This window comes from Callithrix jacchus, chromosome 3 (assembly GCF_049354715.1).
Source record: "Callithrix jacchus isolate 240 chromosome 3, calJac240_pri, whole genome shotgun sequence".
Lineage (NCBI taxonomy): Eukaryota > Metazoa > Chordata > Mammalia > Primates > Cebidae > Callithrix > Callithrix jacchus.
Window position 1 is genome coordinate 97,989,351 of NC_133504.1, and position 144,179 is coordinate 98,133,529.

The window sequence follows — 144,179 nt, forward strand, 5'->3', positions numbered from 1 at the left end:
TTTTGCTCGATTTCTCACAATTACTTAAAATCTACTTCAAATGCCTGTTCCTCTACAATGCCTCCTCAGAGTCCTTCATTCTGATTGCACCTTCTTCTCTGCTCCCAAACCACTAACTGACCCCTGTGATGGGGTACTTCCCAGCCAGGCTGATATGTAGATTTTGAGGCTATGTGTCTTTTCCCCATAAACTGTGAGATTTATTTTATGGATAATAATCATGGCTAACATTTAGGAGGGTGCTTTTATCTGCCAAATTCCATTATGAGTGCTTTACATGGATTATTTTATTTATTCATTGAACAGTCCTTTAAAATGATGCTATTATTCATCTTCATCTTACAGATAAGGAAACTAAGGCAAAAAAAATCAGTGAAATAGTAAGTCCACGTACACAGAACTAGTAAGGAATAGGGTCTGCCTGGTCCCAAAAGCCATGCCATCACCGCTGCCCCATACTGCTTCTTGGCACAAGCAGAGGTCGTGTCTTATCCATCACTGCCACTCCACCAGACCCAGCTTAGTGCCTGACACAGGGAGGTTCACAGTCCATACTTAGTAGTTTTGAGTGGAGCAGAATTGCCTGGCACAGTGATCCCCTTTGCTGTGACTGACTGGGTGTCTGATTTTCTGCTGTAAGGACAACGAGGGTGTTCTCTTTGTCCTACTTTGTTTATCCTGTTTTCTTACTCCTCCTCCTTCCTAACTGCCCCATGTGGATTCAAACTTACAGCTTAGTGCAGACAAAGGCAAAACGGAATGCAGAATGACCTATGTAGGATTGAGAGAAGAGAAACAAGAAATTCAAGAGGTGGGGGAGAGGGAGGAAAAGAGACAGTTATTAAAATGTATCATTTTAACTTAATATTTAACCTAATGAAAACAAAATCTTATCTGGAATTTGAAAAGTCAATATTTTGAGTGCTGGTTCAATATTCCCTTCATTATGTTTTGATAGTCTGAGAGTAATCCAATGGATGTGGCTTAAAGACGTAGATCACATGTGGAATTGGAAATGAGTGTTACACAAGCAAACAGAATAAATATCTGTGCAATAAATATCTGCTTATGCACTCAAGCAGAGAAGAAATCCACAAGGACTCACCAGTCTCCTGGTCAGCAGAGAAGAAAGAAACAACATGAGCACAGCAGGGAAAGTAAGCAAAAATATATTACTGTTGGAAATATATTCTCATCAATATAACAAAGAAAGAAATACAATATTTGATGAATAATTTAAAAATCATAGCTGAATTAGAAATGCTACACTGAGATGATATGCAATATATGCCTCAATATGTAATGTATACTGAACTACAGTGGAAATAAGTTATTCCTAAATAACTTTAACAAGAATATATAGAACCTATGTTTATTGTCTTTATTTCCTACATTAAATAAATTTTAATAAAATGATAGTTTATTCCAAGCTAATTATGACTAATTTGTAAATCTAGAGTTAGAAAAGTCTTTAATCAGAAGTTATCTTTCTATTAAGAAATGATAATTCAAACATGTTATTATTTGAATATATTTTTATGAACACATTAAATTTGTCTGACAAAAGTTTTGTGAGAGGAATTGGATTCAGAAGACTTCCAAATACCATTTACCCTTACTATAAAATATCTTACTAATGCTCATGGATCTCACAGCATTAGAATCATCAAGGATAAGCAAGATATCGACATGCAAATTCTGATTAAAAGGGGGCCACTATGATACAATTCAGGTAATTTTCACAGAAATCCTATGGGACATTATCTTCCCAGTGTAAAAATAATATGTTTTTACAGAAAATTAATAATACAATTTGAATCACTTAGCACGAGGAATACAGATGTTTGGTTTGGTCTCCATACATTTATACTTATTTGTTCAATGTGTTTACAGGTGCGTGTGGTCATCAAATATAATCCATTGATATTTTTTAATTGCTTAATTACATAAACCTGTGCAACTATTTCCAGTCATTATTTGTGTTAGGAATATACCACATGGTAAAATATCTCATTATGATAACTCATTAAAGATTCTGAGGCTTCTCTCTACACTGTGTGACAAACAGGCTCATATCAGTAAGATTAGCTGGAAATCACCAGTAGCCCATTGTTACTGTTCTTATTCCACCTCCTTTACTTTATTACTAATTAATATTTACATTCCTAATAAAAAATGATTAAGAAAAAGAAAATCAAATTCGCCAAACTCAAAAGAAATGAGTTCATAAAGCAAAAGTATAAACTAATTATATTAATGAAAATAATAACTGATGAAATAGACAATCTTCCCCTCTGGGCACAACATCAATAACAGCTTTTTGACAGCATTTCATTTATGTTTACCTATCCTGCATTTTATGTTCCTTAAATGCTAAGTGGTGACAATACTAACATCTATTTCATAAAAAAGTTTGGATAATTCAATGAATTAATACTGTAAAGCACTTAGAATCATATTTGATACATAGAAATAAGTCAATAAATATTAGCCACTATTATTGTTGCTATTTAATTTTTGGCTAACTTTTTTTTGGCATTTATGGTTACATTGTACTACAGACAAGGGATACAGGTTAAAATTAGCAAAGGGAAAAAAGTAGATAAGGTGAAGTCCAAGAGAAACTCAATTTCTCTCTGGTAGTTCAGATCAATCACTTCAGCCATTAGGGTAATTCCCCTGCTCATTTATTCCTTCAGTGGCATAAGACATGAAAAATGGCCAGGTGAAAGTCTCAGCTTCGACATCAGTGGATTCATTTTTATGTTTTCCAGTGGAACCATTTCCCCAAAACCTGCAGTGCTGATGTTCTGTGGCATATTAGTGAGAAGGTTCACTCTACTTTCACTCCTCAATTCTCGGACCATGTATTTTTAATGTAGGAAAGAAAACACCATGTAATTGTCTCCTGTAAGACAAAGAGGGTGCAGTCTTCAAACTGAAGCTATTTTTTAATTATTACTATACTTTAAGTTCTGGGGTACATGGGCAGAATCTGCAGGTTTGTTACACAGGTATACATGTGCCATAGTGGTTTGCTGCACCCATCAACCAGTCATCTATATTAGGTATTTCTCCTAATGCTATCCCTCCTCACCCCTCACCAACAGGCCTCAGTGTGTAATGTTCTCTTCCCTGTGTCCATGTTTCTCACTGTTCAACTCCCACCTATAAGTGAGAACATACGGTGTTTGGTTTTCTGATCACTTGTTAGTTTGCTGAGAATGATGGTTTCCAGCTTCATCCATGTCCTTACAAAGGGCATGAACTCATCCTTTTTTATGGCTGCACCATATTTCATGGTGTATTTGTGCCATATTTTCTTTGTGGACATTGAATGGGTTCCAAGTGTTTGCAATTTTGAACAGTGCCACAATAAGCACAAATGTGCATGTGACGTTAGAGTGATTTATAACCCTTTGGGTATATACCCAGTAATGGGATTGCTGGGTCAAATGGTATTTCTAGTTTTATATCCTTGAGGAATCACCACACATTGTCTTCCACAATGATTGAACTAATTTGCACTCTCACCAACAGTGTAAAACCATTCCCATTTCTCCACATCCTTGCCAGTATCTGTCGTTTCCTGACTTTTTAATGATTGCAATTCTAACTGGTGTGAGATGGTTTCTCATTGTGGTTTTGATTTGCATATCTCTAATGACTAGTGGTGATGAGCTTTTTTTCATATATTTATTGGCCATGTAAATGTCTTCTTTTGAGAAGTGTCTGTTTATATCCTTTGCTCACTTTTTGATGGGGTTCTTGGTTTTTTTTTTTTTGTAAATTTGTTTAAGTTCCTTGTAGATTCTGGATATTAGATCTTTGTCAGATGGATAGATAGCAAACATTTTCTCCCATTCTGTGGGTTTGCCTGTTCACTCTTATGATGCTTTCTTTGCTCTACAGAGATCTTTAGTTTAATTAGATCCCATTTGTCAATTTTGGCTTTTGCTGCCATTGCTTTACTTATGAAGTGTTTTAGTCATGAAGTATTTGCCCACGCCTATATTCTGAACTGTATTACCTAGGTTTTCTTCTAGGGTTTTTACAGTTTTAGATCTTACATTTAAGTCTTTAATCCATCTTGAGTTAATTTTTGTATAAGGTGTAAGGAAGAGGTCCAGTTTCAGCTTTCTGCATATAGCTAGCCTGTTTTCCTAACCCTATTTATTAACTAGAGAATCCTTTCCCCATTGCTTGTTTTTGTCAGGTTTTTCAAGAATCATATGGTTGTAGAAGTGTGGTGTTATTTCTGAGGCCTCTGTTCTGTTCCATTGTTCTATATCTCTGTTTTGGTACCAGTACCATGTTGTTTGGTTAGTGTAGCTTTGTAGTATAGTTTGAAGTCAGGTAGCATGATGCCTCCAACTTTGTTCTTTTTGCTTAGGATTATCTTGGCTATATGGGCTCTCTTTTGGTTCCATATGAAATTTAAAGTAGCTTTTCTCCAATTCTGTGAAGAAAGTCAATGGTAGCTTGATGAGAATCGCATTGAAACTATAAATTACTTTGGGCATTATGGCCATTTTCACAATATTGATTCTTCCCATCCATAAGCATGGAATGTTTTTCCATTTGTTTGTGTCCTCTGTTATCTCCTTGAGCAGTGGTTTGTAGTTCTCCTTGAAGAGGTCCTTCACATGCCTTGTAAGTTGTATTCCTAGGTATTTTATTCTCTTTGTAGCAATTGTGAATGGGAGTTCACTCAAAATTTGGCTCTCTATCACTGGTGTATAGGAATGTTTGTAATTTTTGCACATTGATTTTGTATCCTGAGACTTTGCTGAAGTTGCTTATCTGCTTAAGAATATTTTGGACTGAAACGATGGGGCCCTCTAAATATACAGTCATGTCATCTGCAAACAGACAATTTGACTTCCTCTTTTCCTATTTGAATGCCTTTTATTTATTTCTCTTGCCTGATTGCCCTGGCAAGAACCTCCAATACTATGTTTAATAGGAGTGGTGAGAGAGGGCATCCTTGCCTTGTGCCAGTTTTTGTTCATTCAGTATGATATTGATTGTGAGTTTGTCATAAATAGCTCTTACTATTTTGAGATATGTTCCATCAACACCTAGTTTATTAAGTGTTTTTAGCATGAAGGGCTGTTGAATTTTGTTGAAGGCCTTTTCTGCATCCATTGAGATAATTATGTGGATTTTGTTATTGGTTCTATTTATGTGATGGATTATGTTTATTGATTTGCATTATGTTGAACCAGCCTTGCATCCCAGAAATGAAGCCAACTTGATCATGGTGGATAAGCTTTTTGATGTGCTGCTGGATTTGATTTGCCTGTATTTTATTGAGGATTTTCACATCAATGTTCATCAGAGATTTGGGCCTGAAAATTTCTTTTTTTGTTGTACCTCTGCCAGGTTTTGGTATCAGGATGATGCTGGCATCCTAAAATAAGTAAGGAAGGTGTCCCTCTTTTTCTATTGTTTGGAATAGTTTCAGAAGGAATGGTATCAGCTCCTCTTTGTATCTCTGGTAGAATTTGGCTGTGAATCCATCTGGTCCTGGGCTTTTTTTGGTTGATACGTTATTAATTACTGCCTTAATTTCAGAACTTGTTATTGAGTATTGAGGGATTTGACTTCTTGGTTTAGACTTGGGCGGGTTTATGTGTCCAGGAATTTACCATTTCTTCTAGATTTTCTAGTTTATTTGTGTAGAGGTGTTTATGGTATTCTCTGATGGTAGTTTGTATTTCTGTAGGATCAGCGGTGATCTCCCATTTATCATTTTTTATTACATCTGTTTGATGCTTCTCTCTTTTCTTCTTTTATAGTCTAGCTAGTGGTCTATTTTTTGAAGGTTTTTTTGTGTCTTTTGGGGTACCAGATGTTTCCCACTTTCTCTTGTGGGCATTTAATGCTATAAATTTCCCTCTACACACTGCTTTAGCTGTGTCCCAGAGATTCTGATACAGTGTGTCTTTGTTTTCATTGGTTTCAAAGAACCTATTTTTTTCTGCCTTAATTTTGTTATTTACCCAGTAGTCATTCAGGAGTAGGTTGCTCAGTTTTCATGTAGTTGTGTGTTTTTAAGTGAATTTCTTAATCCTGAGTTCTGAGAGACTGTTTGTTATGATTTCCATTTTTTGCATTTGCTGGGGAGTATTTACATCCAATTCTGTGGTCAATTTTAGAATAATTGCTATGTGGTGCTGAGAAAAATGTATATTCTGTTGATCTGGAGTGGAGAGTTCTGTAGATGTCTATTAGGTCTGCTTGATCCAGAACTGAATTCAAGTTCTGAATATCTTTGTTAATTTTCTGTCTTGTTGACCTGTCTAATATTGACAGTGGGGTGTTAAACTCCCCCACTATTATTGTGTGGGAGTCTAAGTCTCTTTGTAGGTCTCTAAGAACTTTCTTCATAAATCTGGGTGCTCCTGTATTGCATGAATATATATTTAGGATAATTAGCTCTTCTTGTTGCATTGATCCATTTAGCATTATGTATTGCTCTTCTTTGTCTTTTTTGATCTTTGTTGGTTTAAAGGCTGTTGTATCAGAGACTAGGATGGCAAATTCTTTTTTTGCTTTCCATTTACTTGGTAAATATTCTTCCATCCCTTTATATTGAGTCTGTGTGTGTCTTTGCATGTGAGATGCATCTCCTGAATACAGCACACTGATGGGTCTTGACTCTTTATTCAGTTTGCCAGTATGTGTCTTTTAATTGGGACATTTAGTGCATTTACATCGTAAGTTAATATTGTCATGTGTGAATCTAATCCTGTCATTATGATGCTAGCTAGTTTTTTGCCCATAGATTGATGCAGTTTCTTCATAGTGTCGATGGTCTTTCCAATTTAGTGTGCTTTTGCAGTGGCTGGTATTAGTTTTTCCTTTCCATATTTAGGGCTTCCTTCAGGAGCTCTTGTAAGGTAGGCCTGGTGGTAACAAAATCTCACAGCATTTGCTTGTCTGTAAAGGATATTTCTCTTTCACTTATGAAGCTTAGTTTGGCTGAATATGAAATTCTCAGTTGAAAATTATTTTCTTTAAGAATGTTGAATATTGGCCCCCACTCTCTTCTGGCATGTAGAATTTCTGCAGAGAGATCTGCTGTTATTCTTATGGGCTTCCCTTTTTGGGTAACTCGAGCTTTCTCTCTGGCTGCCCTTAACATTTTTTCCTTAGTGAATCTGACAATTATGCGTCTTGGGGTTGCAACTCTTGAGGAGTATCTTTTTGGTGTTCTCTGTGTTTCCTGGATTTGAATGTTGGCCTGTCTTACTAGGTTGGGGAAGTTCTCCTGGATAATATCCTCAAGAGTGTTTTCCAACATGTTCCATTCTCCCTGTCACTTTTATGTACACAAGCAAACACAGGTTTGTTCTTTTCACATAGTCCCATATTTCTTAGAGGCTTTGTTCATTCTTTTTCATTGTTTTTTCTCTAATCTTATCTTCATGCTTTATTTTCATTAAGTTGATCTTCAATTTCTAATATCATTCTTCCACTTGATTGATTTGGCTATTGATTCTTGTGTAAGCTTCACGAAGCTCTCATGCTGTGTTTTTCAGCTCCATAAGGTCATTTGTATTCTTCTCTAAACTGGTTAGTCTCATTAGCAATTTCTCAAACCTTTTTTTAAGATTCTTAGCTTCCTTGCATTGAGTTAGAACATGCTTCTTTAGCTCAGAGGAGTTTGTTATTACCCACTTTCTAAAGCCTACTTCTGTTCATTCATAAAACTCATCCTTCATCTAGTTTTGTTGCCTTGCTGGTGAGGAGTTGTCATCCCTTGGAGGAGAAGAGGCATTCTGGTTTTGGGGATTTTCAGCCTTTTTGTGCTGGTTTCTCCTCATCTTCGTGGATTTTCTACCTTTGTTCTTTGATTCTGGTGACCTTCAAATGGGGTTTTTATGTGGACATCCTTTTTGTTGATGTTGATGCTATTTCTTTCTATTTGTTAGTTTTCCTTCTAACAGTCAGGCTTCTCTGCTGAAGATCTGCTGAAGTTTGCTGGAGGTCCACTCCAGATGCTGTTTGCCTGGGTATCACCAACAGAGGCTGCAGCAAAGATTGTTGGATGTTCCTTCCTCTGGAAATTTCCTCCTAGAGAGGCACCCTCCAGATGCCAGCTAGAGATCTCCTGTATGTAATGTCTGTTGACCCCTGCTGGGATGTGTCTCCCAGTCAGTAGGCAAGGGGGTCAGGGACCCACTTGAGGAGGAATTCTGTCCCTTAGCAGAGCTTGAGCACTGTGCTAGGAGATCCACTGTTTTCTTCAGAGCCAGCATGCAGGAACATTTGCATTTTCTGAAGCCGTGCCCACAGCTGCCCCCTCCCTCAGGTGCTCTGTTCCAGGGAGATGGGAGTTTTATCTATAAGCCCCTGATTGAGGCTTCTTCCTTTCTTTCAGAGATGCCCTGCACAAAGAGTAGGAATCTAGAGAGGCAGTCTGGCTATAGCAGCTTTGCCAAGCTGTGGTGGTTCCCACCCAGTCTAAACTTTTCTGTGGGTTTGTTTACACTGTGAGGGAAAAACCACCTATTCAAGCCTCAGTTATGGTAGATGCCCCTCCCGTCACCAAGCTTGAGTATCCTAGGTCGACTTCAGACTGCTGTGCTGGCATTGAGAATTCAAGCCAGTGAATCTTAGCTTGCTTGGCTCCATGGGAGTGGGATCTGCTGAGCTTGAATACTTGGCTCCTTGGCTTCAGCCCCCTTTCCAGGGGTGTAAAAGGTTCTGTCTCACTGTCATTATAGGCAACACTGGGGTATGGAAAAAAATCCTGCAGCTGGCTCAGTGTATGCCCAAACGACCACCCCATTTTGTGCTTGAAACTAGAGCCCTGGTGGCATAGGCACCCTAGGAAATCTCCCGGTCTGCCAATTGTGAGGACAATGGGAAATGAGTAGTATCTGGGCTGGAGTGCCCTATTTCTCAAGGTACAGTCCCTTATGGCTTCTATTGACTAGGGGAGGGAGTTCCCTGACCCCTTGCTCTTCCTGGGTGAGGGGACAGCCCACCATGCTTTGGCTTGCCCTCCTTAGGCTGCACCCACTGTCTAACCAGTGAGATGAGTTGGGTACCTCAGTTGGAAATGCAGAAATCACCTGCCCTTCTGTGTTGATCTCACTGGGAACAGCAGACCTGAGCTGTTCCTGTTCAGCTATCTTGCCAGCCACCCAAATATATTTCATTTTTCTCAATGTCTTATTACATTTTATCTTTCTTTATGTTATGCTGTTTTAAATGATATTTTTATTCTCTTTATAAACCAGAGGTCTTCATTTCTATGGAGCACTTTCTAGGTACCAGACATGGGACTCAATGTTGCATGTACAAAGATGAAAAGACACAATTTCTGACTTCAAGAGTGGGAAAACATTGTCACCATCGCTCTGTTTGATTTTCTAGGTAATCAAATGCAAAGCAGCTGTGCTATGGGAGGTAAAGAAACCCTTTTCCATTGAGGATGTGGAGGTGGCACCTCCTAAGGCTTATGAAGTTCGCGTTAAGGTGAAACATTTTTCCATTTTTATTTCATTTTAGGTTTAAAAAACTAGAGAATATTAAAAATGGAAACATCAAAAAATCCACTAACAGGCTTTTTTTTTTTTGAGACAGTCTCACTTCGTTACTAGGCACAAGGCTGGAGTGCAGTGGTGCAATCTTGGCTCACGGCAACCTCTGCCTCCCTCGTTCAAGCAATTCTCCTGCTTCAGCCTCCCAAGTAGCTGGGACTACAGGTGCATGCCACCACGCCCAGCTAATTTTTGTATTTTTTAGTAGAGACGGGGTTTCACCATGTTGGCCACAATGGTCTTGATCTCTTGACCTCATGATCTACCCACCTCATGTGCTGGAATTACAGGCATGAGCCACTGTGCCCGGCCAATAGGCATATTTTATATGATCATCCAGAAAATCGAGTTACATTTGTTGTCAAGGAAAGGTATAAATATAAATTTAAAATTTTTAAAAAGTGGTCAAAGAGTGCATACAGTATAATTCAAGTAAAACACAAAAGAATGTGTTTGTACAGAAAAAAATTCCAAATGTTGCATATGAAGACTTCAAAATCAATTAGCATTAGATATTTTCTATCTGTTACTTTGCTATTTCTAATTTTAAAAGCATGCATTCTTGTATATTTTATAAGACAAATATTTCAGGATTAGTTATTTCACAGATTATTCTAAATTGTTTAATTCAAGAAGTGAAGGTGGAGAAGGGTTTTAGACTGAATGACCTTGGAGATAAACTGAATCTTTCGTATTTGGAAATAGTAGAGATTATTAGCAAAATTCTTGAATACGTTTTAGAAGTGCAATTTCAGGAAATTGAATATGTTAAAACCATCTGAGAGTCATAATCTTTTCTGAATCTATTTTTCTCTTTACTCTGTAGATGGTGGCAGTAGGAATCTGTCGCACAGATGACCATGCGGTTACTGGCAACCTGGTGACCCCTCTTCCTGCAGTTTTAGGCCATGAGGCAGCCGGCATCGTGGAGAGTGTTGGAGAAGGGGTGACAACAGTTAAACCAGGTATAGAATTCACACCCAGGGAACACACCTTGGTTCACCATCACAAGATTACTCAGCCTGGATGAGGAAACTGAGGCAATGAGAGATGAAAGGGCTTGCACAAGGTCACAGGGCAGCCAGGACTTCAGGGGTTTCCTCCTTCCCTCTCTGCCTGCCTGACTCAGGCATGTGTGCATTCAGGCATGCGTGTATTCTACTCTTCAACAATTATTTGTTGAGTATCTGCTATACACTTGGCACCAGATTAGAGCCTGGAGATATGTAAGGATCAAAAGAGACACAGTGCCTACCAATGTGAATTCACAGTCTAATAACTTCGGTGTTGGTGTTGCTGAACACTGTCTTCTGTCAGGGCCCACACAGAAATAGAAATGGAGAAAGGAAAAAATGTAAATGTGGAAACTGTTCTGTGCTAAGTTCACAAAACAGAGGCCACATGGCTATGGCTGAATAAACATGACTTTTTCTTAGGTGACTTATGCAACCCCTTCACCAATTTCTTCTTCCAACATGGTGTCTCTTCCTGAGCATGGACTCAGTGAAACAGACTAGGTGAAAGGAAATGAAAGAAACATAGCAGGAGCCATCCACCATCAACAATGTCGGCCTTATTACCTTCAGCCATGCTTCAGTGCGACTGGTTACAGATTACTAATTATTTAATCTTCAATATTTATTTTACCCTAATCTATTATGTATTAATATAAATACCTTTAGAAGTAAAGGGTGAATAACTAGGACATTGCCATACCATCATTTTCACATAAATTTCACCTATAAAATGTTAATGCACCAACCATTTTTCTTGGTCATGTAGAATATATAGTATAGGTGATTAAAAATAAAATTATGTTTAATTCTAAAAAACTGCTTTAGCCTGTAGATTCACACTGCCCACTTATCAAATACTAATTTAAATGGTAAACAGAAAATAATGAAAGAAATTGTCCAAATTATGTTTTAGCTCTATTTCCTTTAGTTAGAAATAAATTAACAACAAAATGACACCCTTGCTTTTTACCCATTCCCTCCACCATAGAAGGAAAAGTAGATAATTTACAAATTATCAGCTGAAAACATTTGTAAGTCAATTCTTATCCTAAAAGAAAGTGCCTAACTTTTTGTGAAGGGCTGAAGTTCTCAGATAAATTTCTGGAAATCTTCTTTGTCCCATTCTTGTTAGTTTTCCTTAAAAAAAATAAAAAACAGATATTTTTAAAGCATTTATTTCATAATAAAGATAAGCACAGTCACTTTGAAAAGCCAAGAATTGGTTCAAATTCTCATTTTATTGTAAATAAAACTTTTACAAAATACCAGATCTTCAGGCACTGTAAAGCTAACTTTCAACTAAAATTTATATTTATATTTACAGTAAGAATATCTAATATTTAATTAAAGTTTAAATAAAATGACGTTTGCAAAGCCTCCAGGAGAAATCAGCACACTGCATAAAAGTTATTAATGCTGTGCAAGTAATTTTTGTAATCCATGTTGTTTCTCACATTTGCATTCTCTTTAGGAATCATCAGGCATTTATAAACTCAAACTGAAAACAAGGCTGTGGCAGGCAGTGAACAATGACATAGTTGTGACTGAACTTCATTCCTTAAAGACTTATTTTATTTTTTTTTAATTTTTTATTGGATTTTAGGTTTTGGGGTACATGAGCAGAGCATGTAAGACAGTTGCGTAGGAACACACATGGCAGTGTGCTTTTCTTTCCTTCTCCCCTTCACCCACATTTGGCATTTCTCCCCAGGCTATCCCTCCCCACCTCCCCCTCCCACTGGCCCTCCCCTTTTCCCCCCAATAGACCCCAGTGTTTAGTACTCCCCTTTCTGTGTCCATGTGTTCTCATTTTTCATCACCCACCTATGAGTGAGAATATGCGGTGTTTCATTTTCTGTTCTTGTGTCAGTTTGCTGAGGATGACGTTCTCCAGATTCATCCATGTCCCTACAAACGACACAAACTCATCATTTCTGATTGCTGCATAATATTCCATGGTGTATGTGTGCCACATTTTTCCAATCCAGTCTATTATCAATGGGCATTTTGGTTGATTCCAGGTCTTTGCTATTGTAAACAGTGCTGCAATGAACATTCGTGTACATGTGTCCTTATAGTAGAACGATTTATAGTCTTTTGGATATATACCCAGTAATGGGATTGCTGGGTCAAATGGAATTTCTATTTCTAAGGCCTTGAGGAAACGCCACACTGTCTTCCACAATGGTTGAACTAATTTACACTCCCACCAACAGTGGGAGTGTAATTTTCTCCACATCCTCTCCAGCATCTGTTGTCTCCAGATTTTTTAATGATCGCCATTCTAACTGGCGTGAGATGGCATCTCAATGTGGTTTTGATTTGCATCTCTCTGATGACCAGTGACGATGAGCATTTTTTCATATGATTGTTGGCCTCATATATGTCTTCTTTCGTAAAGTGTCTGTTCATATCCTTTGCCCACTTTTGAATGGGCTTGTTTGTTTTTTTCCTGTAAATCCGTTTGAGTTCTTTGTAAATTCTTGGATATCAGCCCTTTGTCAGATGGGTAAACTGCAAAAATTTTTTCCCATTCTGTTGGTTGCCGATCCACTCTAGTGACTGTTTCTTTTGCCGTGCAGAAGCTGTGGAGTTTCATTAGGTCCCATTTGTCTATTTTGGCTTTTGTTGCCAATGCTTTTGGTGTTTTGTTCATAAAGTCCTTGCCTACTCCTATGTCCTGGATAGTTTTGCCTAGATTTCCTTCTAGGGTTTTTATCGTGCCAGGTCTTATGTTTAAGTCTTTAATCCATCTGGAGTTAATTTTAGTGTAAGGTGTCAGGAAGGGGTCCAGTTTCTGCTTTCTGCACATGGCTAGCCAGTTTTCCCAACACCATTTGTTAAACAGGGAATCCTTTCCCCCTTGCTTGTTTTTGTCAGGTTTATCAAAGATTGTATAGTTGTAGATATGTTGTGTTGCCTCCAGTGCCTCTGTTTTGTTCCATTGGTCTATATCTCTGTTTTGGTACCAGTACCATGCTGTTTTGATTACTGTAGCCTTGTAGTATAGTTTAAAATCCGGTAGTGTGATGCCCCCCGCTGTGTTCTTTTTGCTTAGAATTGACTTGGCTATGCGGGCTCTCTTTTGGTTCCATATGAAGTTCATGGTGGTTTTTTCCAGTTCTGTGAAGAAAGTCAATGGTAGCTTGATGGGGATAGCGTTGATTCTGTAAATTACTTTGGGCAGTATAGCCATTTTCATGATATTAATTCTTCCTAACCATGAACATGGAATGTTTCTCCATCTGTTTGTGTCCTCTCTGATTTTGTTGAGCAGTGGTTTGTAGTTCTCCTTGAAGAGGTCCCTTACGTTCCTTGTGAGTTGTATTCCAAGGTATTTTATTCTTTTTGTAGCAATTGTGAATGGCAGTTCGTTCTCGATTTGGCTTTCTTTAAGTCTGTTATTGGTGTAGACAAATGCTTGCTTTCACCACTCCTATTCAATATAGTTCTGGAAGTTCTAGCCAGAGCAATCAGGCAAGAAAAAGAAATAAAGGGTATTCAAATAGGAAAGGTGGAAGCCAAATTGTCTCTATTTGCAGACGACATGATAGTATACCTAGAAGACCTCATCACCTCAGCCCAAAAACTCCTGAAACTGATAAGCAACTTCAGCAAAGTCTCAGGATATAAAATCAATGTGCAAAAATCCTTAAAGACTTTTAAAGAAACATGCTTTTCTAGTCAATACACTTGAGCTTTAAGTTTTTGCTCTATTAATTTCTTGATAGATATTGCAAAAGAATTTGATTTATTCCTCTCCAGGTGATAAAGTCATCCCGCTCTTTACTCCTCAGTGTGGAAAATGCAGAATTTGTAAACACCCGGAAAGCAACTACTGCTTGAAAAACGAGTAGGTTTCTGATGCTCTGTTTGCACAGACTTTGAGTTTGCACATTAGTTATGCTCCTGTCTCATGCCTGTGCGTGTCTGTGTATTGCACTGCCCAGTCTCAGTAATCCTCGGGGGACCCTGCAGGATGGCACCACTAGATTCACCTGCAAAGGGAAGCCCATCCACCACTTCGTCGGCGTCAGCACCTTCTCGCAGTACACGGTGATAGATGAGAGTGCAGTGGCCAAAATTGATGCAGCCTCGCCTCTGGAGAAAGTCTGCCTCATTGGCTGTGGATTTTCAACTGGTTATGGGTCTGCAGTCAAAGTTGCCAAGGTAGGAATAACAATGGGTGATAAAACCTGTTACACGCAGACTGTCAGGAACCAAAAGGGAAGCACTTTCTCACAAGAATCAAAGATTATTTTTGGAGATTTGAAGTGTTGATTTAGAGTAGAAAAAATGGCCCAAAAAGAATTGAAAGCACATGCTAGAAATTTCACCTGTTTATCACAGATAAAAAGTTGTTAGGAGTAAAGATGTCATTTCAACAATTATTCTTCTGTATTTGCTCTTTATGAGAGAATGAAATGTTAGGCCTGAGAACTCATTATTCATTCAACAATTAGAGATCACATGTCTCAGGTACCATCGTTTCTGCTAGGTTCTCAGACAGCAAAAATAAATGAAATGAAGAATTTGCCCTTGAGGAGCATCTAGTCTGTGGATCCTCTACTCCCAGAGTTAGGATCAACGGTAAAGTCCAAAGCCTTACCTGTTGTACCCCCAAACCAAGGCTCACCCCACTCTGTGGATTCTTAGAGGAAAGTAATGAAGTTTCAGTGATGCATCATTCACTCATTATGGGATTTCACTGCTAAAACTAACCCCTGCCATGAACATACACATATACTTCAGACGTGGTAAATTTCAAGCAGAAATTCTTTAAAGGCTCCTCATCTGGAAAGGCTGAAAGTCTAGTAGTATGCTTTATTTTATGAAACCAAGATCCAGTGATATAAAGATATTTGCGCAAAGCCTCACTGCTGGCTAATATGAGAGCTGAGACTAAAATATCTTTTTAAAATCTCCTGCTGAACTTTAGATCACAATACATAATTATTAGTGCTTTTAAATCATAGACACAAGTCTTCTATTTTTCTAAGTAAGGTAGAAAATAGTGTTATCTGCCATAATATTGAATAACACTTGGTCAATGAATGACTGAATAGACACACTTACAGAAATATCATAATGAGATTATTTGGGACACTAAAGCATGTTACCCCCAATGAAGGCTGACTATGGGAGATTGGGTATATTAAAAGGCCCTAGCAAACTAAAAAGAATTTAGAAGGCATCTTTTCCAAATTTCTGTGCCTTTAGCACTTAGTCCCTTGTTCCGCTGCCTCATCTGTTTTAGCAGGTGGTCTAAGTGACCCTACCAAAGAACAGAAGCTGAGGATACTCATAATAATAGATTTTATTTATTATTAAAATATAGGCAAACATTTCATTGCTGTGTTTTTCACTAGTGTGTTTTATAAGGCAGGGATATATTATTGGCCATGCCTACCAAACATAAATGAATCAAGGAGTTAATTATTGATTGTTTAAGTGAAATATTTTTTATTCCTCTGCAGTAGTCTTTTCCACTTATTTTATTTTCCAAATATTGCCTTTGTGTATGTGTGAGATACTGAACCTGGCTATCATGGCATTGCAGCAATTGAGAGTCTCTTCAATATTGTAACCATTGCCATCTGGATCTCAAGGCTCATCCAGTCCCCTGGTTCACAGTCTGACCTCCCCATTGGAGTCACCTGATAACTGAGTTTCATCTGCAGAGATTCTGATGTAATTGGCATGGGCTGTGGTCTGGACAGTGGGATATTTGTAAAGCTCCCCAGATGAATCAAATGTGCAGCCATATGAGAATCACTCAACTAGTTCAACCCCTTGAATTTAAAAATAAAGCAACTGAAGCCAAAAGAGGTTTCCATAACAGGTTAACCAGAAGAGTCTGAGCAGCTCTTGGTAAACACTGGGCATGGCACTTTATAAAGCTTAGGCACTTTCTAACAAGTCTTCTACTTTTCTAAGTAAGGTAGAAAATAGTGTTATCTGCCATAATATTGAATAACTCTTGGTGAATGAATGACTGAATAGACACACTTACAGAAATATATTTATATTGGATTATATTTATAATGGATTATTATATTTATAATGGATTATTACTTAATCCATTTTTGCATTTTCTGAAAACACAGGTTACCCCAGGCTCTACCTGTGCTGTGTTTGGCCTGGGAGGGGTCGGCCTATCTGTCGTTATGGGCTGCAAAGCAGCCAGAGCGGCCAGGATCATTGCGGTGGACATCAACAAGGACAAATTTGCAAAGGCCAAAGAGTTGGGTGCCACTGAATGCATCAACCCTCAAGACTACAAGAAACCCATCCAGGAGGTGCTAAAGGAAATGACTGATGGAGGTGTGGATTTTTCATTTGAAGTCATCGGTCGTCTTGACACCATGGTATGTACCATGACGTGCCCTGAGATTTCTGCCTCTGCAACCTGGAGGATGCTCTTACGCAGCAGAACGTATGTTGTATGTATAAAGGATATATTTAATGAGGAATAGAAATTTCCCATCATCTGTTTGTTACCCGGTTTGTTGAATTTATTGTTATGAGAAACATTTGATTCCATCAACTAAGCAAACCTGTCTCAAGTCATAGTTCCTCTAGAGGGAGAAAAGGGCTTTTTTTTCTTAACTGAGCAATTAGAGATTTACTTTATTAATTTTTAGTTAAAAACTATAAACTCAAGTAAACACAATAATACAAATTCTATTCTCAAATTGGAACACTTTATTTTTCTCCCACATTCTTAACAACAATGGTTTAATAATTTTGCATATGTTCTTAATAAATTCCAAATTTTTTAACATATTAGTATTTGGCCAAAAGAAGTAAGCAATTTTAAGCCTATGTTTTATTAACAAAAATATGCCCTTAGGAAAGTGACTACTCAAATGCATCACTATATTTTATCACAGAAACCGGACAGTGCCTGGCACATAGTAGTATCCAATACTAGTAGGAGTGAATACTTTCAAAAGTCAACAGATTTTACTAGTCCCCGAATTTAAAAGCCACGTATCACATAGCATTGTTTTATGGATTACATGAGACAATGCATGTAATATACTTCGCATACTACCACCCGTCATACGGTGAGCTCCCAATAAGTGTCAGCTGTCTTTTTTCTTTTTCTTTTTTTTTTGGAGACAGGGTCTCACTCTGTTGCCCAGGCTGAGTTGCAGTGGCATAATTATAACTCCCTGCAGGCTCAACCTCTTGGGCTCAAGCTGTTCTCCTACCTCAGCCTCTGAAAATGCTGAGAGGATAGCATTTTCAGAGGCTGAGTAATGCATGAGCCACCACGCCTAGCCTCGGTTGGCATTATTGATATAAAACACTATTTCCAATTTTGCAGTGCTTACATCATCTTTGGTTTATTACATGGTGTTACTTTCAAACAGTTATAAATATCAATTGCAATGAGAACACATCTCTAGCTATATTTTACCTACCCAGAATTCTCTAGAATTCTACTGAAAAAGTCTCCAGAGACCAACACGTTTTCAATGCTAAGGTTTTCTAGAAGGTTCAGCAGTGTAGGTAACAGGGAGAAGCATCCTGAGATCAAAGCTCTCAGCAGCCTTAACCTAAGACAAATGCCACAGACAAATTTAGTGTCAAGAGAATCCAACTTTTTCCAGGGTTATAGCTTTTCTCCTTGTGCTCTTTTTCTATATTTTCATCCATTTTCTCATGTGGATCTGGAGTGTTCCTTATCTCAAGATACCAAATGTCTGACAGGCACATGTTCTGAGGATATCTGGTCTTCCAAAAGTCAGAATCCAAAATCAAAAAACTAATCATTACATACCTTGGGGGGATCCTAAACCACTTTCTAACTATAGAACATGTTTAAAAGGCTGACTGGAAAAGATTTTCTGAATTGTCTTTTGAGGTTTCCAAATAATCAGGGTATTTTAATGTAAAACCAACACATATTTGGGGAGGTAAAAAACAATGTTAAAACATGTCCATTTGTGAAATGGACAATAGAATAGGAATCCACTTAAGAGGGAGACCATGATGTGGACAAGAGACAACTTTTGGTGATACAATTGTCTGTCTTGTTCACTATCAAAATATCTGGTTGAAAGTACTGGGTTCAAAATACCTATGTGATAAATCAATGTAAAATGAATTAACCAATTCACAGATGCCTAAGAATGATGCGATGATGAAATTGTGTGCTTATATAAGGAACCAGACTTAATATATGTTTGAAATGCTGTCTGCCTCCTTATTCCTTTATTAGGAAGAATTAAATGCACACCAATTTATTCATCCGTTTTTTTATTCAAAAACCATTTTCTGGGCATTTCCTAAATCCACAGCAGTATCCTTTGCAAAGAAAGGGGAATGAGGGAACAAAAGACATGATCTCTTCCTTCTACACACTCAGTCCAGCTAAGCCTATTACATGATATTGTGCATTATGAGTGGGAACTATGTTACTCCCTCATAAGGATGCTAAATATTCGCTTTATTCCAGATGGCTTCCCTGTTATGTTGTCATGAGGGATGTGGCACAAGCGTCATTGTAGGGGTACCTCCTGATTCCCAAAACCTCTCAATTAACCCTATGCTGCTACTGACTGGACGCACCTGGAAAGGAGCTCTCTATGGAGGTATGTAGTTAGGCTCCAGTTCCAAATTCTCATTAGCCTCAGTCTATCTCCCCTTTTACAATGGACAAGGCAAGGTTTTGAAAACAAACAAAAATAATTAAAATTCCTTCCCTATCTCTAGTCTCCAAATAAACTAGATATAGAACTAATACAGACAGAAGGTCCCAAGATAACCTTTTCTGATGTCACTATTAACCAGGACCTTTTATCTGCATCTGTTTTTGTACTTTGTGGAAGGCATGGAAATTTTTAGTAGGACACAAAAATCTACAACAATATTTCATAACTACATCCAATTTAGACAACTGATAAATTTCTCTTAATTTGGGCATAAACATCTGTCCTATGATTTCTCTGTGTGAGAGAGAATAACTAAGGACCCTGTTTATCTGTGATTTATTTTTCAAGTCAAAGCACTGTAAAAGCATATTGAAGTGTTCTATCTCTTCTCTTAGTTATAGCAATCCAGAATGCAGAACTTTTTCTAAATTTTCATTTGTTTGGAAAATCTTCTCATCAATTCTCCTACTTATCTGGGTTGACTCTAACAATGATACTGTCTTCTTTTCAGGCTATAAAAGTAAAGAAGATATTCCCAAACTTGTGGCTGATTTTATGGCTAAGAAGTTTTCACTGGATGCTTTAATAACCAATGTTTTACCTTTTGAAAAAATAAATGAAGGATTTGACCTGCTTCGCTCTGGAAAAAGGTAGATTTTAAGTTAGTTTTCTGTTTTGCTTTGTTTTCTACAATAGAAAATTGTCTAGCAGAGAATGAAAGGGTGGAAGGATGAGAAAAAATTAGAGTGCCTTTGTTTTCCATTACCAGTTCAGTCTTTGCATGGACCACATGTAAGAAGCTAAAACAGTTGTGAGAAGTTAAAAAAAGTTGCTTTGCATTTTCTATTCTGCTGATGCCAAATTTTGTTGATTACAGCAAATCTGAATCATCAGAGCCATTCGGCCTTCTTTAAAAGAGAACAACAGACATACACACACACACACACACACACACACACACACACACACCATAATTATAACATGGTGTCATTGAAGCCTCTGGCTGCTACCTATACAAAGCTGACATTAAGTGTCTGTATATTTATTTTTTATTTTATTTTATTTTTTTTTTCTTTTTCATTTTTTATTGCATTTTAGGTTTTGAGGTACATGTGAAGAACATGCAAGATTGTTGCATAGGTACATACATGGCAGTGTGATTTGCTGCCTCCCTCCCCATCACCTATATCTGGCATTTCTCCCCATGTCATCCCTCCCCAATTCCCCACTCCCCACTGTCTCTCCCCTATTTCCTCCTGACAGACCCCAGTGTGTGATGCTCCTCTTCCTGTGCCCACGTGTTCTCATTTTTCAACACCCACCTATGAGCGAGAACATGCAGTGTTTGATTTTCTGTTCTTGTGTCAGTTTACTGAGAATGATGGTTTCCAGGTTCATCCATGTCCCTACACAGGACAGTAATGCATCATTTTTTATGGGTGCATAATATTCCATGGTGTATATGTGCCACATTTTCCCTGTCCAGTTTATCACCGATGAGCATTTGGGTTGGGTCCAGGTCTTTGCTATTGTAAACAGTGCCACAATGAGCATTCATGTGCATGTGTCCTTATAGTAGAATGATTTATAGTCTTTTGGATATATACCCAGTAATGAGATTGCTGGGTCAAATGGAATTTCTATTTCTAGGTCCTTGAGGAATCGCCACACTGTCTTCCACAATAGTTGAACTAATTTACACTCCCACCAACAGTGTAAAAGTGTTCCTATTTCTCCACATCCTCTCCAGCATCTGTTGTCTCCAGATTTTTTAATGATCACCATTCTAACTGGCGTGAGATGGTATCTCAATGTACTTTTGATTTGCATTTCTCTAATGACCAGCGATGATGAGCATTTTTTCAAATGTTTGTTGGCCTCGTGTATGTCTTCTTTTGTAAAGTGTCTGTTTATATACTTTGCCAACTTAAGAATGGGCTTAGTTTTTTTAAATTGTAAATCTGTTTTAGTTCTTTCTAGATTCTGGATATAAGTCCTTCGTCAGATGGATAGATTGCAAAAAAATTTCCCATTCTGTTGGTTGCCAATGTACTCTAATGACTGTTTCTTTTGCTATGCAGAAGCTCTGGAGTTTGATTAGGTCCCATTTGTCTATTTTGGCTTTTGTTGTCAATGCTTTTGGTGTTTTGGTCATGAAGTCCTTGCCTATGCCTATGTCCTGGATGGTTTTGCCTAGATTTTCTTCTAGGGTTTTTATGGTGTTAGGTCTTATGTTTAAGTCTTTGATCCATCTGGAGTTAATTTTAGTGTAAGGTGTCAGAAAGGGGTCCAGTTTCTGCTTTCTTCACATGGCTAGCCAGTTTTCCCAACATCATTTATTAAACAGGGAATCCTTTCCTCACTGCTTGTTTTGTCAGGTTTGCCTAAGATCAGATGGTTGTAGATGTGTGGTATGGCCTCCCAGGCCTCTGTTCTGTTCCATTGGTCTATATCTCTGTTTTGGTGCCAGTACCATGCTGTTTTGTTTACTGTAGCCTTGTAGTATAGTTTGAAGTCTGGTAGTGTGATGCCTCCAGCTTTGTTTTTTTGCTTAAAATTGACTTGGCTATGAAGGCTCTCTTTTGGTTCCATATGAAATTTAAGATGGCTTTTTCCAGTTCTGTGAAGAAGGTCATTGGTAGCTTGATGGGGATAGCGTTGAATCTGTAAATTACTTTGTGTAGCATGGCCATTTTCACAATATTGATTCTTCCTAACCATGAGCATGGAATGTTTCTCCATCTGTTTTTGTCCTCTCTTATTTCGTTGAGCAGTGGTTTGTAGTTCTCCTTGAAGAGGTCCTTTACATTCCTTGTTAGTTGTATTCCTAGATATTTTATTCTCTTTGTAACAATTGTGAATGGCAGTTCATTCTTGATTTGGCTCTCTTTAAGTCTGTTATTGGTGTATAGGAATGGTTGTGATTTTTGCACATTGATTTTGTATCCTGAGACTTTGCTGAAGTTGCTTATCAGTTTCAGGAGATTTAGGGCTGAGATGATGGGGTCTTTTAATATACTATCATGTCATCTGCAAATAGAGACAATTTTACTTCCTCTTTCCTTTTTGAATACCCTTTATTTTTTTTTTTCTTGCCTGATTGCTCTGGCTAGAACTTCCAATATTATATTGAACAGGAGTGATGAGAGAGGGCACCCTTGTCTAGTGCCAGATTTCAAAGGGAACGCTTCCAGTTTTTGCCCATTCAGTATGATATTGTCTGTTGGTTTGTCATAAATAGCTTTATTATTTTGAGATACACTCCATCAATACCTAGCTTACTGAGGGTTTTTAGCATGAAGGGCTTTAGAATTTTGTCAAAGGCCTTCTCTGCATCCATTGAGATAATCATGTGGTTTTTGTCTTTGGTTCTGTTTATGTGGTCAATTACATTTATAGACTTGAGTACGTTCAACCAGCCTTGCATCCCTGGGATGAAGCCTACTTGATCATGGGGGATAAGCTTTTTGATGTGCTGTGCAATTGGTTTGCCAGTATTTCATTAAAGATTTTTGCATCTATGTTCATCATGGATATTGGCCTGAAGTTTTCTTTTCTTGCTGAATCTCTGCCGGGTTTTGGTATCAGGATGATGTTGGTCTCATAAAATGATTTGGAAAGGATGTCCTCTTTTTTGATTCCTTGGAATAGTTTTAGAAGGAGTGGTACCAGCTCCTCTTTGTATGTCTGGTAGAATTCAGCTGTGAACCTCTCTGGACCTGGGCTTTTTTTGTGTGGTAGGCTTTTAATTGCTGCCTCAACTTCAGACCTTGTTATTGGTCTATTCAGGGTCTCAACTTCTTCCTGGTTTAATCTTGGGAGGATGCAAGTGTCCAGGAATTTATCCATGTCTTCCAGGTTTACTAGTTTATGTGCTTAGAGTTGTTTGTAATAATCTCTGATGATGGTTTGTATTTCTGTGGAATCTGTGGTGATATCCCCTTTTTCATTTTTTATTGCATCTATTTGATTATTCTCTTCTTTTTTGTTAATTTGGCTAGTGGTGTATTTTGTTGATCTTTTTGAAAAACCAGCTCCTGGATTTATTGATTTTTTGAAGAGTTTTTTGTGTCTCTATCTCCTTCAGTTCTGCTCTGATCTTAGTTATTTCTTGGCTTCTGCTAGCTTTTCAGTTTTTTTGATCTTGCTCCTCTAGCTCTTTCAATTTTGATGATAGGGTATCGATTTGCAATATTTCCTTGCTTCTCATGTGGGCATTTATTGCTATATATTTTCCACTAGACACTGCTTTAAATATGTCCCGGAGATTCTGGTATGTTGTGTCTTCATTCTCGGTGGTTTCCAAGAACATCTTTATTTCTGCCTTCATTTCATTGTTTATCCAGTCAACATTCAAGAGCCAGTTGTTCAGTTTCCATAAAGCTGTGTGGTTCTAACTCAGAATTAGTTTCTGAATTCTGAGTTCTAACCTGATTGCACTGTGGTCTGAGAGACTGTTATGATTTCCTTTCTTTTGCATTTGCTGAGGAGTGATTTACTTCTAATTATGTGGTCAATTTTAGAGTATGTGTGATGTGGTGCTGAGAAGAATGTATATTCTGTGGATTTGGAGTGGAGAGTTCTGTAAATGCCTATTAGGTTTGCTTGTTCCAGGTCTGAGTTCAAGTCCTGGATATCCTTGTTAATTTTCTGTCTCATTGATCTAATATTAACAATGGGGTGTTAAAGTTTCCCACTATTATTGTGTGGGAGTCTAAGTCTCTTTGTAAGTCATTAAGAACTTGCTTTATGTATCTGGGTGCTCCTGTATTTGGTGCGTATATATTTGGGGTCATTAGCTCTTCTTGTTTCATTGATTCTTTTACCATTATGTAATGTCCTTCTTTGTCTCGTTTGATTTTTGTTGCTTTAAAGTCTATTTTATCAGAGATAAGAATTGCAACTCCTGCTTTTTTTTTTCTCTCCATTTGCTTGGTAAATCTTCCTCCTTCCCTTTATTTTGAGGCTTTGTGTATCCTTGCATGTGGGATGTGTTTCCTGGATACAGCACAACAATGGGTTTTGGCTTTTTATCCGATTTGCCAATCTGTGTCTTTTGATTGGGGCATTTAGCCCATTTACATTTAGGGTTAATATTGTTATGTGTAAATCTGATCCTGCCATTTTGATGCTAGCTGGCTGTTTTGCCCGTTAGTTGATGCAGTTTCTTCATTGTGTCAATGCTGTTTACCATTTGGTATGTTTTTGGAGTGGCTGGTTTCTGTTTTGTGCTTCTTTCAGGAGCTCTTGTAAAGCAGGCCTGGTGGTGATGAAATATCTGAGTACTTGCTTGTTCGTAAAGGATTTTATTTCTCCTCCACTTATGAAGCTTAGTTTGACTGGATATGAAATTATGGGTTAAAAGTTCTTTTCTTTAAGGATGTTGAATATTGGCCCCACTCTCTTCTGTCTTGTAGAGTTTCTGTTGAGAGATCTGCTGTGAGTCTGATGGGTTTCCCTTTGTGGGTAACCCTACCTTTCTCTCTGGCTGCCCTTAGCATTTTCTCCTTTATTTCAACCCTGGTGAATCTGATGATTACGTGCCTTGGTGTTGCTCTTCTTGAGGAATATCTTTGTGGTGTTTTCTGTATTTCCTGGACTTGAATATTGGCCTGCCCTGCTAGGTTGGGGAGGTTTTCCTGGATAATATCCTGAAGAGTATTTTCCAGCTTGGATTCATTCTCTCCATCACATTCAGGTACACCTATCAAACGTAGATTAGTTCTTTTCAAGTAGTCCCATATTTCTCAGAGACTTTGTTCATTCCTTTTTACCCTTTTTTCTCTAATCTTGCCTTCCCATTTTATTTCATTCAGTTGATCTTCAACCTCTAATATCCTTTCTTCTGCTTGGTCAGCTCGACTGTTGACACTTGTGCATGCTTCGTGAAGTTCTTGTGGTGTGTTTTTCAGCTCCATCAATTCACTTATATTCCTCCCTAAGTTGTTTATTCTCATTAGCATTTCATCAAATCTTTTTTCAAGGTTCTTAGTTTCTTTGCATTAGGTTAGGACATGTTCTTTTAGCTCAGAGAAGTTTCTTATAACTCACCTTCTGAAGCCTGTTTCTGTCAATTCATCACACTCATTCTCCATCCAGCCTTGTTCCTTGCTGGTGAGGAGTTGTGATCCCTTGTAGGAGGAGAGGTGTTCTGGTTTTGGATGTTTTCATCCTTCTTGCACTGGTTTCTTCCCATCTTTGTGGATTTATCCACCTGTCATCGTCTTTGTAGTTGCTGACTTTCAGATTAGGTCTCTGAGTGGACATCCAGTTTGTTGATGTAAGTTATTTCTTTCTGTTTCTTAGTTTTCCTTCTAACATTCAGGCCCCTCTGCTGTAGGACTGCTGAGGTCCACTCCAGGCCCTGTTTGCCTGGAGATCACCTGCAGCAGCTGCAGAAGAGTAAGGGTTGCTGCCAGTTTCTTCTTCTGCTGTCTTTGGCCCAGAAGAATACCCACCAGATGTCAGTCTGAGCTCTCCTTTATGAGGTGACTCTTTGGATATATATGGGGGTCAAGGAGTCACTTGAGAAGACAGTCTGTCCTTTATAGGAGCTCAAATGCTGAGCTGTGAGCTCCGTTGTTCATTCAGAGCTGCTGTGCAGGTACGTTTAAGTCTGCTGCAGCAGAACTCATAAACGCCTTTCTTTTCCCCCCAGGTGCTCTGTCCCAGGGAGTTAGGGCTTTATTTATAAGTTTTTGTCATGCTGCTGCCTTTTTTCAGGGCTGCCCTGCCCAGTGAGGAGGCAGCCTAGTTACTGTCTGCCTGCAGAGGCTTTGCTGAGCTGCTATGGGCTCTGCCCAGCTGCCATGTGAACTTCCCTGCAGTCCGGTTTATACGGGTATAGTTAGAACTGCCTCAGCAATGGTGGCCCACCTCTGTAATGTGGACTCTCTCTTAATGGTGGGCTGCCCTGGCAATGGCCAGCTGCCTCAGCAATGGTGGACTACCTCTGTAGTGACGGACTGCCTTGGTAATGGCGGACACCCTCCCCAACAGAGCTGGACCATCCTGGGTTCAGCTCTGCTTGCTGTGAAACTCTCAATCCAGAGTGCTTCAGATTGCTGTTTTTTTGTGGGGGTACGACCAGCCAAGCCTAATCACCTGGCTCCCTGCCTCAGACCCCCTTTTTTTTCAGTTGAATGGGTGTCTGTCTCCCAAGTGTTCCAGTCACCTGTTGAAAAGGTGCTGGGATCTGCGTGATTTCCCATGTGGCTACCCACTGTGCCAGCTGAAACAGCTGCACTGAGATTCATGGTGCTTTTTTGCCTGGGAATCTCCTGGCCTGGCTCCCTGTTTCAGTAACCTTTTTTATCAGTTGAATGGGCAACTCTGTCTCCCAGGCACTCCAATCACCAGCTAAAACAACGCCTGGATCCATGTATTTTGTGTGGAGGCTGAGCCAGCCAAAATAGCCATGCCAGCCTAAACAGCCGCACCAGCCAAAACAGCCACACTGGAGACCCGTGGAGTTCCTCCACCTGGGAATCTCCTGGTCTGTAAATAAAAATCTCCTGGGCAATAAAAATCCATCTGGAAATGGGGCATCCACTCACCATCCATGCTTTTGCTGGGAGCTGCAATTCTGAGCTGCTCCTAATTGGCCACCTTCACATGGATCTCGTGTATGTATATTGAAATAATTTTCAGGACAACCTCAACATTTTCATCACTCTGTCACCCACACTGCTGGATCTTCTAGACAACCTCAGCAATGAAAACTTGGTCTCTGGAGACTTTTTCAGTAGTATGAGAACTACACTGGGATTGTTTTCTAAGTAGATATTACTAGTTTTTTCTTTTTTTATTTTGCAGTTGGCAAACAATTTTTTATCAATAAAAATTATTGTAAAATAGAAGTCTACTAAACACTATTGTAAACTTTTTTCTTACATTTTCTCTGAAGCTTAGAAAAATAAGCCAATTCTATTTCCTATCTCTAACATTTAACACAACCAGCTAATATGACTTTTGTCACCTGCGTTTATATGAGGCACAACTGAAAACAGGCAGTTATAGCTTACCTCTGCTTTCTAGATCCAGAGTCTGAGATTTTTCTGCTATCCCACACTTATTTTCATGAGGTTTTCAACTTTAAATAGTGTTTCTTTGGCACTCACAAAATTATTATGCTAGATACTTAAATCAACAACATTTTTAAGAAATGTTGCACCCACAGAGCACCGGCTGTTCTACTAAGTGTCTTACCTGCATTATCTCATGTGATTCCCAGACAATGCTCAGTGTCAGTCTCAATCTCACTATCTTAGGGAAGAGAAACAGCAACCCACAGAAGACATGACTGGCAAAAATCTTCAGGTTGGGAAGCCAAAAATCATAGGAAGGGGAGCCAGAATTCAAAATAGATCTTGTTGTTAGCAGATCTATTCCCTTTTCTATTAAACTACACTGTCCCGCAAGAGTGCATGTGTATATGGAACACAGTAGTCATCAAAGGTTAGCATTGTCATCATTATTATCATTGACATCATCATCGACGTCATCATTATCACAGCAGTGGAAAGATGATTGCAAATAGAGAGATAAACAAAACCAGAGGAAACTGACGAGCAACCAAAGAAGTCATTAAGCATGCCTAAATTCATTTTATGAGAATGTCATAAGGTAATATGCATATGTAAATAAAACAAATCCTATCAATACACAAAGATTAGAAATTATAATATACAATATTGATAAGAGTAAGGTGACTTTGGCACGTTCATGTACTTTCAGTAGTAATTGATACATACTTTTGGAAAAGCAATTTGGTAGTATGTATCAGAAACCCTTAAAAAAAAAAGGAACTGGATCCTTTGTCCCAGCAATTCCATTTCTAGAAGTCAATTCTACAGAAATAATCAACTATTCAAACATACATATATGTTTAAGCAAGTTTACTGGTTTCTGTAATATCAAAAAAATTAGAAACATTCTAAAGTTCAACATGAGGAAAATAATTAATAAATTCCAATTATCTATTAGAAATGAATGAAGCCATCAAAAAGAAATGACTTCATTGAGAAATTCTCATGATGTAATTTAAGGCTCATATAACAAAGAATATAAATTGTATTTACAATGTCTCAAATTTTCATCAAAAACTGTAAAACTTGTACATATGTCTAGAAAAACATTAATACAATTTCAAGAAAACATTGAGAATGATTATTTCTAGGTTGTGGGATTATGGAATACTTTGACTTTCTTCTTTCTGCTGTCTTATATTCTCTAAATTATGTGCATGTATTTTTCTTATATATGCATATGCATATATATATTAAAACTTATTAAAGAGTCACAAAGGCCATCATTTTCTAAAAATACTTATTCATGAGAAGTTGGTTTATAGAAAGGCATTACTTCTAGTGTAAATGTTACATTTCTAATCTTTGCAAGAATGAAGAATCTTAGAATTAATACAAATCAACTTTATTCTCTACTTCTAAGAATCCTCAAGCATCTCTGTATCAAAGGTCTTTTAAACTTCTAGTATTGTCTTACCTTTGTTAAATTATCAGTTCTTTCAGGCAAGTTATCCATCGTCTTATAATTTGTGCAAATTTGTATTTGGGTTTGAATCCCGACACTCTATACTAGATGTGAGACCAGAGCAAGTTACAGATCATACTAAGTCTCAATTTGTATAATCTCTAAAATGGAAATAGTATGGAAACCTACCTCCTAGTGTTGATTTTTAGGTTGACATTTAAATGAGAAAATGCATGAAGAACGTGACGAATAGCAAGAACTTATTGCAAGTTATTATCCATTGTTGTTTTATATTTCTTATACCAGGAATGTGGGCATACAAAAATGATTTTTGAAGATGCTAATGTAGAATTGAAGTCTAAATGACAGGCATACTCAGGATGTTGCAAGTAGGCTTAAGATTGGAGGGAAAAAAAAAAAAAACAAAAAAACAAGAGAAAACCAAAAAAGGTGAACTTCCTTTGACTTGAACCAAATGTATGGGGATGGTAATAGGATGTCTGGGAACACAGATTTTCACTAAGACATCTCAGATGTTCCTTGGACTCTCACGTGGAAGCATGTGTGTTGTCTAAATGTTAACACAATGTCTCTTCTTTCATATTGCAGTGTCCGTACCGTCCTGATATTTTGAGACAATACAGATGTCTTCCCTTGTAGCTGTCTTCAGCCTCCTCTACTCTGCACCATCTGTAGCAACATGTGGGCAATATCATTAATTCTGCTCTTCAGAGATGTAATCAATAAATCACACATGAGGCTTTCCAAATAAATGAAAATTGATGGGAAATTATTTTTAGCAAAAGTTTAAACTCCAAATGAGAACTAAATAAATTGTTGAACAACAGCTGGGGAATTGAAGCCAATAAACCTTCCTTTTTAAACATTCTACTTCTGTCATCTTTGCCACTGAGGAAAAGTATTTCCTGTGACTTCTTGCATTTTTGGTATCTTCATAATCTTCAGTCGTTGAATCCCAGTGGAGGGGACGCTTCACTTGCCTTAAACGTAACCATGCTGGGCTCTAATGCTTGAAGTCTCCTACCTCTATCTCAATTGTCACTGTGGTCATTTGCCTCTTTTAATAAAATGTAACAAATACCCTAGGGTAAAAGCTACAGTACGGTAAAGGATAGACTCACATTTATAAGTAGTGAAGGTCCAAGAATTCTAAATCCAGGACATTTCTTAGGAACTCATATAAAATATCACACATTTTCCTAAAGCGAAGAGAAGTGTTTTTATGATTTTTACTATTTTACATTGCTATGGTCAATGTACAATTGGCTTTTTTAATAATAGAAGAGTTCTTGCTTCATATGACAAAAGTTTAATTACCAATTGCAAAAACTGAACTATTCCTGGAATCATGTTCAAAAAAATCTGTAATTTTTGCTCATGAAAGTGCTTCATTGGCTAAACAGTATTAGTTTATGGCTATAAATGATTATTTAGATGATGACTAAAAATGGGTATAAAGTAATTAAAAGTAATATGATGGCTTTATGTGTAGAGATGGGGTGGCGAAAGCCGTGAACACAGAGTGTAAAATTGGTAACTAAGAAATGGCACAGACACCTTAAGCAATTTATTTTCCTAGTAGATATAGATATATATCTACACACACACGTATACACATATACAAATGTATATTTTTGCAAAATTGTTTTCAATCCAGAACTTTTCTACTAACTACTATGCCTTACATCAAGTCTATGATCCTAGAATTAGTTTAATATTTTGAATATGTAAAGGCCTGTGGTGTCCATTTGTTAATGCTTTCCCACTCTCAGGGGAAAGGTTTGCATTTCGAGCTTTATCTCTAGATATGACATGCAAAGGTTATTCCTGGTACAGGAGTTACACCTGTCTCCAAAAATGCTACTTATTGCAATATCTACAATCTATTTCACATTATGAAAGACCTTAGACATAAAGTAAAATAGTTCATCATTTACTGCATGATCTTCAGTAAGTCCTTCAGGCTCTCTGAGCTTGTTCATTCTTTGTTTTGAAAAAGTTACTCAACCAACCCATTATAACTTAACCAAGATTAAATGGGCCAATGTTAATGAAAGAGTTTTGTCAACTAAGTAAAGCTGTGTAAATGTAGGTAAAACGTGATTGCTTTGTCAAAAATGCTGAAGGAGAGGCGTGGTGCAGTGGCTTATGCCTGTAATCCCAGCACTTTGGGAGGCCAAGGCGGGCAGATCACCTCAGGTCAGGAGTTCCAGACAAGCCTAGTCAACATGGTGAAACCCCATCTCTACTAAAAATATGAACGTTAGCTGGGTATGGTAGCAGTCACCTGTAATCCCAGCTACTCAGGAGGCTGAGGCAGGAGGCAGAGGTTGAAGTGAGCTGAAATTGTGTCACTGCACTCCAGCCTGGGCTACAAGAGTGAAACTCCATCTCAAGAAAAAAGAAGAAGAAAATGCTGAAGGAGTTACTCAAGGTCAAGAAAGTTTTCAGAATGTCCCTAAGATAATATCCTGGGACACTACCTGTTGATGGGTGCTCTGTGGCTTTTACATTGATGCTGATCCAGAAAAAGAACATGGGGTTCTACATACCCACCTCACAACAGGTTCATCAAATCCTGCCAGTGACACAGAGGCTGACATCCAGCTCCCTCCCTCTTCCTCCAAGGTTTGGGAAGCAAATAGAGTGGGGGCCATTAGGTGGGCACTGCCAGCATTGTCACAGAGTAGCACAGTCCTCCATGGGGTGCAAGTGGCGTGTGTGGGTCTTTGGTATCATGCACTATGAAAAAAGAAATTTTTACTATGGGGCAAGTGGTTCATAGAGTTAAGTGATTGTGCTTATATCTAAATATGTATTCCAGTGTAGAAAAATTATTGGCTAGGCCTGTAATCGAGTATTCCACAGAAGTGTCTTCATAGGTGCTGAAACAGGATTACGGGAGTGACAGACACAGGGCTGAAGAGGGAAGGGAGAAAATGTGCATGGTTTTCAGGATATATTGCTTTGACTCTGACTTCTCATGATATTTAAAAACAAATAAAGTGGGGATTGGCTTCAATAATTTCATGAACATATTTAAAATAAAATACTGAGCATGGAGAAAATTTTCAAATTTTGGTATAAACAAATAAACTAAAAATATAGACAAAGAAAAAATATTTTCACAAATATGATTCACCACAAAAAATTATGTTTCTAAAATCCTGGTTCTTTTTTATTTAAATATAGATAACTGAAGAGGAAAATGAACAATGATGGAAACTCACAGGAGGGGAAATTAAAATGGCCAAAAAGCATAAATGGCACTGAGCCACCGTAGTTGTCAAAAAATTTTTAAAAAAGCAAAATAAGATATTCCTGCTTATTAGTTTACACTGTTGGTAGAAATGTGCATGTCATACATTTCTGACAGGCAATTTTTGATATTTATTAAAATTTAAATCATGAATATCCCAAGCAATATCACCCTTGGGAATTGACTCTGTAATTATGAGTATCTGTGTGTAGGGATGTAGAAACAAGGCTATTAGCTGCAGCCTTACTTGTAGAAAAAACAAAAATTTTCAAACTCTCTGATTGATTGACAGAATAAGGAATGGTAACTCCCTATTATGAATGGTAAATTGATCTTATAAAATAAAGGGCTGGGCATAGTGGCTCATTCCTATAACCCCAGCACTATGGGAGGCCGAGACAGGTGGATCCCTTGAGCTCAAGAGTTCAAGACCAGCCTGGGCAGCATGGCAAAAACTTGTCTCTACAAAAAAACCACAAAAATTAGCCAGGCATAGTGGCATGTGACTGTAGTCCCAGCTACTTGGGAGACTGAGGTGGGAGGATCATTGAAGCCCAGGAGGCACAGGTTGCAGTGAGCCATGATAGTGCCACTGCACTCCAGCTTGGGCAACAAAGCAAGTCCTCATTTCAAAATAAATATTATATCTAAAAATTTGGAGAAATTAATATTATGCATCAGAAAGTATAAAAAGCAAGGTACAGATTAATATGTATTATATGATCCAATTTTTGTGAAAGATAAAACAAAACAAAAATTAATATTTATTAGTATATAGGTTTATATGAGCATGGAGAAAGATATAAAAATGTATAAAACAGGCTGTTCCCCTCAGAAACCTGGATCTGAAAAGAACTGAAGAGCTAGCATTAACTTTTGAACCATAACTGTTTTGAACTAATATTATGTAATTTCTTTACATAATATTCATGAGAATCTTGAATAGAGGCAGGACAATCAAATTTCCTTAATAACTTCTTCAAGAATGTCAATCACATTTTTAAATAATTTGTAGAAACCTGATGTAGAGATTGTCAGCTATGATAAGATTTATTATTTTATTACCCTTATAAAGAAGCTATAATGAAAGATTCTAGCTGCTAATATGTATCTATAATTGTGAAATAATTTAAAGGTACTATAATTGAGATTTTATTTTAAAAAAAAAACTTCTGACCAAATATAGGTCAAAATAATATGAACTATCTTGGTCACATCTAGAGCCTTGGAATGATATTACTCAGGGAGTTACAGAAATGTTTTTCTTACTGGATCACTCGGGAACATAAAATGGCAGACATAAAGTCTGGACATAAGAAAATGCTCACAGGCCTTAATAGAAAACTTTCAGAGCTATTAAGAATGAGATTACTACAGGTCCAATAGATTTTTGGCTGTAGTCTTGCAAGATTAATGTGAACAAGCTTTTGGAGTTACCTGAGGAGTCCCGGATTTTGCCTTTTTTCTCCCAAGTGGCTTATAATTAGATTTTCAATTACCCTCTTGGGCCCCAGAGTGTTGGCAGCTGGACATGGGTCTTCTACATGGAAACTTCCAGTATCATCCTTTGAAAAATCTGACGAGTCAAATAGAAAAGACCTACCCTTACTGACATTATATTCCCCAGCAATTAAGCCCACCAGATAGTTCTATAGCGAATCTCACATGACACAGATGCCACCCATGTATTCAGAGCTTCCCAATAGCTTGTTAGTCCCCATCCTACAACAGAAGACAACCAAGATCATCAGATGTGTGGGGTGATTCCAGCTTTGTAATGGGAAAGAGAGAAACAAAACAAGATAAAAAGAAGCCAGAAGAAATAGTCCATGAAGAAAAAAATCACAAAATTTTTTTTATTGCATTTTAGGTTTTGGGGTACATGTGCAGAACATGCAAGATAGTTGCATAGGTACACACGTGGCAGTGTGCTTTGCTGCTTTCTTCCCCTTCACCCACATCTGGCATTTCTCCCATGCTATCCCTCCCCAACTCCACAAAATCTTTTTAAAAGCTTTTCAATATTTGCAAAGATAAAAGATATATGCATGAAAGAAGAATATCATGCTATAAAAAAAAATCTCTTGAGAATTGAAAACCATCACAACAGAGTAGAAATCCAATAGAAACAAAATATCTAAATAAATTTACCCCTTCATGTACTTTTTCTCCAGAAGATAACTGGAGAAATGAAGTTCCCCCAAACTGATAATTAATTCAAAGAAAGATGTGGTATCTGAGAAGCTGATGCTCTCTCCCTGAGGAGAGGGAAGGGATTCCCTAGGACAAGGATGGGGAGGCTCCAGGATGGCAGGTGTGGTCATGCAAAGCACCTGCTCCACACTTGGGAGTAAGTCAAACACTCCAGAGAGATATCAGCTGGGAATAACATTTCCAGTGACTATATGAACAATCATGCTGTTTCTCAAGCAATTTAAATGAAAATAAACTTGACATGCTCTGGGAAAATATGCTAGAAAACTCAAAAGTGGCTTTAAGGCTGACATAGACTTACAAAATAAGTGTCTATAAAGTGAAAATAATATTAGAACCTACCTCATAGAGTTATTCTGAGGTTTATGTCAATAGATAAATGTTAAGCATTTGGAACAACAACTGGCACGTGCTGAGAGTGACTAGGATATTAGCTATTATTATTCTTTAGGTTATCAAGCTCTAGAGTTAGGCTTCCTGGAATCCTGGTTCCACCACAAGCCGTGTTCCACTGGGACATTTTTATGCAATCTCTCTAAACCTCAATGACTTCATCTGTAAAATGTGCATGGCAATGGTACCTACCTCATAAGTTAATGCTAAATATTGCACTAAATGAGGCAATGTATGCACAAAAGTGAGTAAAGTCAGCCCTCCATAAATGTTATAGATAGTAATCATTTGTATTTTTTACAATAATTTATATTTTAACGTCAAAAAGTAAAAAAGAAAAATTCCACCATTAAAGAACTCTTTAGTTTATAAATATTTTTATATTGTGACAACCACACCATTTGTATTACTCTGTATTGTTTTAATAAACTCTTGATATTTCTACATCGTCTCAGTAATTACACTTTTAAGCCTCTGCCAAGAACATTATCAGAATAATTTAAAATACATCAAGATAAACACTTGGAACATTCAGATGGTTTGTTATTTGACTCTCACAGAGAAGACTAGATGGAACATCTTTGCTTTTGGATTAGGCTTCTTAGATTATTTCCCAACTCCCTTCACAGGAGGAATGTAAACAGACATTTTTCTCTCTCACAGATGCTCTTCTTGGCAGGAGTCCAGCCTCCACGGCCACAGCAAGACCAGCAAGCATTTCAGCTCCCTGGACAACTTTGGCTTCAGTTCCAAAATCAAAATGAAACACTGAGTAAGAATTGATGGCTTTGAATGTGGGATTTTCAAATATTGTTCTATTAACTTAAAATTAATTCTACTTATTGTAATATTCTACAGAGTTTTATTTATCTATTCCATTCTCAAGTTCTTTTTACTGCTACTAAATTCCTTCTCCTGCTATACATTTTGCACCTCATCCCAAAACAAGCTTTAAGGTTGTTATTTACCCACCTACACGAAATGTGACAATTTTTTCTAGCAATCTTTAAAATAATATTAATCTCATTATTTTGCCAAATTATTTAACACCCAAAATAAAGGATTTAAACTGAAGATAATTTCTGCCAGTTACAATATTCTTTCTCAGGTTCAGGTAAATTATGGGCTTCTGGGGAAAAGAAGACAGCTGGATCTCTTGCACGAATGCTGGTCTGTCCTTCTTGAGGCTTTGGAGTCACATCTCCGCACTACTCATCATTACCTGTATAATTATATTAGAGATACCAATCCTTACCTTCGACTAACCTTCCAAGAGAGCTTGTGGTGTTTGTTACATCAGCAATAAAAGATTAACACACCCCTGTTGCAAATATGGCCATCTAAGGTCTGCAAGTAGACATGTCTCCCTCTTTGATCTCAGCCAGGAAAAACTCATCACTTTTAAGAAGCCGTAAGATTAGATTAGATCCACCTCGTTAATCAAAGCTGATCTTCCCATCTCAAGACCTTTAACTAAATCACATCTACAAAATCCGTTTTTTGCCATGTAAAGCAACATATTCCTAAATTCCTGGAATTAGGAGTGGACATCTTTGAGGGCCATTATTCTGCCTACCACACAGGATCACTGACCCAAACTGAATCAAGCATATCATCTCTCGGGATAAGCTGAATTTAGAATATGGCACTTGCTGGAAATGTAATATAGAATCGGACTGGTGTGCAGAGACACCAAGAGAGAAAGAAGCAGAGGAGAGTGATGCCCTGTGACCCCTAGAGAGTTAGGGTTACCTTTGTACATTGCAGATGTTGCTCCAGGCCTACCATAGTCCTCTACTAGAACACTGACTCTTAGTAATGTGACAACTGCTCTTTCCTCCTGCCCATCTAAACTTTTAGAAGATGGGGCAAAGCATATGCACGAAGTAGTTACCATATGGTATTATGAAAGATCTCCTGATTCTACGGAGTTTATGCCAAAGTGCTTTTGGTATTTCATGGAGCCATGTGTTCACTTTTCAATGGGATTGCTTGTTTTTTTCTTGCCAATTTGTTTGAGTTCTTTGTATATTTGGATATTAGTCCTTTTTCAGATGTATAGATTGCCAAGATTTTTCTCTCACTCTGTGGGTTTTCTGTTTAATCTGCTAATTATTTCTTTTGCTGTGCAGAAGCTTTTTAGTTTAATTAAGTCTCATCTATTTACTGTTGTTTTTGTTGCATTTGCTTTTGGGTTGTTGGTCATGAAGTCTCTGCCTAAGCCAATGTCTAGAAGGGTTTTGCTAGTTTATGCACAAAGAGGTGTTTATAGTAGCTTTGAATGATCTTTCGTATTTCCATGGTATCAGTTATAATTTTTCCCGTTTCATTTCTAATTGAGCTTATTTGGATCCTTCCTCTTCTTTTCATGGTGAATCTTGTGAATGGTCTATCAATTTTATTGATCTTTTCAAAGAACAATCTTTATTATCTTTTGTGTTTTTGTTGTCATTGTTGTTTCGATTTTACTTAGTTCTGCTCTGATCTTGGTTATTTCTTTTCTGCTGGATTTGGTTTGGTTTGTTCATGTTTCTCTAGTTCCTTGAGGTTTGGACTTGAGATTGTCTATTTGTGTTCTTTTAAACTTTTTGATGCGGACATTTAATGAATGCTATAAACTTTCCTCCTTGTATCACCTTGCTGTGTCCCAGAGGTTTTGATTATCATTCAGTCAAAGAATTTTTGATATCCATCTTGTTTTCACTGTTGACCAAATTCTTAATCAGGAGAAGGTAATTTGGTTTTCATGTATTTGCATGGTTTTGTGGGTTCCTTTTGGAGTTTATTTCAAATTTTATTCCACTGTAGTCTGAGAGAGTAATTGCTGAAATTTCAATTTACTTAAACTTATTGAGACTTGTTTTGTCATCTATCAAATCTTCTACCTTGGAGAAGATTCCATGTGCTGATGAATAGAATTTATATTATGCAGTTCTTGGGTAGAATGTTCTATAAATATCTGTTAAGTCAATTTGTTATAGGCTATAGTTTACATCCATTGTTTCTTTCTTGGCTTTCTGCCTTGATGACCTATCTAGTGCTGTCAGTGGAGTACTGAAGTCTCTAACTGTTATTGTGTTGCTATCTCATTTCTTAGGACTAGTAGGTAATTGCTTTGTAAATTTGGGACCTGGAGTGTTAGGTACTCATATACTTAGGATTCTGATATTTTCCTCTTGTACTAGTCCTTTTATCATTATATAATATTCCTCTTTGTCTTTTTAAACTTTTGTTGCTTTAGAATTTGTTTGTCTAATATAGGAATAGCTACTATTGTTTGCTTTTGGTTTCCATTTGCAAGAAAAATCTTTTTCTATCCCTTTACCTTAAGTTTATGTGAATCCTTTTGTGTCAGGTGAGTCTCTCAAAGACAGCAGATAATTGTTTGATGAATTTTTATCCATTCTGCCATTCTAGTATTTTCAGTGGAGCATTTAGGTCATTTACATTCAACATTAGTATTGAGATGTGAGGTGCTCTTCTATTCATTGTGCCATTTGTTGCCTGTATACTTTGTTGCTTTTTTTTTTCATTGTATTGTTGTTTTATAGATCTTGTGAGGTTTTTACTTTAAATAGGTTCTGTTGTGATGTGTTTCCAGGATTTGTTTCAAGATTTAGAGTTCCTTTTGGCAGTTCTTAATAGTGCTGGCTTAGAAATGATGAGTTCCCTCAGCATTTATTTTTCTGAAAAAGACTGTATCACTCCTTCATTTATGAAGCTTGGTTTTGCTCGATACAAAATTCTTGGCTGGTAATTGCTATGTTTAAGGAGACTAAAGAGAGGAACCCAATCCCTTCCACCTTGCAGGGTTTCTGCTGAGAAATCTACTGTGAATCTGACAGGTATTCCTTTATAGGTTACCTGATGCTTTTGCCTCACAACTCTTAATATTCTTCCCTTTGTCTTGACTTTAGATAACCTGATCACTATATGCCTAGGCAGTGATCTTATTGTGATGAATTTCTCTGGTGTGCTTTGATCATCTTAAATTTGGATGTCTAGATCTCTAGCAAGGCCAGGGAAGTCTTCCTTGCTTATTTCCTCAAATATGTTTTGTAACGTTTAGATTTCTCTTCTTCCCCAAGAACTCAACTATTCTGAGGTTTAGTCACTTAACATAATCACAAATTTTTTCCAAGCTTTTTCCTTTTTTAAAAAATTCTGTTTCCTTTGTCCTTGTTGAATTGAGTTAATTTAAAAGCCTTGGTTTTGGTTCTGAAGGTTTTTTTCTACTTTTTTGAGTCTATTGCTGGGACTTTCCAGTGCATTTTGCAATACTCTAAGTGTGTCCTTCATTTCCAGAAGTTTTGATTCTTTTTCATTTATGCTATCTATTTCACTAGATATTTTTCCATTCATATCCTGCATTTTATTTTGTTACTATAACTTGGACTTCACCTTCTCTGGTGCCTCCTTAATTGCTTTGATAGTCAACCTTCTGATTTCTTTTAATGGCAATCCATAGATTTCATCTTGATTTGGATCCATGGCTGGTGATCTAGTGGGATCTTTTGGGAGTGTTGAAGAATTTTGTTTTGTCATGTTACCAGAATTGTTCTGGTTTCTTCTCATTTAGGTAGATTACACTGGAGGGGAGATCTAGGACTGATGGGCTGCTGTTCAGTCTTTTGTCGCATGGGAGGCTCCCTTGATGTGGTGCTCTCCCCTTTTCCCAAGGGATAAGGCTTTCTGAGAGCTGAACTGTAGTAATTGCTTTTTCTCTTCTGGATCTAGCCATCCAGTGAAGCTACCTGGCTCTGGGCTGGTACTAGGGAGTGTATTCAAAGAGTCCTGTGATGTGATCCATCTTCAGGTCTCTTAGCCATGGATACCAGCTCCTGCCCCAGTGGAAGTAACAAGAGAGTGAAGTGGATTCTGTGAAGGTCCTTGGGTGCATTTGTGTTAAGTGTGCTGGTTTTGTGTTGGTTGGCCTCCAGCCAGGAACTGGAGCTTTCAAAAGTGCATCAGCTATGGTAGTATAGGAGGATCAGGTGGTGGGCAGGACCATAGCACTCCCAAGAGATTATTTCCTTTGGCTTCAGCTACCACAGTGGGTAGAAAAAGCTAGGGGCAGGGTTAGGCATGTCTGAGCTTGGACTATCCCTGGTCAGGGCTTGCTGCAGCTTATTCTTCTGGGAACCATATGGGTGTGGTTCCCAGGCCAATGGAGTTATGTTCCCAAGGGGGATTATGGCTGCCTCTGCTGTATCACACAGGTCACCAGGGGAGTAGGGAGAAGGAGGCAGGCACAACTCCCATGCAACCCACAGTTTGAAGGGCCAGTCTGACTCCCACCATGAACCCCCAACAGCAATGAGTTTATTTCCAGGCAACCAATGTGCAGAACCAAGAGACTGCCCCAGGCTACTAGCCTCCCAACTGAGAAAGCAAGCGGACTTGCAGTTCCTCTGCTGTCCCACAGAGCCTGCAGCTGCAATCCATCTCCTTCAAAGTATCTGTGGATTCTCTCTGCTTTCCTGGTATCCTCATGTGGGAGTTGTTGGAGCAAATGTTCATGATGTGGGTCTCCACACGCTGCTCTGTTCAGCAAAGTGGCAGGTGCAATTTAGTCCTGGCTTCTTCCTCCATTTTGCCTCCTGATGACCTATTTTTCTTGATAAATCTTAATAAAATATCTTTCTTTCAAGACTTCCTCACTCTCAAAGTAGAAATCATTCCTTAAATTTAATCAACAAGTATCTGAGCACTCACTCTGTGATAGGCATTGAGTTAAGAGCAGAGAATCCATAATGAAAAGATAGCGTAGGGTCTTCCTCTTTTGAATTCCATGTCAAACTCTTCCCTGGCACTGACCACTTCCTGCTTCGCAGGAAGGTTCTCTGTCTTGTCTACCTGACCATGGCCAATCCCACTGTTAATCTGTAAACCCCTAAATAGGAGACACTAGATCTCCTTTATTATGAGACTGCTCATAGAACAGTGTTTGTTTAACATAAATGTGCACAAGAATTCAACAATCATTCATTAAACATCTACTGTATATATGAAGCTAGGTACAGTTGATGATATCAAGGAAATTTAAGAACATTCCTAACTGGAAATTTCCTGTAGAATTTATGAGACTGATCTCTACACTAAATATAAAGGGCAACAAAAGGGAACAGACCCTAAACCACAGGAGGGATGCTAGCTTGAGAGGAACACAGAGACACAAAGAACAACAGTGAGATGGAGTTAATATACCTCCACCAGGGTGACCTTGTCCTGGTTCTCAAAGTTTGGGTAGGATTTGAATGGGCAAGAGGGACAGAAAAGAAGAGAAAAGAGCATGATGGGCAAGGGCTTGAGTGAGAAATTGATTCTTCTTTGGGGGACCATAGAGATACAAGCATCTAAAGCACATAGGCCCTATATTGGAGAATGGGAAGGAACAGGTGGATTAGAAGGTCAAGGCCAGATTATGAAGCCTTGAATGCCGAACATCAGATCTGAGGCTATATTCTTACCTTGATACATTTCAGCCACAACTAAAATCATAGGACATTCCTTTCTTCTCTATTAGGTGAATGTTTCTCAGTCTTGGTGTGAGTCTCAGTGCCTACACAATTAAAGCTTACTGAAATGTTTCCTAGCAATTCCAGAGAAATACGTCCTTTATGTTGACTTGTTCATGTCAAAAGACTACATCTGATTAAGTAGCTGCCTGCACAATGCCTCCAAGTGTGGATAAAAGAAAAATCAAACTCGTATTCTTGGAAAGCCATGTGTATACTAGTTACATTGATCAAAGGGCAACAGAAATGATCCAGTGAGGATTTTTCTAATTTTCTCACAATTATTTAAAATCTACCTCAAATACCTGTTCCTCTACCATGCCTCCCCAAGTCCTTCATTCCAAATAGCACTTCTGTCTCTGCTCCCAAAGCATTAACTGACCCCTGTGATAGGGCATTTCCCAGCCAGGTTGACATGTAGACTTGGCTCCCTATGTGTCTTTTCCCCATAGACTTTGAGCTTCCTTTTATGAATCATAATTGTAGCTAACATTTAGGAGGCTGTTCCTACTGTTTAAACTCCATGATGAGTGCTTTACATGGATTATTTCATTTTTTCACCAAACAGTCCCTTAAAATGATACTATATTCACTATACAGTCCTTTAAAATTGTGCTATATTCACTAAACAGTACTTTAAAATGGTGCTATTATTGCTTTTCATCTTACAGTAAAGAAACTAAAGGGAAAAAAAATGGCTGGGCACAGTGGCTCATACCTGTAATCCCAGCACTTTGGGGGGCCAAGGTAGGCAGTCACTTGAGGTCAGGAGTTTTAGAGCAGCCTGGCCCGAATGGTGAAACCCGGTCTCTACTAAAAATACAAAGAATTAGCCAGCCATAATGGTGCTCACCTGTAATCTCAGCTACTCAGGAGGCTGAGGCAGGAGGATCGCTTGACCCTGGGTTGTGGATGTTGCAGTGAGCCGAGATTGCACAACTGCACTCGAGCATGGGTGACAGTGCAAGACTTTGTCTCCGAAAAAAAAAAAAAGTGAAATAATAAGTGCCAGTACACAGAGCTAGTAAAGAATAGGGTCTGCTATGTCCCAAAAGCCATGTGATCATTGCTGCCCATACTGCCCCTGGTAGGGTGGAGGTCATGCCTTATTCATCACTGCCATCCACTGGACCCAGCTTAGTGCCTGACACAGGGAGGGGCTGAATCATTGATGATTGGTTTTAGGTGGAGTAAAAATTCCTGGCACGGTGAGCACCTTTGCTGTGACTGAGTTTCTGATTCTCTGTGAAGAGAAGGGGAGTCCTGGATCAAACACATTCCTCTGGCTCCTAGCTGTCATCTTTATTTAACCTGCTCTTTTGCTCCTCCTTCTTCCTAACTGCACCATTTGCATTCAAAGCTAGAGCTTACAGCAGAGAAAGGGAAACCAGAACCCTGAATGACCCCTGTTGGACTCAGAGAAGAGAAACAAGAAATTTGACAGATGAAGAATAAAGTTGAGAAAAGATAAAGTGATTAAAATTTATTACTTTGGCTTAATATTTAACCTAATGATAATAAAATCTTACCTGATGATGGAAAGATCAATGTTTTGAGTACTGTTTCCATGCCCTTTCTTTACGATTTGACGGTCTGAGAACAATCTAATGGGTGTGGCTTAAAGACCTAGATCACATGTAAAATTGGAGTTGGGTATTACTCATGCAAAAATAAATATCTGTGCAATATACCTGCTTTATGCACTCAAGCAGGGAAGAAATCCGCAAGGACTCACCCATCTCCTGGTCTGCAGAGAAGACAGAAACAACATGAGCACGGCAGGAAAAGTAAGCAACATATACATTACTGTTGGAAATATATTCTCATCAATAAAACAAAGAAAGAAATACAGTCTTTGATGAACAATTTAAAATTCACATCTAAATTGAAATGATACACTGAAACATGATACGTAATATATGCTACAATATGTAATGTATACTAAGCTATGGTGGAAATAAGCTGTTTTTAAATACCTTCAAATAGAATGTATAGAATCTGTATCTATTGAGCCTTTATTTCCTACATTAAGTACATTTAAAGTAAAGTGGTTGTTTATTCCAAGCTAATTATGACTAATTTGTAAAGCCAAATTTAGACATGTCCTTCATCAAGAAGTTTTCTTTATATTAAGTAGCATCATTTAAATGTATTATTTCTATTCATTTTTTTGTGAAAAGAAGAAAGTTAAGTCTGATGAAAGTTTTATGAGAGGATTTGATTTAGAAGACTTTGAACAGAAAATACCTTACAAACTGCTTATTGGTCTGACAGCATGAAAATCATCAAGATTAAGCAAAACAACATCAACACTCAAATTGTGATTTAAAAAGATTCAGTGGTCAGACGCAGTGGCTCAAGCCTATAGTCTCAGCACTTTAGGGGGCCAAAGTGGGTGGATCAAGAGGTCAGGAGTTCGAAACCAGCCTGACCAACATGGTGAAACCTTGTCTCAATTAAAAATACAAAAATTAGCTGGGCATGGTGGTGTGCCCCTGTAATCCCAGCTATTCAGGAGGCTGAGGCAGGAGAATCGCTTGAACCCAGGAGGCACAGGTTTCAGTGAGCTGAGATCATGTTACTGCACTCCAGCCTGGGTGACAGAGCGAGACTCCGTCTCCAAAAAAAAAAAAAAGGTTCAGTGTGACACAATTTAGGCAATTTCCACAGTAATCTTATGGCACAGTGTCTTCCCCATATAAAAGTCAATATAATTTTAAAGAAAATTAATAATACAATTAGCACTAGGAACACAGATATGTGGTTTTGCCTTCCATAAATTTCTTAATTGTTCAATGTGTTTACAGATGTACAAATATGCATGTTGTCATACAATATAATCAATTGACATTTTTAATTTTTTAAATTGCTTAATCACATAAACCCATGCAACTATTTCCAGACCTTTTTTTGTGTTAGGAGTGTATCACATAGCAAAATATCTCACTATGATAATTCAGTTTAAAGGTTCTGAGGCTTCTCTATACATTCTGTGAGAAAACAGGCTCATGCCTCATTGTTACTGTTCTTATTCCACCTCACTTTACTTTCATTCATTACTGATTAATATGCACATTCCACATAGAAAATAATTAGGAAAAAAATTAAATTTACCAAACTCAAAAGAAACAATGAGTTCCTAGAGCTAAAGTATAAATCAATCATATTAATGAAAATAATAACTGATGAAAACAATAACTAATCCTCCTCTCCTGGGCACAACATCAATAACTTAGCTTTTTGTCAGCATTTCATTTATGTTTATCTGTCCTGCATTTTATTTTCCTCAAATGCTGAATGGTGACAACGCTATTTCATAAGGTAATTGTGTTATGATAATTCAATAAATTAATACTATAAAGAAATTAAAATTGTATCTGGTATATAGAAATAAGTCAATAAATATTAGCCACTATTACTATTGTTTCTATTTAACTTTTTGCTAATGTTTTATTGCCACAGAGTAGTGAAAACATATGGCTAGATTCATCTTCATTCTCTGGAAAAGACTCCAGAAAAATTATTTAATCACTGATACCTCAGAAATTATTTAATCACTGAATCAACTGATCCTCAACTATTTCAGCTGTAAAACAAAGCCAATAACTCAATAATCCTGTCCTGGTAGCATCCTTGAGAGGTTTAAAAATAATGAATGTTGTGGAATTTCCACCAAGATGGCCAAATAGGAACAGCTCCAGTGCGCAGTTCCCAGTGAGAACGATGCAGAAGGTGGGTGATCTCTGCTTTTCCAACTGAGGTACCAGGTTCATCTCATTGGGACTGGTTAAACAGTGGGTATAGCCCAAGGAGGGTGAGCTGAAGCAGGGTGGGGCATCACCTCACCTGGGAAGCACAAAGGGTGGGAGAACTCCCTCTCCTAGCAAAGGGAAGCCATTAGGGACTTCTCCTGACACTCTGGCACTCTGGCTCAGATACTGCACTTTTCCCATGGTCTTCACAACCTGCATACCAGGAGATTCTCTCAGGTGCCTACACCACCAGTGCAATGGGTTTCCAGCGCAAAACTGGGCTGCCATTTTAGCCATAGCAGCTTTTGTTTTTTCTCATACCTCAGTGGCACCTGGAACACCAGAGAGAGAGAACCACTCAATCCCCTGAAAAAGAGAGCTGAAGCCAGGGAGCCAAATAATCTGGCTCGGCAGGTTCCACCCCCATGAAGACCAGAAAGCTAAGATCCACTGGCTTGAAATTCTTACAGCCAGCACAGCAGTCTGAGCTCAACCTGGGATGTTTGAGCTCAGTGAGGGAGCTAAGCTATGAGGATGCAAAGGCATAAGAATGATATAAACTTTGGGAACTCAAGGGGAAGTTTGAGCGGGGAGGTGAGGGATGAAGACTGCATACTGAGTACAGTGTGCACTGCTTGAGTGAAGCGTTCACCAAAACCTCAGAAATCGCCACTAAAGAACCTACCCAGGTAACCAGTCAATTAATTTGACTTCAGTAATTAAATAGTTTAATTTCAAAAACTATTGAAATTAAAGATAAATTTTATAAATAAACATAATGCATATAACTCACCTAGCACAGGCCACAGTGTGCCTGTCACATCGTGGGCAACTGATAATCAGAAACTTCCTCCTATTAGTACCTTCCTTCCAAGTATTCAGACATTTATTTTGGCATTGACCATGTTCAACACCCTGCAAAGTTGAATAATTTGACACATAATGAAAATGAATTTTCAGAAGAATAAATTTCAATTGAATTTTTATCATAATTGCAATTTTGTTGATTCTCTCTAGAAAAAGTTCTGTGAATTGTACGGGCTTAACCACGTGAAGATGAATCTTGCAGTATATTGACAAGCACTGGAAATACATATTCAACTTTTATTTTTAAGAACATCTATGGATAAGATCTGCGAGCTAGAAATTCAAACACACAGTGTCTCCAATTTTGAAATATGTATGTGTGGGTCTGATTGTACACACACACACCACCACCACCACCAACTCTAACCTCTGTAATTTGGGGCTCAAATCAAAGCTGGAAGGAGTCTCTACACACAAATCAGATAACACAACAGGCTCTGAAAGCTAAGTTGCAAATGGGTGTTGGAAGAAGTCACACATAGAAGTGGTGGAGAGAGAAAAGTAAAAGGAGAATAGGCAAATAGAGGAAGAGACATCATCCCAGGCAATAAGATAAATATATCTTACAGAGTCAGATCCTTAGGGTCTAAGCAGAAAATTGAGCAAGAAAGCAGTGTATTTTATGAACACACACTGACTGTCAGCAAAATGAAGATGACTTAGAATTTCATGTACCAGCCAATAGTTGTGGTAAAGAAACGTTTTCAGCACAGCATTAGAAAATGTCGGGATTAAACACCTTGGGAGAAAAAAACAACAACATGAGGATGGCCTTCATGAATATATTCCATTTTATCTCAGTGTGCTATTATATTTAACTCTGTTTAAATTTCCATATATTATTGCTTTTGTAAAATATGTTTTTATTCTCTTCATAAATCAGAGGTGATCATTTCCATGAAGGACTTGTTAGGAAACAGACATGCGACTAGATGCTGCAAGTACAAAGATGAAAGGACACAATCTCTTATGTCAAGAGTGGGAAAACACTGGTACCATCTCTCTGTTTGATTTTCTAGGTAATCAAATGCAAAGCAGCTGTGCTATGGGAGTTAAACAAACCATTTTCCATTGAGGAGGTGGAGGTGGCACCTCCTAAGGTCCATGAAGTTCGTATTAAGGTGAAATACATTTTTCCATTTGTATTTAAGTTTAAAAATCTCAGAAAAATTAAAAAATGGAAACAATCAAAAATCTTAGTCATTTTTAATGTGATCATCCAGAAAACAGAATATACTTGTTGTCAAGGAAAGGTATACATATAAATTATTGAATATTTAAACAGTGATCAAAGAGTACATAAAGTATAATTCCAATAAAATACAATAGAATTTATGTGTTTGTACAGAAAATACATTTGAATGGATATACATCAAGACTTCAAAATCAATTAGCAGTAGATTTTTTATGCGTCAATTTGCTATTTCTACTTCTGTTCTTATAAAGCATGCATTCTTGTATATTACTTAAGACTTAATTTCAGGATCAGTTATTTCACAGATTATTCTCAATTGTTTAATTCAAGAAAGGAAGGTAGAGGAGGGTTTTAGCCTGGTTAACTTCGGGGATAAACTGAATCTTTCATATTTGGAAATAGTAGGGATTATTAGCAAAATTCTTGAATACATTTTGGAAACACAATTTCAGGAAGTTGGGATTTTTAAATTCATCTGAGACGCATAATATTTCCTGAATCTCAACATCTTCTCCTCACTCTATAGATTGTGGCTGTAGGAATCTGTCGCTCAGATGACCACGTGGTTAGTGGCACCCTGGTGACCCCACTTCCTGTGATTTTAGGCCATGAGGCAGCCGGCATCGTGGAGAGTGTTGGAGAAGGGGTGACTACAGTCAAACCAGGTACAGGACTCACACACTGAGATCACGCCTTGGTTCACCATTCCAGGATTTCCCAGCCTGGGTGAGGAAACCGAGGCAATGAGAGATGAAAGTGCTTGCACAAGGTCACAGGGCAGCCGGGACTTCAGGGGTTTCCTCCTTCCCTCTCTGCCTACCTGACTCAGGCATGTGTGCATTCAGGCACATATGTATTCTACCCTTCAACAGCTATGTACTGAGGATCTGCTAGATGCCAGGCAACAGTTTAGAGCCTGGAGATACATGAGGATCAAAAGAGACACGGTGCCTACCAGTGTGAATCCATAATCTAATAACTTCCGTGTTAGTGTTGCTGAACACCGTCTCCTGTCAGGGCCAGACAACAAGAAACGGGAGGAGGGAAAAGACATAAGTATAGACACTGCTCTGTGCTGAGTTCAGGAAATGGAGGCGACATGTCTATGGCTGAATAAACATGACTTTTTCTTAGGTGACTTATGCAGCCCCTTCACCAATTTCCTCTTCTGACATGGTGTCTCTTCCCCAGCATGGACTCATTGAAACAGACTAGGTGAAAGGAAATGAAAGAAACATAGCAGGAGCCATCCACCATCAACAATGCCTGCCTTATTACCTTCAGCCATGCTTCAGTGCGACTGGTTATGAATTACTAATTATATAGAGAGAATAAATAGGACATTTCCATACCATCATTTTCACATAAATTTTACTTATAAAATGTTATGGGACAACCATTTTTCTTGGTCTTGTTGAATAGGTAGCACAGGTAATTAAAATAAATATTATGTTTAATTCTAAAAACTTGCTTTAGGCATAGATTGGAACTACCACTTTACCAACCTGAATGGTGAACAGGAAAATAAAATGAACCATCCAATTTGAGTTTCAGCTCTTACTAATTTCTTTAGTTAGAAATAAATTAATAACAAAATGACACATTTATTTTTCACCCATGCTCCCTCCACCACCACAGGAAAAATAGCTAATTCACAAAGTATCATTAGCTAAAAACATTTTAAAGTCAGCTCTTATCTGAAAAGTACCTAACTTATTGTGGAGGGTTGAAATTTCTAGAGGAATTTCTGGAATTGTTCTTTGTCCCACTTTTGTTAATTTTTCTCAAAAAAAGAACTAAGATCATTTTAGAAGCATTCATTTCATAATAAAGATAAACCTAGTCATTTTGAAAAGCAAAGAATAGTTCAAACCTCTCATTTTTATTGTAAATCAAACTATAACAAAAAACAGGTCTTATACCAAAATCTAGTGGGACTATTATACTCTTTCAACTAAAATTTATATTTATACTTAGTAAGGATATTTAAGATTTAAATAGTTAAGGATTAAATAAAATATTTGTAAAGCCTCCAGGAGAACTTGATACAGTATATAAAAGTTAACTATTATAAAAGTTAACTATTAATGCTGTGGAAGTAATTTTTTAAATCCATGTTGTTTCCCACATTTTCATTTCCCTTTAGGAATCTTCGGGCACTTATAGCCCCAAATTGAAAACAAGGCTGTGGCAGGCAATGACAAATGACATAGTTGTGATTGGACATATTTATGGAGACTTTTAAAGACACGCTTCTCATCTATACCCTTGAACTTTAAGTTTTTACTCTATTAATTCCTGGATAGAAATTTAAAAAGAATTTGATTTATTCCTCTCCAGGTGATAAAGTCATCCCGCTCTTTACTCCTCAGTGTGGAAAATGCAGAATTTGTAAAAACCCGGAAAGCAACTACTGCTTGAAAAACGAGTAGGTTTCTGATGCTCTGTTAGCACAGACTTTGAGTTTGCACATTAGTTATGCTCCTGTCTCATGCCTATGTGTGTCTGTGTATTGTACTGCCCAATCTCAGCAATGCTCAGGGAACCCTGCAGGATGGCACCACTAGATTCACCTGCAAAGGGAAGCCCATCCACCACTTCATTGGCGTCAGCACCTTCTCCCAGTACACGGTGGTGGATGAGATTGCAGTGGCCAAAATTGATGCAGCCTCTCCCCTGGAGAAAGTCTGCCTCATTGGCTGTGGATTTTCGACTGGTTATGGGTCTGCAGTCAAAGTTGCCAAGGTAAGAATGACAATGGGTGATAAAACCAGTTACACGCAGACTGTCAGGAACTGACAGGGAAGCACTTTCTCACAAGAATCAAAGATTATTTTTGTAGATTTGGAGTGTTGATTAAGAATAGAAAAAGAATTGAGAACACATGCTAGAAATTTCACCTGTTTATCACAGATAAAAAGTTGTTAAGAGTTAATAAAAAGTAAAGATGTAATTTCAATGATTATTCTCCTGTATTTGCTCTTTATAAGAGCTTGAAATGTTAGGCCTGTGAACTCATTATTCATTCAACAATTAGAGAGCACCTACACATGCCTCAGGTATGGTAGGTTCTGCTAGGTTCTGAGACAGCAATAGTAGATGAAATGAAGCGTTTGTTCTTGAGAAGCATCTAGTCTGTGGATTCTCTATTCCCAGAGTTAGGATCAACAGTAGAGTCCAAAGCTCTACCCGATGCACCTCCAAACCAAGGCTCACCCACCCTGTGGATTTGTGGAAGGTAATGAAGCTTCCGTGATCCATAATTCACTCTTTATGGGATTTGTTTGTTTGTTTGTTTGTTTTGAGTTACAAATAAGGTTATTTAGTATTATTTCATTCTGAGGCTTTAATAATGATATTGCTCATAATTTTTTAAAAGATTGCAGTTATTAACATTGTTTAACACATTTTAACATTGTTCAAATAATGTAAGTTTCACATTTTATAGCTTTATAGAAAATGTTTCCACTTCACTTAAAAGCCAAAGTTTCCTGGGAAGTCTTTACCCCATACCCAGTGCAGCATTTGTAACATCAAGATATCTGTTTCTTAGCATTAGTAGTACAAGTTACATACTTAGCTTTTTGTATCTTAGTGCGGTAGAAACTTTAGCCTGCAGCAGGAGCACTTGGAGAACTGTTGAAAACACAGATGGCTGGGTCCTACCCCAAAACTTTCTCACTCAGTAATGGGCCATGATCATTTGCATTTCTACCAAGTTTGAGTTGCTGATGCTTCTGGTTTCTAGAATATACTTTTGTTTTGTTTTGAGATGGAGTCTTGCTCTGTCACCAAGGCTGGACTGCAGCTGCGTAATCTGGGCTCACCACAACCTCTGCCTCCAGGTTTCAAGCGATTTTCCTGCCTCAGCCTCCCAAGTAGCTGTGATTACAGGCGAGCACCACCATGCTCAGCTAATTTTTGTATTTTTAGTAGAGATGGGGTTTCACCACGTTAGCCAAGCCAGTCTTGAACACTTGACCTCAGGTGATCTGCCCGTCTGGGCCTCTCAAAGTCCTGGGAATTCAGGTGTGAGCAGCCAATGTGCCCTGCAGCAAGTTTTTTTTTAATTATTATGATTATACCTTAAATTCTGTTTAAACCACATGCTATGGTGGTTTGCTGCACTCATTATTGGAATTCACTGCTAAAATGAAACCCTCTGCCATAAGCACACATATATACTTCAAAAGTAGTAAATTTTAAGCAGAAATTCTTTAAAGGCTCCTCATCTAAAATGGCTAAAAATCTAGTAGTATCTTTATTTTATGAAACCGAGGTCCAGATATATAAAGATATTTGCCCAAAGTCTCACTGCTGGTTAATATGAGAGCTGAGACTAAAATATTACTTACAAATCTCCTGCTGAATATTAAATCACAATCCATAATTATTAGTGCTTTTAAATCACAGTCACAAGCCTTGTATTTTTCTAAGTAAGGTAGAAAGTGGTGTTGTCCTCCATAGTATTGAATAACACTTGGTGAATGAATAAATGAATAGAAACCCTTAAGGAAATATAAGAATGAGATTATTTGGAACAGGAAGAACATGTTACCCACAATGAAGGCTGACTATGGGAGATTAGGTTTAATAAATAACCCCTGGTTAATTTAAACCAATTAGAGGGCATCTTTTCCAAATTTCACTGACTTTAGCACTTACTCCCTTGTTCAACTACCTCATCTGTTTCAATGGGTGGTCTAATTAAGCCTACCCAAGAATAGAAGCAAAGGATACTCATAATGATAAATTTTATTTATTATTAAAATATAGATGAATGTTTCATTGCTGTGTTGTTCACTAGTGTATTTTTTAAAGCAGGTATATACTGGTCACAACTACTGAACATAAATGAACCAAGGAGTTAATTATTGAGAGTTTAAGTGGAATATTTCTTGTTCTCCTGGAGTAGACTTTTCCACTTGTTTTATTTTCCAAACATTGCCTTTGTGTATGTATGAGATACTGAAGCTGACTCTCATGGCTTTCAGCAATTGAGAGTCCCTTCAAGACTCTTCTCACTGCCATCTGGATCTCAAAGCTCATCCAGTCCCCTGGTTTGCAGCCTGACCTCCAGTTTGGAGTCACCCGATGACTGAGTTTCACCTGCAGAGATTCTGATTTAATTGGCATGGGCTGTGACCTGGAGAGTGGGATAGTTTGTAAAGCTTCACAGATGAATCTAATATGCAGCCATTTGAGAATCACTCAACTAGTTCAACCCCTCAAAGTTAAAAGTAAAGCAACTGAAGCCAAAAGAGGTTTCTGTAACAGGTTGGACAGAAGAGTCTGAGCAGCTCTTGATAAACACTGGGCATGGCACTTTCTAACAATCATTACTTAATCAATTTTTGCATTTTCTGAAAACACAGGTTACCCCAGGCTCTACCTGTGCTGTGTTTGGCCTGGGAGGGGTTGGCCTTTCTGTCGTTATGGGATGTAAAGCAGCCGGAGCGGCCAGGATCATCGCGGTGGACATCAACAAGGACAAATTTGCAAAGGCCAAAGAGTTGGGTGCCACTGAATGCATCAACCCTCAAGACTACAAGAAACCCATCCAGGAGGTGCTAAAGGAAATGACTGATGGAGGTGTGGATTTTTCGTTTGAAGTCATCGGTCGGCTTGACACTGTGGTATGTACCATGACGTGCCCTGAGATTTCTGCCTCTGCAATTTGGAGGATGCATTTACGCAGCAGAACGTATGTTGTATGTATAAAGGATATATTTAATGATGAGTGGAAATTTCCCATCGTCTGTTTATTACCTGGCTTGTTGAATTTATTGTTATGAGAAATATTTTATTCCATCAACTAATTAAACCTGTCTCAAGTCATGTTTCCTCGAGAGGAAAAGAAAAGAGCTTGTTTTTCTTAACTAAGCAATTACAGATTTACTTTACTAATTTTTAGTTAAAAAATATAAACTCAAGTAAGCATAAATAACACAAATTTTGTTCTCAAATTGGAATGTTTTCTTTTTCTCCCACATTCTTAAGAAAAATGGTTGAATAATTTTGCATGTGTTCTTAATAAATTCCAAAATTTTTCACATATTAGTATTTGGCTAGAAGAAATAAGTAATTTTAAGCCTACTGTTGTTTTATTAACAAAAATATACTCAAATGCATCACTCAAATACTCAAATGCATCACTCTATTTTATCACAGAAACTGGACAGTGCCTGGCACATAGCTAGTATCCAATACTAGTAGGAGTGAATACTTTGAAAAGTCAACAGATTTTACTATACCCCAAATTTAAAAGCCACGTATCACATAGCATTGTTTATGGCTTACATGAGATAATGCATGTAATATACTTAGCATACTACCACCTGTCATATGGTGAGCTCCCAATACATGTCGGCTTTCTTTCTTTCTTTCTTTCTTTCTTTCTTTCTTTCTTTCTTTCTTTCTTTCTTTCTTTCTTTCTTTTTCTTTCTTTCTCTTTCTTTCTTTATTTTTCTTTCTTTCTTTCTTTCTCTTTCTTTCTTTCTTTCTTTCTTCTTCTTTCTTTCTTTTGAGACAGGATGTCACTCTGTTGCCCAGGCTGAGTTGCAGTGCATAATTATAACTCACTGCAGCCTTGACCTCTTGGGCTCAAGCGATTCTCCTACCTCAGCCTCCAAAAGTGCTGAGAGTATAGACATGAGCCACCATGCCCAGCCTCAGTTGGCAATAGAGATGTGAAATATTATTTCCAATCTTGTAAAGCTTACATCATCTTTGGCTTATTACATGATATTACTTTCAAACAGTTACAAATATCAAAGGCAATGGGAAACACATCTCTAGCTGTATTTCACCTACCAGAATTCTCTAGAATCCTGCTGAAAAAGTCTCCAGAGACCAACAAGTTTCCATGGCTGAGATTTTCTAGAAGGTCCAACAGTGTAGGTAATAGGGAACAGTACTCAGAGATCAGAGTTCTCAGCAGCCTTGACCTGGGAAAAAATGCCACAGAGAAATAGAGTGTCAAGAGAATCCAACCTTTTTCAGGACTATAGCTTTTCCCCTAATGTTCTTTTTCCACATTGTTCTCCATTTTCTCATGTGGATCTGGAGTGTACCTGATCTCAAGACACCAAATGTCTGACAGCCACATATTCTGAGGATATCTGGTCTTCCAAATGTCAGAATCCAAAATCAAAACACTAATCATTAAATACCTTGGGGGGAATCTTAAACCATTTTCTAACTACAAAACATGGTCAAAAAGCTGACTGGAAAAGGCTTTCTGAACTGTCCTTTGAGGTTCCCAAATAATCGCTGTATTTTAATGTAAGTCCAATATATATTTGGGGAGGCAAAAACAATGTTTAAAACATGTCCATTTGAGAAATGGACAGCAGAATACTTATCTGTTAAAAAAGGAGGCCAAGAAGTGGACAAGAAACTAATTTTGGTGATATAATCATTTATCTTGTTCCCCTTTAAAATATGTGGTTGAAAGTACTGGGTTCAAAATACATATGTAAAAAATCAATGAAAAGTGAATTAACCAACTCACAGATTACCTAAGAATGATGTGATGATGAAACTGTATGTTTATATAAGGAACTGGACTTAATATATGTTTGTAATGCTGTCTGCCTCTCTATTCCTTTTTAGGAAGAATTAAGTGCACACCAATTTATTCATCCATTCTTTCATTCAAAAACCATTTTCTGGGCATTTCCTAAATCTATAGCACCATCCCTTGCAAAGAAAGGGGAAATGAAGAAGCAAAAGACGTGATCTCTTCCCTCTACACACTCACAATCTAGCTGAGCCTATTACATGATATTGCACATTATGAGTAGGAACTATTCTACCCACATTAAGGATGCCAAATATTCACTTTACTCCAGATGGCTTCCCTGTTATGTTGTCATGAAGCATGTGGCACAAGCGTCATTGTAGGGTTACCTCCTGATTCCCAAAACCTCTCAATGAACCCTATGCTGCTACTGACTGGACGCACCTGGAAAGGAGCTGTTTTTGGAGGTATGTAGTTAGGCTCCAGTGCCAAATTCTCATTAACCTCAGTCTATCTCCCCTTTTACAAGTGACAAGGCAAGGTTTTGAAAAACAAATTGAAAATAAATTAAAATTCCTTTTCTATCTATAGTCTCCAAATCAACTAGGTATGGAACTAATGCAGATAGAGGTCCCAAAATAGACTTTTCTGATGTCACCATTAACCAAGACCTTTCATCTCCATCTGTTTTGTACTTGTGACTGTGTAAGGCATGGAAATTTCTAATAAGACACCGAATCTACATCAATATTTCATATCTACACTCAAATTTAGACAACTGATAAATTTTTTCTTAACTTTGGGCATAACATCTGTACTATGATATCTCTGTGTGAGAGAGAATAACTAAGGACCCTGTTTATCTGTGACTTTTTTTAAGTCAAAGCACGGTAAAAGCATACTGAAGTACTCTATCTCTTATTATCCTCAGTTATAGCAGTCTGGAATGCAGCACCTTTTCTAAACTTTCATTTATTTGGAAAATCTTCTCTTCAATTCTCCTACTTACCTGGGTTGACTCTAACAATGATATTGTCTTCTTTTCAGGCTATAAGAGTAAAGAAGATGTCCCCAGACTTGTGGTTGATTTTATGGCTAAGAAATTTTCACTGGATGCATTAATAACCAACGTTTTACCTTTTGAAAAAATAAATGAAGGATTTGACCTGCTTCGTTCTGGGAAAAGGTAGATTTTAAGTTCGTTTTCTGTTTTGCTTTTTTTCTCCAGTAGAGGATTGTCTATCAGAAAAGAAAAAGATGTAAGAATGAGAAACATTAGAGTGCCTTGGTTTTCCACTATTAGTTCAGTCTTTGCATGGAGCACATGTAGGATTATACTGTGAGAAGCTAAAAACAGTTGCTTTGCATTTCCTATTCTGCTGAAGCCAAAATATGTTGATTACAGCAAATCTGAATGATCAGAGCCACTCAGCCTTCTTTAAAAGAGAACACTCACCTTTGCCCCTCCCCTAAAAAAACAAACCACATACACTCACACATATACATGTATTTCATAAACCATAATTATAGCATGGTGTCACTGAAGCCTCTTCCTGCCACCTATATAAAGCTGACATTAAGTGTCTGTATATTTGAATAATTTTCAGGACATCCTCAACATTTTCATTATGGGAGTAGGTGGAACTACATTGGGAGTGTTTTCTTAGTAGATATTACTAGTTTTTTCTTTTTATTTTTGCAGTTTACAAAAATTTGTTTTCAATAAAAGTTATTGTAAAAGAGACATATACGAAACACTATTGTAAATGTTTGTCTTGCATTTTCTCTAAAGCATAGAAAAATAAGCCAATTTTATTTTCTATCTCTAACATTTAACACTTACAACCAGCTAATAAAATAAATTCTGTCAACTGTGTTTATATGAGGCACAACTGAAAACAGGCAGTTATCTGCCTTCTAGCTCGAGTCTGTTCATTTTTATGCTATCCCACACTTATTTTAATGAGGATTTTAGCTTTAAATAGTGTTTCCTTGACACTCACAAAACTATTGTACTAGATACTCTAACCAACAAATATTCTTAAGTAGGAAAAGAACTAGCACCCACAGAGCACCAGCTTTTCTACTAAGTGTCTTCTGTATTATCTCATGTGATTCCCAGACAATGCTCAGTATCAGTCTCAATCTCACTATCTTAGAGAGGAGAATATTGAGACTCGGAGAAGATATAACTTGGCCCAAATCATCAGGTGGTAGGAAGGGTAGCCAGAATTAAAAGGTAGATCTTGTTTTAGCAAATCTATTCACTTTCTATTAAACCACACCACCCCTCAAGAGTACATGTGTATATGGAACACAGTAGTCATCGAAGGTTAGTTAGCATTGTCATCATTATTATCATTGACATCATCATCGGGATCATCATCATCACAGCAGTGGAGAGATGATGGCAAATAGATTAACAAAACCAGAGGACAGTGTTCAACAACCTAAAAAGTCATTAAGCATGCTTAAATTCACTTTATGAGAATGTCATATAGTAATATGCATATGTAAATAAAATGAATCCTATCAATAAGCAAAGATTAAAAATTGTAATATTCAATATTGGTAAGAGAAAGGTGACTGGGTCCTTTCATGTACTTTCAGTAGTAATTGATACATTCTTTTAGGTAAGCAATTTGGTAATTTGGTATCAGAAACCCTTATAAAAAAATGGATCTTTTGTTCTAAAAATTTCATTTCTAGAAATTTTTTCTACAGAAATAACTATTCAAACATACATATGTGTTTAAGCATGTTTACTTCTTTCTGTAATATCAAAAATTAGAAACAGTCTAAATTTTAACATGAGAAAAATGATTAATAAATTCCAATCATCTATTAGAAATGAATAAAGCCATCAAAAAGAAATGACTTCATTGGGAAATTCTCATGATATACTTTAGGTTCATATAATAAAGAATATAAGTTGTATACACAATGTATCAAATTTTCAACAAGAGCAGTAAAACTTACACATATGTCTCAAAAAAGTTGATAGAAATTCAAGAAAATAATGAGAATGATTATTTCAAGGTTGTGGGATTCAGATTACTTTGACTTTCTTCTTTCTGCTGTCTTCTATTTTCTAAATCATGTGCATATATTTTTCTTATATATGCATATACAAAAATACCTTAAAAATTAGTAAAGAGTCACAAAGACCATCATTTTCTAAAAATATTGATTAATAAGAAGTTGGTTTATACAAATGGCATAGTTCTAGTATAAATATTACATTTCTAATCTTCACAACAATGAAGCATCTTAGAATTAATACAAATCAACTTTATTCTCTACTTCAAAGACTCCTCAAACATCTCTGTATCAAAGATCTTTTAAACTTCTGGCATGGCCTTAACTTTGTTAATTTATCAGTTCTTTTAGGCAAGTTATCCATCATCTTAAATTTGTGCAAACTTGTATTTGTGTTTGAATCCCAACACTGTATACTAGATGTGTAACCAGAGCAAGTTACACATCTTTCTAAGTCTCAATTTTTATAAACTCTAAACTGGAAATAATATGGAAACCTACCTCCTAGTGTTAATGTTTAGGTTGAAGTTTAAATGAGAAATGCATGAAAAGTGTTAACAAATAGCAAGAACTTGTTGCAAGTTATTATCCATTGTTGTTTTATATTCCTTATACCAGGAACAAAAGAATGTTTTTTTGAAGATCCTAATGTAGAATTGAAGTCGAAATGGCAGGCATACTCAGATTGTTGTGAGTGAGGTTAAGGTTGAAGTAAAACAAGAGAAAACAAAAAAAGATGAACTTCCATTTGACTTGACTTAATCCCATGCAGGAGGATGGGATTAGAGTGGCTGAAAACAGACAGATTTTTAATAAGTCACCTGAGATGCTCCTTGGACGTGGAAATGCTCTCCCACGGAAACGTGGGTTGCCTAAATGTTAACACATTGTCCCTTCTTTCCCGTTGCAGTATCCGTACTGTCCTGATGTTTTGAGATAATACAGATGCCTTTCCTTGCAGCAGTCTTCAGCCTCCTCTACCCTACACGATCTGGAGCAACAACTGAAAAACATCATTAATTCTGCTCTTCAGAGATGTAATGAATAAATTACACATAGGGGATTTCATGTGAAATGGAAATTGATGGGAAATTATCTTCCAAGTAAATGTTTACTAAATGAAGTGTTGAACATCAGCTGGGGAATTGAAGCTAATGAATCTTCCTTCTTAACCATTCTACTTGTGTCATCTTTTCCATTGAGAAAAACTATTTCCCATGACTTCTTGCATTTTTTGGTATCTTCACAGTCCTCAGTTATTGAATCCCAGTGGAGGCGACCCTTCACTTGCCCTGAACTTACCCATGCCAGTCTCTTGTGCCTGAAGTCTCCTACCTCTATCTCAATTGTCACTGTCAGCATTTTCTTTTTTTTTTTTTTTTTAAATAAAATGTACCAAAGCCCTATGGTAAAAGCTACACTATGGTAAAGGATAGACTCATATTTACAAGTGGTGAAGGTCCAAGAGTTCACAATCCACATCACACATTTTCATACAGTGAAAGGAAGCGTTTTTCTGACTTTTAATATACTATTTCTTTATGGTCAATATACAATTTATTTTTTAAAATTAAAGCATATTTCATGCTTCATATGACTCAGAATCAATTACTAATTGCAAAAGCTGAAGTATTTCTGGAATCATATTTTAAAAATCTGTAATTTTTGCTCATGAAAGTGCTTCATTGGCTTAACTGTATTAGTATATGACTATAAATGATTATGTAGATGATGACTGAAAATCGGTATAAAGTAATTAAAAGTAACATGGTGGCTTTAAGTATAGAGATGGGGTGGCAAAAGCTGTGAACACGGAGTGTAAAATTGGTACAAACACCTTAAGCAATATATTTTCCTATATATATTCCTACACACATACATCTATACACATATACAAATGTGTATTTTTGCAAAACTGTTTTCAATCCAGAACTTTCTACTATCTATTATGTCTTACATCAAGGCTACAATCCTAGAATTAGTTTAATATTTTGAATATGTAAAGGCCTGTGGTGCCCATTTGTTAATGCTTTCCCACTCTCAAGGGAAAGATTTGCATTTTCAGCTTTATCTCTAAAGGTGACATGTAAAGGTTACTCCTTGAAAAGGAGTTACACCTGTCTCCAAAAATGCTACTTGTTGAAATATCTACAATCTATTTCATATCATGAAATACCTTAGACATAAAGTAAAATAGTTTATCATTTACTGTGTGATCTTCAGTAAGTCCCTCAGGCTCTCTGAGCTTGTTCATCCTTTGTTTTGAAAAAGTTACTCGACCAACCCATTACAGCTTAACCAAGGTTAAATGGGATGCTGCTAATGAAAGAGCTTTGCCAACTGAGAAAGGCCATGTAAGCCGGGGGAACATGTGACTGTTTTGTCAAAAATGCTGAAGGAGAGGCAGGGTGCGGTGGCTTATGCTTGTACTTTCAGCACTTTGGGAGGCTGAGGCAGACAGATCAACCAGGGTTTGGGGTTCAAGATCAACCTGGCCAACAATGGTGAAACCCCATCTCTACTAAAGATACAAAAATTAGCCGGACATGGTGGCAGGTGCCAGTAATACTAGCTACTCAGGAGATCGCACCACTGAGCTCCAGACTGTGCGACAAGAGTGAAACCCTGTCTCAAAAAAAAAAACCTTAAAGAGATACTCAGAGTCAAGAAAGTTTTCAGAATGTCCCTAGATAACATCATGGAACACGACCTGTTGCTGGGTGCTCTGTGGCTTTTACTCTGATGCTGATGGTGTGAGATCCAAAAAAAGAAAAGGGGGTTCTACATGCCCATCTCGCAGCAGTGATCAAATCCTGCCAGTGGCACAGAGGCTGGTTCTAGTTCCCACCCTCCTACCTCCCAGGCTAGGGTAGCAGGTAGATTGGGGGCATTAGGTGAGCACTGCCAGTGTTCTCATAGGGTGACACACTCCTCCATGGGGTGGGAGTGGCACATGGGAGCCTTCTGCACCATGCACTGGTGTCTAGTTACATTGATATTGGTGGGAAGAAAGCAAGTCAAAATCAAAATATAAAAGTGGAACCCCAGAGTGGCTTGTGTCCTGGTGGGCCTAAGTGGTGCACATGATCAGGGTGACTTCCAGCAAATTTTGACTCTGGAATCAAGAACTTCCATATTTGGTGATCACCCCCTCCATAATGTAACTCTGTGAATGTAAATAGCTTGCACTCATTTTAGCCAGCAGCAAAAAGCTTAGTCAAAATGAAGAAACTTTCAAAGTTCAACGAGAAAAAAGTTCATGTTGATGGTTTAATAACTCTGATGCAGTAACTTAGCACCTCCAGAAAAAGCACACAAATAAAACTCTGAATTAACCTTTTGCTACTTTACAAATCACACATGCTGCTCTGGGATTAGAACAAAAGTCATCTTGACAGAATTGTTAGAAGATTGCTCAGGCATTGAAGTACAGTTAGAGCAAGTCTGTATTTGATAAATACAGGCTTAGACACCTGACTCTTCAACTCTGTTACCTAATGATTATTGCACAAATAACCTCTAGTTAGGTGTTCCCTGAAAATATTAAAGTAACTATTTTATTAAAGTACTTTAATTTTTTTTTGGCCTATCAAATAAATACATAGCCATATTCAAGAAGTGGGCCACTGCATAAAAAGAGAAAGAGAAATTGATAGGGCAAGAGTCACGGTTCAATGAGAGTAGTATAGTTGGTGCCAAACGCTGTTTCAATGAGATGGATGGTTACATGTGTGAATATGGTTTGTTCGTTTCATTTGCTTGGACCTCAGAGTCCAGATCATCAGCACAGCACTGTCAGTCACCAAGAGAACCCACAGGCTACTTAGCCCTTCACCAAGGAAACTAACGAACTAAGATACCTGGAGAGAGAAAAATACCTGTTTCAGTTTCCAGGCTTGCTCTTTGAGATATTTGACACTGCAATAAATAACTCAGAATTTTTCAATGAAAGCAGGTCAGAGAGATCAACAAGTAATTTTTATGTAAATATATTTAAAGAATACTACTCAGAAACCAACAATTTACTGCATTTTGAAAGATATCTAATGGTCAAAAAGAGATATAACTACAGTTTTTTAGTTTCTTGAGGGGTTTTTTTTTGTTTTCTTATTTTATTTTTAAGCTTTTACTTTGGTTCAAGGGGACATATACAGATTAGTCATACATATGACATGATACCAGGTAAACTCATGTCATAGGGGGTTGTACAGATTATTTCATCACCGGTACTAGACCTAGTATCTAATAATTAAGTAAGTTCTCATCATTTAGCTCCCATCTCATACCAGTCAAAACGGCTATTATTAAAAAGGAAACAAATAACAGATGCTGCTGAGTTTGCAGAGAAAAGGGAATGCTATACAGTGATGGTGGGACCTTAAATTAGTTCAACCATTGTGGAAAGCAAAGTGTCCATTTCTCAACAAGCTAAAAACAGAACTACCATTTGCCCAGCAAGCCCAGTACTGGGTGTATGTGATTCCCAGAGGAATGTAAATCACTCTACCATAAAGACACGTGCATGCATATATTTATTGCAGCACAATTCACAATACCAAAAACATTGACTCAAGCTAAATGACTGTCAGTTGGTAGACCGCTAAAAAATGTAGTACATATACACCATGGAATACCATGTAGCCATAAAATAGAATGATATCATGTCCTTTACAGGAACATGTATGGAGCTGGAGGATATTATTCTTAGCAATAATAACACAGAAATAGAAAATCAAAAAACCGTGTGTTCTCTCTTAAAAGTGGAAGATAAATGATAACTACAGTTTTGAAACAAACATTTTTAGTTCATGGTAAATTTAAATAACAAACGTCACTTAGATGATACCATGTTGCAGCGTGGGTGGGAGGAAGTAGCTGGGAAGTAATTTTATTTTAAAACTGAATCCAAGCCTCAGGAATTTGGAAGCAAAATGAAAGCTGGAATAAATTCTTTCATTAATAGAGGAAGATTCTATGGCTTTTTATTTAATCTTTCCAAAATCTTATAACTATAATGAATAGCAGAATGAATTTTGAACAGTTAAATACCATTTATTTCACATTTGGTATCCTCTCCTCCTTCAGCACATTTAAAGACAGAGGACATTCAAGAATGTGCTGGTTTACTTCTGAGAGTGAAAGAGATTTAAGCTCTGTGAGCTTTCTACTCTCCATCTCTATAATAGTTCTGAGCAAAAAGAAGAGTGAAGGAGGCCAGGTACAACCACTACATCCAAAATGAATACCTAAAGGATAAAATGGCAATGTTTAACCTGAAAGTTCCATTCCATTGATTGGTACCTAATGCAAATATTTATGCCTAAATTTTAAGGATGAGGAGGAGTTTGACAGAAGCAAAACTGGAGGAGGGCACCCAGAAGGTTTCAGCAGGAAAGAGTAGAGCATGTTTCAGGAATTACAAGCACTTAGTATTAAGGGCCTGTAAACTTCACGATAGGAAAGGTCTGTGGTCAAGTGACAGTGATTCCTGGATTCCTTATAAGAAGTTCAGATTTAACCTTAACTGTCTAAGAACAAAAGCTCTATTAAAATTTTTCTGAGTGGATTGGTGATAAGCTCAGATTGACATATTAGAAACTAATTCCTTTGACCATGAGGCCTGTGTATCAGAGGTGAGGAGAGGAATAGAGAGAATCAGGAGGTTTTAGCTACATAGGGGCAAGACAGAATGAATTCTGTTTTAAGCAGTAGCAAAGGGAAAGCAAGGCACACGATAAATGAGACATTGCTAGGAAGTATCGGTGACACGGCATCAAGATAAAGAGAGCGTGGGACACAAGGGATAGGGAGGAGGCTAATTCCAAAATGCTGACCTGACAACGTGGTGTGGATGGTTGGTCCCCTTATCAACTCGCAATCTCAAGACAATATTAGGTATTTGTGGTGAAGACAGTTGTCTTAGTCCGTTTTGTGCTGCTGTAACAGAATAGCTGAGAAGGCGTGATTTTTAATGAAGAAAATTATTAGCTCACAGTTCTAGATGCTGGAAGTTTCAATAACCAGGTGCCAACATGTGTTGAGAGGCTTCCTGCTACATCATCACATGGTAGAAGGTGAGAGAGAGAGAGAGAGCGAGAAAAAAGAGGCTGAACTCATCTTTTTGCAATGTAATTAACCCCACCTATAATGGTAGAGCCTCCTGGCCTACTTATTTCTTAAGTGGCTCCACATCTTAACACCACTACAATGGCAACCAAATTTCAGCATGAGGTTTTGAAGGAGACAGACATTCAAACTACAGCAAAGGTTAACAACGAAAATGGACTCGATGAAGTTCCTCTAGGATTTTCAAATGCATTTGTTTATACAAAGTCTGAAGCTAAAAATGGGAGGTACAGTTGTTGTAGGAACAATCCTTAATCATAGATATGTGAAGCCCATTAATAATGGAGTTCATACAGTCTCTTTGTTACATTTTCATAACTGCAAAAACTGTTGGTTAAATTTTCTACTTAGAATTCCTTAATGTGAATATCAGGAGTAGAAATAAAAATAATTTTAGCCAATATCTCGTATCTAGGACTTTTTAAATTATATTATACCATGTTTCAATGATATAACATAATTTTTCATAAGTTATGCTAGACTAGACCTTTATTCTATAATTTTTTCCATTTTAAACTGAATTTTTCATTTTTAAATAATTTTAGCATGTAGCATCATATTTTCAATTTCTTCCATGTCTTCCTACAAGTCAAAATCTTATTCCAAGTGATATTCCCAACTCTACTTAGCAGTCTTCTTCATATCATGGAAAAGTTTCCCCAAATTCTCCCTCCTTTCTGAAACCTTTCTTTGAAGAAAACCCTTTCAAAACATCTCCCTTGATTACACATAAAAGTTTACTCTAAATTTGTGAAATGTACTTGAAAATATAAACACAGTTGAAGGTGGTTTACTATATAAAACATTTCTTCACATGTATGTTAGTTTTATATTTCTGAGGAACAAACTACCACACAATTAATGGCTTGAATGAACACCATTTATTCTCTCATGGTTTCTGCAGATCAAAAATCTGGCAACAGCTGAACTAGTTGCTCCAACTGGGATCTCAACAGTATTGGCTGGCCTGTGTTCCTTTCTGGAGCTTGGGGACCTCTTGCAGGCTGGCATTGCTGACATTGCTGTTGCCAGAATTCATTTCCTGGTGACTGTGGGACTGAGGCTTCTGGCTTCTTGCTGGCTGTCAACCAGGGAACAGTCTCAGACTGGGTCCCTCAGCACACCCTCTCACGCTCCCAAAATCCTGACCCCTAAATCCCACCAGTCAAACACAACAGAGTCCCATATAATGTCAGATGATCACACACATGACTCTTCCATCAGCACTTGCTCTGTAACACAACCTAATGCAGGGAGTGGCCGTCCCATCATATTTAAAGATTTCATACTCGTTTAAGCATAAGATATCACGCAAGGCATATATACCAGGGAGCTGGAGTCTTGGGAGTCAGCTTAGAATTCTGTCTACCATCATGTTTCAATAAGTTTGCGCTGCTATAATAAACATAACAGACTGGGTAGCTTAAACAACAAACACTTATTTCTCACCGTTATGGAGACTGGAAAGTACTAGACTAAAGGGCCACAGACCTGGTGCCTGGTTAAGGCCAACTTCCCGGTCTGTAGACAGACACCTTCCCTCTGTATTCTCACATGACTAACAGAATGATCACCTTGTGTCTCTTCTTATAAGAGCACTAACCCCATTCATGAGGGGGCAATCACCTCCCAAAAGCCCCACCTCCAGATACCATCACATTGGGGATTAGACTTCAACATATGAATTTGGATGTAACATGAAACTTCATTCCATAGCCCACAACATGACAATAGATTTCATTAGAAAACTCTCCATGTCAAGTACCTATAAATTATTAAAGGTTCTCTAATTTGAAGAATTTCTTGACATTGTTGAAGAGATTATTAAAGAAATTTGATTTTCCTGCCTCTAATCAATGCTTTAAAGAATAATATGAAAAGAAATTTTTACTATGGGAATGTGGCTTATATAGTTATGTGATCATATTTATATATAAATATGTATTCCAGTGTAATAATTATTGGCTAGGCCTGTAATCAAGTATTCCATGGAAGTGGTTTCATAGGTGCTGAAACAGGATTATAGGAGTGACAGACACAGGGCTGAAGAGGACAGGGAGAAAATGTGTATGGTTGGGTGAATATGTTGCTTTGATTCTTTGACTTTTCAAGATACATAAAAACAAGTCATTGTGGCTCACACCTGTAATCCCAGCACTTAGGGAGGACGAGGCAGGTGGATCACTAGGATCACTAGAGATGGAGACCAGCCTGGCCAACGTGGCAAAACCTTATCTCTACTACAAATACAAAAATTTGCTGGGTGTGGTGGCACATGCCTGTGGTCCAGCTACTAGGGAGGCTGAGGCAGGAGAATCGCTAGAACTTGGGAGGCGGAGGTTGCAGTGAGCTGAGATCATGCCACTGCACTCCAGCATGGGTGACAGAGCAAGACTTGACATCAGGATTGTCAGTTATGATAAGATGTACGATTGTATTACTTTTTCACTTATAAAGAAGCTATAATGAAAGATTCTAGCTGCCAATATGTATATGTAATTGTGAAATAATTTAAAGGTACCATAATTGAGGTTTTAATTACTTAAACAATCTTCTGACCAAATATAGGTAAAAATAATATGAACTATCTCGGCCACCTCTAGACCCTTGGAATGATATTACTCAGAGAGTCACAGAAATGTTTTTCTTACTGGATCACTCGGGAACCTAAAATTATCAATGGCAGACATAAAGTCTGGTCATAAGAAAATGCTCACAGGCCTTAATAGAAAACTTTTAGAGCTATTAAAAATGAGATTATTACAGGTCCAATAGATTTTTGGCTATAGACTTGCAATATCAATGCAAAGAAGCTTTTGGAGTTACCTGGGTAGTCCTGGATGTTGCCTTTTTTCTCCCAAGTGGCTTATAATTGGATTTTTAATTACCTCCTTGGGCTCCAGAGTGTTGGCAGCTGGGCATGTGTCTTCTACAAGAAAACTTCCAAAATGATCCTTTGAAAAATCTGACCAGCCCAAGAGAAAATACCCACCCTTACTAACATTATATTCCCCAGCAATTAAGACCACCAGAGAGCTCCAAAATCACCCATGTATTCAGAGCTTCCCAGTAGCTTGTTAGTGCCTCATCCTACAACAGAAGAAGACAACCAAGATCATCAGACGTGTGGAGTGATTCCAGCTTTGTAATAGGAAAGACAGAAACAAAACAAGGAAAAAAGAAACTGAAAGAAATAATCCATGAAATGAAAAAATACCAAATCTTTTTAAAATCTGTTATTAATATTTGCAAAGAGAAAAAATAGTATGTGGATAAAAGAAGAATATGATGCCATAAAAAAATCTCTGGGGAATTGAAAATCATCACAGCACAGTAGAAATCCAATAGAAACATAAAGGATTTCAAAAAATGTACTCCTTGGTGTGCCTTTTCTCCAGAAGATAACTAATGAAGTGCCCCCAAACGGATAATTAATGCAAAGAAAGATGTGGTCTCTGAGAAGCTGATGCCCTCTCCCTAGGGAGAGGAAAGGGATTCCCCAGGACAAGAGTGAGGAGGTTCCAGGATGGCAGGTGTGGCCAGATGCAGAGCACCTCCTGCCCACGTGGGAGTAAGTGCAACACTTCAGAGAGATACGCAGCTGGGAATAAAATTCCAGTAACTATGCCAACAATCATGCTGTATCTCAAGCAATTTAAATGGAAATAAGTTGACATGTCTGTGAAAATATGCTAAAAAACTCAAGAGTGGCTGTAAGGCTGATGAAAACACACAAAATATGTGTCCAAAAAATGAAAATAATAGCAGAACCTACCTCATAGAGTTATTCTGAGGTTTACGTGAGTGGACAAATGTGAAGCATTTGGAACAGCAACTGGCACATGCTGAGAGTGACTAGGATATTAGCTATTATTATTATTTATGTTACTAAACTCCAGAGATAGGCTTCCTAGAATCCTGGCTCCACCACTAGCTGTGTTCCATTGGGAAATTTATGCAATCTCTCTAAACCTCAATGTCTTCATCTGTACAAAGTACATGGCAATGGTATCTACCTCAAAAGTTAATGCTAAATGTTGCACTCAATGAGGCAATGCATGCACAAAAGTGAGCAGTCAGCACTCCATAAACACTAGATATGGATAGTAATCATTCGTATTTTTTACAAAAATTTATATTTTTAACTTCGAAAATGAAGAAAATCTCCACAATTAAAGAACCGTTTAGCTGTTAGATGTTTTTATATTGTGACAACCATACCACTTGTACTACTCTGTATTGTTTTAATAAACACTCTGTATTTCTACATCTTCTCAGTAATTGCGCTTTTAAGCCTCTGCCAAGCACATTACTAGATAATTTAAAACACATCAACAAATCATCAAAACATTTGTGGAACATTCAGATGGTTTCTAGTTTGGCATAAACAAACAAGACTGGATGGAACATCTTTGCTTTCGGATTGCGCTTTTTAGATTATTTCCCAACTCCCTTCTCAGGAGGAATGTAAACAAACTTTGTGCTCTCTCACACATGCTCTTCTTGGCAGGATTCCAGGCTCCATGGCCACAGCCAGTTCAGCAAGCATTTTAGCTCCCTGGACATCTTTGGCTTCAGTCCCAAAATCAAAATGAAATGCTAATTGAATAGAAATTGATGGCTTTGAGTGTGGGATTTTCAAATATTGCTCTCGGAACTTAAAATTTATTCTATTCATTGTAATATTCTACAGAGTATTTATCTATTCCATTCTCAAGTTCTATTTATTGCCGTTAAAGTCCCTCTCCCGCTCTTCATTTGGCACCTCATCCCCAAACATGCTTTAAAGTTTGCTATTTAGGCACATATGTGAAATGTTACAATTTTTTTCTAGCAATTTAAAAAATTATTTTAAAATAATTTTTTTAAATTTTGCCAAGTTATTTAACACAAAAATAAAGGATTTAAACTGAAGATAATTTCTGCCAGTTACAATACTCTTTCTTGTTTCCATGTAAATTATGGACCTCTGGGGGAAAAGGAGACAGTTGTATCTCTTGCAGAGATGCTGGTTTGTCCTTCTCTAGCCTTTGGAGTCACATCTCTGCACTACTCATCATTGCCTGTATAATTATATTAGAGATGCCAGTCCTTGACTTTCACTAACCTTCCAAGAGCACTCATGGTAATTTGTTACATCAGCAATAGAAAATTGACATACCCCTGTTGGAAACATGGTCATCTATGATCTATGGGTAGACACATCTTCATCTTTCACCAGAGCCTGGAAAAGCTATCCAATTTTAGGAAGCCATACGATTAAATTAGGTTCACCTGGATAATCCAAGCTAATCTTCCCATCTCAAGACCTTTAATTGAATCCCGTTTCCAAAATCCATTTTTTGCCATGTAAAGCAACATATTCCTAGATTCCAGGTATCAGGACTAGATGTATTTGAGGGCCATTATTCTGCCTAGAACACAGGGCATCACTGACCCAAACCGAACCAAGCATATCATCTCTCTAGACAAGCTGAATTTAGAATATAGTACTTAGTGGAAATGTAATATAAAATTGGACTGGCTTACAGAGACACACAGAGAGAGCAAAGCAGAGAAAAGTGATGCCCTGTGACCCTTGGGATTGATAGGATTACCTTTGGACATTCCAGGTGTTGCTCCAGGCCTGCCATAGTACTCTGATATGAGAATGCTGACACTCAATCATGTGTCCCCTGCTGCTCCCACCTGCCCATCTAAACCTTTAGAAGGTGGGGCAAAAAGTAAGCACAGAGTAGTTGTCAGATGATATTAAGAAAGATCTCCTGACACTGCGGAGTTTGTCCGAAAGTGCTTTTAGCAGATCATGGAGTCATGTGTTCACAAAGTGATGGAAACTCTTAAGCAAATACCACATTTCCAAATTCATTTGGGCTTTGAAAACAAGATGGTAGTGGCTACTATTCCCTTAAATGCTAGAATGTCTCCAAATGTGAGAGAAGATTAAACAGAAATATTTATAAAAGGGTATATTGAAGAAAAAAAGATATTCAGTATAATTTGTCTATACTGTTAATTACATGTATATCTCAATTACACCTCATCTTTCTTGATAAATCTTTTTTTTTTTTTCAGTGACCAATAATGTTATTTTGGATCGATAACATTTTTTATTTTTTCTATTTTAATAGGTTTAGGGGGAACAGAACAGGTTGTGTTTGTTTACATGAATAAATTCTTTAGTGGTGATTTCTGAGATTTTGGTGTACCCATCACTCGAGCAGTATACACTGTACCGTTGTGTGTATTTTATCCCTGACCCCCCTCCCTCCCTTGTCACTGAGTCTCCAAAGTCCATTGTATCATTCCTTTGCAACTGCATCCTCAAAGCTCAGCTCCCACTTATGAGTGAAAAACTATATTTGGTTTCTCATTCCTGAGTTACTTCACTTTGAATAATGTTCTTCAATTCCACCCAGGTTGCTATCAATGCCACTACTCAGTTCCTTTTTATGGCTTAGTATTCCATAGTGCATGCATGTGTATGCATGTGCATGTGCATGAGTACCTTTTCCTTATCTATGATTGATTAATATAAACAATTGATGGGCATTTGGGCTGGCTCCATATTTTTGCAATTGTGAGTTGTGCTGCTATAAATATGCATGTTCAAGTATCTCTTTCATATAATGACTTCTTTTCCTCTGGGTAGATACTCAGTAGTGGGATTGCTAAATCAAATGGTAGATCTTCTTTTAGTTCTTTAAGGAATCTCCTCTCTGTCTTCCAAAGAGGTTGTACTAGTTTATATTCCCACCAAGAGTGTAAAAGTGTTCCCTGTTCACCATATCCACACCAACATCTTTTTTTTTGAATTTTTTTTTATTATGACCATTCTTGCAGGAATCAGGTGGTATACCACTGTGGTTTCAATTTGCATTTCCCTGATTATTAGTGATATTGAGCATTTTCTCATACATTTGTTGGCTATTTGTTTGTTTTCTTTTGAGAGTTGCCTACTTATGTCCTTAGCCCACTTTTGAATGGGATTGTTTGGATTTTTTTCTTGCTGATTTGTTTGAGTTCCTTGGCTGTATCCAATTCTGGATATTAGTCTTTGTCAGATGTATAGATTGCCAAGGTTTTCTCCCACTCTGTGGGTTGTCTCTTTAATCTGCCAATTATTTCCTTTGCTGTGCAGAAACTTTTTAGTTTAATTATGTCTTGTCTATTTATCATTGTTTTTGTTGCATTTGCTTTTTTGATTTTTTGGTCATGAAGTCACTGCCTAAGCCAATGTCTAAAATGGTTTTTCCAATGTTATCTTCTAGAATTTTTAAGATTTCAGGTATTTTATTTAAGTCTTTGATCCATCTTGAGTTGATTTTTGTATAAGGTGAGAGATGAGAATCCAGTTTCATTCTTCTACATGTGGCTTGCCAACTCTTCTGCACCATTTGTTGAATAGAGTGTCCTTTCCCCATTTTATGTTTTTGTTTGCTTTGCTGAAGATCAGTTGGCTGTAAGTATTTGGGTTTATTTCTGGGTTCACTATTCTGTTCCATTGGTCTACAAGATTGTTTTTATACCAGTATCATGCTGTTTGGGTGACTACAGCCTTATAGTACAGTTTGAAGTCAGGTAATGTAATGCCTCCAGATTTGTTCTTTTTGCTTAGTCTTGCTGTGGCTATGCAGGGTCTTTTTCGTTTCCACATGAATTTTAGATTTTTTTTTCTAGTTCTGTGAAGAATGATGGTGGTGTTTTGATAGGAATTACATTGAATTTGTAGATTGCTTTTGGCAGTATGGTCATTTTCACAATATTGATTCTACCCATCCATGAGCATGGGATGTGTTTCCACTTGTTTATGTCATCTATTTTTTTTTTTCAGCAGTGTTTTGTAGTTTTTCTTGTAGAGATATTTCACCTCTTTAGTTAAGTATATTCCTAAGTGTTTAATTTTTCTGCAGCTATTGTAAAAGGGATTGAGTTGATTTGATTCTCAGCTTGGTTACTGTTGGTATATAGCAGGGCTACTGATTTGTGTACATTACTTTTGTATTCTGAAACTTTGCTGAATTCATTTACCAGTTCTAGGAGCTTTTTGGATGAGTCTTTAAGATTTTTAGGCATACAATCATGTCATCAGCAAGCAGAAACAGCTTTACTTCCTCTTTACCAATTTGGAGGCCCTTTATTTCTTTCTCTTATCCATTTGCTCCGTCTGGAGCTTCCAGTACTGTGTTGAATAGAAGTCATGAAAGTGGGCAGCCTTGTCTTGTTTCAGTTCTCAGGGGAGAATGCTTTAAACTTTTCCCCATTCAGTATTATGTTGGCTGTGGGTTTGTCATAGATGGCTTTTATTACCTTCAGGTATGTCCCTTTTATGCCAACTTTGCTGAGGCCTTTAATCATAAAAGATGCTGGATTTTGTCAAATGCTTTTTCTGCATCTACTGACATGATCATGTGATTTTTGTTTTTAATTCTGTTTATGTGATGTATCACATTTATTGACTTGTGTGTGTTAAACCATTCATGCATCCCTGATATGAAACCCATTTGAACATGGTAGATTAACTGTTTGATATACCATTGGATTCAGGCCACTAGTACTTCGATGAGAAATTTTGTATCTATGTTCATCAGAAATATTGGTCTGTAGTTTTATTTTTTTGTTATGTCCTTTCCTGGTTTTGGTATTAGGGAGACACTGGCTTTATAGTTGACTTAAGGAAGATTCCTTCTTTCTCTATCATTTGGAATAGTGTCAATAGGATAGGTATCAATTCTTCCTTGAATGTCTGATAGAACTCAGCTGTGAATTTGTCTGGTCCTGAACTTTTTGGGGGAAGTAACCTTTTAATTATTTCAATTGCTCTGCTTCTTATTGGTCTGTTCAGACTTTCTGTTACCTCTCGGTTTAATCTAGGTTGTATCTTTACAGGAATTTATTCATCTCCTCTACGTTTTCTAGTTTATGCACAAAAAGGTATTCATAGTAGCCTTGAATGATCTTTTGTATTTCTATGGTATTGTTTGTAATTTTTCCCATTTCATTTCTAATTGAGTTTTTTGGATCTTCCCTCTTCTTTTCATAGTTAACATTGCCCATGATCTATCAATTTTATTTATTTTTTCAAAGAATCTGCTTTTTAAAATTTATCTTTTGTTTTTTTGTTCCAATTTCATTTAATTCTTCTCTGATCTTGGTTATTTCTTTTCTACTGGGTTTGGGTTTTGTTTGTTATTCTTTCTCAGGCTACTTGAGGTGTGACTTCAGATAGTCTATTTGTAATAGGTAATTTAATTTTCATTAAGCAGGTAATTTAATTTTCATGTATTTGCATGGTTTTAAAGGTTCCTTTTGGAGTTGATTTCAAATTTTATTCGAGTACTTGCTATAATTTCAATTTTCTTGAATTTATTGAGACTTGTTTTGTCAACTATCATATGGTCTACCTTGGACACTCTTCCATGTGCTCATGAATAGAATAGCATAGAATGTATATTCTTCAGCTCTTGGGTAGAATGTTCTATAAATATCCATTAAGTCAGTTTGTTGATGGCTATAGTTTAAGCCCATTGTTTCTGCCTTGACTTGACCTGTCTAGTGCTGTCAGTGGAGTATTGAAATCTCCTATTATTATTGTGTTGCTGTCAATCTCATTTCTTAGGTTTGGCAGTAATTGTTTTGTAAATTTGGGAGCTTCAGTATTAGGTACTTATATATTTAGGATTGTGTATTTTCCTGTTGGACTGGTCCTTTTATCATTATATAATGTTTCTCTTTGTCTTTTTTAACTTCTGTTGCTTTAAAGTTTGTTTTGTCTGACATAAGAACAGCTACTCTTGCTCACTTTTGTTTTCCATTTGCATGGAATATCATCTTCCACCCCTTTACCTTAAGTTTATGTGAGTCCTTATGTGTCAGGTGAGTCTCTTGAAGACAGCAGATGCTTGGTTGGTAAATTCCTATCTATTCTGCAATTCTTTATATTTTAAGTGGAGCATTTAGGCCCTTTGCATTCAACATTGGTATTGAGATGGGAAGTGCTATTCTATTCATTTGTTGCCTGTATACCTTGGGTTATTTTTTTTCCTTGTGTAGTTGGTTTATATGTCCTGTGAGATAGATGCTTTAAAAGCATTCTGCTTTCATGTGTTTCCAGGATTTGTTTCAAGATTTACAGCTCCTTTTAACAGTTCTTGTAGTGCTGGCTTGGTAACGATGAATTCTCTCAGCATTTGTTTGTATGAAAAGACTCTATATTTCCTTCATTTATGAAACTTAGTTTTGCTGGATGCAAGATTCTTGACTGGCAATTGTTATGTTTAAGGAGCCCAAAGAAAGAACACCAGTGTCTTCTAGCTTGTAGAGTTTCTGCTGAGAAATCTGCTATTAATCTGACAGGTTTTCTTTTATAGGTTACTGTTGCAGATCAGCCTCAGCACAACCCGTGGGTGTTCTAAGCCCCAGCAGTGATGAGGGAATTAAGGAAAAAAAAGACGCAGACACAGAAATAGAAATCATTAGCATGGGCCCAGGGGTTCTTCACAAGATGAGGACCATGAAGACCCTGAGCTCTAGGCTCCACATGTATTTAGTGCAACACACAGATTGTTTGATCATATCACTCAAGGTGGGGTGATCATAGGGTGAGTACACACAATGGAACAGTTTATGCCACATACATTTAGTAGGGGGTATGTGGCTATTCTAAAAAACTAAACTAGTACTATATAGTTAAACAAAGGATAAACACTGAGGTGCAGCTGCAGGAGTGTGGGAATGGGTAAAAGCCAGCAAGTTCTGATCACGCGACATACCTCAAAGGAGAGACTATCTCCTGAGCCCAGTCACCCATGGAACAGGTGGGAGACCAGAGAATGCCACCCTTATCTCAACCAGCCCAGAAGCCTCCTGCAAGACCCTTTATGAGCCTCTGAGCAGAGTCCCCTCCTCCAGGCCATGAGACTCTTACCAAGGGGTTCAAGTAGCAAGAGCTTGAGCAATGCTCCCTTCTTTGATGCCCAAACATTCTAGGGCTGTGATGAGCAATTTACAAGCTTTCTCACCAACCCAGGATTGTTTTACAAAGTACAAGCTGCACTTTTTGTTTAGCTAATATAATGCACCAACTTCTGTAAACTATAAATCTTAAACTAAGGCTAACTTATTAAACAGAAGCAGACTAATTCTTAAGTAGATATGGTGTAGGTCTGCTCTCTATTATTTTGGCCTACAAGTTACCTGATGCTTTTCCCTCACAGCTCTTAAGATTCCTTCCTTCATCCTGATGACTATGTGTGTAGGTGGTGATCTTTTTGTGAAGAATTTCTCAGGGATTCTTTAAGCTTCTCATATTTGGAGGTCGGTCTAGATCTCTAGCAAGGCCAGGGAAGCTTTCCTTGCTTATTCCCTCAAATGTGAGGTAAACTTTATATTTTTCTTCTTCCTCAGGAACACCAATCACTCTGAGGTTTGGTTATTTATCATAATCCCAAACTTACATGCTTTGTCCTTTTAGAGAATTCTTTTTTCTTTGTCTTTGTTGAATTGTGTTAATTTAATAGTCTTGTCTCTGAGCTCTGAAGTTCTTTCTTCTACTTATTTAATACAATTGCTGAGACTTTCCAATTCATTTTTCAGTTCTCTAAGTGTATCCTTCATTTCCAGAAGTTTTTATTGTTTTTCATTTATGCTCTCTATTTTACTACATATTTCTCCATTCATGTCCTGTATTAGGTTTTTCAATTTCTTAAAGTTGTTCTTCACCTTTCTCTGGTGCCTCCTTGATTGGTTTAGTAGTCAACCGGCTGAATTTGTTTCTGGAAATCCAGAGATTTCATCTTTGTTTAGATCCATGACTGGTGAGATAGTGGGATCTTTCGGGGATGTTAAAGAATCTTGTTTTGTCATATTACCAGAATTGTTTTTCTGGTTTCTTCTCATTTAGGTAGATTACATTGGAGGGAAGATCTAGGACTCATGGGCTGCTGTTCAGTCTTTTGTCCCATGGGAGGCTCCCTTGATGTGGTGCTCTCCCCTTTTCCCAAGGGATGGGGTTTCCTGAGAGCTGAACTGTAGTAATTGCTTTTTCTCTTCTGGATCTAGCCATCCAGTGGAGCTACCTGGCTCTGGGCTGGTACTGGGGAGTGTATTCAAAAAGTCCTGTGCTATGATCCATCTTCAGGTCTCAGTGTGGATACCAACACCCGCTCCAGCAGAGGTAACAGAAGAGTGAAGTGGATTCTGTGAGGGTCCTTGGGCGTATATTTGTTCAGTGTACTGTTTTGTGTTGGTTGGCCTCCAGCCAGGAGGTGGCACTTTCAAGAGCACATCAACTGTGGTATTATAGGGAGGATCAGGTGGTTGGCAGGATCATAGCAGTCCCAAGAGATTATGTCCTTTGGCTTCAGCTACAGTGGATAGAGAAAGATCATCAGCTAGGGGCAGGGTTAGGCTTGTCTGAGCTTAGACTCTCCTAAGGCAGGGCTTACTATGGCCGCTTTGAAGGATGGGGGTATAGATCCCAGACCAATGGAGTTATGTCCCCAGGGGGATTGTGGCTTCCTCTGCTGTGTCACACAGGTTACCAGGGGTGTGGGAGGAAGCTGGCAGCCACAGGCCTCACACAGCTCCCATGCAGCCCACAGTCTGAAGGACTAATCTCACTCCCACCGTGATCCCCCCAACATTAACAAGTTTATTTCCAGTCAGCCTGTGAGCAGAGCTCAGAAATTGCCCCAGGCTACAAGGCTCCCACCTGAGAAAGCAAGCAGATTTCACTGTTCCTCTGCTGTCCCACAGAGCCTGAAGCAAGCAGCAATCCATCTCCTTCAAAGGGTCTGTGAATTCTCTCCACTTTTGTGATATGTTCCTGGAGGAGTTCTTGGAGCAAATGTTCACAATGTGGGTCTGCACAAGCTGCTCTGTTCATCAGTGTAGCAGGTGCAAGTTAGTCCTGCCTCCTGTCCTCCATTTTGCCTCCTGATGGCCTATTTTTCTTGATAAATCTTAATAAAATATCTTTCTTTCAAGGTTCCTCACTCTCGAAGTAGAAGCCATTCCTTTAATTTAATCGACAAATATCTGAGTACTCACTCTGTGACAGGCATTGAGTTAAGAGCTGAGAATGCACAATAAAAAGACAGAGTAGAGTCTTCTTCTGAATTCCATGTCGAACTCTCTCCTGGCACTAACCACTTCCTGCTTCACAGGAGGGTTCTCTGTCTTGTCTACCTGACCACAGCCAATCCCACTGCTAATCTATAAACCTGTAAAGAGGAGGCACCGGATCTTCTGGATTATGGGACTGCTCATAGAACAGTGCCTATCCTAACATAAAGGAGCACAAGAATTCAACGATCATTCATTAAACATCTACTGTATACATGGAACTAGGTACAGTTGTTGATATAAATAAAATTTAAGAATATTCCTGACTAGAAATTTCCAGTAGAATTTAGGAGACTAATCTTTACAGTAAATATAGAGGACAATAAAAGGGAACATACTGCAAATACCTCGGAAGGGATATTAGCATGTCAGGAATGCAGAGACACAAAGCACACAGTGAGATGGAGTTAATATACCTCCATAAGATCAAACTTGTTTGGGCCTCAAAGTTTCGGTAGGATTTGGATGGCTGAGAGGGACAGAAAAGAAGAGAAAGAGCATGATGAGCAAGGACTTGAGTGAGGAATAGATTTCTTTTTGGGTAACCATGGAGATACAAGCTTCTAAAATACATAGGCTCTGTATTGAAGAATGGGGAGGAGTAGGTGAATGAGAATGTTAAAGCCACATTATGAAGCCTTGAATGCCAGACATAGATCTGGGGCTATCTTCTTACCTTCATACATTTCTGAACTAGAAGCAACTGCAATCATCGGACCTTCTTTTCTTCTCTATTGGGTGAATGTTTCTCAGTCTTGGTATGAGTCTCAGTGCCTACGTAGTTAAAGCTTACTGAAATGGTCCTTTGGCAATTCTAGAGAAATATGTCTTTTATGTTGACTTGTTCATGTTGGCAGACTATATCTGGTTAAATAGCTGCCTGTACTATACCTCCAAGTACGGATAAAAAAAAAATCAAACTCGTATTCTTGGAAAGCCATGCATATACTAGTTACATGGATCAAAGGGCAACAGAAATGATCCAGTGAGCATTTTTCTGAATTTCCCACAATTATTTAATATCTACCTCAAATACCTGTTCCTCTACCATGCCTCCCCTTAGGCCTTCATTTTAAATAGCACCTCTGTTTCTGCTCCCAAAGCACTAACTGACCCCTGTGATAGGGCACTTCCCAGCCAGGCTGATATGTAGACTTGGCTGCCTGTGTATCTTTTCCCCATAAACCATGAGCTTCCTTTAATGATAAATAATTGTAGCTACATTTAGAAGGGTGCTCCTATCTGCTGAACTTCACGATGAGAACTTTACATGGATTATTTTATTTATTCACTAAACAGTCCTTTAAAACTGTACTATTATTCCACTTCATCTAATGGATAAAAAACAGTGAAATAATAAGTGCAAGTACACAGCGCTAGTAAGGACTAGGGTCTGACAGGTCCCAAAAGCCACATCATCACTGCTGCCCCATACTGCATCTGGCACAGGTAGACGTCATGCCTTATTCATCACTACTACTGCACTGGACCCAGCTTAGTGCCTGATGTAGAGAGGGGCTCAGTCAATGCTGATTGATTTTAGGTGGAGCAAAAATGCCTGGCACGGTGAGCACCTTTGCTGTGATTGAGTTTCTGATTCTCTGTGAAGAGAAGGGGAGTACTGGATCAAACGCATTCCTCTGGCTCCTAGCTTTCATCTTTATTTGCCTTGCTCCTTTGCTCCTTCTTCTTCCTACCTGCACCATTTGGATTCAAAGCTGGAGCTTAGTGCAGGGAAAGGGAAAACAGAACCCTGAATGACCCCTGTTGCACTGAGAAAAGAGAAACAAAAAAGTTGACAGATAAGAACCAAAATGAGGAAAAGAGAAAGGGACTAAATTCCATCACTTTAACTTAATATTTAACCTAATGAAAGCATAACCTTATCTGAAATTTTAAAAGTCAAGGTTTTGAGTGCTGGTTCAGTGCCCATTTCTTTATGACTTGATGTCTGAGAATGATTTGATGGGTGTGGCTTGACGAACTACATCACGTGCTGGATGTTACTCAAGCAGAAAAATGAAAGATACCTGTGCAATAAACCTGCTTTATGCACTTGAGCAGGGAAGAAATCCACAAGGACCCATCTCCTGGTCTGCAGAGAAGACAGAAACAACATGAGCACAGCAGGAAAAGTAAGCAAAAAATATATTACTGTTGGAAATATATTCTCATCAATAGAACAAAGAAAGGAATACAGTATTTGATGAATAATTTAAAATTCATATCCAAATTAGAAATGCTACACTGAAATACAATGTGCAATTTATGCTGTATGTGTTGTATAGTGAACTACAGTGGAAATAAGCTACTCCTAAATACCTTCAAAAAGAATGTACAGAATATGCATCTATTAAGTCTTTATTTCCTACATTAAAGATATTTGCAGTAAAGTGATACTTTATCTCAAGCTAATAATGATTAATTTGTAAATCTAAAGTTAGAAAGACTTTCATCAAGTTGCCTTTATAATAAAAAAACCACTATTTAAATGCATTATTATTTATATTTTTTGTGAACACAAGTAAGTTAAGTCTGACAAAATTTTTATGAGAGGATTTGATTTAGAAGACTTTGAAACACCCTTTAACCTTAAAATAAAATTCCTTACAAAATGCTCATTGGTCTCACAGCATTAGAATCATCAAGCTTAAGGAAGACAACATCAACATTCAAATTCTGGTTTACAAGGGTCCAGTATGACACAAAATTCAGGCCATTTCCACAGTAATCCTATGGAACAGTATCTTCCCCACATAAAAGTCAATATGGTTTTACAGAAAATTAATAATACAATTTGAATCACTTATTAGCACTGGAAACACAGATATTTGGTTTTGCCATTTATAAATTTCTTAATAATTCAATGTGTTTACAGGTGCACAAAAATGCATGTGGTCATACAATATAATCAACTGACATTTCTTAATTGCTTAGTCACATAAATCTGTGCAACTATTTCCAGACCTTTTTTCATGTCAGGAGTGTATCGCACAGTAAAATATCTCACTATGATAACTCAGTTTAAAGGTTCTGTGGCTTCTCTATACACTCTGACAAAACAGGCTCATATCAATGAGCCTGGTTGAAAATCACCTGAGTGACCCATTGTTACTGTTATTCCACCTCACTTCATTTCATTCATTACAGCTTAATACATACATTCTGCATAGAAAATAATTAGGAAAAGAATTAAATTTACCAAACTCAACTAAAAAGAAATGAGTCCCTAGAGCAAAAGTATAAACCAATCAGATTAATGAAAATGATAACTAATGAAATAGATAATTATTCCTCCCCTCTTAGACACAGTATCAATAACTTAGTTTTTTGACAGCATTTCATTTATGTTTACCTATCCTGCATTTCGCTTTCCTCAAATGCTAGATGGTGACAATACTAACATCTATTTCATAAGGTAGTTGTAAGAATTCAATAAATTAAGTCTGTAAAGAATTTAAAAATAATATCTGGTACATAGAAATAAGCCAATATATATTAGTCACTATTATTATGTTGCTATTTAACTTTTTTGTTTTTGGAGACAGAGTCTCACTCTGTTGCCCAGGCTAGAGCGCAGTGGCGCTATCTCGGCTGACTGCAACCTCTGTCTCCCAGGTTTAAGCAATTCTCCTGCCTCAGCCTCTTGAGTAGCTGGGACTGCAGGCACATGCCACCATGCCTGACTAATTTTTGTATTTTTTCTCACTTTTTACTGCCACAAAGAAGTGAAACATAAGACTATATTGATTGTTATTCTCTGGACAGCCAGCTTTGAGACTTCAGAAAAAGTTATTCAATCACTGAGTCAACTGATCCTCAATTATTTCAGCTGTAGAATAAAGCCAATAATGCAGTATTACTGCCCTGGTACCATCCTTCCAAGGTTTAAAAATAATGCATGTTGTTTATAGCAGCACAATTTGCAATTACAAAATTACAGAACCAACCTAAATGCCCATCAACAAATGAGTAAAGAAAATATGGTATGTATACACCATGAAATTACTACTTAGCCATTAAACAGAATAAAATAAAATAAAATAATGGCCTTTGCAGCAACTTGAATGGAGCTACACATCATCATTCTAAGTGAAGTAACTTAGAATAATGTTCTATTATTCTAAGAGACCGAGGCAGGAGAATCGCTTAAACCTGTGAGGCAGAGGTTGCATGAGCCAAGATAGTGCCACTGCACTCCAGCCTGGGCAACAGAGAAAGACTCTGTCTCCAAAAATAAGAGGTAAATAGCAACAATAATAATAGTGGCTAATATGTATTGACTTATTTCTATGTCCCAGATACTATTTTAAGTTCTTTATAGTATTAATTTGCTGAATTTTCATAACTACCTTATGAAATAGATGTTTGAATATCATATGTTCGCATTTATGAGAGGGAGCTAAGCTATGAGATTGCAAAGGCATAAGAATAATATAATGAACTTTAGGAACTCAAGGGGAAAGGCTGAGAGGGGAGGTGAGAGATAAAAGACTATATATTGGGGGCAGTGTACTGTGCTTGAGTGAAGGGTACACCAAAATCTCAGAAATCACCGCTAAAGAACCTGTACAGTTAACCAAAAATCACCTGCACCCAAAAACTGTTGAAATTAAAAATAAATAAGTAAATTTTAAATATAAATATAATGCATATAACTCACCAAGCAAAGGCCACAAGGTGATGCCTGTCACATCATAGGCATCTGGTAATCAGGAACTCCTACTATTAGTACCTTATTTTCAAGTATTCTGATATTTATTTTGGCATTGATCATGTTGAACATCCTGCGAAGTTAAATAATTAGACAAACACATAACAAAAATGAATTTTCAGAAGAATAAATTTCAAATGAATATTTTGTCATTCTTGCAATTTTGTTGACTCTTGCAATTTTGTACATGCTTTAACACAATGAAGACAGATTTTACACTACACTGCCAAGCACTAGAAATATGTGTTCAACATTTATTGTTAAGAACATCTATGGATAAGATCTGCTAGCCAGAAATGCAAACACATAATGTCTCCAATTTTGAAATATGTATGTGTGGTTGTGAGTGTGTATACACTCACACACACACACACACCCCACCAACAACAACAACTCCAACCTCCATAATTTTTGGCTGAAATCAAAGCTGGAGAGTCTCTACATGTAAATCAGATAACAGAACATGCTGCCAAAGGTAAGTAGTAAATGGGTGTTGGAAACAGAAACACAGAGAAGTGGTGGAGAGAGAACATTAAAAGAGGAGAATAGGCAAATAGAAAGACAGAGATGTCATTTAAGGCAGGAAGGTAAATATATTCTTATAGAGATGGATCCTATTGGCCTAATCAGAAAATTGAGCAAGAAAGCAGTGTGTTTTAGGTGAACACACAGTGACTGTCAGCAATGTGAAGGTGACTTAGAACTTCATGTACCAGCCAATAGAAGGTAAACAAACGTTTTCAGCACAGCATTAGAAAATGTCAGGATTAAACACCTTTGGAGGAAAAACACACAAGGATAGTTTTAATGAGTATATTCCATTTTATCTCAGTGTGTTATTATAGTTAACTCTGTTTATCTTTTTGTATGTTATTGCTTTCTTTAAGGTATTTTTATTCCCTTTATAAACCAAAGGTGATCACTTCTGTGGAGCACTTATTAGGTACGAGACATAGGACTAGATGTTGCAAGTACAAAGATGAAATGACACAATTTCTGGCTTCAAGAGTAGGAAAACAGTGGTACCATCTCTCTGTTTGATTTTCTAGGTAATCAAATGCAAAGCAGCTGTGCTATGGGAGTTAAACAAGCCTTTTTCCATTGAAGAGGTGGAGGTGGCACCTCCTAAGGCCCATGAAGTTCGAATTAAGGTGAAATACAACTTTCCATTTGTATTTAAGTTTTTTAAAAACTCAGAAAAATTAAAAATGGAAACAACCAACAATCCCCTGAGTCATTTTTATATGATCATTCAGAGAACAGAATACAGTTCTTTCAAAGAAATGTATAAATATAAATTATTAATTTTTTTAAATGATCAAAGAGTACATATGGTATAATTCCAGTAAAAAAGAAAAAAAAATTTCAAAAGGATATATATCAAGACTTCAAAATCAATTAGCATTAGATATTTTTATGTGTTGATTTGCAATTTCTACTTCTATTTTTTTAAGCACACCTTCTTGTATATTATTTAAGAATTAACTATTTCAGGATTAGTTATTTCACAAATTATTCTAAATTTATTAATTCAAGAAAGGAAAGCAGAGGAAGGTTTCAGTCTGAATAACCTTGAGGATAAACTGCATGTTTCATATTTGAGAATAGTAGGGATTATTAGCAAAACCCTTGTAAGTATTTTGGAAGCACAATTTCAGGAAATTGGGATTTTTAAGTTCATTTAAGACTCATAATCTTTTCTGAATCTAAACATCTCTTTACTCTGTAGATTGCGGCTGTAGGAATCTGTCGCTCAGATGACCACGTGGTTAGTGGCACCCTGGTGACTCCCGTTCCTGCGATTTTAGGCCATGAGGCAGCCGGCATTGTGGAGAGTGTTGGAGAAGGGGTGACTACAGTCAAACCAGGTACAGGACTCACACACTGAGAACACGCCTTGGTTCACCATTCCAGGATTTCCCAGCCTGGGTGAGGAAACCAAGGCAATGAGAGATGAAAGGGCTTGCACAAGGTCACAGGGCAGCCGGGACTTCATGGGTTTCCTCCTTCCCTCTCTGCCTACCTGACTCAGGCATGTGTGCATTCAGGCACATATGTATTCTACCCTTCAACAGCTATGTACTGAGGATCTACTAGATGCCAGGCAACAGTTTAGAGCCTGGAGATACATGAGGATCAAAAGAGACACGGTTCCTACCAGTGTGAATCCCTAATCTAGTAACTTCCGTGTTAGTGTTGCTGAACACCGTCTCCTGTCAGGGCCAGACAACAAGAAACGGGAGGAGGGAAAAGACATAAGTATAGACACTGCTCTGTGCTGAGTTCAGGAAATGGAGGTGACATGGCTATGGCTGAATAAACATGACCTTTTCTTAGGTGATTTATGCAGCCCCTTCACCAGTTTCCTCTTCTGACATGGTGTCTCTTCCCAAGCATGGACTCATTGAAACAGACTAGGTGAAAGGAAATGAAAGAAACATAGCAGGAGCCATCCACCATCAACAATGCCTGCCTTATTACCTTCAGCCATGCTTCAATGCGACTGGTTATGAATTACTAATTATATAGAGAGAATAAATAGGACATTTCCATACCATCATTTTCACATAAATTTTACCTATAAAATGTTATGGGCCAACCATTTTTCTTGGTCTTGTGGAATAGGTAGCATAGGTGATCAAAAATAAAAATTACGTTTATTTCTAAGAAATCACTTTGGCCTAGGTTGGACTTGCCACCTTATCAAATACTTGTTTGAACTCTGAACAGAAAAATAAAATTAACTGTCCAATTTGAGTTTCAGCTCTTACTAATTTCTTTAGTTAGAAATAAATTAGTAACAAAATTACACACTTACTTTTCACCCATGCTCCCTCCACTACAACAGAAAAGTAGATAATTCACAAACTATCATCACCTAAAAACATTTCAAAGTCAGTTCTTATCTGAAAAGTGCCTAACTTATTGTGGAGGGTTGGAATTTCCAGAGGAATTTCTGGAGTTGTTCTTTGTCCCATTTTTGTTACTGTTCCTCGAAAAAGAACTAAGATCATCTTAAAAGCATTCATTTCATAATAAAGACAAACCTAGTCACTTTGAAAAACAAAGAATGAGTTCAAACTTCTCATTTTTACTCTAAATCAAACTATAACAAAAAATAGGTCATACCAACATCTAGTGGGACTATTATATTCTACTTTCAACTAAAATTTATATTTATACTTACAGTAAGATTTAAATAGTTAAAGATTAAATTAAATGTTTGTAAAGCCTCCAGGAGAAATCAGTACACTGCATAAAAGTTAACTGTTAATGCTGTGGAAGTAATTTTCTTGATTCGTGTTGTTTCCCACATTTGCATTTCCTCTTTAGGAATCTTCAGGCACTTATAGCCTCAAACTGAAAACAAGACTGTGGCAGGCAATGACAAATGACATAGTTGTGATTCGACGTATTTCTTGGTGGCTTTTAAAGACATGCTTCTCATCTATACATGTCAGCTTTAAGTTTTTGCTCTGTTAATTCCTGGATAGATATTGTAAAAGAATTTCTTTTATTCCTCTCCAGGTGATAAAGTCATACCACTCTTTACTCCTCAGTGTGGAAAATGCAGAATTTGTAAAAACCCGGAAAGCAACTTCTGCCTCAAAAATGAGTAGGTTTCTGATGCTCTCTTTGCATAGACTTTGAGTTTGCTCATTAGTTATTTTGTGTCTCATGACTTTGTATGTCTGTGTATTGCACTGCCCAGTCTGACCAATCCTCAGGGGACCCTTCAAGATGGCACCAGCAGGCTCACCTGCAGAGGGAAGCCCATCCACCACTTCCTCGGCGTTAGCACCTTCTCCCAGTACACGGTGGTGGATGAGATTGCAGTGGCCAAAATTGATGCAGCCTCGCCCCTGGAGAAAGTCTGCCTCATTGGCTGTGGATTTTCAACTGGTTATGGGTCTGCAGTCAAAGTTGCCAAGGTAGGAATGACAATGGGTGATAAAACCAGTTACACGCAGACTGTCGGGAACCAAAAGAGAAGCAATTCTCACAAGAATCAAAGATTATTTTTGTTGATTTGGATTGTCAATTAAGAGTGGAAAAATGGCCCAAAAAGGATTGAGAGCACATGCTAGAAATTTCACCTGTTCATCACAGATAAAAAGTTGTTGAGAGTTAAGAAAATGTAAAGATGTCATTTTCGATAATTATTATCCTGTATTTGCTTTTTATGAAAGCATGAAATGTTAGGCCTGAGGACTCATTTAGTAATTCATTCAACAGTTGGAGATCACCTACACATGCCTCAAGCATCTTAGGTTCTGCTAGGTTCTGAGACAGCAAAAGCAAATGAAATGAAGCATTTGCACTTGAGGAGCATCTAGTCTGTGGATTCCCTACTCCCAGAATTAGGATCAACAGTAGAGTCCAAAGCTCTACCCGACGCACCTCCAAACCAAGGCTCACCCACCCTGTGGATTCTTGCAAGGAGAGTAATGAAGTTCTGTGATGCATAATTCACTTATTATGGAATTTCACTACTAAACTAACTCTCCTGCCATGAACACGTAAAACACACATACTTCAGAAGTGGTCAATTTTAAGCAGAAATTCTTTAAAGACTCCTCATCTCAAAAGACTAAAAATCTAGTAGTATCTTTGTTTTATGAACTGAGGTCCAGAGATATAAAGATAATTGTCCAAAACCTCACTGCTGGTTAAATGAAAGCTGAGACTAGAACATCATCTTTCTCAAATCTCCTGCTGAGTCTTAAATCACAATACGTATTATTAGCACTTTTAAATCACAGTCACAAACTTGTATTTTTCTAAGTAAGGTATAACGTAGTGTTGTCCCTCATAATATTGAATAACACTTGATGGGTGAATGCATGAGTGAATATACACCCTTAAGGGAATATAAGAATGAGATTATTTGGTACAGGAAAGCATTTTACCTACAATGAAGGCTGCCTATGGGAGACCAGGTTGAATAAATAACCCCTAGTCAATGTAAACAATTTAGAACATATCTTTTCCAAATTTCTGTGACTTTTGCACCTAATCCCTTGTTCAAATACGTCATCTGTTTTAGCAGGTGGTCTAATTGAGCCTATCTAAGAACTGAAGCTGAGAATACTCATAACAATAGATTTTATTCATTATTAAAATATAGAAAAACATTTCATTGCTCTTGTTCACTAGTGTATTTCTTAAAGCAGGGATATATTATTCACTGAACTACTTCATTAACTACTGAATGTTAATGAACCAACAAGTTATTTATAGAGGGTTTAATGGAATATTTTTCTGTCTTCTGGAGTACGTTTTCCACTTATTTCATTTTTGAAATATTGCCTTTGTGTATGTATGAGATACTGAAGCCGGCTATCAAGGGATTTCAGCAATCAAGAGTCCCTTCAAGATAGTAATCACTGCCATCTGGATCTCAAAGATCATCCAGTCACTTGGTTCCCAGCCTGACCTTCCCATTAGAGTCACCTGGAGACTGCGTTCCACCTGCAGAGATTCTGATTTAATAGGCCTGGGTTCAGGCCTGGATAGTGGGATTTTTTTTTTAAAGCTCCCCAGGTAAATCTGATATGCAGCAGTTTAAGAACCACTGACAAGTTCAACCCCTTAAATGTAAACATGAATCAACTCAAGCCAAAAGAGGTTGTGATAACAGTTTGGACAGGAGAGTCTGGGTAGCTCTTGATAAACACTGGGAATGGCACTTTAAAGCATAAGCAATTTCTAACAATCATCACTTAATTCATTTTTTGCATTTTCTGAAAACACAGGTCACCCCAGGCTCTACCTGTGCTGTGTTTGGCCTGGGAGGGGTCGGCCTATCTGTTGTTATGGGCTGCAAAGCAGCCGGAGCGGCCAGGATCATCGCGGTGGACATCAACAAGGACAAATTTGCAAAGGCCAAAGAGTTGGGTGCCACTGAATGCATCAACCCTCAAGACTACAAGAAACCCATCCAGGAGGTGCTAAAGGAAATGACTGATGGAGGTGTGGATTTTTCGTTTGAAGTCATCGGTCGGCTTGACACTGTGGTATGTACCATGACGTGCCCTGAGATTTCTGCTTCTGCAACCTAGAGGATGCTTTTAGGCAACAGAATATACATATTATATAAAAAATATCTTAATGAGGAATGAAAATTTCCTATCATCTGTTTGTTACCTGGCTCATTTAATTTATTATTACGAGAAATCTTTCATTCAATCAGGTACATAAACCTGTCTCAAGTCATATTTCCTCTAGAGAAAAGAAAAAGGGCTTGTTTTTCTTAACTGAGCCATTACATATTTACTTTATTAATTTTTAGTTAACACTTCAACCTCAAGTAAATATAAATGATGAAAATTGTGCTCTCAAATTGGCAAGTTTTATTTTTCACCCACAATTTTAACAAAACCAGTTTAACAATTTTGTGTATGTTCTTAATGAATTCCAGACATTTTTACACATTATTCTTTGGCCAGAAGAAATGAACAACTTAGGCCATCTATTATTTTATTAACATTATTTAAAATGCTATAAAGAAAGTGACTGCTTTAATACATCACTATCTTTTACCACAGAGACAGGACAGTGCCTGGCACATAGCTGGCACCCAATATTAGTTGAACTGAATTTTTAAAGTCAACTGATTTTTACCACTCCCAAAACTTAAGGGCTACATATCTCATAGCATAGTTTATAGATTACATGAGACAATACATATAACATACTTAGCACAGTGCCACCTGTCATATGGAAAACTCTCAATAAATGTCAGCTGCCTTTTTTTTTTGAGTCTGGGTCTCACTCTGTGATCCAGGCTGAAGTTCAATGACATGATTATAGCTCACTGTAGGTTTTACCTCCTGGGCTCAAGTAATTCTCCTACCTCAGCCAAAAATGCAGGGATTAGAGGAATGAGCAACCACACCCAGCCCTAGTTGGCATTCTTAGTATCAAATATTATTTCCAATCTTGCAGTGCTTACATCATCTTGGGCTTATAAATGATGTTACTTTAAAATAATTACAAATATCAATTGCAATGGGAAATACATCTCTAGCTATATTTCAACTACCCAGAATTCTCTAGAATCCTGCTGGAAAAGTCTCCAGAGACCAACGAGTTCCCATTGCTGAGGTTTTCTAGAAGGTCCAGCAGTGTGAGTAACAGGGAGAAGCATCCTGAGATCGAAGCTCTCAGCAGCCTTGACCTGGGACAAATGCCACAGACGAATTCAGTGTCAAGAGAATCCAACTTTTTCCAGAGCTATAGCTTTTCTCCTTATGCTCTTTTTCTATGTTTTTCTCCATTTTCTCATGTGGAACTGGAGTGTTCCTTATCTCAAGACACAAAATATCTGACAGCTGCATGTTCTGAGCTGGCATTCCAAAGGTCAGAATCCAAAATCAAAAAACTAATCATTATATAATTATATATCTTGGGGGGATTCTAAACCATGTTCTTGCTACAGAACATGTTAAAAACCCCAACTAGACTGTCTTTTGAGGTTCCCGAATAATCAGTACAAAACCAATATACATTTGGGGAGATAAAAACAATGTTTAAAACATGGCCATTTTAGAAATGGACAGTAGAATAGAAGTCCATTTAAAATGGGAGGCCATCAAGTGGACAAGAGGCCAATTTTGGTGATTTAATCATTCCTCTTGTTTACCATTAAAATATCTGCTTGAATGCACAGCGTTCAAAATACTTAATACATCAATGAAAAATAACCCATTCACAGATTGCCTAAGAATGATGTGATGGTGAAACTGTATGCTTATACAAGGAACTAGCTTTTATATATGTTTGTAATTATGTTTTCTTCTTTATTTCTTTATTAGGCAGAATTAAATGCACACCAATTTATTCATCCATTCCTTCATTCAAAAACCATTTTCTGGGCATTTCCTAAATCCACAGCACTATCCCTTGAAAGAAAGTGGGAGGAATGAAGGAGCAAAAGATATGATCTCTTTCCTCTACACAGTCACAATCTAGCTAAGCCTATTACATGATATTGTGCATTATAAGTAGGAACTATGCCACTCCATGTAAAGGGTACTAAATATTCACTTTATTCCAGATGGCTTCCCTGTTATGTTGTCATGAGGGATGTGGCACAAGCGTCGTTGTAGGGGTACCTCCCATTTCCGAAAACCTCTCAATGAACCCTATGCTGCTACTGACTGGACGCACTTGGAAAGGAGCTGTTTTTGGAGGTATGTAGTTCGGCTTCAGAGACAAATTCTCATTAACCTCAGAATTTCTTCCCTTTTACAAGTGACAAGGCAAAGTTTTTAAAAGCAACATGATCAAAAATAGGTTAAAATTCCTATTCTATTTATGGGCTCCAAATCTACTAGATGTAAAACTAATGCAGACAGAAGGTCCCAACATAGACTTTTCTGATATCGCCATTAACCAGAACATTTCATCCCCATCTGTTTTTGAAGTTGTGACTGTGTAAGGCATGGAAATTTCTAAGGAGGACATAGCAATCTATAACAACAATTCATATCTACACTCAAATTAGGACAACTGATAAATTTACTCCTTAACTTTGGGCATAAGCATCTGTACTATAATTTCTCATCTGTACTAAAGAAAGATAATAAGTAAGAACATTTGTTATCTACAAATTTTTTTTAGGTCAAAGCACTGTAAAAGCATATGGAAATGATCTCTTATTAACCTCAGCAACAGCAGTCTGGAATACACTTTTTCTAAACTTTCATTTATGTGGAAATTCTTCTCTTCAATTCTCCTACTTATCCCTGGTTGAATCTACCAATAAATAATATTATCTTCTTTTCAGGCTTTAAGAGTAAAGAAGATGTCCCCAGACTTGTGGCTGATTTTATGGCTAAGAAGTTTCCACTGGATGCATTAATAACCAAAATTTTACCTTTTGAAAAAATAAATGAAGGATTTGACCTGCTTCGCTCTGGAAAAAGGTAGATTTAAAGTTGATTTTTTTGTTTTGCTTAGTTTTTTACAGTAGGGGGTTGTCTGGCAGAGAACGAAAAGGTAGAAATATGAGAAAAAATTAGAGTGCCTTGGTTTCTCCATTACCAGTTCAGTCTTTGCATGGAGCACATGTAGGATTATACTGTGAGAAGCTAAAAACAGTTGCTTTGCATTTCCTATTTTGCTGAAGCCAAATTATGTTGATTACAGCCAATCTGAATGACCAGAGCCACTCAGCCTTCTTTAAAAGAGAACACTCACCTTTGAGCAAATAAATAAATAGATAAATAAAACTCTATTTAAACTACCATAATTATAACATGGAGTCACTGAAGGTTCTGTGTGTCACCCAAATAATGCTGACATTTAATGTCTATGAATTTAAATTATTTTCAGGACATCCTCAACATTTTCATTATGGGAGTAGGTGGAACTACACTGAGATTGTTTTCTAAGTAGATATTACTAGTTTTTTCTTTTTCTTTATAGTTTACAAAAAAAAAAATTTTACCAATAAAAGTTATTGTAAAAGAGAAGGGTACTAAACCCTATTTTAAGTGTTTGTCTTACATTTTCACTAAAGCTTAGAAAAATAAGCCAATTCTATTTCCTACCTCTTTTTAACACTTACAATCACCCAATACAATGAATTTTGTCACCTGCATTTATATGAGGCACAACTGAAAACAGGCAGTTATATCTAAACTTGGCCTTCTAGCTCCAGAGTCTGTGCTTTTTCTGCTATCCCACACTTATTTTCATGAGGCTTTCAAGTTTAAGTAGCACTCATAAAACTGTTATACTAGATGCTTTATCAACAAATATTCTTGAGGAGGGAAAGAAAATAGCACCCACAGAGCACCAGCTGTTCTACTAAGTGTCTTGCCTGCATTATCTCATGTGATTCCCAGACAATGTTCAGTGTCAGTTTCAATCTCCCTATCTTGGAGAGGAGAAAACAGACTAGGAGAAGACATGACTTGGTCAAAATCATCAGGTGACAGGAAGGGGAGCTAGAATTCAAAGGTAGATCTTGTTAGCAAATCTATCCACTTTCCATTAAACCATACTGCCCCTCAAGAGCGCATGTGTATATAAACATACACATATACGGAAAACAACAGTCATCAAAGGTTAGTTATCATTGTCATCGTTATTATCAATGACATCATCATCATGATCATCATAATAGAATTGAAAAGATAACGGCAAATACAGAGATGACTGAAACCAGAGGACAATGTTGAGCAGCAAAAGAAGTCATTAAGCATGCCTAAATTCACTTTATGAGAATGTCATATAGTAATATGCATATTAAATAAAATAATTTCTATCAATAACCAAAGATTAAAAATTTGAATGATCAATATTGGTAAAGGTAAGGTGACATGGGCACTTTTACATGCTTTCAATAGTAATTGATGCATCCTTTTGGGAAAGCAATTTGGCAATTTGTATTAGAAATCTTAAAAAAAAAAATCTAGATTCTTTGTCCCAATGAGTCCATTTCTAGAAACCTATTCTGTAGAAATAATCAACTATTCAAACATACATATAGGTTTAAGTTTGTTTACTTGTTATCTGTAATGTAAAAAATTAAAAACATTCTAAAACTCCAACATTGAGAACATGATTTAATAAATTCCAACCAACAATTCTCCAAATTACGTGCATATATATTTTTCATACACACACACACACACACACACACACACACACACACACACGTGATTTTTAAAGAGTCACAAAGACCATCTTTTTCTAAAAATATTTATCATTAGAAGTTGGTTTATAGAAATGGCATTAATTCTAGTGTAAAAGAAGCAAGTGGATCACCTGAGGTCAGGAGTTCAAGACAAGCCTAGCCAACATGGTGAAACCCTGTCTCTACTAAAAATGCAAAAAGTAGCCAGGCATGGTAGTGCATGCCTATAATCTCTGCTACTCAAGAGTCTGAGGTGGGAGAATCCCTTGAACCCAGGAGGCGAAGGTTGCAGTGAGCAGAGATCGTGCCTGTGCACTCCCACCTGGGTGGCAAAGTGAGACTCCATCTCAAACAAACAAAATGAAGTATTTTAGAATTAATACAAATCAACTTTATTCTCTACTTCTTTGAATCCTTAAACATCTCTATATCAAAGGTCTATTAAATCTCGAGCTCTATACTAATGACCAGAGCAAGTTACAAATTCTGCTGTCAGTTTTTATAATCTCTAAAATGGAAATAATATGAAAACCTACCTTCTAGTGCCATGGTTTAGGTTGACGTTTCAGTAATAAAATGCACAAAGAATGTGACAAATAGGAAGAACTTATTACAAGTTGCTATTCCATTGTTTTTGTTTCATTTTTTTGAGACAGGGTTTCACTATTGTTGCCCAGGCTGGAGTGCAATGGCACGATCTCCGCTCACTGCAACCTCCGCTTCCCCAGTTCAAGTGATTCTCCTGCCTCAGCCTCCCAAGTAGCTGGGACTACAGGCATGAGCCACCACACCTGGCTAATTTTGTATTGTTAGTAGGGGCGGGGTTTCTCCATGTTAGTCAGGCGTGTCTCAAATTCCCAAACTCAGGTGATCCATCCGCCTCAGCTTCCCAAAGTGCTGGGATTACAGGCATGAGCCACCATGCCTGGAGTCCATTGTTGTTTTATATTTCTTATTATGCCAGGAACATGGGCACACAAAAATGATTGTTTGAAGATGCTAATAAAGAATTGAAGTCTAAATGACAGGCATACTCAGAATGTTATGAATGAGCTTAAGACTGGAGAAAACACAAGAGAGAACCAAAAAACATGAACTGCCCTTTTATTTAACTCCACCCAAATGCATAGGGATGGAAATGGAGATATGTCTACATTCTCAGCTACTGAGAATGTAGACATATCTTCACCAAGTCACCTCAGATGCTCCCTGTACTCTCACATGGATGCATGCTAACATGATGTCTCTTCTTTCCTATTGCAGTATCCGTACTGTCCTGACATTCTGAGATAACACAGATGCCTTCCCTTGTAGCAGACTTCAGCCTCCTCTACCCTACACAATCTGGAGCAACAGATGGGCAATATCATTAATTCTGTTCTTCAGAGCTGTTATCAATAGGATAACATGTGGGAGATTTCTAAACAAATAGAAATTGATGTGAAATTATTTTTCAAGCAAATGTTTAAAATCCAAATGAGAACCAAATAAATCATTGAAAATCAGCTGGGCAATTTAAGCCAATAAACCTTTTTTCTTAACCATTCTACTTGTGTCATTTTTCCCATTGAGGAAAGATATATTTCCTGTGAGGAAAAATATTTCCTGTGACTTCTTGCATTTTTTGTTATCTTCATAATCTTCAGTCACTGAATCCCAGTGGAGGGAACCCTTCACTTGCCCTGAACTTGCCCGTGCTGGGCTATTGTGCTTGAAGTCTCCTACCCTGTATCTCAGTTTTCATTGTCAGCATTTTCCTTTTGTTAATAAAATGTACCAAAGCCCTAAAATAAAATCTACAGTATAATGAAGAATAGACTCAAATTTACAAGTGAAGAAGGTCCAGAAGTTCTAAATCCAGAAAATTTCTTAGGAACTCAAATAATATGTTGCACATTTTCATACAGTGAAAGAAAGTGTTTTTATTGTTTTCATACTACTTTTTACAGTGAAATTATAACTGAATTTTCAAAACAAAAGCAGTTTTTGTGTTCCACATGACAAACTTAGGTTCAGATACTAAATATGAAAACTGAACTCTTCCTGGAATTGTGTTCAAAAAAGTCTGTAATTTTTGCTCATGAAAGTGCTTCATTGGCTAGACAATCTTAGCTTATGATTCCAGTTGACTGAAAATGAGATATAAAGTAATTTAAAGTAATATGGTGGCTTTAAGAGTGTGGATGCGATGGCAAATGCTGTGAGCACAGAATGTAAAATTGGTAACTAAGATGGCTAAAACACACAAAGCACTATGTTTTTCAAATGGACAGATATAAACATGTATACAAGGATACATTTTTGCAAAATTGTTTTCAATCTAGAACTTTTCTATAAATTACCATGTCTTACATCAAGTCTACGAACCCAGAATTAGTTTAATATTTTGAATATGTAAAGGCCTGTGGTGCCCATTTGTTAGGAGATTAGCATTTTAGCTTTATCTCTAAATGTGACATGCAAAAGTTATTCCTGGTAAAGAAGTTACACCTGTTGCCAAACATGCTACTTGTTGCAGTATCTACAATCTATTTCATATTGCGGAAGACCCTAGACATAAAGTAAAATAGTCTGTTATTTACTGTGTGACCTTCAGTAAGTCACTCAGTCTCCCTGAGCTTGTTCATACACTGTTTTGAAAACATTACTCAACCAACCATAACAGGTTTACCAAGCAGGGATGATGTTAATGAAAGCACCTTGCCAACTGGGAAGGGCCATGTAAATGCAGGGAATATGTGATTGTTTTGTCAAGAATGCTGAAGGAGATATTTAGGGTCAAGACAACTTTCAGAATGTCCCTAAGATAACATCATGGGACATTACCCGTTGCTGGGTGCCCTGTGGCTTTTACACTGATGCTGATGGTGGGAGAGCTAGAAAAAGTAAAGGGGTTCTACATGCGCCATCGCACAGCAGTGACCATCAAATCCTGCCAGTGGCACAGAGGCTGGCATCTAGCTCTCACCATCCTTCCTCCCGGGTTTGGGGAGCAGGTAGAGTGAGGGGCATTAGGTGTGCACTGCCAGTGTGTCATAGAGTATAACAGTTCTCCATGGGATAGGAGTGGCACATGGGAGCCTTCTGCACCATGCACTGGCTCCTAGTTACATTGACATTGTGCAGAAGGAGGCAAGTCAAAATCGAAATATAGAAGTGGAACCCCAGAGTGGCTTGTGTCTTGGTGGGTCTAAGTGGTGCACATGATCAGGGTGACTTCCAGCAAACTTTGACTCTGGAATCAAAATCTTCTGTATTTGCCAGTGCCCTCTCCATAATGGAGCTCTGTGAATGTACATAGTCTGCACTCATTTTAGCCAACAGCAAAAAGCTTAATCAAAGAATCTTTTTAAACTTAAAAGAAATAAAGGTTTATGTTGAGGGTTTAATTAATAACTCTGATGTACTGACTTAGCACCTCCAGAAAGAGCACACAAACAAAATTCTGAAATAACCGTTTGCAACTTTACAAATCAAACATGCTTCTCTGGGTCTAGAAAGAAAGTCATCTTGACAGAATTATTAGAAAATTGCTCAGGCATTGGAGTACAGTGAGAGCAAGTCTGTATCTGATAAATACGTGCTTAGACAGCTGACTCTTCAATTCTGTTACCAAACAATTAATTATTGCACAAATAACCTCTAGTTAGGCATTCCCTGAAAATGTTAAAGTAACTATTTTATTAAAGTACATTAAATTCTATTTACCTATCAAATCCCTAGCAATATTTAGGAAGTGGGCCATTGCATAAAAAGAGAAAGTAAAATTGGTGGTGCAAGAATAAAAGTAAAATGGGAGGAGTATACTTGTTGCCGGACACTGTTTCAATGAGATGGCTGGTTACATAAGTGAACTTGTTTTGCTCATTTCATTTACCTGGATCTCAGCGTCCTGATCATCTGCACAGCACTATCACCGTCACCACAGAACCCACAGGCTACTTAGCACCTCACCAACAAAACTGATGAACTAAGATAACAAGAGAGAGAAAAATATCTGGTTTCAGTTTCAGCATTGCTTTTTGAGGTATTTGACACTTCAACAAATAACTCAGTAATTATCATGAAAGCAGGTCAGAGAGATCAACAGATAATTTTTACATAAATATATTTAAAGACTACTACTCACTCTTACTGTGTTTGTAAGATATCTAATCTCCTTAAGAAGATATAACTATACCTTTTGGGTTTTTTTAGGGGTTTTCGTTTTCTATTTTCATTTTTAAAACTTTCATTTTAGGTTTAGTGGGTCATTTTAGGTTTAGCTGGTTAGTTATACAAGTAAACTCAAGTCATAGGAGGTTGTACAACTTATTTCATCACCCACATACTAGACCTAGTGTCCAATAGTTCTTTGTCCTGACCTTCTCCCTTCCATCCTCCCACTTCAAGTAGATCCCAGTGTCTTTTGTTCCCCTGTTTTCATCCATATGTTCTCGTCATTTAGCTCCCATCTCACAACAGTCAGAATGCTGTTATTAAGAAGGAAAAAAAGTAAGAGATGTGATGTTGGCAAGGTTGCAGAGAAAAGGAAGTGCTTATACACTGTTGGTGGGAGTTTAAATTAGTTCATCCATTGTGGAAAACAATGTGGCAATTCCTCAAAGAGCTAAAAACAGAACTACCATTTGACTCAGTAGTTCCATTATCGGATACATACCCCATGGAACACATATCATTCTACCCAATGACATCTGCATGGGTATCTTTATTGCAGGACTATTCTCAGTAGCAAAAAAATAGAATCAACGTAACTGCTCATCAATGGTAGAGTGCATAAAGAAAACACAGTTCATATACACCATAGAGTACTATGCAGCCATAGAAAAGGAGAACATGTTTCTTTGCAGGAGCATGGATGGAACAGGAGGCTATTATCCCTAGCAAACTATCACAGGAACAGGAAACCAAATATACCATGTTCTCTCCTATAAACGGAAGCTAAATGATAACTACAGTTTTGAAACAAACAGTTTTAGGTCGTTGTAGATTTAAATAATAAACATCACATAGATGATATGCTGTTGGGTGTGTGGGAGGAAAGAGTTGGGAAATAACTTCAAGACTAAATGTTCTAAACCTGAATCCAAGCCTCAAGAATTTGGAAGCAAAATGAAAGCTGGAATAAATTTTTTGATTACTGGAAGGAAATTCTAAGGCTTTGGATTTAATCTTTCCAATATCTTCAAACTATAATGAATGGAAGAAAGAATTTGGAGCAATCAAATACCATTTATTTTACATTTGCTACCTTCTCCTCATTCAGAGACATTTGAAGACAGAGGACATTCAAGAATATGCTGGTTGACTTTTGAGAGCAAAAGAGATTTGAGGCTGTCTTAGCTATCTGTTCTTCATCTCTAATAGTTCTGAGAAAAAAGAAAAGTGAGGGGGGCAGAAATAACCATTACATCCAAAACGAATGCCTAAAAGAGAAAATGGCAATGTTTAACCCGAAAGTTCCATTCTGTTCATTGGTACTCAATGCAAATATTTATTCCTAAATTTAAATGATGAGGAGGAGGGGAGGAAGGCATCCAAGACCAAGGGTTCAGCAGAAAAGAGCAGAACATGTTTAGGAAATTGCAAGCATTTAGTATTCATGGCCTGTAAACTTCATAATGGGAAGGTCTGTGGCCAACTAACAGCGATTCTTGGATGGCTTACAGGTTTAGATTTCACCCTATAAGAACAAGAGCTTTATTGAAATTTTTCTGAGCAAATTGGTGATGGGCATATTAGAAACTCATTATTTGATGTCGAGGAGGGTGCATTATAGCTAAGGAGAGGAGCAAAGAGAATGAGGAGGTTTTAGCTATGTACCAGCAAGACTGAATGCAGCCTGTTTCAAGCTGTGGCAATGGGAAAGCAGGGCACCAGATAAATGAGACAGTGTTAGGAAGTTTCAGAGACATGGCCTCAAGGTGGTAAGAGTGTGGGATACAAGGAATAGGGAGGAGATAGTTCCAAAGTGTTGGCCTGACAACTTGATGTGGATAGTTGATCCCAACACCAACTTGAGAAGTTAAAGACAGTTTTAGGTATTTGTGATAAAGATGGTTGTCTTAGTCCATTTTGTGCAGTTATAACAGAATACCTGAGACTGGGTGGTTTACAATGAAGAAATTTATTTATCTCACAGTTCTGGAGGCTGGGAATTTCAATATCGAGATGTCAACATCTGTTCAGAGGTTTCTTGTTATGTCATTACATGGTAGAAGGTATGAGAGTGAGAGAGAGCATGAGGAAGCTAAGCTCCCATTTGTTCAATATAAGTAATCCTAGCCATGACAATAGAGCCTACTGGCCTACCTGCTTCTTAAGGGGTTCAACCTCTTAACATTAATACATTGGCAACTAAATTTCAACATACGTTTTAGAGGAGATAGCAATGGTTAAATTTGGAAATGGACTCGATGAGTTTGAAGACCTTTTAGGATTTTCTAATAGAGTTGTTATACAAAATCTAGAGCTAAAAGTGGAAGGTACAATTGTTGTAAGGCCAACTCTTAGTCATGTTTGTGGGGCGAGGATCTCTGACCGCAATAACAGAGTCCTTAGATTAGAGTCTCTTTGTTATTCATTCATAACTGCAAAAACTGCTGGTTAAATGCTCTATTAAACTCCTTTAGGTGAATATCAAAGTAGAAATAAAAACAATTTTAGCATTTAGCCAGTGTAAAGTACTTTTAAAATTATGTTATACCATTTCTCAATTCTTACATCATAATCTTTCATAAATTATGCTAGGCCCTGCTTCTATTCTATACTATTTTCTACTGAATTTTTCATTTTTAAACAATTTTAGCCAGTACCTTTATATTGTCAGTATCTTTTATATTGTCAGTATCTTATTATTTTATTACTTTTTTACCTTGCCTTCCTGCAAGTCAAAATCTTATCCCAAGTGACAGTCCCATCTCTACTCACCAGTCTTTGTCATATCATGGTGAAGATTCCCCAAATTCTTTCCCCTTCCTGAATCCTTTTTTAAAAGAGATCGTTTTCTAAATGTCTCCTTGATTACTAATAAAAGTTTACTCTGAATTTTTTTAAATGTACTAGAAGAAATAAACACAGTTGAAGATAGTTAATTATAAAAAGCATTCGTTCACATGTATATTAATTTTCTATTTCTGAATAACAAATTACCACACAATTATTGACTTGAATAAACATCATTTATTCTCTCACAGTTTTTGCAGGTCAAAAGTCTGGGAACAGGTTAACTGGTTGCTCCAACTGGGGTCTCGATGATATTGGCTGGCCTGTGTTCCTTTCTAGAGCTTGGGGCCCTCTTTCATACTCACGTTGCTGTTGCCAGAATTCATTTCCTGGTGGCTGTGGAACTGAGGCTTCCCTTGCTGGCTGTGGACCCGGGAACAATCTCAGCATGGCTCCCTCAGCACACCCTCTCATGCTCACAAACTCCCGACCCCCAAATCCCTCCAGTCTAATACAACAGAGTATGTAATAGATAATCACACATATGACTCTTCCATCAGCACTTCCCTTATTATATAAATATGATGTGTGGCTGTTCCATCATACTCAGTTTCCATCCTCATATAAGATAAGGGATCATGTATACCAGGGAGCTGGAGTCTTGGGAATCAGCTTAGAATTCTGTCTACCATCATGTTTCAATAAGTTTGGGCAGCTATAACAAACATGACAGACTGGGTGGCTTAAACAACAAATATTTATTTCTCATCTTCTGATGCCAGGTGAAGGTCAACTTCCTAGTCTGTAGACAGAAGCCGTCCCTCTGTATCCTCACATGACTGATAGAATGATCACCTGTGTCTCTTCTCGTAAGGGCACTAACCCCATTCACAAGGGTGGAATCACCTCCCAAAATCCCCACCTCCAGATACCATCACATTGGGGATTAGACTTCAACACATGAATTTTGGTGGAACACAAACCAGTCCATGGCACACAACATGACAATAGAATTCATCAGGAAGCTCTTGATATCAAGTTTCTATAAATTACTAACAGATGTGATTGACATTCTTGAAGAAATTATTAAAGAAATGTGATTGTCCTGCCTCTGTTAGACTTTCAAGAATATTATGTAAAGACATTTTTATTATGGGATAAACAAAATAAAATGAAAATAAAATGGGAGGTTGACTTCAGTAGTTTCATGAATGTATTTAAAATAAAATTCTTAGCATGAAGAATAATTTCAAATTCTAGTATAAAGAAACTAGGCTGGGTGCGGTGGCTCAAGCCTGTAATCCCAGCACTTTGGGAGGCCAAGGTGGGTGGATCACCAGGTCAAGAGATCCACCTGGCCGCCATGGTGAAACCCCGTCTCCACTAAAAATACAAAAACTAGCTTGGTGTGGTGGCGTGCGCCTGTAGTCCCAGCTACTCGGGAGGCTGTGGCAGGAGAATTGCTTGAACCCGGGAGGCGGAGGTGGTAGTGAGCTGAGATTGTGCCACTGCACTCCAGCCTGGCACCTGGCAACAGAGAAAGACTCTGTCTCAAAAAAAAAAAAAAGAAAGAAACTAAAAAAGAAAATAACAGATAAGGAAAAATATTTTCAACATATATTAATTAAAAAATCATATCTTTAATATCCATCTCCAAGTGCTTTTTATTTAAAAATAGACAATAGGAAAATTGAAAATGATGAAAATTTGTTGGAGAGGAAATTAAAATGGCCAATAGACATATAAAATGATACTGAACCTTCCTTGGTGGTTGTCAAAAAATACAAACTAAAGCAAAATGAGATATCATACTATTAGCTTTCAGTATGGGTAAAAATATGCATTATCACAGGTTTCTGACATGCAATTAGTGATATTTATTAAAATTTACAATGTGCATGTCCCAAGCAATGCCATATTTTGGAATAGACTCAATATAAATAAAAATATCTTTGCATAAGGACATAGAAACAAGGCCACTTACTGCAGCCTTATTTGTAGAAGAAACATAAAAAAAAATGTTTTTTGTTTTTTTTTTTGAGATGGAGTTTCGCTCTTGTTACCCAGGCTGGAGTGCAATGGTGCGATCTCAGCTCACCGCAACCTCCACCTCCCGAGTAGCTGGGATTACAGGCACGCGCCACCATGCCCAGCTAATTTTTGTATTTTTTTAGTAGAGACGGGATTTCACCATGTTGACCAGGATGGTCTCGATCTCTTGACCTCATGATCCACCTGCCTCGGCCTCCCAAAGTGCTGGGATTACAGGCTTGAGCCACCATGCCCGGCGAAACAAAAATTTTTAAACTGTCTGATTGATTGAAAGAATAAAGAATGATAACTCCCTATTTTGAATGGTAAGTGGATCTTTCTTTAAAAACAGAGGGCTGGGTGTGGTGGCTCATGCCTGTAATCCCAGAACTTTGGGAGACCAAGGTGTGAGAATTGCCTGAGCTCAGGAGTTCAGGACCAGCCTGGGCAACATGGCAAAAAGTCATCTCTACAAAATTAGCCAGGCATAGTGGCACGTGACTGTAGTCCCAGCTATTTGGGTGGCTGAGATGGGTGACTCAATTACTGGATCTCAGAAAGCAGAGGTTTCAGTGAGCCAGGATCATCCACTGCACTCCAGCTTGGGCAACAGAGAAAGATCGTGTCTTAAAATATATATATATTTTATATATATATATTATATATAATATATATATATCTTAAAATCTGGCAGTATTAATATCATGAATCACTAAGCATAAAAAGCAAACTACAGAGTAATTTGTAGTGCATGATCCAATTTTTGTGAAAGACAAAACAAATTTGAATTCCTACTTATTAGTATATAGGTTGGTATGAGCATGGTGAAAGATACAGAAATGTACGAAACAGGCTGTTCACCTCAGGAATCTAGATCTAAAAACAGTTGAAGAACTAAAGCTAACTTTTTAACCATAACTATTCGGTTTTACTGTTGTGATAAGATTTATAATTTTATTACTTTTTTACTTTATAAAGAAACTGTAAACAAAAATTTCAGCTGCCAACATATATACATAATTATGAAATAACTTTAAAATACTACAGTTGTAATTTCTATTATTAAAAAAACTTCCGGCCAAATAAAGGTCAAAATAATATTAACTATCTCAGCAGCCTCCAAAGCCTTGGGAAGATATTACTCATAGAGACATTGAAATGTTTTTCTTATTGGATCATTTAGGAATTTAAGATTCCCTTAAATGCCAGATCTACAGGTGTGAGGGAGGAGTAAACAGGAAAATGTATAAATGGGGGCATGAGAAGAAAAAAAAGTATTTAAGATTCTTTGTCCATACTGTTGATTGCATCAATTGCAATCATCTTTCTTCATAAATTGATCAATTGCTAGCTCTCAATTGCAATTCATCTTTCTTGATAAATCTTAATAAAATAACTTTCTTTCAAGGTCAGTCTGGAAATGCGTCCCTGACTCACCTTCTCCGTGCAACCAGTGAGAGCCTCAATCCTGGGTTGTTCTTACAGCACCATCTTGAGTCCTCCCCTCCCGATTGCTCCCTTTAGTGCTGCTGGGCAGGAATGTTTAAGTCTGCTGAAGTGGAACTCACAACCGCCCCTTTTCCCAGGTGCTCTTTCCTGGCAAGGTGGGGTTTTATTTATAAGTCCCTGACTGGCTGCTGCCTTTTCTCAGAGATTCCGTGCTTTCAAAGTAGAAGTCATTCCTTTAATTTAAGCAAAAAATTTCTGCACTCACTCTGTGACAGACATTGACTTAAGAGCTGAGAATGCACAATGAAGACAGAGTAGTGTCCTCCTCCTTTGAATTCCGTGTTGAACTCTCTCATGGCACTGACCACTTCCTGCTTCACAGGAGGGTTCTCTGTCTTGTCTACCTGACCACAGCCAATCCCACTGCTAATCTGTAATCCCTTAAAGAGGAGACACCAGATCTTCTGGATTATGGGACTGCTCATGGCACAGTGCCTGTCCTAACATGAAGGAGCACAAGAATTCAACATTCATTAAACACCTACTGTATACATTGAATTAGGTACAGTTGGTGATACTAATGAAATTCAAGAACATTCCTGACTAGAAATTTCCAGTAGGATTTAGGAGACTAATCTCAACACTAAATATGGAGGATAACAAAGAGGAATGGACTCTAAAAACCATAGGAGGGATTCCAGTATCACAGAGGTACCGAGAAGCAAAGCAGGAATGTGACATGGAGTTAATATACCTCCACAAGGACAACCTTGTCCTGGGTCTCAAATTTGGGAAGGATTTAAATGAGCCAGAGCGACAGGAAAGAAGAGAAAGAGCATGATGAGCAAGGGTTTGAATGAGGAATGGATTCCTCTTTGGAGGACCATGGAGATACAAGCTTCTAAAGAACACCTGTATTGGAGAATGGGGAGGAGAAGGTGGGGAAAGGTCAAAGCCAGATTATCTTGGGCTTTCTTCTTTCCTTCATACTTTTCCAAACCAGAAGCAACTGAAATTATAGAACCTCCCTTGCTTCTCTATCAGATGAATGTTTCTCAGTCTTCTTGTGAGTCTCACTGCCTACATAATTAAAGCTTACTGAAATGTTCCCTTGACAATTCTAGAGAAATATGTTCTTTATGCTAACTTGCTCGTGTTGACAGACTACATCTGATTAAGTATCTGCCTGCACAATACCTGTAAGTGGATAAAAGAAAAATTAAACTCCTATTCTGGAAAACCATGAGGATACTAGTAACATTGTTCAAAGGTCAATAGAAATGATTGGTATGGATTTTTCTCAGTTTCCCACAAGAGTGCAGTTCCCAGCTAGAGTGATACAGAAGGCAAGTGATCTCCGCATTTCCAACTGAGGCACCAGGTTCATCCAAATGGGACTGGTTGGAAAGTGCGTATGGCTCAAGGAAGGCAAACTGAAGCAGGGTGAGGCGCTGCCTCACCCAGGAAGTGCAAAGGGCAGGAGGACTCCTGCTTCTACCCAAGGGAGGCCACTGGGGACTTTTCCCAGCACCCCAGCACTCTGGTTCAGATACTGCACTTCTCCCACTGTCTTTACAGCCCATAGACCAAGAGATTCCCACCAGTGCCAATAACACCAGTGACGCAGGTTTCTAGCATAAAACTGGGCAGCTGTGATAGCCAGCACCAAAATGCCTGTGAGACAGAACCACCCTTTCCCCTGAAAAACAGGGGACTGAAGGCAGGGAGCCAAGTCATCTGGCTTGGTGGGTCCCACCCTCACAAAGACCAGCAAACTGAGACCAACTGTACTGAGATTTTCACAGCCAGCACAGCAGTTTGAGCTCAACCGGGGATGGCTAAGCTCAGTGCGGGGAGGGGCGTTCACCATTACCGAGGCAGTTCTAACCTTGCCTTTGTAAAAAAAATTGCAAAGAAGTTTACACAGCAGACTGGCAGAGCCTGCTGCAGCTCAGCAAGTCCTCTACAGGCAGACTGTGACTAGATTCCCTCCTTGCTAGGCACGGAATCTCTGAGAAAAGGCAGCAGCCAGTCAGGGACTTATAAATAAAACCCCACCTTGCCAGGAAAGAGCACCTGGGAAAAGGGGCGGTTGTGAGTTCCACTTCAGCAGACTTAAACATTCCTGCCCAGCAGCACTAAAGGGAGCAATCGGGAGGGGAGGACTCAAGATGGTGCTGTAAAAACAACCCAGGATTGAGGCTCTCTCTGGTTGCACGGAGAAGGTGAGTCAGGGACGCATTTCCAGACTGACCTTTGTTGCCCACAGAACGGGGAAATTCCCAGATATAAAACAAATGCGGGACACCAGCCAGAGATCTTGACTGGTGTAGCCAGCAGCCGGTGCGGCTGCGGCCCGCAGAGGCGCTCCACAGAGGTCCACACAAAAGCGCACTGTGCTGGGTGCCCTGTTGAACTGGCAACCTGAGACCTGAGAGGGCTGAACTTGAGACTGAACGGGACTTGAACAGTGAGCCAGCCCAGGACAAAGCGTTAGGGGTAGCCCAGTGCAACAAACAAAATGGCGACTCCAAACGCTCGCTGTTAGGAGGTTACCTTAAAGCGCAGCTCCCTGCGGGAGGGGCGTCCGCCATTACCAAGGCAATCAGCCCCTACTGAGGTACACACCCATTACTGACGCAGCCTGCCATTGCCAAGGCAACCCAGTATAACAGAGAGACTCCGCTGCAGGGCGGAGCCCACGGCTGCAGGGCGGAGACCGCAGCAGAAGGGCAAAGCCTGCAGAAACAGGGTGAACCTCACACCAGCAGGGCAGAGCCTCGGCAGGACAAGACTGCCTCCTAGCTGGGCAGGACAACCCGGCAGACACTCAAAAATAAAGCCCCAACCCCTTCAGAAAGAGCAGCTGAGAAAAAAAGGGCTTTTTTATGAGTTCTGTTGCAGCAGCATTAAACATAGCAGCCCAACAGCCCTGAATGAACATCAGAGCTCACAGCTCAGCACTTGAGCTCCTATAAAGTACAGACTGTCTCCTCAAGCAGCTCCCTGACCCCTCTATATCCAAAAGACTGACATTTGGCAGGCATCATTCCGGGACAAAGATAGCAGAAAAAGAAACTGGTAGCATCCCTACTGTTCCGCAGCTGCTATAGGTGTACCCCAGACAAGCAGGGCCTGGAGTGGACCTCTGCAGTTGTACAACGAAAGGGCTAGACTGGTAGAAGTAAAACTAAGTAACAGAAATACTTCATCATCAACAATCTGGGTGTCCACCCAGGGAAAAGTCAGCAACTACACAGACGACAGGTGGATAAATCCACAAAGATGGGAAGAAACCAGCGCAAAAAGGAGGAAAATACCTGAAACCAGAACACCTCACCTCCTAGAAAGGACCAAAACTCCTCACCAGCAAGGGAACAAAGCTGGATGGAGAATGACTGTGATGAAATGACGGAATTAGACTTCAGAATGTGAATAATGAGAAACTTTTGTGAGCTAAAAGAACATGTTTCAAATCAATGCAAAGAAACTAAGAACCTTGAAAAAAGATTCAAGGAAATGATAACAAGAATGGATAACTTAGAGAAGAATATGAATGAATTAAAGGAGATGAAAAACACAATACGAGAACTTCACAAAGCATGCACAAGTTTCAATAGCCGAATTGACCAAGGAGAAGAAAGAATTTCAGAAGTCGAAGATCAACTCAATGAAATAAAACAAGAAACCAAGATCAGAGAAAAAAGCGCAAAAAGGAATGAACAAAGTCTCCAAGAAATGTGGGACTATGTGAAGAGACCTAACCTACGTTTGATAGGCGTACCAGAAGGGGACAAAGAGAATGAATCCAAGTTGGAAAATACTCTTCAGGATATTATCCAGGAAAATTTCCCCCACCTAGCAAGACAGGCCAACACTCAATTGCAGGAAATACAGAGAACACCACAAAGATATTCTGCAAGAAGAGCAACCCCAAGGCACATAATCGTCAGATTCAACAAGGTTGAAATAAAGGAGAAAATACTAAGGGCAGCCAGAGAGAAAGGTCGGATCACCCACAAAGGGAAGCCCATCAGACTCACAGCAGATCTCTCGGCAGAAACTCTGCAAGCCAGAAGAGAGTGGGGGCCAATATTCAACATCCTTAAAGAAAAGAACTTTCAACCCAGAATTTCATATCCAGCCAAACTGAGCTTCAGAAGTGAAGGAAAAATAAAATCCTTTGTGAACAAGCAAGTACTCAGAGATTTTGTCACCACCAGGCCTGCTTTACAAGAGCTCCTGAAAGAGGCACTACACATAGAAAGGAACAACCAGTACCAGCCATTCCAAAATCACACTAATTGCTAAAGAGCATCAACATAATGAAGAATCTACAACAACTAACAGGCAAAACAGCCAGCTAACATCAAAATGGCAGTATCAAATTCACACATAACAATACTAACCCTAAATGTAAATGGACTAAATGCACAAATCAAAAGACACTGACTGGCAAATTGGATAAAAATCCAAAACCCATCAGTGTGCTGTATCCAGGAAACCCATCTCACATGCAAGGATACACAAAGGCTCAAAATAAAGGGATGGAGGAAGATGTACCAAGCAAATGGAGAGCAAAAAAAAAGCAGGAGTTGCAATTCTCATCTCTGATAAAATAGACTTTAAAGCAACAAAGATCAAAAGAGGCAAAGAAGGCCATTACATAATGGTAAAAGGATCGATACAAAAAGAAGAGTTAACAATCCTAAACATATATGGACCCAACAAAGGAGCACCCAGACACATAAGGCAAGTTCTTAAAGACTTACAAAGAGACTTAGACTCCCACACAATTATAGTGGGAGACTTTAACACTCCACTGTCAATATTAGACAGATCAAACAGACAGAAAATCAACAAGTATATCCAGGGCTTGAACTCAGACCTGGAGCAAGCAAACCTGATAGACATCTACAGAACTCTCCACCCCAAATCCACAGAATATACATTCTTCTCAGCACCACATCACACCTACTCAAAAATTGACCACATAATTGGAATTAAAGCACACCTCAGCAAATGCAAAACAACTGAAATCATAACAAACAGCCTCTCAGACCATAGTGCAATCAAGTTAGAACTCAGAATTCAGACAGCAACCCAGAACCGCACAGCTTCATGGAAACTGAACAACTGGCTCTTGAATGTTGACTGGATAAACAGCAAAATGAAGGCAGAAATAAAGAAGTTCTTCGAAACCAACAAGAACGAAGGCACAACATGCCAGAATCTCTGGGACACATTTAAAGCAGACTCTAGAGGAAAGTATATAGCAATAAGTGCCCATATGAGAAGAATGGAGAGATCCAAAATTGACACCCTATCATCAAAATTGAAAGAGCTAGAGGAGAAAGATCAAAAAAACTCAAAACCCAGCAGAAGACAAGAAATAACTAAGATCAGAGCTGAACTGAAGGAGATTGAGACACGAAAAACCCTCCAAAAAATTAATAAATCCAAGAGCTGGTTTTTGAAAAGATCAACAAAATAGACAGACCACTAGCTAGATTGATTCAAAAGAAAAGAGAGAACAACCAAATAGATGCAATAAAGAATGATAAAGGGGAAATCACCAAAGATTCCACAGAAATTCAAACCATCATCAGAGAATATTACAAACAACTCTACGCACATAAGCTAGCAAACCAGGAAGAAATTGATAAATTCCTGGACTCCTGTGTCCTCTCAAGTCTAAACCAGGAGGAAGCGGAAACTATGAATAGTCCAATAACAAGGGCAGAAGTCGAGGCAGCAATTAAGAGCCTACCACACAAAAAAAGCCCAGGTCCAGACGGGTTCACAGCCGAATTCTACCAAACACATAAAGAGGAGCTGGTACCATTCCTTCTGAAACTATTCCAAATAATCCAAAAAGAAGGAATCCGTCCCAAATCATTCTATGAGACCAATATCATCCTGATACCAAAACCCGGCAGAGACCCAACGAGAAAAGAAAACTTCAGGCCAATATCCATGATGAACATAGATGCAAAAATCTTCAATAAAATATCGGCAAGCCGATTGCAACAGCAAATCAAGAAGCTTATTCATCATGATCAAGTAGGATTCATCCCGGGGATGCAAGGCTGGTTCAACATACGCAAGTCTATAAACGTAATTCACCACATAAACAGAACCAAAAACAAAAACCACATGATTATCTCAATTGACGCAGAGAAGGCATTTGACAAAATTCAACAGCCCTTTATGCTAAAAACCCTCAATAAACTCGGTATCGATGGAACGTATCTCAAAGTAATAAGAGCTATTTATGACAAACCAACAGCCAATATCATACTGAATGGGCAAAAACTGGAAGCATTCCCTTTAAAATCTGGCACTAGACAAGGATGCCCTCTCTCACCACTCCTATTCAATATAGTTCTGGAAGTTCTAGCCAGAGCAATCAGGCAAGAAAAAGAAATAAAGGGTATTCAAATAGGAAAGGTGGAAGCCAAATTGTCTCTATTTGCAGACGACATGATAGTATACCTAGAAGACCCCATTGCCTCAGCCCAGAAACTCCTGAAACTGATAAGCAACTTCAGCAAAGTCTCAGGATATAAAATCAATGTGCAAAAATCACAAGCCTTCCTCTACACCAATAACAGACTTAAAGAAAGCCAAATCAAGAACGAACTGCCATTCACAATTGCTACAAAAAGAATAAAATACCTTGGAATACAACTCACAAGGAATGTAAGGGACCTCTTCAAGGAAAACTACAAACCACTGCTCAACGAAGTCAGAGAGGACACAAACAGATGGAGAAACATTCCATGTTCATGGTTAGGAAGAATTAATATCGTAAAAATGGCTATACTGCCCAAAGTAATTTACAGAATCAATGCTATACCCATCAAGCTACCATTGACTTTCTTCACAGAACTGGAGAAAACCACCACAAACTTCATATGGAACCAAAAGAGAGCCTGCATAGCCAAGTCAATTCTAAGCAAAAAGAACACAGCGGGGGGCACCACACTACCAGATTTCAAACTATACTACAAGGCTACAGTAATCAAAATAGCATGGTACTGGTACCAAAACAGAGATATAGACCAATGGAAGAGAACAGAGGCAACAGAGGCAACACAACTTATCTACAACCATACAATCTTTGATAAACCTGTCAAAAACAAGCAATGGGGAAAGGATTCACTGTTCAACAAATGGTGTTGGGAAAACTGGCTAGCCATGTGCAGAAAGCAGAAACTGGACCCCTTCCTGACACCTTACACTAAAATTAACTCCAGATGGATCAAAGACTTAAACATAAGACCTGGCACAATAAAAACCCTAGAAGGAAATCTAGGTAAAACTATCCAGGACATAGGAGTAGGCAAGGACTTCATGAACAAAACACCAAAAGCATTGGCAACAAAAGTCAAAATAGACAAATGGGACCTAATGAAACTCCACAGCTTCTGCACGGCAAAAGAAACAGTCAATAGAGTGAATCGGCAACCAACAGAATGGGAAAAATTTTTGCAGTTTACCCATCTGACAAAGGGCTGATATCCAGAATTTACAAAGAACTCAAACAGATTTACAGGAAAAAAACAAACAAGCCCATTCAAAAGTGGGCAAAGGATATGAACAGACACTTTACAAAAGAAGACATAGATGAGGCCAACAATCATAGGAAAAAATTGCTCATCGTCACTGGTCATCAGAGAGATGCAAATCAAAACCACATTGAGATACGATCTCATGCCAGTTAGAATGGCGATCATTAAAAAATCTGGAGACAACAGATGCTGGAGAGGATGTGGAGAAAAAGGAACACTTTTACACTGTTGGTGGGAGTGTAAATTAGTTCAACCACTGGGGAAGACAGTGTGGCGATTCCGCAAGGCCTTAGAAATAGAAATTCCATTTGACCCAGCAATCCCATTACTGGGTATATATCCAAAAGACTATAAGTCGTTCTACTATAAGGACACATGTACACGAATGTTCATTGCAGCACTGTTTACAATAGCAAAGACCTGGAACCAACCCAAATGCCCATTGATAATAGACTGGATTGGGAAAATGTGGCACATATACACCATGGAATATTATGCAGCAATCAGAAATGATGAGTTTGTGTCGTTTGTAGGGACATGGATGAATCTGGAGAACATCATCCTCAGCAAACTGACACAAGAACAGAAAACGAAACACCGCATATTCTCACTCATAGGTGGGTGATGAAAAATGAGAACACATGGACACAGAGAGGAGAGTACTCAACACTGGGGTCTATTGGGGGTAAATGGGGAGGGCCAGTGGGAGGGGGAGGTGGGGAGGGATAGCCTGGGGAGAAATGCCAAATGTGGGTGAAGGGGAGAAAGGAAGCAAAACACACTGCCATGTGTGTACCTATGCAACTGTCTTGCATGTTCTGCACATGTACCCCCAAACCTAAAATGCAATAAAAAATTTAAAAAATTAAAAAAATAAAGGGAGCAACGGAGTTCCCAGCACAGCACTTGAACTCTGATAAGGGACAGAAACTCTCCTCAAATGTTTCCCTGACCCCCATATATCCAAAAAGACACCTTATACAGGAGAGCTCTGGCTGACATCTGGCGGGTACCCTTCTGGGACAAGGCTACCAGAGGAAGGAACAGGCAGTAATCCTTGCTGTTCTGCAGTCCCCACTGGTGATTCCCAGGCAAGTAGGGTCTGGAGTGGACCTCCAGCAGTCCTACAGCAGAGAGGCCTGACTCTTAGAAGGAAAACTAAAAAACAGAAAGAAATAGAGAAAACTAGTCAAGATGGCTGAATAGACACAACTCTGGTGCACAACATCCAGCAAGAGAGACAGAGAAATCGAGAGATCTCCTAGCTCCAAATGAGGTACCAGGTGCATTTCAACGGGTGTGGTCAAATGGTGAGCAAAGGCCAGGCAGGGCAGACCGAGGTGGGGAGGGGTGCCACTTCATCCAGAAAGTTCATCTAACCAGAGAGTCGGAGCCTTCCCCTCTGTCACTCTGGTCCAGATACAGTGCTTCGCCCAAAGCCTCAGAAATACACAAAACAAGGGGATCTTTGCCAGTCAAGTGCCGGAAATTACAAGAGCAGAGTTGAATAATAATCCAGGATGGTGTCCCGGATTGGCACACAGATCTAAGCAAATGCATAAGCCCATAAGTCGGCCAGGAGAGCCTGCGGACCCAGCTATTGCCCCCTCCCAGTGGCTGGATAGAGAGGGAGCTGAGAGTGGGAAGACAGATGGAGGAGCTGGGTGGGGCCCCTTCCCCTCCCCCATGACCAGAGAGAGAGGGAGCTGAAAGTGGGGAGACAGACCGGGAGGCTACGTGGGTCCCTACCTTCCCCCACAAACCCCAGAGGGCTGAAGCACTAAATCTAGCTGGTTACACAGCCAGTGCCTCAATCTGAGCAGAACCCTGAATGATCCAGCTAAATATAGGAAAGACACAACCCACCATTAAAGAGGTGGGACTAGGCTTCACATATTAATAAAGAAACACTGGAAGCCTACATAGCAACAGGACAGTGTTCTTGACCACTGAGCAGCTCCTCGAGGTGAGGGGAAGAGGTGGGCCTAACCTCCCAGTGTAAACAAAAAAGACACAGGAAGCTTACGTAGTAACCTGAAGGAGTCCCTAGAAACCCAGTAGCTCCTCGACAGGCAGAAAAGCGATCTCATCAAGCAGCTCCCTGAGATCACAGCCAGTTAAATCCACGAAGATGGGGAAAAAAAAGTGCAAAAAAGATGAAACCATCAAAGACCAGTACACCTCTTCTCCTTCAAGGGATCACAACTCCTCAACAACATGGGATCACAACATGACCAAGAAAGAGTGCGACAAATTGACCGAAAGAGGCTTCAGAAGGTGGATAATAACAAACTTTCTGAGCTAAAGGAATACATTCTAACTCACTGAAAAGAAACCAAAAACCTTGAAAAAAAGTTAGGTGAAATGCTAAATAGAATAACCAGGCGAGAGAAGAACATAAACGACTTGATGGAGTTGAAAAACACAGCATGAGAACTATGTGAAGCAAACGCAAGTTTTAATAGCCGAATCAATCAAGCTGAAGAAAGGATATCACAGATTGAAGATCAACTCAATGAAATAAAAAGAGAAGGCAAGACAAGAGAAAAAAGAGTGAAAAGAAATGAACAAAACCTCCAAGAAATATGGTATTATGTGAAAACACCTAATTTACATTTGATCGGTGTACCTGAATGTAATGGGGAGAATGAAACCAAGCTGGAAAACACTCTTCAGAATATTATCCAGGAGGACTTTCCCAACCTAGCAAGGCAGCCCAACATTCAAATTCCAGAAATACAGAAAACACCACAAAGATATTTCTCAGGAAGAGCAACCTGAAGACACATAATTGTCAGATTCACCAGGGTTGAAATAAAGAAAAAAAAATCTAAGGGCAGCCAGAGAGAAAGGTTGGGTTACCCTCAAAGGGAAGCCCATCAGACTCACAGCAGACCACTCAGCAGAAACCTTATAAGCCAGAAGAGAGTGGGGACCAATATTCAACATCCTTAAAGGAAAGAACATTCAACCCAGAATTTCATATCCAGCCAAACTAAGCTTCATAAGTAAAGGAAAAATAAAATCTTTTACAGACAAGTAATTGCTGATTTTGTCACCACCAGGCCTGCCTTACAAGAGCTCCTGAAGGAAGCACTAAACATGGAAAGGCACAACTAGACAAGCCACTGCAAAAATGTATCAAATGGTAAAGACCATCTACACAAGAAGAAAACACAACTAACAGGCAAAACAACCATCTAGTATCAAAATGGCAGGATCAAATTCACACATAACAATATTAACCTTAAATGTAAATGGGCTAAATGCCTGAATTAAAAGACACAGACTGGTAAATTGGTTAAAGAATCAAAACACATCATCAGTGTACTGTATTCAGGAGACACATCTCATGTGCAAAGACACACAGAGACTCAAAATAGAAGGATGGAGAAAGATTTACCAAGCAAATGCAGAGCAAAAATAAGCAGGGGTTGTACTCCTAGTCTCTGATAAAACAAACTCTAAACCAAACAGATCAAAAGAGACAAAGAAGGGCATTACATAAGGGTAAAAGGATCAACTCAACAAGAAGAGCTAACGATCCTAAATATATATGCACCCAATACAGGAGCATGTGGATACATAAAAGCAAGTTCTTAATGACCTACAAAGAGCCTTAGACTCCCACATAATAATAGTGAGAGAATTTAATACTCTTCTGTCAATATTAGGCAGGTCAATGAGACAGAAAATTAACAAGGATATCCAGGACTTGAACTCAGATCTGGACCAAGCAGGCCTAATAGACATCTACAGAACTCTCCATGCCAAAACAACAGAATATACATTCTTCTCAACACTACATCACACTTACTGTAAAATTGACTATGTAATTGGAAGTAAATCACTCCTCAGCAAATGCAAAAGAAAGGAAATCATAACAAACAGTCTCTCAGACCACAGTGCAATCAAATTGGAACTCAGATTTAAGAAACGGACTCAAAACCTCACAACTACATGGAAACTGAACAACCTGCTCCTGAATGACAACTGGATAAATAATGAAATGAAGGCAGAAATAAAGATGGTGTTTGAAACCAATGAGAATGAAGACACAACATACCAGAATCTGTGGAACACATTTAAATCAGCGTCTAGAGGGAAATTCATAGCAATAAATGCCCACATGAAAAGTGAGGAAAGATCTAAAACCAACACCCTATCATTACAATTAAAAGAACTAGAGGAGTGGTATCAAACAAATTCAGAAGCCAGCAGAAGACAAGAAATAACTAAGATCAGAGCAGAACTGAAGGAGATAGAGACACAAAAAACCCTTCAAAAAAAATCAATGAATCCAGGAGCTGGTATTTTGAAAAGATCACCAAAATAGATAAACCGCTAGCCAGACTAATAAAAAAGAAAAGAGAGAATAATCAAATATATGCAATTTAAAAAATAAAGGAAATATCACCACTGAATCCACAGAAATACAAACTGGCATCAGAGATGACTACAAACACCTCTAAGCACATCAACCAGTAAATCTAGAAGAAAAGGATAAATTCCTCGAAACTTACACCCTCCCAAGACTAAATCAGGAAAAAGTTGAATCCCTGAATATACCAATAACAAAGTCTGAAGTAGAAGCAGGAATTAATAGCCTACCAACCAAAAAAAGTCCAGTACCAGACAGGTTCACAGCCAAATTCTACCAGATGTCCAAAGAGGAGCTGATACCATTCCTTCTGAAACTATTCCAAACAATACAAAAAGAGGGATCCTCCCTAACTCATTTTATGAGACCAAGATCATTCTGATACCAAAACCTGGTAGAGACACAACTAAAAAAGAAAATTTCAGGTCAATATCCATGATGAACATTGATGTGAAAATATTCAATAAAATACTGGCAAACTGAATCCAACAGCACATCAAAAAGCTTATCCATCACAATCAAGTCAGCTTTATCCCAGGGATGCAAGGTTGATTCAACATATGCAAATCTATAAGTGTAATCCATCATATAAACAGAACCAATGACAAAAACCACATGAATATGTCAATAGATAGAGAGAAGGCCTTTAACAAAATTCAACACCCCTTTATGCTAAAAACTCTCAATAAACCAGATATCAATGGAACATATCTCAAAATAATAAAAGCTACTTATGACAAACCTACAGCCAATATCATGCTAAATGGACAAAAACTGGAAGCATTCCCTTTGAAACCAGGCACAAGACAAGGATGTCCTCTCTCACCACTTCTATTCAACATAGTATTGGAAGTTCTAGCCTGAGCAATCAAGCAAGAAAAAGAAAAAGCATATTCTATTAGGAAAAGAAGAAGTCAAATTGTCTCTATTTGCAGATGACATGATTGTATATTTAGAAGACCCCATTGTCTTAGCACAAAATCTCTTTAACATGATAAGCAACTTCAGCAAAGTCTCAGTATACAAAATCAATGTGCAGAAATCACAAGCATTCCTACACACCAATAACAAACAGAGAGCCAATCAAGAGTGAACTCCCATTCACAAATGCTACAAAGAAAATAAAATACCTAGGAATACAACTAACAAAGGATGTAAAGGTTCATGTCACCTCTTCGACATGAACCACAAACCGCTGCTCAACGAAATAAGAGAGGACACAAACGGATGGAAAAATGTTCCATGCTCATGGTTAGGAAGAATCAATATTATAAAAATGGCCATACTGCCCAAAGTAATTTATAGATTCAACACTATCCCCATCAAGCTACCAATGACCTTCTTCACACAACTGAAAAAAACCGCCTCAAACTTCATATGGAACCAAAAACAGTCCACATAGCAAAACAATCCTAAGCAAAAAGAACAAAGCTGGAGGCATCATGCTACCTAACTTCAAACTATACTACAAGGCTACAGTATCAAAACAGCATGGCACTGGTACCAAAAAAGAGATATACACCAATGGAACAGAACAGAGACCTCAGAAGCAATGCCACACAGTTACAACTATCTGATATTTGACAAACCTGACAAAAACAAGCAGTGGGGAAAGGATTCCTTGTTTAATAAATGGTGTTGGGGAAACTGGCTAGCCATGTGCAGAAAGCAGAAACTGGACCCCGTCCTTACACTTTATAGAAAAGTTAACTCCTGATGAATTAAAGATTTAAACATAAGACCTAACACCATAAAAACCCTCAAAGAAAACCTAGGCAATACCATTCAGGAAGTAGGCATAGGCAAGGACTTCATGACTAAAACACCAAAAGCATTGGCAACAAAAGCCAAAATAGACAAATGGGACCTAATTTAACTCCAGAGCTTCTGCACAGCAAAAGAAACAATCATTAGAGTGAACTGGCAACCAAAAGAATAGAAACAAACTTTTGCAGTCTACTCATCTGACAAAGGGCTAATATCCAGAATCTACAAAGAACTAAAACAAATTTACAAGAAAAAAACAATGCCATCAAAAAGTGGGTGAAGAATATGAACAGACACCTCTCAAAGGAAGACATTTATGCTGCCAACAAACATATGAAAAAATGCTCATCATCACTGATCATTAGAGAAATGCAAATCAAAACCACATTGAGATACTATTTCACGCCAGATAGAACAGCGATCATTAAAAAAATCTGGAGATAACAGATGCTGGAGAGGATGTGGAGAAATTGGAATGCTTTTACACTGTTGGTGGGAGTGGAATTTTATTCAACCATTGTGGAAGGCAGTGTGGCAATTCCTCAAGGATCTAGAGATAGAAATACCATTTGACCCAACAATACCATTACTGGGTATATACCCAAAGGATTATAAATCATTCTATTATAAAGACACATGCACACATATGTTCATTGTGGCACTGTTTACAATAGCAAAGACTTGGAACCAGTCCAAATGCCCATCAATGTTAGACTGGATAAAGAAAATGTGGCATATATACACCATGGAATACTATGCAGCCATAAAAAGATGAGTTGATGTCCTTTGCAGGGACATGGATGAAACTGTAAACCATCATTCTCAGCAAACTGACACAAGAAAGAAAACCAAACACTGCATGTTCTCACTCATAAGTGGGTATTGAACAATGAGAGCACATGGACACAGGGAGGGGAACATCACACACTGGGGTCTGTTGGAGGGCGGGGGTGCTGGGGGAGGGATAGCAGGGGTGGGGAGATTGGGGAGGGAAAACATTAGGAGAAATATCTAATGTAGATGATGGAGGGGATAGATGCAGCAAACCACCATGGCACATGTAGACCTATGTAACAATTCTGCACAACCTGCCCATGTACCCCAGAACTTAAAATATCATATAAATGAAAAGAAAAAAGAAAAAGCTAACAAGTGGCCAGTTTTCAATAGTCTTATTCTAACTGTATTTAAATATCCACTGCTTATTAGCATTTATAGTTGACTAGTGAATTCCAAATGAGGTAGAAAAATAACTCGCAGAAAGAAATATTAAATGCACCAAAGCATAGATGAAAAAAAGTACCAGTAAAGAACTAAAAAAGAAAAACCATAAATGTTGATAAGGAGAACAGAGGAGTAAATAGGTTCTAAATCCTCCCGACCTAGAAACTACATCAGACAATAGTTTTCTCTGTTTAAACCTTTCATAACTGCTTGCCTTCACAAGGTCTCCACTCCTTCAAAAGTTAATAATAACTCATAGAGTTATTATGAGGATTAAATGATTGAATCAAATAAAGCATACAGTGCCTGGCATATTGTAAGAGCTAAATAAATGTTAGATGTTGGCATTGTCATTATTATTATTTAACATTTTGCTACAGTGTTTAAAGACATCATGGAATAAAGGAACTAATAGAACTTTGGATCCAGGTAATGCTGAATTCTATCTCGGATCTGTGAATTATCAGCTATGTGATCATGGGAAAATTGCTCATTCATTCTAAGCCTCAGTCTTTTCATCTATAAAATAAGGCTATAATTATTATTTTTATTATTTCCAATGTATATGATAGAAGGAACACTGAAGGTTATATTATAAAATGAACTGTAAAAAAAATGCATTTCAACTGAACATTTATCAGCATATTTTAGTATATGTCAATCTCACTATGGAAATGTTTTGACTAACAGTACTTTACAACAATGAAATAGAAATTGATATGAATGAACATCAGTTTAATTCAGCGCTGAAACCAAGACTAAAAATATCTAAGCAAATTTAATTCCTAAGTATAACAATTAATGTGCTTGGGTAAAGTTTCAAAACTGGCCAGGTGTGGTGGGTCATGCCCATAATCCCAGCACTTTGGGAGGCCAAGGTGGGTGGATCACCTGAGATCAGGAGTTCAAGACCAGCCTGGCCAACATGGTGAAACCCCATCTCTACAAAAAAATACAAAAATTAGCCAAGCATGGTGGCGCACCCCTGTAATCCCAGCTACCTAAGAGGCTGAGGTGGGAGGATTGCTTGAACTCAGGAGGCAGAGGCTGCAGTGAGCAGAGATCATGCTACTGCATGTCAGCCTGGGTGTCAGAGCAAGACCCTGTCTCAAAGATAAAAAAGATTCAAACCTAGTTTTTCCATATAGAAGAAGAGAAAGAGAAGAAAAAAAGAAGAAAACTTCACTCTTCAATTTTGACTTCTGCATTTCTTGACTCAAATCTAAGCTAGAAAACAGTCTCTACATATAAAACAGACAGCAAAATAGGATATGCATGCTAAGCTCCAAATGAATTACATAAACAAGAAGCATCACATTAGTAATATGGAGAGAGAGCTGAAGGACAGTGGAGCAGACACATAAAGAGTGGAGAAGAAGCACTCCTGCTCAGGAGAGAGAAGAGAATCAGGGAAATGCAAAGATACAGGGAATGATAAACATACATTCTGTACTTGTCTAGTGCTACTGTAACAAATCACCGTAGACTGAGTGGCTTTAAACAACAGAAATGTATTCTTTGACAGTTCTGAAGGCTGGAAGCCCAAAGTCAAGGAGTCAGCAACTGTTTCAATGAAGGGCTGGAGGTATGAAATAGAATGGCAGCATGGAGGAGTGCTAGGGAGGGGAGGAAAAGGAGGCAATAAGTATAAAGGGTATTTTATTAAACAATATGACCCTGGTTTATTGCTGGCTTTGCAGTCACAGCCAGACACCTCCTGAATCACCATTGAAACTTCCAGAGGCTACCAAGTCCCAATTACGAAATCAAAATACATATTGGCACTTGATGACTCAAATTATAAAGTCAAATTCAAATTATTCTTGTTTATAAGTCAATTTATAAGTTAGTCCAATGGCAAAATCTCAATTACTTCAGGATAATTACAATTTCTCAAGGCCCATCAATGGAAGCCCAAATTTGGCCTAGAAGTGGTATTACTATTTCTATACTAGAAGTAGTACTTGGCCTAGAGCTCTCAAACCTCAATTCAGAGAGCATGTAAATATCCCTCTTAACTCTCCCAGTGGTAGTTGGAAAGATGTGGGCAATGGGGAGTTTGTTTTTTGTTTTTATGTTTTTCTTTTTAATGAGAGAGAGACGAATATGTTTAAAAGTTGACAAATCACATTGTGAAGAAGCAAAAATAAATAACAGTGAGTTTTCTTAAGAGATGTAGATGATGGAGAAGGAGGGTAAAATAAGTGTGAGTGCTGCAGTAATAGGAACCTGAGTGAGTTTCTGCCTCACTTATATTGTAATTTATTTATTCTATAGTTACTGACTTCCCAGTATGTAGCAGGCAGTTAAGGTAGAGAAAAACAAGAGATTAAAGGTCCCTACTCTCATAGAAATTGAATTCTGGAGGAGGCATTTAGACATTAAGAACCAAAAACTTTAAGATATACTTTGGAGGCAGAGCTGGCAGGGGTTGTTAATTAATTGTATATTCATTTAGAGGGGAAAGATTTTTCCCTAGAGGGTAAATATTCTGTGCACAGTAAGTTCTTATGAGGCAAAGGGAGATGGAGGAAAATAGGGTGATGATGTTCAAAGGTTTGACATGAGTGTTAAGGATTAAGACAGCTATTTCAGAAAACTGGGCAGAAAGCTGGCTAGGAAATGTCACTGGATTGCCAGGTGATGTTGAGGCTTCATTTGATCTTGCTGATCAGCATATTCAGTCCTCCATATCTGCAGGTTCTGGGGCTCTGCTTCTATGGACTCAACCAACTATAAATAGAAAATATTTTTTAAAAAGAACAATTAAAAAATAATACAACAAATAAAAATGCAAATTTTAAAATACAGTGTAACAACTATTTACATAGCATTTACATTGTACTAGGTATTATAAGTAATCTAGAGATGATTTCAAGTATACAGGAGGGTGTGCATAGATTATATGGATATACCATGCAAATGGTATCAGGTACTTGAGCATCGGCAGATTTTAGTATCTGCAGGGGTCCTGGAACAAATCCCTCAGGTTCCAAGGGACATTGTATATACAATGGAACCAATATGCCTTGTGACTTTCCCCATCCACCTTCAGCTGCTCAAGGATGTCCACATGACTGCCTCAGTAGCTGCCAAACTCTTACCAAACCCCACAAATTTGGTGAGATTTCATTGGCTGAGGAGTGAGCACTCAACCCATGCTGAGCAAAGAGAGCCTTTCATATATATTTGTACTTAAGATGAGGGAAAGATCAGAATTCTCCTGTTGCAGTTAGACTTAAGAATCAAACGTCTTTGGGGTTGTATTTCCTAACTCTACAACAAAAGCAAGTCAGTGGTGAACAACTGAAAGCAATATTCTGAGAGATACCATAATAATAACAGGTAGCACTTATACATAGGTCCTGCTATGTGCTAGGCACAAATTCAAACATTTGTCATGTGGCAACTCTCCTGATGCTCATAACAAACATATGAGGTGGTTACTACTATTATCATCCTCACCTCATTGATAGGTAAACTGGGGCACAGAAGGTTTGAGTTTCTTGCCTTATGTCACAGAATGTGAGAAATAAAGCTCAGATGTGAACCCAGATCTGTTAGGGCTAGCATCTCTGCTCTTAACCACTATGCTACGCCACTTCACATAAGAGAGAGGGAAAGTCTTTAAATTGAATGGTTTCAAGTTTCTTCTCCCAGTTGTATTTCTGCTTTCTTTTTTGCTTGTCCACTCCTTTCATGGTTTCTGTCAGTCAAAATTTTCCCTCTTTTCTCTAAGGTTATACAGGCTGAGTTTTTGTAACTTGGAAACAGAGCCCACAAATAACAAGGTTACTCATGCTGGCTCTTGTAAGTTGGAAACAAGTGAACCATAGTGATACACTTCACTGATATCCCTCAAATATGTAACTCACTGAATGAAAAGGGTCAGGGAATCAGTAAAGATTCCACCACCTTTGATTCCATCTACGCATAGATTCTATAGTAAAGCAATTAATTGGTCAATTATTATCTATAATCTCTTAAAACTCAGACTACAGGAAGGTCTACACTTAGACAACTTGGCAGAGAAAAAAGTGACTATTGCTGCAAGGTTTAGTAAGGTACTACAAGAGAGGCAAGCCCAGACCGGCCCTTCTGAGCAAGAGAGTTCAAACCAGAACACTCCTTTATTTAAAGTAATAGTCAGTCTCTTCAGGCTGCTGGATGTGACTTCATCCAAATTCTGCTGAACAGGAGCAATGTATAGATTGCAAGAGTAGGTGCGTGGGTACAGAAAGCATGGGAACCAGGATACTGTGCAAAAAGTTTGCCTAAGGAGAGAGAGAAACAAACAGGCCTAAGTCCCTTTAGCCCCATCCAAGTACCTATCTCCTTAAACCATCTTGTCCATAAATGTAGTACATCCCTATTTAAGCATAATTATCTGGGATGCCTCCTAAGAGCATTCTCTTGGCCAGATTTCAGAACAATTGAGCCAAGTCTCTTTACCCTAGTCCAGGTTCTGGTTCAAGTCTTAAAGCAAAAGCCTCAAAAAATCCTAAGAGAAAGGGCAGATCCCCAGACTGTATGCTAAGACAGAGACAGTGTAAGGGGCCAGGATCCTGAGAGAATTTCTGAATTATCTTTAGATATAAAACTCTTCAAATGAAACATAAGCAACTGACTAGGAGATTGCTGTTGCCAAAAAAGCTCCAAATGTAGAGGCCTGCAATTGCTGAACCTTGTCCCAAATTACTGTCTCACCCTTTTCCTACCCAAATTACCCTTCCCTTACAGTAGTTGTAAACTGTGAAGGTGACAGTCCTCAGCAGACTAACTGCTTCATTGGCTCCCTCCATGGAGGCTGTGAAGGATGCTAGACAAATGATGTCTAATGAGGTGAATTGGGGCAAAGTGACAATATTATAACAAAAGCTTCAAAAATGTGACCTGGAAATTTATCCAACAATATGCAGACATCCCCAATTTAAGAAGCTTTGACCTACAGTCTTTTGACTTTACAATGGTGCAAAAGGTATATGCAATTGGTGGAAATCATACTTCAAGTTTTGAAATTTGATCTTTGCCTGGGCTACTTATATGCCGTATGATACTCTCTTGCAATGCTAGTGGCCAACAGCCAGCACAGCTCCCAGTCAGCCACGTGAGGGTAAACAGCCAGGACTTTACAATGTACTGTATTGCAAGATGACTTTGTCTGATTCTAGGGTAATATAAATGTTCTGAGCACGTTTAAGGAAGGCTAGGCTGAGCTAAGATCTTTCACAAGTTAAGTATATTAAATCCATTTTCAACTTGCAGTGCATTTATCAGGACATGACTCCATCGTATGGAGGAGCACTTGTAATTATATATGTTTTTTATAAACAGATTAACTGTAATTTTTTTGAGAAAGTCATACCGGAAGCAATATATGTAAAGTACTAGCAAACTGATTTTAAAAATATGATATATTAGTAAATAAAATCCCAAGTGATCTTTACAAATTATTTCCAATGCATTCATAATGTTAAATAGAAGAATCATGATATGATTTGGGTCTGTGTCCCCAAGTTTCATGTCAAATTGTAATCCCCAATGTTGGAGGTGGGGTCCAGTGGGAGGTAACTGGATTATGAGATGGATTTCTCTTTTGTGCTATTCTCTTGACAATGAGTTATTGCAAGATCTGGTTGTTTAGAAAGTGTGTAGCACTTCCCCCGTTTCCTTCCTCCTGCTCTGTCATGTAAGACATGCCTACTTCCCCTTCACCTTCCTCCCTGATTGAAAGTTTCCTGAGGCTTTCCCAGCCATGCTTACTGCACAGCCTGAGGAACCATGAGATAATTAAACCTCTTTCTCCGTAAGTTACCCAGCCTCAGGTATTTCTTTATAGCAGTGCAAGAATGAACTAATACAAACAGGCTGTAAAACAGCATGCTCAGTATCATCAGACCGACACACACACACATGCGTGCTGACTGGAAGGACTCACCCTGAAATGTTAACTGTGGTAATAGCTAGGTGCCTTTTGTCACAGTTGATGTCCCTTTACATTTCTCTGAGTTTTTCTAAGATTTTTGGGTTGAGTGTGTATATTTTTGAAATTAGGAAAATATTTTCATGAAGTATATTTTTTCAGCTATACATTTTATATTTTTATTTTTTATTTTGTGGGTACATAATAGCTGCATATATTTATGTGGTACATGAGATATTTTGATACAGTCATATAATACACAATAATTTCATCAGGGTAAATGGGGTATCCATCCCCTCAAGCATTTATTCTTTGTGTTACCTACAATCCAATTATACTCCTTTAGTTCTTTTTAAATATACAATTGAATTATCATTGACTATAGTCACCTTGTTGTATTATCAAGTACTAGATCTTATTCATTCTAACTATCTTTTGTACCCAACCCCACTTCTCTCAACCCCTCCACCCTTCCCAGTCTCTAGTAACCATCATTCTACTCTCCACCTCCATGAGTTCAACATGTAGCATATTTTTATGTGAGCTTGGTAGGTGAAATCTTATTTTAGCCTCAGAAAGAAGTAATATTTTCTTTATCATTTTATTTGAACTTTTCTTGTGACATCTGTCCCTTTTTCTCGTATAACAAAACATACATTATCTCTTCCATTGGAGTCTGAATTTCTTGATAATACGACAGATTTTCTCAGCTCAGTATATTTTACAGTTACCAGTGCAATAACGATGCCTTGCAAATGGAACAGAAATAACTTATGAGGAGAACTAGTATCACCATATTAAGGTATATGAAAAAGACAAAGCATTGAAATCACTGAAGTGCTACTGTGGGAATAGACACAGAAAGATACACCGAGCAATAGACAGTCTCCAAGAAAGAACTTGTCAATATAAGAACTTCTTACCGAAGATGCTAATTAACAGAGAAAAATAAACAACTAATCACCAGTTTATGCTGGGACAATTTTTTTAGCTTCTTACGTCACACAAAATAATTTTCAGCTGAATTTAAGAGTTAAATCTTTAAAAATCAAACTATAAAAATCTAGAATGGGCCAAGCACGATGGCTTATACCTGTAATCCCAGCACTTTGGGAGGCTGAAGCTGGTGGATTGCCAGAAGTCAGGAGTTCAAGACCAACCTGGCTAACACAAGGAAATCCTGTCTCTACTAAAAATACAATAATTAGGTTAGCATAGTGATGGGCAGCTGTAATCTCAGCTACTGGGGAGGCTGAGGAGACAGAATCACTTGTACCCAGGAGGCGGAAGTTGCAGTGAGCTGAGATTGTGCCATTGCACTCCAGACTGGGTCACTAGAGTAAAACACCATCTCAAAAAAAAAAAAAAAAAAAAAAAAAAAAAAAAAAAATATATATATATATATATATAGAGAGAGAGAGAGAGAGAGAGAGAGAGAGAGAGAGAAGGATAAAAAATTATTTGGTCTTTATATGAAGATAATTTTCAAAGTATAAAAACAATAACACAGAAAGATATTTTTATGAACCCAAATTTTTAAACATGTGTATGTATAATTTTATTCACAATTAAAAGTCAAAAATTAACAGAGGAAAAATATGTCTGACAAGATGACAGATAATAGGTCACTCCTTTAACATATAAAGAACTCAAATGCATTAATCAGTAAAAGTTGTCGGTAGATCAGTAGATATTTACATGAACTATACGATCAAATATGTCACAAAAGGGGAAAATACAGACAACTAAAACAAACAGAAAACATTCAATATCACTTGCACTGAAAGAAATACTAATGAAAGACCGGGCATGATGGCTCATGCCTGTAATTCCAGCACTTTGAAAGGCCAAGGCAGGCGGATCACCTGAGGTCAGGGGTTCAAGACTAGCCTGCCCAACATGGTGAAATTCCATCTCTACTAAAAATACAAAAGATAGCCAGGTGTGATGGCGAGCACCTGTAATCCCAGCTACTTGGGAGGCTAAGGCAAGAGAATCACTTGAACCTGGGAGGTGGAGGTTGCAGTCAGCTGAGGTTGTGCCATTGCACTCCAGCCTGAGCAACAAAAGTGAAACTTGGTCTTAAAAAAAAAAAGAAAGGAAGGAAGGAAGGATGGAAGGAAGGAGGGAGGAAGGAGGGAGGGAGGGAGGGAAGAAAGGAAGGAGGGAGGGAAGGAAGGAAGGAAGGAAGGAAGGAAGGAAGGAAGGAAGGAAGGAAGGAAGGAAGGAGGGAGGGAGGGAGGGAAGGCAGGCTAATAAAAAAAATATTAGGTTGGTGCAAAAGTGGCCATTATTTTTAATGGCAAAAATTGCAATCACTTTTGCACCAACCTAATAGCTAGCTTTTTACACCTGACAAGATATTTTGTGTTTAATAGCTACAGTCAGTGCTTATGTGGGTAGAGTAAATAATGATATAGACATTCTATTATACTTCTAGGGAGCATGCCAAATGATCCAACCTGTCTGTAAAGAGGTATGGAAATCAATTCGACTCAAATAATGTCTTTATCCTTTCCCAAGTAATTCTCCAGGAAACCAGCAAGTAAAAATTATGAACAATAGTGTTCATCATAATATAATTTATAATAGTTAAAATGAAAAAAATTCTATGTCTAGGTAATTACTGATTAAGCAAATCAAAACACATTTAAATAATAAACAACTAACTAACTGGGAAGAGGTGGGCAAGACGGCCAAAAAGGAATCAACCGGTCTACAGCTCCCAATGAGATAAACACAGAAGGTGGGTGATTTCTGCATTTCCAACTGAGGTACCCGGTTCAACTCATTGGGACTGGTTAGACAGTGGGTGCACCCGACAGAGGGCCAGCAGAAGCAGGGTGGTGTGTCGCCTCACCCAGGAAGTGCAAGGGGTCCGGGAATTTCCTCCCCTAGGCAAGGGAAGCCATGAGGGACTGTGCTGTGAGGGACAGTGTTATCCAGCCCAGATACTATGTTTTTTTTCCATGATTTTTGCAACCTGCAGACCAGGAGATTTTCTCAGGTGCCTATACAATCTAAGCCCTGGGTGTCAAGCACAAAACTGGGTGGCTGTTTGGCAGACATCATGCTCGCTGCAGAATTTTTTTTGTACCCCAATGGTGCCTGGAACCCCAGCAAGACAGAACCATTCACTCCCCTGAAAGGGGACTAAAGCCAGGGAGCCAAGAGTTCTTGCTCAGTGAGTCCCAACCCCATGGAGCCCAGCGAGCTAAGATCCACTGGCTTGAAATTCTCGCTGCCAGCACAGCAGTCTGAAGTCAACCTGGGACCAACGGAACAAAATAGAGACCTGAGAAGTAACACCACACATCTACAACCATCTGATCTTCAACAAACCTGACACACACAAAAAAAGCAATGGGGAAAGGATTCCCTATTTTCCCTATTTAATAAATGGTGTTGGGAACATGTTCTAGCCCAATGTAAAGAAACTAAGAACCTTGAAAAATGGTTTGATGAAATCCTAACGAAAATAGACAATCTAGAGAGGAATATAAGTGAATTAATGGAACTGAAGAATATAATACGAGAACTCCGTGAAGTATGCACAGGTTTTAACAGTTGAATTGATCAAGCAGAAGAAAGGATATCAGAGGTTGAAGACCAACTTAATGAAATAAAACAAGAAGGCAAGATTAGGAAGAAAGAGTAAAAAGGAATGAGCAAAGTCTCCAAGAAATATGGGACTATGTGAAAAGACCTAATTTACGTTTGATAGGTGTACCTGAATGTCATGAAGAGAATGAATCCAAGCTGGAAAATATTCTTCAGGATATTACTCAGGAAAACTTTCCTAACCTTGTAATGCAGGACAATACTCAACTCCAGGTAATAGAGAGAATACCACAAAGATATTCCTCAAGTAGAGCAACCCCAAGACACATAATCACTAGATTCACCAGGGTTGAAATAAAGGAGAAAATTTTAAGGGCAGCTAGAGAGAAAGGTCAGGTTACCCATAAAGGGAAGTCTGTCAGACTCACAGCAGATCTCTCTGCTGAAACCCTACAAACTAGAAGAGAGTGGGGGTCAATATTCAATATCCTCAAAGATATTTCAACCCATAATCTCATATCCAGCCAAATTAAGCTTCATAAATGAAGGAAAAATAAAATTTTTCGCCAACAAGCAAGCACTTAGAGATTTCATCACCACCAGGCCTGCTTTACAAGAGCTTCTGAAAGAAGCACTATACACAGAAAGAAACAACCAGTATCAGTCATCCCAAAAACTTACCAAAAGGTAAAGAGTGTCTCCATAATGAAGAATCTATATCAACTAATGGGCAAAATAGCCAGCTAGCATTAAATGACAATATTAAAAGCACAAATATCAATATTAATCCTAAATTTAAATGGATTAAATGCCCCAATCAAAGACACAGGCAGGCAAATTGAGTAAAAAGTCAAAACACATCGGTATGCTGTATCCAGATGCATCTCATAAGCAAGGACGCACAGACTCAAACAAAGGGTTGGTGGAAGACTTACCAATCAAATGGAGAGCAAAAAAAAAAAAAGAACAGGAGTTGTAACTTTCATCTCTGACAAAATAGACTTTAATAGTAACAAAGACTAAAAGAAACAAAAAGAACATTACATAATGGTAAAAGGATCAATGCAACAACAGGAGTCAATGATCATAAATATATATGCACCCAATATAGGAACACCCAGATACATAAGACAAGTTCTTAATAACTTATAGAGACTTGGACTCCTGCACAATAATAGCGGGAGACTTTGACACCACATTGTTAATATTCAACGGATCAACGAGATAGAAAATTAACAGGGACATCTATGATTTGAACTCAGACCTGGAACAAGTAAACTCAGTGAATATTTATAGAATTCTTCACCCCAAGTCCACAGAACATACGTTTTGCTCAGTATCACATTACACCTATTTTGAAAGTGACCACATAATTGGAAGTAAATCACTCTTCAGCATTTGCGTAGCATTTTACAGACTTAAATGAAATATTGGTTGGCTGTTATTTTCTTCCCTTATTCCCTCCTGTCTCTTACTCTCTTCCTTCCCTTATTCTCTTCCTGCTGTTAAGCACAACTATCAGCATAAAAGAGGTTTTCAATACCTATTTTTAGATTACATTTCAGCCTGGGCAATAGAGCAAGACTCCTGTTCTCTGTCCCCCTTTCTCGTTCTCTTTCTTTCTTTCAAAAAAATAAAAAATCAACTGATGGTTGCCTCCATTTCTCAGAACAGATAATTTCACAGCCAGCCCATGCTATGAACAGCTTCCCATGGATAGTTGCACGTTCTTATTTGATGTGTAATACAAAACTACTGTACACATAAGATAATAACTCCTACACTTTAATAGCATCTTTAAGTCATTTTAAGACTGTGGAGCCAAACCACAGCCGTGATCATGGGTATATCTTTTCACCCATTTTATAATTGTACCATAGCAGTTTCCAGTACTCCAGCTATAAAATGCTGCCTCTCCCACTACAGATATCAGAAAACTAGTTAGTATGCTTTTCTGGCAGCAGTCCAAGAAGAACAATAATAAATGGGTAACAGCACATAAAATATTTCACTCTTATGATCCAACGTAATGGGGTTTGTCCTAACCATACTAAAGAAAACTTAGGCCATAAACTAAGAAGTTTTTGAACTTTTCAATGTTGGTTAAATTTTTCAACAGTTCCTTTATTTAACCTCAACTTACTTTGCATTATAAATCTAAAGAATTAATCTAAAGAATGTTTTCAATGTACAAGTTTAAAATTTTGAAAGTCTATTTTCCCAGAGCATTGGAGAAATCTTCCACAAAATGGTGCCTAAAATTCTGTGTTTCTCAGTTATGGTATTATTGATATTTGGTCCAACAAAAGCCCTTTATTGTGTGAGCCCTTATTATGTGTCCCTCATATTTTAAAACTTTGATGATATAAGGTATACAGATTGGATTTCAAAAGCCTAAATTTATCACCAGGTCTGAACACAAGCCACATGACTTCCGACAAGTCATTCTAAGTCCCTGAATCTCCCTTTTCTCATCTCTAAGTTGTGGACAATAAGCTCTGCCCTGTGTTCCTCTAAGTCTTGCCATAGAGATCAAATGAGATAATTAGTGTAAAAAATGTTTTAATATTCAGTCTCAGATACAAGTAAGAAAAAAATCACAAACCAATTGATCCTTGATCACTTTATTTCTATGCAGATGATATCTTCAGGGATCTGTGGTTCTGATTAACATGTTCTGAAAGGAGCACTCCCAGTAAATTTTCCTTTAATCCCAGGCCATGAAGGAGCTGAAATTGTGGAAGATATTAACAATGGAGTGAGTTCTTTGAAACCCAAGGAAAAAATGGGCCAGCAAAAACCTTCCTACCACAGCATTCCAAAGAGCTCCTCCTGCACAGAGGAGGAACTTAAAGTGCATTAACGTATTTACCAGAAAAGTAAATTGTTTGCTATAGATTATTCTAACTAGTCACATATTATGCCTCTAGAGTCTTCTAACTAATGACAAATCATAATAACAGATATATCTGGTGATTCCAAGAGTTGCGTCACTATTATCTGTGTCCTCTGATTCTAGCAATCTAGTGGGACAGTGACTAAGCCAAGTCTATATATTTACAGTCGAATGAAGGTTGAGATAGAACCAGTGTACTTCTAAATAGATTGAGAGCTTCTTGGGATAGGTACTGCCATATACATACATACACGCACGCACACACACACACACACACACTCTTACACACACACTCTCTGAGGGATATATATGCATGTATATGTATATGTATATGTATATGTATATGCACATCCCTCAGAGTGCTCAGCACAGTGCCTGTCTCAGAGTTGGAATGCACTGAGTGTTTGACGAATGAATGAATGTTATAATCGACTAGAAAATAGAGGTTAAATTTCAATTGACAGGATGACAGTGACATTTCAAAGAATCAATAGAAAGCAATTACATGCTCTTCCCCAGGCATATCAAAAAGGATCTTGACATTGTTATTCTTAGCATGCCTGAAATGATCAGAGTGAATGAGGGCAATCACATAATTAAGGTAATATGGGACCCCCACATCTTGCAGCCTGGCACATGAAGAGATTTTAAAAACTGAAGTGATTTAAGAAGTGAACTCTTTTGCATGAGCGTGTTCATTGAATATACTATTGTGCCTGAGATTGCAGTGGCAAAAATTGACCATGCTGCTCCTGTGGATAAAGTTTATCTCACGATCTGTGAGGTACCTATTGGTTATGGGGCAGCTATTCATTTGGCCAACGTGAGGAAAGTACTTCTGTGTCAGGACATTCATGAAGCCATCAGGAGTGTATTCAATTAGTAAGTAGCTATGAAGTGGCTACCATGCATCTGACACTAAGCATAGTAAGAGAGACAAAAGTAAGACGATATGGTCTGTGTGTCCAACAACATACTGCAAATAGGAGAGATACACAGTCTAACTCCTGTTTAGCAAGAAAAACTCTAGCAGAAGTTTTGTGGGAAATGATGACAAGCATAGGAAGGAAAAGGCCAGACGAGAGCAGAACTTCTGAATCTGAGATCTAGTATCTTTGGAAATTTTTTAGGGCAGTTAAGCCAAGGTGTGCCTTATCAAAACTTACCAGACACATTTATTGCCGTCTAATCTCTGCAAGAGGCCAAAGAGGAATCGTTTCTGTTCTATAAATATTTATAAGAACCAGCATGGAAACTGTTTTTTTAAAAAAAAAAAAAAAAGTTAAATCAAATTTAACCATTCAGTTGTGCAAAGAATGATTCCCAAATCGGGCAGCTCCCAAACCAGAACAGGTTCAGAGAGGTTCCAGTGCTGCCGTGTGGCAGAAGAGGATTTATGGACAGAAGGAGGGAAGTGATATACAAAACAAATGGAAGTGAGGTACAGAAAGAGCCAGACTGGTTTCAGCTCAGTGTCTGCCTTACTTGAACATGGTTTGAACAGTTGGCCACCCTTGATTAGCCAAAACCTGGTGACTGGCATAAGAGTAGGTTACAGTCTGTTTACACAGCCAGTTAGGTTGCCGTTTACTCTGTATGGAGAAATCTTTAGGCTGAACTTAAAATGTGTAAGGAGGCAGCTTTAGGCTAAATTTAACAAAACAATGTCGTACACTTCTGGCTAGGTCTTAATAAGTCTGTGCAGACAAAAGACCATGAGGCCTAAGGAGAAAAAAAGGGGGGGCTTTATTTTTTTATTGAAACAAAAAACAAATTAAAAAAAAAACCCAATCTATTAAAACAACAACAAGAAAAAAAAATCTGCAGATCAGGGAGACACTGATACAAAACGAAAGTACTATGGGAATCATGAGGGAATAGGGCTTAAACAAGGAAAGTTTCCACCTTTCCCCTCAATCGGGTTTGTACATGCAAATGAAGGATTAAAACTAATTAATTCCTGATTGGTTAAAAACAACTAAGTCCCAGTTAGGTAGTTTTCAAGCTCAAACCCAGACGTCTGAGTTGTATGCCCCTTTCAGGTGGCTGGTGGGAGGAGTTTTCCAGCACTGTTTTAAAGGAACAGCAACCAGCCACCTTAGCTCAGAGATGCAAACATGTTTAGAGGCGCCCTCTCTGGAACAAAGAAGGCATGACAGCCTTGCTCTCATCTACCACTGCATTCCTATTATCTTAATTTGGTTTTACAAAAACCACATGATTATCTCAATTGATGCAGAGAAGGCCTTTGACAAAATTCAACCGCCCTTTATGCTAAAAACCCTCAATAAACTAGGTATTGACGGAACGTATCTCAAAATAATAAAAGCTATTTACGACAAACCAACAGCCAATATACTGAATGGACAAAAACTGGAAGCATTCCCTTTGAAACCTGGCACTAAACAGTTCGACATTATTAATAAGATATGGAAGAGTCAGATTTTAGGGTACCCATTGGCACCTACACATATCATAATTCATGGAGAGCCATTATATGTCTCTAGGATATTTTCCAGCATGGGATAAGGCAAGAAGAAAGTCTCACTGTGTTGGCTCCCAACTATCTTCTTAACAATTACCCTAATTTGCTATTTAAGAACAAAACAGACAACTCTAATGTGGTATATTTGAATCTCTCTTTCCCAAATGACAACTGTAAATTCCTCTCTTATCACACCTCACACCCACACCCAGTATGCTTCCAGGCAAGAACTGTCCAAGAGAAATTTTGCAGTGACAAAAGCATCCTATAGCTGTGTTGCCCAGTACAGTAGCCACTAACCATATATGACTATTGAACACTCAAAGTGTGGCTACAGGGACTGGAGAATTGTCTGTTTAATTATATTTAATTCCAATTAATTTAAACTTAAGTAGCCATGCATGACTAGTGGCAACCTTATTGGACAATGCAGGTGAAATTGTCTTTTTCCCTGACTTCAGCTAGAATGCTCAGGTAAGATAAATTAATTTGAGGGAACTATGGTATGTAGCTTAAAAATATGAGCTTTGCTGTCATATTACTTAATAGACATGTGGCCTTAGGCAAGTTACTTAAACTTTTTAATTCAGAGTCCAGCATCTGAAAAATAGAGTAAATAATAGTTTATTTCTCATATAATGTAGTGAGAACTAAATGAAACAATGCAAGTGCAATGGTTTGGGTATTTGTCCTCTGCAAACCTCAGGTTGAAATTTGATTCCCATTGTTGGAAATGGGAACTAATGGGAGATGCTTAAGTCATGGAAGAAGATCCTTTATGAATAAACTAAAGCCGTCCCTAAGTGGTGAGTGAGTTCTTCCTCTATTAGTTCCTGCAAGAGGGGTTGTTATAAAGAGCCTGGCATCTCCCAACTCTCTCTCTCTCTCTCTCTCTCTCTCTCTCTCAACTTCCTCACTCAACATGTGATCTCTGTACACACCCGCTCCCTTTCACCTTCCCCCATGAGTGGAAGCAGGCTGAGACTCACCGGAAGCAGATGCCCCATCCTGAACTTTCCAGCCATCAAAATCATGAGCCAAATGAACCTTTCTTCTTTACAAATTACCCAGCTTCAAATATTTCTTTACAGAAACACCAAATAAGACAGCAGATAAAGCACTTGGCAAACAAGCTGACTCATAATAGACACAAAATAAGTGTTTAATTGTAGCAGTAACAACAATGATAACAGTAGCTGATTGGCCTAGACAAAAGATGAAAAGGAAAGCACATACATTGCAAAAGATGACTGGAGGTTTTTTTTTTCCTTTTTGCTGTTTTGAAATATCTTAGTGCTGTTTCATTTATTCATTGGTGTAGATTTATATGAGTTGATTTTAATTAAAAATTGAATTTTTATGTAGTCATCAAATATTAGAGAAATCTTTGCTATTGACCAGACTTCTATTGTGGAAGTTTATCCTTTCAGAAACTGTAGCTGCCAAGCAGGGTGGCTCACGCTTGTTATCTCAGCACTTTGGTAGGCTGAGGTGGGCAGATTGCTTTAGACCATGAGTTCAAGACCAGCCTGGCCAACATGGCAAAACCCCATCTCAACTGAAATTACAAAGATTAGCTAGGCATGGTGGTGCATGCCTGTAATCCCAGCTACTCAGGAAACTGAGGCAGGAGAATCACTTCAATCCAGGAGGTGGAGGTTGCAGTGAGCCAAGATTGTGCCATTGCACTTCAGTTTGGGTGACAGAGTGAGACTCTGTCTCAAAACAAACAAACAGAAACCTATGGATATCTGATTTTTCCAACTTAAATAACCCAGTTTAAAAATTAAACCTTCTGGCTGGGCATGGTGGCTCATGCCTGTAATTCCAGCACTTTGGGAGGCTGAGGTAGGAGGATCACTTGAGGTCAGGAGATCGAGACCAGCCTGGCCAACATGGTGAAACACCAGGAAACCCCACCTCTACTAAACACACACAGACACACACACACACACACACACGCACACATTAGCCAGGCATGGTGGTACACATCTGTAATCCCAGCTACTCATGAGGCTGAGGCAGAGGAATCTCTTGAACCCAGAAGACAGAGGTTGTAGTGAGCCAAGATGGTGCCACTACATTCTAGCCTTAGCAACAGAGTGAGTGAGACTCCATCATCAAAAAAATAAATTAATTAATTAAACCTTTTCAGAAGTAATTAAGTTGGTGCTGAGAATGGCTAAACATAATTGACCCTGGTATTTCATTTCATTGCTAAACATCCTTGGCTTCATTAAAGGAATTTATTCACATACTATCACATTCCTCATCATGTATCTACAAGTTTCCTTCCTCCTCACTATAACTAAACATACTGAGGAAAATCATTCGGGATGGAAAACTCTGTGGCAGTCTTTTTCTTTCATTCATTTCCATGCTAACAAATTTCTAAGTTGTTCAATTACATAAGACCTGGATATTTTGGTACAAATAGTTCTATTAAGCAACATAAAATGTTTGTAACCAGAGCTTGATCAAGAGTGCTGTCATTTTTTAAAGAGCCCAACCTTTTTTTAACTTCATTCTAACATCTTGTAATAACTTTAAATTAAATTTTAAGTGGCATTTATAAAGAACGTAATATTCTTTATAAATGAGTTATAAAGAACTTTGTTAGAAATATAAAGACTTCGGTTCTAGGTTCAGCTTTGCCACTTTCAAGAAATCCATCAGTATTTTAAAATATACCCAGGATTTGTTTTAATCAGGTATGGTAACATGGCCCACACACAGACAGCTACCTTGAAAAAAGAGCTTATGGCTTATGGTTCCCAAGAGGAGGGTGCATGTCACACCATGCAGAGCCACACAGGGAAGCACTGAGGCCAGTCTAGCGGCAAAAGGGATGTAGCATGGGTCATAGCCTTTATTGTGGCTTTCACAGGAAAAAAGAATCAAGACAGAGCAGGCAAGCTAAATAAGTTGGGATTAGGTAATTTGAATAATTTCAGTGTATTCTAGGATATATGGGGTGATCCCTTGCTTTCTAGTAACTGGCCCTATCGTGACTTAGGGAAGGAGGATAATGTCCCTAACAATTGGAACCTGATTTATAAAAAAGAGACAAGTGGAAGTAGGTATATGGACTCCAGATTGGCTGGCTTGCATGACAGATGTATGCTCTCCGCTACCTGATTGCTAACTCTAGAAATTCGCTAAACTTGGGAGGGGCAATCTCTCCCCAGGTCCCTAAAGTCCTCAGATATCAAAGCGTCATAATATACAGAACATAAACGTGATTAATAGATCAGTGAAAAAATATTTAACCTCTCTAATCCTCAGCTTCCTCAAAGTTAAAAAAAAATCCCTTCCTTAATCCTGGTGAACTAATAATAAATGAGATCTTGGCAGGGTGCTGCCAGCATCTACTACAACTCTTCCACCTCATCACTCTCCACAACACTGCTATAGAACTAAAGAGAGTCATTCCTGAGGTTGGAATGTGAGGTTTGTGAAGCAGATACATCTAGAAGGAAAAGGGAGAGTGCAGTAATTCTGATCAGACCAGGGGAAAGTATGCTGTGACAAAAATTGTTAGTGCCTGAAGACATGGAGAGCTGCGGGCTGATGGATTGTGATCATGACAGTGTTGGCTATGCTCTGACAGTCCCACTAGGCTCACGTATGCAGGGCTCATGTATGACACTGAGTGGTTTTAATGCTCCTGAACAGCAACTGGGTTCTGCTAATTGCCTCCCTGATGATGATGGAGAAAAGGATCAAAAGGTGAATTATTTACCATCTGCCATGAATGCTTTTGCCAACTTTATGAATGAGAAGTTCTTTGGAGTCTGTGGTTGGTTTTGGTATTTTTCAGGTCCTGTTATTGTTGTCCTTTCTTTCCACAGAGTTTAAAACCAGAGACTTTATTAGTAAACTGATAACTGACCACATACCAAAATAAATAAATAAAACAACTGATAACCCAAAAATTGCCTTTTTAAAGAATCAATAAGGCATTTGAATTGCTCCAAGATGGACATGATTGTGACTATTTGTGCCTGAGTGGGGTGTGTGTGTGTGTGTGTGTGTGTGTAAGAAGAATTTATGTGAGAGATCTTATACATGTGACTCTTACATACAATTTTATGAAAAATGAGAGGGCTCAGATTAACCATAAAACTGACCAGTTGTGGGAAATGATTTAGAGAATAGCAAAAAAAAAAAAAAAAAAAAAAGAGCTTTGAGTCAGTTGTGAGGTGCCTTCGGCCTTTTGCCCATGTTGCCGTCCTCATATACAAAATGGAGATAGTGACACCATATCCTTTGAGAGACTCCTGTGAAGATCAAATGTAAAAATAAAAAAGACCATGAAAGAAAACATGCTACCAATGTATATTACAGCAAATTGTTTGTTATTATCATGAGTACTAGTAGATATGACGAAGAAAAATTATATCTTAGTTAGCCACCTACAAAACCAACACAATTTTGAAATGATCTGACTTCACCAGAAAAAGCTACAGTGGGATTCTGGAAGAACCAAGAGTGTGGTATGAGCAAAGAGAAGCAAAAGAAAACAAGAAAGTTTGTCGCCATGAAGTGAATCCTTAGTGTCAGAGATCAGAGGCATGAAGAAAAGGATCGATTAAACCCAAAAAATAAAGAGAAGAAAGATCCCAGCATGCCACAGGAAAGAGAAGTTCCCCAACACCCATCCTGCTTATTTTTCCAATAAAATACACAGCTGGGCCCACTTTATCATGTTGGTATTTTTGTTGATACCAACTTTATCAACTATTCCATTAAAGTCAAACTGGACTGTTTGTATGCCAAGTATATCTCTTGTATAACTGATTGTGTAACTGTCTGTATGCCACATGTATCCCTTGTATAACCGAAATTGAGAAATTGGGGCCAAAGAATCAAGTGATTCTAAGGATTGCCAAGGATCCAAGATCTGAATCATTACCAGGCATACACAAAGGAACCTATGTAGATGACTGCTTAGCAGATGACTGATTCAGCACAAGTGCTACATTGTGGTCACGATTGACTGGACCTTAAAAGATGAATGCATAAGATTCCTTAGAGTTCCTAATCATGTGCATTTCTTACCATAAATACAGTATTGAACAGATGCTAGATGATTATGGAGTTCCTAAGTTATAATTTGTACAAGACAAAGTTCCTCTGCCTTTCTTTCGCCAACCTTCTCTTGCTGCCAGTTCATTAAACATGTGATGCTGTTTTGAAATTTTTATTTCATGTCATTTAAACATTTTAAATAATGATGAAGTACAAAATCTCAGAAAGAATATGTTTTACCCCCTTTTTTGAGATCTGTTGTACAACTGGAGAATATGATTAATAATAGAGTATTAGACATTTCAAAATTGCTAAGGCATTAAATTTCAGATGATCTCACTACAAAAATGTTAAATATAATGTATAGGTTAGCTAATTTGATTGAATTATTCTACACTGTATCCACAAATTATGGCATCACCTTGTAACCCATGAATTTATACAATTATAAATTGTGTATTTACAATAAAAAATAATTAGTTGCATCTTTTTAAGGGAAAAAAAGGAAAAGCTACAATATGTGCCACTTCTAAGGGTTTATTTTCAATCTACCATTTACTATTTGACATTTCACAAGTATTTCTATTCAGCATACATTCCTTAAGCACCTAACAACAAGCCTCTATTCTAGACAACTGGAGAAACAAAGTTGAATGTAATCACTGTAATCCTGGAGCTTAGAGCACTGCATATTTGCATAACTACAATAGAAGGCTGGATGTGGTGACATCTGGTCCGAAAAGCTAAAACTCAAGATTCAGAGCATAGGGACCTCATTACTGACTGGATAGAGATGGGAAAACACCACTGAGTTGGGTCTTGGGAGCTTGTAGATCTATAACAGAAACTTCTAGGTAAAAAGCATCATAGAAATTGAGACAAGAGTCCATAGGACAGAAAATGAAATTTGCATATTGAAAACAGAAAGCAATATAGTTTGCAAGGACCACATTGTGTTTGAGTATAGTAGTAAATGTAAATATCTTGATTGCAAAGTATTTTCTTCATCTAATTAGAGTGCAAGAATTTTATATCTATAGAGAACTGTTTCCCTAGCAAATGATCTTGCTTTTTCTGACCCTCAGTATATGATGTTGCTGTGAAACCCCACCTAGCAGTGACTGACAAATCAACAATAGTTTTAGTTGAAATTATTAGTGTCCACTGAGTGGACTGGGTGAAATCAGTAGAGATCCAAAGCATCTGAAAAATATAGATGTTGGTTTGTTTGACCTTAAAGCCACTTTCCAGCTTGGTGATGCCACCGGCGTTTCTGTTTATCTTGAGATCAGAGCAAATGAGGCTAGTGTTGTGGGTTCTATAACAATGTAATCAAATAGATTTATAGAATTTTTAAATTTACCATTAATTAGCTATCCTTTAAAAATCTTTAGCTAAATATTTTACTGCTACACACAGGCAGCATTCAAATGGGTGCATTCCATCAATCACCACTAGCAAGGGAGTATTGAAATCCATTCATCACTAGCCCTAGAAAAGCAAAAGATGCCTCTACATTGCTAACAGTGGATTACATAAGCTTCACCTTTATAGGAAAAGATAAAAATGCTGAGAATTTTGAAAAATTCCAGGTATTCTCCACTCAAAACATTAGGCTAACACGATGTTTCATACAACAGTGTTTGTAAGAAACCCTAAACTAACAGTTAGAAAACACACAGAGTTTTCATGAATTTTTTAAAAATTAATTCTCAAAAATACTTAAAGACAAAAATTACCAAAGTTTTGTGTAAAAATGCAAAGGGTAAATCTAATTATCTGAGGAGATGAGATAGGCACTGATAATAATTTGATGGAAAGCATGCTTTTATTTATGGAATGGCCACTTTCACAAAGTTGAGAAGCAATACAAAGATCAGAAAACCTGCCATTTCTGCCACTCACACTAACTATGACTAATAGGTAGTGACTACTAATGAGCCCTAGAAATTCATTTTAAACAGTTATCCCTACCTTGAAACCTAATTCCAGAACTTAAGTCTGGAAGAAGGCTTTTTTTATTAACTTATTCACAAAGAACTCATGCAGTTTACATTGCTGAAATGGCTATCGGGAAATATTACTTCTCTTTAAATAGACTTTATTGGGATTGGCTTTTTTATGACTTAGAAACATTTGACTTTGGCATCAGTGGTAAAATGATATCAGTGGTAAAATCAATATGCCTTTGTAACATTAGCATGTTGTGTGATAACAGAACAAAATGTGCTATAGAGGGCTTGGGATAAACTCCCTAAGGAGGAAAAAAATGCAGACCAAGCCTCCAGAGCTCATGCAAACATCTTTAGGCAAGAATGGTATTAAGCTACTCCAACCCCACAAACAAGCCATTTGTTAGAGGGACTTCTTGAACTTAGCATTTATAGGATATGAGCTGATATAAGCTCACATCACATCTTTCATTTATGGAGACGGAAATCAAAACCCAAAGAAGTACAGTGACTTTCCAGAATTATATAGCAGTTACCTACTGAGCAGATTCTCCTGGATTCTCAACTATTCCTTTCTCCTTTTTTGAAATGAGTCTTACTCTGTCGCCCAGGCTAGAGTACAATGGTGTGATCTTGGCTCACTGCAGCCTCCGCCTCCCAAGTTCAAGCGATTCTTGTCCCTCAGCCTCCCAAATAACTGGGATTACAAGGGTGCATCACCACATTCAGTTAATTTTTGTGTTTTTTAGTAAAGACGAGGTTTTACCATGTTGGCCAGGCAAGTCTCAAACTCCTGACCTCAGGTGATCCGCCCACCTGGGCCTCGAAAAGTGCTAGGATTGCAGGCGTGAGCCACTGCACCCAGCCTATGACTCCTTTCTCTCTATCAACCTTCCACATTATTCTCATATTTCATCATTCCACCCCTTGAATTCAGTGCCTCAATCACACTGAGGTCCTTTCATTGCTTTCCCTGAAGTCTGCCCCTCAAAGAATGATCTCAGGCTCCCTGTCTCTAAGCCTTCATGCCTGTAGTTCCTTGTTTTGAAACCCATTCATGCCCATACTCCACCCCCACCAAACTCCATGTCTCATTAACTCCAACCCATTGTTCAAATCACAGTTGAGCGAGGCCTCAGAAATCTAGGTTACATATACTTTCTCTCTGTTCCCATTCCACTCTCTGCTTTCCCCATTGTAACATGTCAAACATTGCATTGTAATTGTCTGATTATTTGAAGAATTCTTGAATTCTTCAAATGATGAATCACATTCATCATTATAACCCCAACATCAGGTACAATGCCTGAAACATGAAAATTGCTCTATAAAAAGTTTTTGTTTAAACGAATATGAACAAAACTTAATGAACAAAAGTCCCTAATACAAATGCATTTTAACAGTGGATTTAAATAGAATACAGAACACATCTAGGGAACCCACCAATGCACAATGTATAATGTATGTTATTCTTACTAATAGAGAACAGTTAGACAGCTACTGAAAATATGAGTGTAACATCACAGGAGATGAAGAACAAAAGAAAGAAGCCGACATTTGAAGTGGAATACCATGATGATCCTCACGTAGCCATTCACAATTAGAAAATAGAGAGGCACTGGCTATAAATGTGTATTTGCTTTGCTACCTTTCTTCACCTTCTTTAAGAGACATTAAATTATATAAAGTAATATTTACAACAATGCATTTTTGGTTTTGTAACATTTATAGATATAATATGTATAACAATAAATATGACCAAATTAGGAATATAGTTATATAATAGCAACATTTTTATGTCTCATGGAAATTAACTTAGTATAAATGTGAAGCTGATTTCTATAAAGTTAAGATATATATGATAAGCCCTAGAGCAACCACTAAGAAATAACAGGGTAGTTTCCAAGACGACCAAGTAGGAACAGCTCCGGTGTGCAGCTCCCAGCGAGACCAACTCAGAAGGCAGGTGATTTCTGCATTTCCAACTGAGGTACCTGGTTCATCCCATTGGGACGGGTTGGACAGTGGATGCAGCCCAAGGAGGACAAGCTGAAGCAGGGTGGGGTTTTGCCTCACCCGGGAAGTGCAAGGGGTCAGGGAACTCCCTCTCCTAGCCAAGGGAAGCCATTAGGGACTGTACACTGCACTCCCACGCAGATACTCTGCTTTTCCCATGGTCTTTGCAACCTGCAGACCAGGAGATTCCCTCCAGTACCTACACCACCAAGGCCCCAGGTTTCCACCACAAAACTGGGAAGCCATTTTGGGCTGACATCCAGCTTGCCACAGCAATTTATTTTTCATATCCCCAGTGGCACCTGGAATGGCAGCGAGCCAGAACCACTCACTCCCCTGAAAAGGGAGGTGAAACCAGGGAGCCAAGTGGTCTGGCTCGGCAGGTCCCACCACCATGAAGACCAGCAAGCTAAGATCCACTGGCTTGAAATTCTCACAGCCAGCACAGCAGCCTGAGCTCTACCCGGCACACTCGAGCCAGGTGGTGAGAAGGGACGTCTACCATTGCTGAGACTTGAGTAGGCGGTTTTAAACTCTCAGTGTAAACAAGGCTATGGGAAGTTTAAAGTGTGAGGAGCCCACCACAGCTCAACAAGGCACTGCAGGCAGGCTGTCTCTCTAGATTGCTTCCTTACTGGGCAGGGCATCTCTGAAAAAGAGGCAGCAGCCCCAGTCAGGGACTTATAAATAAAGCCTCCACCTTCCTGGGAGAGAGCACCTGGGAAAAGGGGCGGTTGTGGACACAGCTTCAGCAGACTTAAGCATCTCTGCCTAGCAACGCTGAAGATAGCAGCAGATCTCCCAGCACAGTGCTTGAGCCCTGCTGAGGGACAGACTTCCTCCTCAAGTGGGTCCCTGATCCCTGTGCCTCCTGACTGGGAGACACCTCCCAGCAGGGGTTGAAAGACACCTTTATATAGGAGAGCTCTGGCTGGGATGAAGCTTCCCGAAGAAGGAATAGGCAGCGATCTTTGCTCTTTGGCAGCTTCCACTGATGATATCCAGGCAAACAGGGTCTGGAGTGTACCTCCAGCAAATTCCAGCAGACCTGCAGCAGAGGGGCCTGACTGTTGGAAGAAAAATTCGCAAACAGAAAGGAATAACATCAACATCAACAAAAAGGACGCCCACACAAAAACCTCATCCAAAGGTCACCAGCATCGAAGACCAAAGGCATCATGATACCTGCTCCAAAATATACTACAGGGCTACCATAACCAAAACACCATGGTATTGGTACAACAACAGACACATAGACCAATGGAACAGAATAGAGAACTCAGAAATGAAGCTGCACACTTACAACCATCTGATATTCTACAAAGCTGACAAAAAGAACCCACGAGAAAAGGACTCCCAGTTCAATCAATGGTGCTGACATAATTGGCTAGCCACACGCAAAAGATTGAAACCAAACCCCTACCCTTACAACCACATATAAAAATCAACTCACAATGGATTAAAGACTTAAATGTAAAACCCAAAACTATAAAAATCCTGGAAGATGACCTAGGCAATACCACTCCAGACATCAGCCTGGGTAAAGATTTCATGATGAATATTCTAAAAGTAATTGCAACAAAAGCATAAATTAACAAATGGGCCCTAATTAAACTAAAAAGCTTCTGTACAGCAAAATAAACTATCAACAGAATAAACAAACAACCCACAGAATGAAAAAAAAATTGAAAACTGTGCATCTAACAAAGGTCTAATATCCAGCATCTATAAGGAACTTAAATCAACAAGCAAAAAATAAGCACCATTAAAAAGCAGGCAAAGGACATGAACAGACGAAAACAAACATGCAACCAACAAGCATACAAAAAAGTGCTCAATGTCACTGATCCTTAGAGAAATACAAATCAAAATCACAATGAGATACCATCTCATACCAGTCAGAATGGCTGTTATCAAAAAGTCAAAAAATAACAGATGCCGTTAAGGTTGTAGAGAAAAGAGAATGCTCAAGCACTGCTGGTGGGAATGTAAATTAGTCTGGCCTTTTCAGAAATCAGTGTGATGATTACTCAAAGAATTTAAAATTACCATTTGACCTAGAAAGCCCATTATTGGGCATATGCCCAAAAGAATATAAATTATTCTATCATAAAGGCACATGCATGCATAGGTTCATTGCAGCACTATTCACAATAGCAAAGACATGGAGTCAACCTAAATGCCCATTAACAGTAGGCTGGATAAATAAAATGTGGTACACTGTGGAATACTATGCAGCCTTAAAAAAGAAAATTTTTTTAAATCATGTCATTTGCAGGAACATGGATGGAGCTGAAGGCTATTATCCTATGCAAGCTAATGCAGAAATGGAAAGCCAAATACCGCGTGTTCTTACTTATAAATGGGAGTTAAACGATGAGAAAACATTGACACTAAGAAAGGAAGAGCAGACACCAGGGCCTACTTGATGGTGGAGGCCAGAGGGTGGGAGGAATAAGAGGATCAGAAAAAATTCCTATCAGGTGCTATGCTTGTTAACCCATGACAAAACTGTCTATACACCAAATCCCCATGACCCAATTTACCTATTTAACAAACTGTGCACATACCCCTGAACCTAAAATAAAAGTTTTAAAATGTTTTTAATTAAATAATAAAAGCATAACTTAACTGTATATTATCTATAAGAAACTCACTTCATGTATAATGATATAGGTAAACTGAAAGTAAACAGCTAAACACTACATATAACACCAACAATCAAAAAACAAGAGTGGCTGTATTAAATATCAGCTAAAGAGGGCTTCAGGGAAAATAAAATTATTGCAGGTTTGGGAAACATTATATAATGATAAAAGGGAA

At 38.1% G+C, this 144,179-nt stretch overlaps 3 protein-coding genes, 3 long non-coding RNA genes and 1 pseudogene across 8 annotated transcripts; 4 read left to right on the top strand and 3 right to left on the bottom strand.

The window, feature by feature from the left end:
- The first annotated feature begins 1,068 nt into the window (after positions 1-1,068).
- On the top strand, positions 1,069-29,616 carry ADH1B (alcohol dehydrogenase 1B (class I), beta polypeptide). The gene is made up of 9 exons (XM_008992933.4): positions 1,069-1,157; positions 9,391-9,492; positions 10,384-10,522; positions 14,339-14,426; positions 14,524-14,743; positions 16,681-16,941; positions 19,041-19,176; positions 19,748-19,886; positions 29,338-29,616. The coding sequence occupies exons 1-9, from the start codon at positions 1,140-1,142 to the stop codon at positions 29,360-29,362; spliced, it is 1,128 nt and encodes a 375-aa protein (XP_008991181.1). The 5' UTR covers positions 1,069-1,139; the 3' UTR covers positions 29,363-29,616.
- A 5,359-nt stretch (positions 29,617-34,975) lies between these two features.
- LOC144581942 (uncharacterized) lies at positions 34,976-42,723 on the bottom strand. The gene is made up of 2 exons (XR_013533428.1): positions 42,663-42,723; positions 34,976-35,356 (listed from the first exon to the last, which is right to left on the bottom strand). It is a non-coding gene; the product is annotated as an uncharacterized LOC144581942 (long non-coding RNA).
- Positions 42,724-42,831: 108 nt separating this feature from the next.
- LOC100411741 (alcohol dehydrogenase 1C-like) lies at positions 42,832-59,096 on the top strand. 3 transcript variants are annotated; one of them, XR_013533427.1, is made up of 9 exons: positions 42,832-42,920; positions 46,772-46,873; positions 47,474-47,612; positions 49,288-49,375; positions 49,479-49,692; positions 52,323-52,583; positions 54,562-54,936; positions 55,517-55,655; positions 58,419-59,096. XR_013533427.1 is itself a non-coding variant. In XM_035293269.3 (9 exons), exons 1-9 carry the CDS (start codon positions 42,903-42,905, stop codon positions 58,441-58,443), a joined length of 1,122 nt encoding a protein of 373 aa, XP_035149160.2. In that variant the 5' UTR covers positions 42,832-42,902; the 3' UTR covers positions 58,444-59,096. The 3 variants fall into 3 exon arrangements, 2 of the variants coding, with proteins under 2 accessions (XP_035149160.2, XP_035149159.2); XM_035293269.3 differs by having other exon boundaries at positions 54,801-54,936; XM_035293268.3 differs by having other exon boundaries at positions 54,801-54,936; positions 58,470-59,096.
- LOC103791929 (uncharacterized) lies at positions 45,668-67,487 on the bottom strand. Its single transcript, XR_008480138.2, has 4 exons — positions 67,410-67,487; positions 55,607-55,708; positions 53,761-53,894; positions 45,668-45,800 (listed from the first exon to the last, which is right to left on the bottom strand). It is a non-coding gene; the product is annotated as an uncharacterized LOC103791929 (long non-coding RNA).
- A 6,613-nt stretch (positions 67,488-74,100) lies between these two features.
- On the bottom strand, positions 74,101-78,854 carry LOC118152241 (uncharacterized). The gene is made up of 2 exons (XR_013533429.1): positions 76,347-78,854; positions 74,101-75,999 (listed from the first exon to the last, which is right to left on the bottom strand). It is a non-coding gene; the product is annotated as an uncharacterized LOC118152241 (long non-coding RNA).
- On the top strand, positions 78,810-93,665 carry ADH1A (alcohol dehydrogenase 1A (class I), alpha polypeptide). Its single transcript, XM_003732464.6, has 9 exons — positions 78,810-78,894; positions 82,523-82,624; positions 83,203-83,341; positions 85,002-85,089; positions 85,186-85,405; positions 87,230-87,490; positions 89,533-89,668; positions 90,265-90,403; positions 93,385-93,665. Exons 1-9 carry the CDS (start codon positions 78,877-78,879, stop codon positions 93,407-93,409), a joined length of 1,128 nt encoding a protein of 375 aa, XP_003732512.3. The 5' UTR covers positions 78,810-78,876; the 3' UTR covers positions 93,410-93,665.
- A 43,193-nt stretch (positions 93,666-136,858) lies between these two features.
- Positions 136,859-137,472, top strand: LOC100412098 (rRNA-processing protein FCF1 homolog pseudogene; annotated as a pseudogene).
- Positions 137,473-144,179: the final 6,707 nt, after the last annotated feature.

Excerpts from the sequence above, each read along its gene's own strand:
- ADH1A (XM_003732464.6), top strand. Across the intron at positions 82,625-83,202 it reads CCCATGAAGTTCGAATTAAG|ATTGCGGCTGTAGGAATCTG; the intron begins GTGAAATACAAC and ends TTTACTCTGTAG. Across the intron at positions 89,669-90,264 it reads GAAAGGAGCTGTTTTTGGAG|GCTTTAAGAGTAAAGAAGAT; the intron begins GTATGTAGTTCG and ends TCTTCTTTTCAG.
- LOC100411741 (XM_035293268.3), top strand. Across the intron at positions 49,376-49,478 it reads AACTACTGCTTGAAAAACGA|CAATGCTCAGGGAACCCTGC; the intron begins GTAGGTTTCTGA and ends GCCCAATCTCAG. Across the intron at positions 52,584-54,800 it reads TCGGTCGGCTTGACACTGTG|ATGGCTTCCCTGTTATGTTG; the intron begins GTATGTACCATG and ends ACTTTACTCCAG.
- ADH1B (XM_008992933.4), top strand. Across the intron at positions 14,427-14,523 it reads AACTACTGCTTGAAAAACGA|TCTCAGTAATCCTCGGGGGA; the intron begins GTAGGTTTCTGA and ends TGCACTGCCCAG. Across the intron at positions 16,942-19,040 it reads TCGGTCGTCTTGACACCATG|ATGGCTTCCCTGTTATGTTG; the intron begins GTATGTACCATG and ends GCTTTATTCCAG.